This window comes from Parasteatoda tepidariorum, chromosome 6 (assembly GCF_982258835.1).
Source record: "Parasteatoda tepidariorum strain Cologne lab strain chromosome 6, Ptep-v5.0, whole genome shotgun sequence".
Taxonomy (NCBI): Eukaryota; Metazoa; Arthropoda; class Arachnida; order Araneae; family Theridiidae; genus Parasteatoda; species Parasteatoda tepidariorum.
Window position 1 is genome coordinate 42,453,027 of NC_141760.1, and position 140,388 is coordinate 42,593,414.

Genomic DNA, 140,388 nt, shown 5'->3' on the forward strand with positions numbered 1-140,388 from the left:
CATACAAAAAAGAAATTTATATAAAAAAACCACGTTAATGACTTTTCAAGAATGATGTATTATATGCAACTAAACACAGAATTTCTTGATTAAATCAGAATGATTTTAGGTCAAACAGTTTAGCTCCAACAGGCCTTCGAATCTTAGCTATAGTTTGTCTGTGGTAAGAACTCCCCCTCGCCACAAAGTCTGAGGCCGTCTGCTTCTATGGAAACAAGAACAGGGCATTTTAGGGAGGGTAGCCTCTCTTCACTCTAGGGCTAACACAATAGACCGAACAAAAAGATTCCATTTCTCTCGCGGACCAGAGCCAAAACAATAGTAGCCCCACACCCCAACTTGAAATAGTTATTCCTCGTTACTATAGTCACCGCCACGGTTTCAGACGAATGACTAGGGGAGTTCTTTCTTTAGACAAACTATACCCGATATCACCCCATTTTTCCCTATACGTCTAGCGGTTATTCTAAAGTTTCTTCCGAGATTTTCAATTTTTTATTGAAAAACTATGGGACAGAAAATTCTCATTTTAATTAGTCACCTTTACTGCGCGCTTCCAATAGTTTCTTGAATTGAATTATTGAACACATAGAAATTGGACAAAAAGGAGAGTAAAAAAAAATTTCTGGTTAAATTGGGGATTGAATCCAAAACCTCAAGATTAATTCACGCATTTCCCATTGAGGCACTGTAACGTCGCAAGGGTTATAATTTTTTTTCTTTCTGTTATGTAGCTTAAAACATTTTGAATAACTTAACCAAGTGGTCTCAAAATAATTAGCATATATGCATTCTTCTTCAGCACTACTGTCCGTCACAAGCCAAGGCTGTCTCTATGAACCCCTTTCATCTGAATAGATTTTGACGCTATAAGTTCAGCTTCTCGAAATTTATAAGAAAGGATTTTGTTTGATATCAAGATTTTATGTTAACCTTGAAGACATTCTTTTTAATATTCAGTCCAATGATTTAAAGGACAGATTTTAATTATCCTTTAGCACTGCCTATGAATCCAGATACAAAATCCGCCAGAACGTATTTTGTTTAAATTAACTCAACATATTCGGAATTATGATTCTTAAAAAAAGTTCTTGTGAGTTTAGTTAAAAGAGTGTTCAAAATTAATGTTTTTTTTTTCTTTAGCTCTAGAACTATTTATGCAAATTAAATTTCTTTTAGATGCAATCATAAAACATTCCCTTCAAAAAATTATTTTTTATAATTAACTTTTTGTTTAGTTATTTAAAATTATTCGGAAATATTTTAAATTGCAAGTTGTTTAAATGTTAAATCTGAAGAAAAGTATCCAAAATTTAATATCGTTTTCTTAAGACCTAAAAAATCAAATTAAAAAAAAAATTTTTTTTGAATTTTTTTTCTGGAATTATTCTAATGATTTTGTTTTAATTTTGGATTTTCTTTCTTAAAATTAGAATATGTCATTTAAAATGACGAATGTAAACTTCATGATTCAAAGTTATTTGGGGAATTATTATCAAAATAAATACATAATAAAAAATTATCATTAAAAGCATAAAAAAGTTTTTTTAATTTAATTATTTTTGAATCAGTCAGGTTTTTTTTTTAATGAGGTGTTCATTTTTTTAAAATTCGTATACATAGTTATGGTAAAATATACATATGGCAAAATACGTTAAATTAATATCAAGAACAAGATGTTCAAACTTTTGACCATATTTCCTGACTTACCTAATGATAAACTATAATGTAAACTATATTTTAAACATCAAGAACAATAAAAGTGTGTTCAATGTACCATCAAAAAAGAAATATTTTTAAAAAAGTAAGTTTTTAGGTCCGATTTTTTAAACTAATATAAACATAACTCATAGATAGCTCTAAATTAATTAACATATTTAAAAAATTGCCATTCAAACCAATAAGATTGAATATTAGTACGTAAAAATCTCATCATTAGATATGAAAAAAAAAAATTTAGAATGATATCTTTCACTTTTATTTATTCTATTATTATTATATTTCGAAAAATCAGTCGTATTTTAATTTTGTTAGGTGCCATTTGTGTTGAAGAAATATTATAGAATATTGGTTAAAAAGGGATGTTTAAATTATCACAAGAATAATTAAAAAACAAACAAACTTAAGTCCTCTTCTTAAAAACTTAGATCAACGAGCACTTTCACTTATAAATGTATTATTTCATTACCGTAAGTTTTATATTAGATTATAACACCTAAAATCACTGCAAATTCAAAAAGATATGTCTTATAAAATAAAAATAGAGCAAAAGAGGATATCCTCCCTTTCGATCAATTAAAAACCTTTTCTATTTCCGAATTTTTTGCGTTTTTATTTCATGGCAATTGTTATTTTATGCACTAATGCATCTGATAACAAAGTTCATTAAACTTGTCATTCATTACTGAAGATAACCTTTATATAAGAAATTTTATATCGTGTATAGAGTGATATATGAGTATTTTAATAAATTTTTAATTCCTCATTTATTTTAACATTATTGCTAATTTAAAATACAAAGTTGAATATTTTGTTGAAAATTGATCGTAATAGTTTTGTTTTCTATGATTGGGTATTTACAACTCTCGAAGAAATGAAGTGGTTATATCTAATCATGTGATTTAAATCAGATTTAATTGGATATCTATAAGCAGGGTTGCCACAGGCTACTAAAATGCAACTATTTTTGGCATGAGGCAACTATGGCAACTTTTTTTTGGCAGAAAAGGCTAAAAAAGCAACTATTTTCAGGAAAAGGAGACTTTTCTGTACTCCGAGAGAGTTTTTTTTTTTCTTTCTTAATACATAAATTGGGTAAATTACAAGCACGATCTGCATCCTACAAGATAGTTTCTGAACACACTGAACTATATATATATATATATCAACAAAAATATGACAAAATTTTAGTCACATTTTTGATGAATTTTTGTTCTCATTTAGGCAACTATTTTCCTAGATTCTGGCTACTATTTTCATGTTTCAGGCTACTAAAAGCAACTGTTTTGTTCATTTTTTTCTGTGGCAACCCTGTATAAGCCACATCAAGCGTGTGGTACGATTGGTTTCTGAATCGACAAATGCCACGATTTACCTACGATGACGTCGCTTGCAGGTATTCAATAACGTTTTGTAAACAAACTAGGATTTGCAAGATCACTAGGATTGCAATACAGCATCGGCTTTCAGTATAAGCCATCGACAATTAATTTGTCGTGGATGATGGAAATTAATGAAACGTAAATTGTAGAATTAAATCAAATTCTTTTAAGAAGACGCCATACCACGAGAGAAAGTTTTCGACGCAAAATTTCTTTCACCTCCATTACTAATTAAAAAGAAAGGAAAAATGGGTTCAGGCAAATCTAGCTATAAAACTTCAATTGCTGAATAAAAAAAATTTTCTTTTTTGAAAATATCAAAATGCAAACAAATTATTGGAGGAGAACTTTCCATCACGCAATCCTTAGTCATCTTCTTGTAATTTAATGTCATTTTAATATTTTTAAAATTTCTTTTCAGTATTTGAAACTTTATCGCTTACTCTAGGTTTGTCAAAACTCACATTCTCTTTACTTCAAATTAGTTTTTGTGGTAAAGGAGAATTGACCAAGAAAAGTTTCCCTTGTGGTATGGCTTCCTTTTAATTCTCTAATTTCAATAATTATTTTTGTATAAAAAGAGTACAAATATTATTATTATTTCTTTAAAAAAAAACATAAATTGGATAGTGGTTATTCTCCTATGACAATTCTTTTATGGATTTTTATTTTGGTCATAGCTCAAATTATGCGTTTATAAAAAATATATGGCTTGTTATGTGTGTTTGTAAAATGGAATATATGTATATAGATCAAAAGGTGCGTTCTAGAAAATGGGTATGACCGGATTAAAAATTTGGATTTGCTTTTTAACCATTGAAAAGGCGCATATTTGGTTATATCTAGTTTTATTAACTCATATATTAAGCTATATCCATTTTTTTTAAACCCGCATTTCAAACTAAGTCTACATCCGTTTTTTTTCTCAAGCTCGCATAATCTATCGTGGAGTTCGGGAACAAAAACAGACCTTTTAATCTAATGATCGGATCTTCATGTTTTAGGACTCAATCTTAATAGTTCGAGGGGGTCAAGTATGCTAATTAATTAGTGCAGACGATATTTTTAGTTACGAAATTTAGACTTTCTCCGAACAAACATACCCTTTTTTCGACGGGTTCGGATTTCTGACCCCCAAAATATAGGTGGTATGATATATTATAGCTGTGCTATCTGGAAAATATGGTCTCAACAGTTTGGCCAGGAGAACGGTTTAAGTTGACCCCTTAATGTTTAATTTACCTTTTTCGTATTTCGCTATATCTCGAAAACTTTTAAGCGGGTTAAAAAAAATTTGCACACAATTATAAAATTCATTTATTCAAAGATAATACCTTGCAAGGAAAAAAAATTTTTTTTTGTTAATATTTATTATTTTTTTACTATTTTATTCAATAATAGTCGAAAAAATTTGAATTGAAAGGCATACATTTTTTTACATTGTTTTAAAGAATGCTATTTCACATGGGGAAATACAAAATTTGAGCAAATTCGGTTGAATAGTTCCTGAAAAATGGAATTTTGAAAACGTCAGGTTTTCAATCACTGACGAAGAGCAATCGGTACTTAATCAAAGAATTTAATTTGCGTTATAGTTATTAATTTTTCGTCTGTTAATCTCTGTGTACTAGCTTATCAGTGAATCTATTGTGCGAAGAAAATCATAACATCAAATTAACCCTCGATTATATTAAGTTAAAAAGAAAACGTAATAAAAAATTTAATAAATGAAACGAAATACTTCTACCTCTTGAGCTATAAACAATAGCAGAACGTGGGATTTTTGCTGAGATATCAACATTGTGGTCAAAGTTTGAAAATTTAAAAAGTGGTGACTACTGTTTTTTGAGGTTATCGTGAATTTTATATGTTTTAATTTCACGTCAATTTTAGGAATTCAGTTGGTCATTCGCAATACAGATATTTAATTCGTAATTATTTTTGTTAATTGGTAATTATTAAGGCCCGGATTTTGATGACAATTGCATTTTTGGACATTTTTTGTCTTTTAGAGCATTTTTTTAGATTTATAGGGCATTTTTCTTTAAACTTTGAGGCGTATTTTGCATTTTAATGCATTTTTTAAAGTTTTCGGTTAATTTTTTCCAATTTTTATTATTTTTTATCAATTTTCATTATTACACTGGCTTCCAAACAGTGAAGAAAATCTATAGGATAGTAACAGGTGAAGCAAAATCTTTTCAAATTGAAGAAGAATTGTCAGTAAGTGAGACCGTCTTTTTCAAGTACGCACTTATAACATCAGTAGACGTTGAAAGTAGCTTCTGCAGGAATGAAAATTTACTTTCAGACAAGAGACGCTCGTTTACATTTCAAATTATCAAAAAAAAATTTTTTTAATCCAATGTAATTCTGATATTTAGTAATATTATGAGATGGGAGTTGTTATATCCCTCAAAGTTTCTCTACAAAAGAAAAATATTTTGGTGTCAATATATTTTCGTTTTTTTGTTATTTTAGGATATAAAACATATTTTTCAAACATAATAATTTTATAGAACTCATAATAATTTTATAGAACAAAACATTTTTTTTAATTCAATATTTTTACTTTATTTAAGGCATTTTTTGCGCAATTTTTGCATTTTTAAGGGCATTTTTTGCTCTTTTTAAGAGCATTTTTTGCATTTTTTAAGGGCATTAGTTGAGATTTTTTAGGTCATCAAAATCCGGGCTCTAGTAATTAGTTAAAAATATTTTGTTTCCTCGAGCTTTTTTTACTAGTTTTTCTAAATTTTTTCGGAAAGTGGCTACCTTGACTGACGTAGCTTAAAAGAAAAAAACTTATAAATATAAAAATAAAAAAAATACTTTAAAATAAATTTCGATTTATTAAATTTATTTAAAGTTTTTTTTAATTATTTTTAATCATTACATAAATAAATAATAAATTTAAGTTTTTAGCATTTTTTATTTATATTGTAGGATATTTGTATAAGTATCTTTAGATTTTGAATCCACCCGATTCAAATAATATGATATTTATGTGTCATAAAATTGTTCTAAAGGTTACTTGAATAAACTTTCTTACCTTTCTCACTATTGGTTACTTGCAACTCGAGAAGAAGAGGATTACTACTGCACAGACACGTGACCTATGAGCTCAGCGTGAGCTGATCATTTCGAAAAGATTTTTTCCACATAAGTTAAAATTAGGACTGGGCGATATAAGAAATTTTATATCGTGATGCATCGTCAGTTTTGCATCGCGTTATAGCGATGTATCGCGATATAGTATTTTTGAAATTCATTTACTTGTAAGGAGCAGAAAGTCGGATTTCTATTAAAACTTCATACTCAGATTGATTTAAATCAATTTATTATTTTGATATATATGTTTTGCTTAAGAAAGATATTAATGTTATATCTTCTAAAAACGATCGTGCAAATAACGAAAAATTTCTTAGTTTAAAAATAAATAATAAAAAAATAAATAAAATTGAAATTTATCAATATATTTACCTAACAATATAGAAGGAAAATTAAAAAAATAATTTCGTTAAAAATTATTTGTATGCTTAAAAAAGTGCTAAATGAATTAAACAAAAAAAGCACTTTTAAAACAACACTATTTTTTATCATTATTGTTTCACATAAATAATAAAGTTAAATTGAATAATTACCAAATTCTGAACGAAAAAACAAAGTAAGGTTTAATTTCTTAGAAATAAAAACAAAAGAATTATGATATTCGATAATATATTCAACTGACAATATTGAAAGAAAACTAAAAAAAACACGATTATACTCTTTAATAAAAAGAAGTGCTAAATGATTTTAAAAAAAGAAGTCGCAATCGCAAACGTTACTAATGTTTTTGAATAAACAAAGTTGATTGACTTACGTCCAAATCCAAAAGAGGAAAAATAAGTTTTGTTATAATTTTATCTATAAAAATGAAAACAACTAAAGATTTATAAGTTTAAAATCAGTAATAAAAACCCATTAAATTATTATTTTATCCAAAAAGTTTTTAATAAATTAAAATAAAGTAAAAAATAGCCTAACAAATTTAATTACTTTTTAATTTAATTCTTTATGGGCACCTTAAATTAGATTTCCGTTTGTAATAAATTCAATAATGTAAAGTAATACTTAAACATATAATATCAAAATTAATTTTCACATTTAAAAATAAAAAAGATAAAAGAGAAATAAAAAAGTTTTGTTTCAAGAAAAAAATTTACCTAATTAATTAAGAAACACTTCTTTATATATTATTTTCAATAATAGATTACGTTCAGAACAAGATAACGACGGCAATCACAAAGTCTGTCCCACTGAAAATAATGTACAAGAAACGATATCAAGTCGCGACAAACAAGGAAAATAAACTAAGAGGCGCGGAAACGAACATGTGAGATCACGATATACGTTCTCAAAACTGCTTCTGATTCTACCGCTCATCAATCAAGGCCGTTTCAATATAACGATACGTACATCGTCTTCCCCAGTGCGAGTTGGCATAGGAACGTAAGAGATCCTGGCTTGTCTTGTATCGCTATATCGTATATCGCTATATCGTTCGTCTTCTTTACTCGACGGCTTAAATCAGATTTCTGATAAATCGCCTGGAACGAAAGTCGCTGTATCGGCCTGCCGATACAGGCGTTAAATCGATATGTCGCGATATATCGATTTATAGCCCAGTCCTAGTTAAAATGTTAATTAACGTGAAGTTAGCTAAGCACAATGCCGTATAACATGTCGAATTTGTAAATTTCTTGTCTGCGTCTTTTACTTGACTTAAATTTATTATTTATTTACGTATTTTATTGTAACAGGGATTGTTCTTGTTTTGTGTATCTGGTGACTTACGATGCATAATTAGTTTGTTTATGTTCTTCATGGTTTTGTTCCATGCCTGTCTTTGTGTTAAGTAAGAAATAAATGATAAAAGAATATAGATTATAGAATTGAAAGAACAGTTGCTAACATAAACAAATGCCACGTTTTAACAGGCAATCAGAATTGATATGCACGCATTACATCACTTGTAGGTATCCAACTTTTCATTATAATTAAAAACTTCGATCAATGATAGTAAATTCAATTATATTTTTTTACACATATAAACGCTTTGTAAAAGCATACAAATAGAAAAAAAAATATTTTTTTAGTGATAAAATTATACTAATGGTTGTCCCATATATTGAACGCTGAGTCGCTAGAGCAGGGGTTTTCAACTGGCGGCCCGGGGACCGCATCCGGCCCGCGAAGCCTTTTTTTGTGGCCCGCGAACTAAAATATATTAGTTGTCATTCTTTTGCCGACAATTTTCGTAAAAAATTTATATGGGTTTAAAATACTTTTCTCGTTAATAAAAACCTAATTTCTTCGTTTCTGTGAAATTTAAAATACCAACGGTGCAAAGAAATTTATTTTTCAGGCTTTGCATCCAAGAAAATATTTATTCAAATACAAAAATAATCGTGTATGTTGATCTTTTTTATTTCATTTTTTTCGTATTTTGTGAATATAATTTAGCATGTGCGTATCAGAAATTTTCTGGAAGAAATTCTCTGATTTAACTTTTAGAAACCACTCATTTTGTACGAAAATATTTAAACACACATTTGTAAATTTAAAATGCAAATATCTATTCTCTGGTGGTTGCAGCAGACAAACCTCAATTTTCTCATTGAATATTTTGTGTGCTACTATGTAAATTTTAATACAATTAGATATCTGTTGCACATTAATTGTTTAATACATAGGTGCGCACTTGAAAGTTATTGTAGCCCAAATTTTTATTATTTACTTAATATTTTTAAAAATATTATTAATAACAATTAAATATTTTTAAAAATCTACTTCCTATTTTAATTTGTAATTCAATACTTTTGTTTTGTACAACTTGATAAAGCTCTGACAGTAATATTTAATGTTCCTTCAAACATAAAAGAGTGCTACATAAAATATTGATAAAGTTGCGGCCCGCCATTTGATTTGTGTTTTTAATTGTGGTCCCCGGCCTCATGTAAGTTGGAAACCCCTGCTCTAGAAGATAAAATTAAATTGATCAAAATTGTTTTTGACCAACTGTTTTCAGCTGTTCTATTTTTCAATTAAGTTTTCCAGTTCCAGTTCGTTTTCTATGAAAAGCATAATGGCAGGTATTGTGTGGAACGAACGAAATTAGAATATATCTTTTATAAAATAAGTTTTTAGTTTAATCTCAACAGTCCTAAACATTCTTTTCTTTTCAATAATACATGCTAAGCTCATTCTAAAAATAACACGTACTCTAGCTTTTGTTGCCTAAAGTTTTACAGCATTAATCTCGAAACTCGTTCTTTGAGGAATTGAACCTTGGGATTCCGTTATCAGAAGCTTTTGAATCCAATCGGACCAAGAGGATTTGTGTGTAGCTGTACTTGGGATATATTTGCGATATAAAAAAGAAAAATATTTACAGGAAGCTTTTAATAAAGGGCTTGGGTCTCGTGACTTACGGAAATCGCGTGTTCATTTTGGAAAACGTTTTCGGTTGAACCCATAATGCCCTGCATTGCATGTCAAAATAAAATATGGTTTTTCGATTTCAGAACGACGAGAAGTAGAACGTAAAAATCTATTGTGATTTAATAAAAGTATAAGCGAGAGTAAGTGGAGTATATTTTTGCCGTATCACTTTCACTGATCTGAAAATCATATCCTCCAAATGAGAATGGGGAGTAAGTTATTTCTAGATGAAAAGGATTTTATTGCTGTACTCAGAGCTTATTTTTAAGGGGGGAAAAGTGTGGGAATCCTAATACATACCAGAGTTGGCTGTTGATTACAGTAATCGATTACAACTGTAATTGATTACAGATAATTACAGCTATGTAATCAATTACTTGTAATCAAGATTACAAGTAATCAATTACTTGTAATCGTGATTACAACTTTCAAAAAATTTTGATTACAGCTGTAATCATGATTACAATTTTGATTACAGTAATCAATTACTTGTAATCATGATTACAAGTAATTACGATTACAAGTAATCACAACAAAAATGATTACAAGTAATTATGATTACAAGTAATCAAAATATATGATTACATGTAATCATGATTACATGTAATTGTGATTACTTGTAATCAAACTATACGATTACAAGTTATTACGATTGTATACTATAGTCAAATTTTTTATGTAAGTATTGATGTGTTTGCATATTTTTATGTACGCACGCATGAACATACAATTTGCGATTCCTATACATACAATGTATGCACAAACGTTGTTTGTACGTACAATATTCATAATTATATTGTAATATACTTAATGCAATGCGCATATGCTTAGTACATATAATTATGCATTTATGATACATGTGCGCATGTATGTTAGTTTGTACAAAAAGGCAATGTTTTGTATCTTTGTATACATAAACAATGTATGTATGAACGTATATGAAAATAATGTTTATGCGTTTGCATGCTTTTATGTACTTAAGTGCATATATTGTATAAATTTACGATAATAGCACGTATATACAATGTACGTTTGTATATAAAATTGTACGTATTTGCGTACAATATGTAAGAATGTTATTTATAGGTACAATATATGCACATAGTTGCGTAAATAAAATGCGTGCATGTATACATGCATATTTATATGTACATCGATATATGTGCACGCAAAGTATGTACTTATGTACAACTTACGTATGTACTTGTATAACTACATACTTTGTTAATACTTATGCGCATGTAATGCATGGATGTACAAAAAAATAGTTATATGCATAATGTATGCATGTGCATACAACGTATACATGTACATAATTACAAGTAATGTACAAATACATGCGTACATTTAAATATATGTAATTACAATATACACATACATTGTGCATACATTAAAAGAATTTATATGAGTAAAGTTATTAAAATTTATTCTAAGGCATATGAAACTCGACCTCATATTTTTTAGAAAGCAAACGATAATTTTATTTGGAATTTCTAAATATTAATTCCACACATAAAATGTACCGTTTTTCTTACCATTTAAAAAATTTCTATGAATCATGCATTATTTTATAAAAAAAATAAATCTGTATTGTCAAACATTTCATGAAAATACCTGAAAATAATTTTTTATTCAGAGAATTTCAAAATGATATAGAACAATTAAAGCTGAAAACTAAATTTAAATATCGTTTGATTTTGTCATTTAACTTGCTTGAGTCATTAAAAGTTAAGTTACATGCATTTTATTTATTGCATTGTACACATATTTAGACATAAATGTAATGTACATATGTATACGTGTAATGTATGTACGCATGTACAATGTATGCACATACATTCATGTATTGTACGTGCATATATAGTACATATGGATATGCATACATGGAACATACGTGCATTGTACATGTGTGGATACATTCATTGTACATATATACATTGCACCATATGCATAGATAGGGATAGTATACATGTACACATGTAAAATTTGTACGAAAGAATTATGCCCAATATATTTATGCACATATGTACTGTATATGTACACACATATGTACATTATATGAACATTATATGTTCATTTCATCATATGTATATTATATGAATATACAACTGTACGCTATATGTATATACATCTGTACGCTATATGTATATACATCTGTACAATATATGCATCTCAAATGTGTGTATGTACGTACGTTATGCATGTCGAATGCATGTATGAATATATGTGAAATATAAATACGCCCAATGTACGTACAATCGTACACAAATGTATTATGCATGTTTGGATACTTACATTGAGCATGAACATATTATGTACATGTACATAAATACACTGGACATGCATATCATGTACATGTATACATACATATATTGTACATCCTACAGATATACCTATATTGTACATGCATACATATATTGTACTGTTCATAAATAAATTGCACATACATGCATGGGACATACATTGTACAGACAATGTATGTATGTTCGTACAAACACAAGTACTTGTATATGCATGCGTACATGAACATAGATATACATTTTACGTACACAAATATTTGCATAAAATGCATATATTCATTGTGTATAAATGTACATGTCTACATTGTTTGCACATACATACGTAATTATTATCTATATACATGCGTACATATATTTTATACCTACAATATAAGTGTATGTACATGTGTGTGAAACTAAAATGTCTGAACATATGCACTAGATAAAATCATATATACATACATTTTAGTTACATTCATTTGTACGTATACAAATACGTACAAAATGCAGTACATGTTAATACGTGCAAAATGTATCATTATAAAATACAGTCTACTATCTACTGTAAAATATAATCATTTATTAGAATACAATAGTCTTGTAATCGAGTAATTAGATTACATGTAATCAAATTACATGTCATCAAATTACATGTAATCATATATTTTGATTACTTGGAATCATAATTACTTGTAATCGTTTTTGTTGTGATTACTTGTAATCGCAATTATTTGTAATCATGATTACAAGTAATTGATTACTGTAATCAAAATTGTAATCATGATTACAGCTGTAATCAAAATTTTTTGAAAACTGTAATCATGATTACAAGTAATTGATTACTGTAATCGACTATGTAATCATGATTACAGCTGTAATCAAACTTTGTAATCACGATTACAAGTAATTGATTACTGTAATTAATATTGTAATCATGATTACAGCTGTAATCAAAATTTTTGAAAATTGTAATCATGATTACAAGTAATTGATTACTGTAATCAAAAAATGTAATCGATTACATTTTTGGCCAACTCTGATACATACCAGCCAATTTTGAAAAACCGAAAAAGTGTAAACTGTGCACATATTTTTAATTTTAAATGTTAGACAGATTCTTAAATTCAGGCATAATCAACACTTAAAACATTTTTTCTTATTATATAAAATGCTATTTATGCTAAATAATAATTTTGATGACTTTATATAAAACAGTAATATTACTCTATTAAAAATTTTATTCGTCTCAAAAATATAAGTAGGTAGGCTTTATTAGCGTCGCACAAGAGCTGGACAATGGACTATTAGCGATAGTCTGGGAAACATCCCTCAGGATGATCTGAAGACATGCCATCGGAATTTTGATCTTCTGCAGAAGGAATGGCTCCCCTACCATGGTAGCCCGATGACCTGCGCACGAAGTCGAACGTGTCAGACTATGGATTTCAATGAACAAGGTTCGAGTAAGAGTCAAAGATCACGAGTTCGAAAAACCTCTGAAAGAGGGAGTTCGAACATTTAAAAATAGTTTAAAGACAGAATTTGCATAGTATTAATTTTGAGTGTGTAAGTACCCTCATTATGCAAATGTTACTTTGTATATATATATAACAAATCAAGATTGGTTTTGAAGTTTTGTTTCGTTTGATTTTCATGACTGTATGTATTGAATACGTTACCTCATGTTATGGAGAGGATTGTTTCTCCTTTATGATGTTTAAGTTAAGTTATGATTTTTCTTGCTAATAAAATTTATGATTAGTTAAAAGATGACTTTTTCATTATGCTTGCTGGGCATTTTCCACAACGCACTAAACTCTGCCAGCAAGGTTATGGGCCATGCCTGCCCAGCTTAGTTAAGCTTTTGTCGTCTTTAGAAGCAAGTTTATTATAACGCTACTGGGGCCGTTTAGATAGATTGGAGATGGCCGAAAATGACAGCAGCTCCATATTGGGATTTACAAAGCTAAACAGTTTCAATTACAGTAGTTGGAAAATAAATATGAAAGTATTACTCATCGATAAAGGCTCTTGGGAATTTGTTGGTGGTACAGAGAAGCCATTACCAACTGATGCAACAGACAGAGACTTACGCTCTTATGAAATGCGAAAAGCTAGAAGTTACTCTACTATATTCCAAGGAATTGATGAGCAGTTTCAACCGCTGATAGCCGACACAGAGGACGGAAAGACAGCGTGGACTATTTTGAAGGAAAACTTTGAACCTACCTCCCGAGCACGGTTAGCCGGACTTATTGACGAATTCTTTGAATTGAAGTTTAATCCAGAGAAGGAGACTATTGGTATTTTCTGCAAGTTAGTAAATGAAAAAAGGAAACAGATTCATGACGCAGGTTTTGAAATGCCAGAAAAGCTCACATGTTTCCAATTAATTAGAAGATTGCCAGCAGATTATGACAACTTAGTTCAAATGCTTTATCGACTAGAAGATAAAGATTTTTCGATTTCTAATGTTGAAAAGGAGCTCCTAATCGAATCTGGAAGAATACAACAAAAGCAGAAAGACAGAGGAGAGGACATAGTCGCCGATGCTTATACTACTTCATCTACTAGAAAGCAAGCCTATCGGAAGTTGAATGGAAATAAAAGCAGTGGTCGCGTCCTGGGCAATGATACAACAACAACAATTATGTGTTCCTACTGCAATAAGAAAGGACATAGTGCGGAAAGATGTTTCCTGAAGAAGAAAACCACGAAACGGAATTCTAAAACTCGAGATTCCAAGGAAACTTTTTACAGTGATTTGACTAAGATAAGAGATGCTGAAATTCGCCAAAGGAAAGACAAGCAGTTTGTTGAATTCCTGATCGACACTGCCAGCACAGCTCACTTCTGTACACAAAGAGACTACTTTAGTAACTTCAAGACTTCGAATCCTAGTCAAGTACTTGTTGGAGATAAAAATAGTAAGTCTGATATTTTTGGTATTGGTGATATACATTTTAATGTTAAAGATAGAGATAAATTTGTTCCCATAAAATTAGAAAATGTATATTTTGCACCCAATATGCGTAGAAATTTAATAAGCGGTTCGAATATGGATTTAGCAGGGATTACTGTAAAATGGGGCAACAACAAAATGACTGTACTTGGTAAAAACCATAATTATTTATTTACTGTACCTAGAATTGATAAGTTGTATATACTTAAAGGCTATGTTGAAAAAGTGGTAGTAACTAAAGAATTAGCATTAAGTACAGGTCTAGGTAGGGAATTGGTTCATAGACGATTTTGCCACTTAAATATTGGAATGTTAAATCATATGAGTCAAAACAATGTTGTGAATGGTTTAGATAATTTGTGTGGTAAATTTGATACTTGTAATACTTGTAAAATAACTAAATCGACTAGAACTAGTTTTAAAGTAAATCATGGTATAATGACTAAAAGTGTATTAGAGAAAGTACATATGGATGTTTGGGGTAAAAGTCCCGTAAATTCAGTTGGCGGAGCTGAATATTTCGTATCTGTAATAGATGATTTTTCTCGTTATGTTGAAATTTTTACTATAAAACATAAACATGAAGTTTTTAATTGCTTTAAACTGTATTTAGCAAAATATGAAAGACAATTAAATGTTAAACTTAAATCTGTAAGGTGTGATAACGGCATGGAATTTTGTAATGTAAAATTTCAAGATTTTCTTAATGAATTAGGTATACGTATGGAGAGAACTTCAGTATACACTCCAGAACAAAATGGGGTAGCCGAATCTTATAAGAGAGTAGCTGGAGAGGGAATACGCTCAATGTTAGCCGATAGTGGTTTAAAAGGTAGATTTTGGGCAGAAGCACTGCATTGTTTTGTTCACGTAAAGAATCGTAGTGAACACAAACTACTGGAAGGTAAAACACCGTTTGAAATTTTCCATGGTTATAAACCGTCAGTTAAACATTTCAAAGTATTTGGATCTTTAGCGTATGCTCATATCCCTAAAGTTCAGAGAAACAAACTACAACCAAATGCAAAAGTAGGAATTGTAACTGGATATGCAGTCAATACTAAAGGTTATAGAATTTACTTGCCTAAAGACAGGAAAACTATAGAAACTATACACGTTAAAATTGATGAAAGTAAAAACGGAGTTAAAACACTATTTGGTAAATCTAGTAATGAAAACTTTTTATTTATAAATCTGAATTCAGACATCAATTTTGATGATAACAATGAAAATGACGTAGATAAGATTAATGCTAAATCTCCAGATTTAAAATTAAAACCTTTAAAAATATCAGAATGGACTAGAGTTGAGAGACCGCGTAATAAAAGTAGCAGAATAGATGTTTACTATTACCCTCCAAGCGATAAAACCAGATTGAGATCAAACAACCAAGCTAAAGAATATTGCGATAAAAACCAAATTGAGTATGATCATTCTAAATTTAATTTTAAAGCTTTAAGCAAAACTCAAAATTTAACTTCTTCCCATAGTGACACTGATAGCGAAAGTGAAGATTCGCCATCTAATTCTTTTGTAGATAATCAGATAAGTGATATATTTGAAGGTGAGGTATATAATGCAGAAATACCGAAAAACTTTTCCGATGCACAAAAACTACCAGAAAGAAATCAGTGGAATAAGGCAATGGAAAAAGAGTTAAATATTATGAACGAAAGAAAGGTATGGGAAATAGTTGATAAACCTCCCAATGCTAAAGTAATAGGAAATAGGTGGGTTTATGCAGTAAAAAGAGATGAAAACAATAATGTTAAACAATACAAAGCTAGACTTGTAGCACAAGGTTTTAGACAACAGTATGGTGTTGACTTTCTTGATGTATTTTCACCAGTTGTGAATTTTTCAGTTATTAGATTACTATTTATTATTCTTGTGTCTATGTTATGTTGGAAATATGCACAGCTAGATGTGAAAGCTGCATATTTGTATGGAAATCTTAGTGAGGTAATTTATATGAAGCAACCTCCAGGTTTTGAAATTGAAGGTGAAATGAATAAAGTATGTTTACTTAAAAAGTCGATATATGGACTTAAACAATCAGGTAGAGAATGGAATGCTGAGTTAGATACTATACTAAAATCGATTAGTTTCGAAAAATTCAAATGTTGTAATTGTGTGTATAAAATGAATAACATTATTTTATTAGTATACGTTGATGACATGGTGTTATTTTGTAAGACTAAAACTATTTTAGATGAAACTATTGAATTGATTAAGTGTAAACTTGATATTCAAAATTTAGGAAAAGTCAAATATTTGTTAGGTGTTAACTTTGAGAACAAAAACGGTAATTTGTATTTACATCAAAAAACTTATATTGAAAAATTATGTAAACGATTTAATGAATTACCTAAAACTCATGTTACGTTACCAATTAAAGTAGGTTTTAAATTGCCAAATAAAGTAAATGAAATTGTTGAAAATAAAATAATGAAGAAATTTCCTTATCGTACATTGATAGGGTGCTTATCTTTTATAGCAAATCGTAGCAGACCAGATATTTCATATGCTGTGAATGTTATGTCACAATTCTCGAATTGCTATAATTACCAACATTGGACTGTAGTTGTAGATTTTATGAATTATGTAATAAATACTAAAGAACATAAACTTTGTTTATCAAATCTTAATAATTCTTCTTTGATAGCTTATTCAGATGCAAATTGGGGTTGTCATTTAACAAACAGATTTTCTACATCAGGTTATTTGATATGCTTAGCAGGTATTCCTTTTAGTTGGAAATGTAGCAAACAAAAATGTATTGCATTAAGTAGCATGGAATCAGAATTTATAGCTTTAACAGATACGGTTAAAGAACTTTTATGGTTTACAAACATATGTAATGAGTTAAACATAATATCAAAAATTGAAAAACCTGTTTTGTATTGTGACAATCAATCTGCAATTTATTATTGTAAAAATAATGTTGAAAATTTAAAGACGAAGCATATTGATATAAGATTTCATTTCGTGAGAAATTTGCTTAATGAGGGAAAATTCGAAATTAAGTATATTAAAAGCAAAAGTAATTTGGCTGATTTTTTGACTAAGGCTTTAACTAAGACTGAATTAAGTAAAATTAAAGGAATTTATTTTGAAATGTTCGATGGGGCCGCATGTCAGACTATGGATTTCAATGAACAAGGTTCGAGTAAGAGTCAAAGATCACGAGTTCGAAAAACCTCTGAAAGAGGGAGTTCGAACATTTAAAAATAGTTTAAAGACAGAATTTGCATAGTATTAATTTTGAGTGTGTAAGTACCCTCATTATGCAAGTGTTACTTTGTATATATATATAACAAATCAAGATTGGTTTTGAAGTTTTGTTTCGTTTGATTTTCATGACTGTATGTATTGAATACGTTACCTCATGTTATGGAGAGGATTGTTTCTCCTTTATGATGTTTAAGTTAAGTTATGATTTTTCTTGCTAATAAAATTTATGATTAGTTAAAAGATGACTTTTTCATTATGCTTGCTGGGCATTTTCCACAACGCACTAAACTCTGCCAGCAGAACGCTTAACGGTAGAACAGTTTAACGAGGACCGATACCGCTTAACCTCGGTCCCTACTACGGCTGATCAAAGTGGTCCCCGCTTGGTTACTGACCGCAGCCAGTGATACTTAACTTCGGTGTCCTACTGAGTTGAAAAATAAATAAATTGCAACAATCGAGTTGTTGAAAACGCTCATAAATGGGCCCCCATTTTCAAGACTTGCTAAACGTAAATAAGAAGAAAACAAAGTATAAAACGTAAAATTGTCAACGAAAAATGATAGGTAAGTACCTAATTTACTTCGCTCTAGAGCTATGGGCTAGTGGCGATGATCTGGGAAACATCCCGGAGAATGATCCGAAGACATGCCATCGCAATTTTGATCCACTGCAGAGGGGATGACTCCCCTACTTTGGTAGCCCAACGATTTACACACGAAGTCGAGCACTTTACGGTAGAACAGTTTAACGAGGATCAATACCGCACCCTTGTCAGGCTGATCAAAGTGGACACCCATCCGCTTACTGACCGCAGCCAGTGATTCTTGACTTCGGTGTTCTACTGGGAACCGTATCTTTACGATCAGTCCACTGCTGTACAACGATAAATGTTGTTGTTGTTGTTCATTTACGTCACACTAGAGCTGCACAATGGGCTATCGGTGGTGATCTGGGAAACATCCCTGAGGATGATCCGAAAACAAGACATCACAATTTTGAGATTCTACAGTGGGGATGACTCCTCCGTTTTGGTAGCCCGACGACCTGCTTGCCGAAGTCGAGCACTTTACGGTAGAACAGTTTAACGAGAACAGATTCCACACACCCTCGGTCCCTACGCAGACTAATCCAAGTGGTCACCCTCCCGCACACTGACCGTAGCCAGTGATGATTGACTTCGGTGTACAGCTGGGAACTGTGTCTTTATATGACAACTACGTAGTAAGTCAACTCTAAGATCTTTACGATCAGTCGTGGGACAAAACAGTTCTATGCAGTTGATCAATGCAATATTGTTATATGCTATGTTGTACGCTGCAATATTGATGCAGTATTAATGGGTACCAAATATGCTAATATAATATATTGAACCTATATTAGTATATTTGGTGCATATTAAAACTACACCAATTACCATAATAACAATAGTACTTATTATCAAAATTAATTAAGCACCATTGGCATCTATAATAGTTTGTTATTTTTTTTTACCTTTGGAAATACCCTCTAAAGATTTATTTCCTATTGATAATCACTATTCGCTTAACTCTAATGAGCAGTGGACTGATCCCATCACCGAAGTCAAGCATCACTGGCTGCTGTCAGTGTGCGGGTGAGTGACCACTTGGATCAGTCTGCGTAGCGACCGAGGGTATGCGGTATTGGTCCTCGTTAAACTGTTCTACTTTAAAGTGCTCGACTTCGCGTGCAGGTCGTCGAGCTACCGAAGGGGGGGGGGTGCCATCCCCTCTGCAGAGGATCAAAATTATAATGGCATGTCTTCGAATCATCCTCAGGGATGTTTCCCAGACCGTCGCCAATAGCTCATTGTTCAACTCTAGCGCGACGTAAATGAACTACAACAGACTCTAATGTGCTCCAGTGATCTTTCTTCTTCTGTTTCTTCTCGTTTTTTCCTTCTTTTTCCATCAGATGTTTTGCCGAGGGTTTTAGCAGTCCTGGAACAATCATAAACGGTTAGTTGCATTTTCAAATTTCTTGCTGCAAATCAAGTTGAAGTTTTAACGTGGAATTGACACAAATTACAACTAAAAGCATAAATTATTAAAAAAATCATAAATATCTGACATTGAAAAGCATAATTTTGTACAACTCTAATTAAATTATGAAATTTTTAAGTTATGACTATTTTAATAAATAAAAGAGTTACAAAACATCAGAAATTGTTCTACTCATCAAAATGTAATAAATTAGAATGAGCTCATAAATTAAATTGTTTAGCGGCCCCAAGTGATCGACCACTTTGATATCGTCTAAGCGCAGGGTATGTTAGCTTTTTTCCAGGTATGGGGTTAAAATGTTTTCGATAAAGGTATCGATACACATATTAACTTCATGCATTATTTAAATGATTTGTTAAAAGTTGTGCATAATGTCTAAGCAGCTGATTTTCAAAACTTATTAACCCTTTCCAGCCCTGAAAATTTTAGTCAGGTAAGATGCAAGTGCGAGTCTAAGTGAAGCTCCATACTTTAGCTCTTTGTTGTTTAAAGAATAATGGTTGCTAAACGCATAAAAGCAACTAGTTTTACGTTTCTAGATTTATCGAATAAGTGTTTTCAGACTGGCTACATTGCACCGGAAAAGGTAATAGGTGCTATTCTTCAATTAACTATGATTACAGAGAGCAAACATTTCAATAACAGCGTAGAGACAATTTCATAGTGAAGCATCACTATTTTTGCTATCCTATTATTTTTATTATAAGTTTCTTGCAAACAATTGTCTTTACTCAACAAATGTTTACCAACCAAAGATCAGTATATTTTAAATGCAGTCACCTTAAGGCATCATCCAGAAAACGTGGCAAATCACGATCCTGTTCCTCTGTTGCAATCCAGACTGCTAATTGTTGACCAGTCTTGAGAATATTGTCAATTTCTTATGATGCTTAAGGATTATATTTAACTAGTGGGATGCGCCCCCTGCTTGCTAACGCTCGCCAACCCCCGAAAATTGCTATGCAATCTTATATGGTTTGCTTCGCAAACCAAGCTCGCTTCGCTCGCTACTAACTTAGGTACATTGCAAATGCGCAAAATTCTAAGAATTCAAAACAATCATTCAAATCCATATAACAATTTTTTTTTTTAAATTACATCTTTTTAGTAAATACTAAGTCATTAAAGTAAATTTGAATTCAAATAAATGACATGTAATTCGTTAAACCTTCACGTTTGGTGAGAATGTTCTCTGGTTATTTCAGTTTCCGTTTTTAAAAGCACTATATGTTGAGCCACCTCACTAGATTTGGCATGTGACATTTTTAGCGGCAATCATTGGTCGATTTTCTAGCGTTGCCATTCGGGGAGTTGTAATGAGGTTTTTTTTGTCGCCGCATAAGAGAAATATAGATATAGATTACGAAATTTATATTAATTCTCGATTATATGCAGTAACAATTTTGCAAGCCCTACATTAAAATTTTATCAACAATGGAAATAGTTTTTATACATTGGTTTGTTGAAACTCGATGTTTCCCGACAAAGATCTCTAGAGTAGGATTTATATATCTTCCTAAAACAAAACGCAGATGATGATCCAGAGAGATGTCCCCAGTTCAAATTACAGATTACATACATTATTTCATTAAAATGAGTTACAAAATAAACAAAGGAAATGAATTTGAACCCATATTGTTTCTGAATTATGCAATTTTTTAGAGTATTTACAGGTTTGCGATTATTGAAAAGACTTAGTTCCTTCTGAAAAATTATTGGAGTAAGTCGATCTTCATCAAGCTCCATATTCGTTTTAAATTCCTTTTCAAATAAATACTAAGTAATTATAGGAAATCTGGATAGAATTTAAATATATGGAAGTTTGAAATCCAAAAAGAAAAAAAAAAATAATAAATAAAAGTTACAAGTAAATATAGTGAGACTTTGATTATCCGAAGAAGTTGAGATCGGAGTTACTTCGGATTATCAAAATATTTAGATTATGTTGGTATTGCTGTTTTTTTTAATATAATTTCATTAATAAACTTTTCCATTTTTTTTTTAAATAATACAATCTGTACTGCAACAGATTAATGCCGTGCGTATAATAATGCTCTACAGATTTTATAAATATTTTTCTTTGTATTTTTTGTTTTGCAAAAAAAGTATTTAAGAGAAAAAGATTAAAAAAAGTTGTTTGGATCAGATAAATTTTATTTTAAAATTCGCTCCTGGATACTGATATCCCTTCATTTTTTTCAATAAACCACTTGTACAAAGCTAATTGACAATCTTTAGCTAATTTATATTTAAATCATTAGCTAATTTAATTAGCATATAGGGAAGATATGATGAAACTTAAACACATTCATAATAATGAAAAGATTGATATAACAAAAATCACAACTTTCATATTTTTAAGCAAAGCGACCAACTTCCAGCGGACAAAACTTTTATTTGCTACACAAAAAGGTTTTTCAAAGGTTCACGGTCAAGAACATTTCGTACTTTTACGGTTTTGAAACACTTTAAAACTATTACGGCTATAAAACCATGAATACAAAACTATACGTTTTTTTCTAACCAGTTACAAGTAACATGGCTTCAAAACCGTAAAAAATAAATTTAAATGGACGAAAATGGAAAAATTACGAACTTCGAAGGAACTAAGTGGCTTCATTAGGTGGGCTTAATTGGTGCGATAAAAACAAACAGTTTTTCTCACAATTAACAGTTTGAATACCATCTTATTTATGGTTATTTGACTGTTTTGTTTGAATATGGTAAAATAATAATTAAATAAATTGTTATTTGATTATTTTTCCTAGAAATTTCTAACTGAGAGTCACAAAAATTTCAATATGATCGTTTAAATACATCTCATACGGGAAGAGGTAGGTATAAACCTGAATTTGACCAAAAGAAAAAAAAAAAAAAAAACTCAAGGAAACAAACTAGCTATCGCTTAAAGTATTGAATTAAAATGTTAGCACTTTTTTTTAAACATTTCTTTTTTACCGAGTTTAAAAGTATTGATATGTTCTATCATCAAACAGTTCATAGGTAAGAACTAACGTAAAAAATACTACGGAAAAGTAGTGTGATCCTGAAACAATTAGGCGTTAATAACGAAAAGCAAGATACCGAGAACGAACATGCTAAACAAACCGTTTGATAGTAAAGTAAAACGTAAAAAGAGAGACGAATTTGTGAAGCGGTATTAAATGAAAGATCAGAATTTCTTTAATTCAGTAATATTTCCTGTTGAAAACTAATTCAACAACAATGGATCAGATGGAAGACTTTTCGAACCGAAAAATATTGTGGCAGATCAGGGGTGAAAGCGAGACGGAAAAGAGGAAAGGCTGGTAGTAAAACCTTTTCAGATTACCTTTTCAGATTTTCGATTTGATTTTTGAGTTCTCGTGAAGGATTAAGATTTAGAATCATCTGAAACATTTGTGGGCATCTGAAACATTTTCGCTCTATATTAAAAACAAAGAATATGGAATAGATACTTCTATGCTACTCCTATGTATATTCTTTGATGAAAAAATCGGACACGGTTTTGACTGTTTGAAATGCGACGTTGAGTTACATTTTGTTTGCCCACTTTGTTTGCCATAAATATTGTAAGACTTAGAAACTTAGAATTGTGAGAAAAAAAAGCACAGAGAGTACGATGGAATAAAAAAAAATAATATTCGATAATAAGTTTGAAAATATTAATTGTTGAAATTGAAGTAAAAAAATACCATACGGGTCACTCTGCAGAACACAGAAAGGCAATTACAGAGTTGAAATTTAATTTTCAGTAAAGGAGCAGTTTTGTTTATGAATACAAGCCTTTTTTTAAAAAAAATTCGTATTTGCAATTTTCAGTACTTTTTTGCAATTTTTTTCTTACTTTTCTTTTTTCTTTAATTTTGTTTTGCGCGCATAAACTATAATACTTAAAAATTTGAAATTACTTTGGATTACAGAAAAAGTACGGTAACGAAGGACGGAACAAAAGAAATAATATTCGACAATTACTTAAAAAATTACTAACTGCTAAACTTATAGGCTAAAAACTACTAAATTAGTTTGATCTGTAGCCCGTTGAAATGCAGCTACAGAGTTAAAATTTGATGTGCTGAAAGAGTCATTTTTAATTGTAAACTTGACGCGAATTTTGTTTCGAAATTCCTATTAGTTCAAAAGTTATTGCGAATTTTGGTGCTTTTTCGCAATTTCCCCCCCACCTTTTTTGCTTTAAACATTGACTGTTTTCCAAATGCTGTAGAAAAGTTATTTTTCCCTCGTGATATCTTAATTTCTTTATTTTATAAGCTCGCCCTCGGGTAGATGTCAATCAAAGGTTAAAAAAAGGCAAAGAGAGAGAGAGAGATTACATGTAGCCAGATGCAAATCTGAACATTAATAGCGAAATTTTTAAAGATGCAATGAAAATCGCTCCTTATTTGAATTGTTTTAAGTTTCGTCAACGAGTAAAATTACATCTCATTTATTTCTTCTTATTGAGTCATACAATCTGTATTTCTTAAGCGAAATTTTTTTTTCTTCAAGTAGAGATGTTTCTTTTCAAATCTACGTAATCGCCTAGTTCGTTACGATTATTATACTGAAAACTGTTCTAACATAAAACTACAATAATTGTATATTTTGAAAAGGAAATTTGTACGTTTTTGCGGAAAGTATTTACATTTAAGGGAGAAAAATGAGGAATGAGGCAATTACGAGGGTTGGTGAGCGGAGCGAGTAGGTGGAGGAGACTCCTGGTATATAGCATAATTGTTTTCATTTACCTTGAAATAATAGATTCAATGGATTCAACCAGGACCTAATTAGAAGTTAGGTTTCGGAATTAAATACGTATTAGAAACCCATAGCATATACCTTTTGAATTCAGAAGCAATTATTTAGAGTTAAGAACTCACCTTAAAAACTATATTTTAGGACCTTATTTAGAAACTTTATTTATATGAAACCCATAGCATATACCTTTTGAATAGAGAAACAATTATTTAGAGTTAAAAATTTATCTTAAAAACTATATTTTAGGATCTTGAGTAAATGGGACAATTATTAGCATTTGCCCTTAAATCTGGCTTCCGAGAACCTTTCTCAAGAATCGGAGAAAAGAGTTTAAACAATTATCCGAAAGATGTGACTTTGACATAAATAATCAAAAATTGATAAATATTCGGTATGCGTGAAGTATGTCGCCCTGCTACATGTTAAGACTGCAGATGTTGGACTTTAAAAATCATTAATTTTACTAATTTTTTTTTTAAATGTTGACTATAATGATTTTCTTTTCTTCTTCTTTTTTTATTTCTTAAAATATACCTTTTCTTTAATCATTAGATGAGCATGTTTGACAAATAAGTATTCGAAAAAATTCGAATGCTAAACAAAGATATTTGCATGCATTCTTAATAGTTAGCATATAATAGTTATATTTGTACATTTTGTCTAATAAATTTCATTACAAATTGTTTCCTGTATCTAAATTTATATTTCCTCTTGTCTTTATTATTAGGCTGTACTGCATTACCATAATGCCCTTCAGTTCCGCGCAAACAAAAATACCAACAGCGATTGTATTTGTCCTCGGTAGCAATGATGCAACAGTATTGTCATAAAAAAAGCGACGATGGTCAAGTGTCAAATTTCGCAATTTTCGCAAGAAACAAATCGAATATTTCCATCGCAGTTGTTGCTTATAAAATGTCAGATGTTAACGATCGTCGCTGACTAGTAGGAACTACAGACCGCTGCTTATTGCGGAAGCTTTTTCAGTATCCAGCCTTGTTTGGAGGCTGTGTGTCCGAATCCCCAGTTTCCGGCTAGAAATTATGTTCGATGATCTCTGGACTGCGGGGGCGTTCATCCCGAACCAACACCTTCCTGAAGGCAGGTAGAGTGCCTAACTGCACGCTGTCTACATGTGTTTGCAACAGATTCTTGCAAAGGCGTTGCTGGTTGTCGAACGTTTCCTCTGGAGCGAGTGGCCGATGTTCCGTTTGTTCTCTTTAGCAAATGATGTCTCTTACTAATGATTGGATACACTGCTGTCCTATTTTTTCAATACTGCAAGTAACCTAACGTAACTAAATTAATAAGGTAACTGTTTTGTTTTGGAATGAAGTCTTGATAGAGTTTAGAATTTTAACTCGAAAAGAGAAATCATTTTCAAGAACTATTCTGTGTATGTGATGTATCAAGTCTATGAATTTCAGTTGAAATTGTTTAATGCGTTAAATGGAAGTTTAACTTGAAATACAAGTGTGATTAAAAAGAAAAGACTTACTCAACACCTCCACTGATGCTCATTTCTGATGCCATTTTTTCTAAACTAAAGTTATAGACGAAAAAAACTAACAATGTTGTAGACAGAAACCTTACAAATAGACGTGGAATTCTTAGAATTGCGAGAGACATTGTATTTTTTTTTTCAAGAAAAAGTTGAGTAAATAATCTCCAAATATGAAAGAGATGTATGTAAACAATCTCACATGAAATCAAAAAGATTTTTTTTCAGTTACTCAATGCATCAAAAGAGAAATGAAATGAAATTTTGGTGGTGGCAATTCATCATATTCCTTGAAGGTAAGATTTTTATGAATCAAATTTCAAATTAAGCTTGGAATAATTTTTTTTATCAATCAACGTAAAACAATTTATTTATTATAATAATTGTGAATTAAAATAATCCTATTTTTAGAATATTTTAAATATTATTATTTAAAATAAAATATATCATTATATTGTTACTTCCATAAATTATGCTAATTAATTATGCTATTTATATCAGTATGTTTGCATTCAGTTTATCCGTATTTCTTTATTATTTTAGAGGGGAAGCTTTCATACTTAAATCATTTTAAAGCAAACACGGCTTTTTAAAATAGATTTTTATTGAACATGATTTAATTTCAAGAAATATGAGATGTGTTAATTTGATCTAAAGGTGTACATCACTGTAAAATTCTTAACTTTACTTAAATCTAATGCTACTTAACTTGTTTATTTAATTATTAACTTTACTGAAATCTTTAAAAATATAATGTGATAAATTCTTTTTTGAGAGCATTGTTCGTTGTCCATGCAGAAACAATTCATTTAAATAAAAAAAGAAACAGAGCTATTAGTATTAAATAAACTTATTAATATTAAATAAATAATTAATAAATAAATAATTAATAAATAAATAATTAAAAAATAATAACTAAATAATTAATAAATAAATAATTAAAAAATAATAAATAAATAATTAATAAATATTATTAATTAATAAATATTTTTCGCTGAAATTTTCACAATAGTATTTTCTTTTACAGCAGGACTGCACAATTTTAGCTTTTCCCAAGTTTTATTAATTCAACTAATTTTGTCTCGGGCCAAAAACAATGAGAGAAAATAACAAATAGTGTTAGTATACTGTAAAACAAAATAATAACGTTATTAATGAATTTAACTAGGGAGCATTCTGAACTTCTTCATATTTTGTGCCTGTTTTAAGCGAGTAATTGACAACGCATGATCATTTTCTTCTGTGACGAAGCAAAGTTTGTTAACCGAGCTGATAGCTAAACCATAAATGTTTGCTTCCATTGAGTACCAGATCTAAGCAAATACCATGTTTTAAAAGGGCTTGCCACTCGCTCTTAAGCAAAAAGGCAAGGATTCTTACGTAACAGAACCGGTTGAATCTCTTTATCCGGCTTTGAAGATCAAAAAATGTTGAGGCAAGTATTTAAATTGAAAATGAAACAGATAAGAGATTCCACCCATCACGTGTTGTCCATTATTAAAGGGTTGGATAAGGCATGAATAAAATAACTAAAATTATTTCTAAGAATATCGCATTCAGTAGGGGGTGGAGGAATGTAAATTTTATTTTTAATATTGCCTTTGCGGTCTACAAACTGAGTACTTGTAGTCCGCAACCGGGAAGCCGGCTTTTATAATCTACAGTCCTGCTTTAAAAATTGACGTAAATAGTAAAAAAAAATTCTCATGAAAACAAATATAGATGCTTCCTTTTAATCCTTAAATTATTAGATTGTTCCAAATGAAATTATTTCTTTGATGCGTATATTTTAGAAAATAAAAAGCAACAGCATTTTTTTCCCCAATTCTATTCAAACAAAACATGTTGAGATTACACCTAAGCTTAACTCAGTGACACGACAGCCCATGGAAGGATACTGCACACATCCCAGTTTTCTTCACTTTGTAGGAGGAGATTTTACAGTTGGGCGGTACCTCAAATTTGGATTTTCCCAGTATCCCAAACATGTTTGGTAATTGTCTTATTGGCCCACTAAAGGGGTGAAAGACTGAGTCAATCTCCTCCTGTCCGAGGATGGAATCCCAAATCTGTGGCATGGGAGCGCGAAGCGCAACCACTCAGCCACACACCTCACCTTTACACCTGCCAAATTCAATTCTATACACGTTTGTATTGTTTTGACAAAACACTAGTTCGAGTATAATTATACCAGTAATAAAAAACATATTTGAATTAAAAGACAGTTCATTTAGAAATGGTTTATTGGTTCATTTGACAACTTCGAATGGGAAACATCGTTTATTATTTTTTAGAATTAGTTTATAAATGTTAATTCAAAGCATCGTTTTGTACTTTTTCGTATTTATTATTTTAACCTCGATTCGTCCATATTTATATTGATTTGAATCCATGGTTCTAATATTAGCTACAAAATAAAGCTGTTGATTCAAAACAATACATTCATCAGTTTTGTATCCATTAATTTAATGCATATTTAATACATACCATAAGTCAAATGTATAATTCTAATATTCAGACTGCCGTCAACAGTCCATTAATGTCGCTTTAATGCTATCATAACAACCGGACTATAGGTTCAAATCCATTGGTTTGAATAAATTTGCTCGATCCCGTTTATTCCAATCAATTAAGATTCGAATTAATGGAGTTGATTTATTATTCATGAATTAAACTAATTCATTTGGCATGTATCAATTTAATAATTCGATTGTCGGAATTCAATCATGTTTTTTAATAATCAATTTTTCTAGTGTCTATAGTTACATCGTTAGCAGAAGCTCAGCAAAACAACAGCATCCCAGTGACCCACAGCGATTGTGAATTGAAAATATATAGCTGTACCAAACTCGTCAAACCTATGTTGAACGACGTCAGATACATGTTCCCTACGACACTCAGTGACGTTGATGCCATGTGCAAGTAAGAATTTAACTTTAAATCAATAGAAATATTTATTTTTTCAATTTTATAAATTAACATCAAAAGATATTTTTATTTATAACGTCAGGCCAATTGGGTATTTGCAACACGAGAAGAAGTGAAGTGATTGTGCTTAACCATGTGATTTAAATCAGATTTAATTGGATACCTGTAAGTGACGTCACGCGAATGCTTCGAACCTGATTGGCAACTTAATCGACAAATGCCACGATTTACGATGACGTCAGATGCAGGTATCCAATTGAAGCAAAAAGGCATAAACTGAAATTTTCTTTGCTATTTTTTAAATATCGGTTATGGACCAAAATAAAAAAAAACAATAATCCTAGTTTTTGTAATGTTTACTGTTTATCTTATATAAAATATTGAGTGCTCTAAAAAGCTAAAATTGAAACCACTTCTCACACGAATAGGGCTAATGTGAGACATCTTTATTTTTTTATTGATTTTTAGCAATAAAAAGTTGAAAAGTATGTTTCATCATCATATTATCCCTAAATATTATCTCACATTAGATTCTTGACTTTGATAGATGGTAAATTAGACCCCATAAAGCATATTCCTAGTTTTAATGACTCTGACTTTTCTGAATAAACCTTTTACTTTTATTATTCGCAACTACTATGAATATTAACATATATCTTCATTCAAATGCTGTACAACTAATGTTTTAAAATCTATTAAAAAGGTACTTTTTGTGAAAAACGTAAAGTTATTTAATGTATAATTTTTTGAATTATATTTTTATATATTTTATATGTGTTTATGATCAATGCGAATAGAATGATGTATTTTTAACTTCATTTTATTACTTTAAAAATGATAAATTTGTCAAAGAATTTCACATAAACCCCGTAATTTTCAGTGTCTCATATTAAACCTATTATGCAATTTCTTTAAGATTTTAAAATTCATTAATACGTAATCAACACATAACTGCCATCAAAACTTCTTCGATCGAATATTTTTAACTATGTCGAACTATGGAGAGTAAATCCTGGTTTTTAATTGGAGCAAATAAATAAATAAAAATTAGGAATTAATTCAGATCTTTTTTTTTAGCTAACTTTTATTTCTTAGTTACATACTTATAATAAAACATTCTTAAGAGGTTCGGTTAAAAATCATCAACTTTTACTCGTGCTTTTTTTCTTTCTATTTCCTTTTTTTTAGAATTTAAAGTCAACTTTTTATTTTCTTAATATTATTCACAAATATATTACAAACACAGAAAAATTTTTAAAATTTGTTTTGCATGATGAGCTCATTTGCAAAGAAAGAAATGCTGTTTTAAAAAAAATTAATTAATAAAAAGAACTGTATATTTATATAGCTTTTCTACCGGGTCGATTCTTCTTAATTTATTGTAATAAGACGATTGAAATGTTTTCGATAGTAAAAATTATTATAACATTTAAACTCACTAGTTGCTAGTTTTTACTAGTTTTTATTTTATTATAAATTTTTTTTCTTAGATTTACCTGCATGTAAGGCTTATATTCTTACATGTAAGGCTAGGTCATATTCCTGTACGTAAGGTTTACAAGTGTTGCTGTATATCGATACCGATGCTGTATATTTACTGATACAATTTTACGAAGAAACGAAGTTATCTCGCAATTAATGGTGACCAGGAAAAAAAACCACAACACAGTTAAAAAAAAATTTCTATGGGAAACATGGAAGATTCCACCCACTTTCTTATAAGAAAATACTTTATTTTCTTAAGGACAGTAAAATTTCTGCAAACATTTCTATTCTAACGTAAGTTATAAATTGCCCTTTTTATTACTGTTTTCTCAAAGAGAGTAAATACAATTTCCAATTCCTATATTGCAGGTAGTTTGACTCACTATGAAAGAGGTTAAATTCAAGGAAATCAAAAAAGTTTCTAAAATCTATATAGCAGGAATGAGCTTATTTGTGTCTCATTCTGTAACTTAATAATTAGTATATTTGAGGTCAGCCTCAAAATCAACTTTTATCTTGTGAAATTCAGGTTTAATTATTTATCTATTTTACGTATAGAGGAGATATGATTTTAAAAAAAAGATTTCAGACTTCGTAAAATTTCTTGAATCTCTCATTTTATTTTCATGCTCAAAAAAAATTCTTCTTCATCAGCACTACAGCCCAGTGCAGGCTAAGGCTCTCTCTGTCTGAGTGCAGTACGATTTACTGCAAGATTTCTCCACTTGTTCAGTCCCAACACTCTCAAATCCTTCACTACGCTGTCCAGGCAAATCGTATTCGGTTTGCCGCTACTTCTTGTACCCTCTATCTTTAAGAATATCACAATTTTCCGGCTGGATCTAGATCTGACCGTTGAAACAAGTTTCGATAGTAAAGTTAGATGCATGAGCCATTTGATCCTGAAGAACTTAATAACTCTTAAAAAGTTAGGTTGCTTATATTTATTATATATGTCATGGTTTCTCCAAATAAATTTCTCCAAATGATATTTTCTTTAAGGGCTTTCAAACATTGAGCGAAGAATCTTTCTTTCAAAAATGAGCAATCTATTTTACTCAATTTCATTGATTGTTCTGCTCTCACAACCATACAAAGCAATCAGGGTTTTGTACTTATAGAGATAAATTTCGACTTTAGTTGGTTCCTCAGTCTAAAATTTGCCATCAAAATACTGCTCTTAACTTCAGTTTCAATATCTTTATTTTTTTGGTAATAAAAACATTGAAAAGTACCGAGGTACTTAAATAGTTTAATCTTTTCAGACTATTTCCAAATCTGAAGGGTTGCACGTAATCTTCTTTGGTGAAATAAATTTCGTCTTTGGTTCGTTAACTGCCAATTTATGGCAGTGTTCTCAAGGGCGAAAAACGTTTCCATAACAGCCCGTTTTGTTCGTCCTACTATATCATCTACGCTAATAATTGTACAGATCTCTGCAGAATGGTCTCCTTGGTGTTAATCCCAAAAAATGCGGATCGCTTATGAATTAAATGTTAATTTATGAATTATATATGGAACATCATTTTGACAAGTTAGGACTGGACTAGTTTAAACATCGCATCCAAAAACTTATTTCTGTCAATATAATCGTAAACAGCTATAAAATCTACATTATCGATATCATTATCCCTTTGTTTTTTACCCCTTTGTTCTTCGTCTAAACGAATGAATCTGATCAACTGTAGATTTTCCCTCTTGAAGAGGTAGATTTCCCTCTTGTTATCAAAATTATAAGAAAATACCATATTAGTATTTACTTATAATTTTTATAACAGAGGGAAGAAGTCTAAGATATAAGTTATTGGAAAGGATTTTAAATTCTACTTCTACATTAAGAAGATTAATGCATTAGTTGTTGCGACAGTCCAGCTTGTCTCCTTTCTTGTGGATGGGGAAAATAGAACTCTCCTCCCATTCAATGCAAAAATTAAGAAAAATAAATAAATAAATGGGGATTAAAATTAGGAAAATTAAAAATTTTTTTTAACCATTTTACTTGAACTAACGAAATAAAAATGTTCGATGTTTTTGCAATTCATATGATTTTGCATGATACGATTTAATAGTTATAAAATTATTGGAATATAAGCTTCTGTATTTAGGACTCCGTTTATTTCGAATTATTATTTAATATTATAAGCAGTATTATTTAATAATAAAATAATTAACCAATAAAATTTTTTTAAGGATGTGGAGCCGTTTTGTGGATTGTGTGAGAAGATACATGTCCTCTTGCTCGACTGAAGACCAGCGGTCAAAATTTAACAAAGCGGTTAGTCACTCAATGGACACAGTCCATCAGATTTGTAGCTCTGATCGACATCAAAAAGGTAAATCTAAAAAATTTTTTTGGAATAGTAATTTTTTTCAAAGTTGGTTTAAAGGAGAGAAACGCAGTAGAAGCATATAAAAATGATTTGTTATAGACTTTTGCAACGGTTGTGATAAGTTTAATATATATATTTTTTTTCATTTTCTTGTTATTTTAATCTTCATTTTATTATGTTACAAATACAAAATTTAAAAAATTAGCGTTTTCATAATCTAATGTTCATAACTTATTCTTTAAATTATCGATAACTTGCCATTATCAGAAAAAAAAATCATCCAAATTTAATTTTGTCTCGATTTTTTTTAAAAATTGCATGATTGCAGTTTCATTGCACATAGGATTTTTTTTTAAGATAAATATTTTTCACAAAATGGCGGTGTTTTGAAAAAAAAATAATCAAAAAATTACACAAGTTAAATTTTTGTGGATTACTCAAAACCAGTCAAACCAATAAAAAAAAAATCCCTTTGTGCAAATATACCAAACGCAATCCTTACGTAATCCCTATTGTGAACGTAGCATTGAAATTTGAAGTAAATCAGTTGAAAAGTAAGCTAGTTAGAGATACAGCAAGTAAGAGAAACATAGTTTCCAGTGAATTGCGTTTAAAGTTTTGTGGTCTATAATCCATATAAATATATTAAATTTTACAACTTAGTATGATGCATCAATACCAGGTCTATGAGATGCTTGTTCTCCCCCATTTTCAGTAGTTTCTGCCAAAAATGATAGAGAACAAGCTGAAATTCTGCGATCATTTTCATTTTGAGCATATTTTTTTGGCTGCTGGGGCAATATTTATTTCTAATTGTTTCAAAACTATCAATAACTAAATATTACTGCTAAATACTTTGATATTATGATGATTATTAATTCTCTAAATATAAATAATTCAAGTATAACTACCACCAATATATGTACAAGAATTAATCTATTACCATTTCGCCATAATGTATTTTTTCGTATTTTACTTTACTTACACAACAATAAATCAATATGCCAATTAAAAACTAATGTGTCTGAAAGGAGACCAACTGAAATATATGAGATTACCCACTTTACAAAAGAAATGTCACGAAAACAGTTTTTTTACTTAGCACCTAAATTATATAATAAATTACCATTTCAGTTGCAAAATATTCAAATATATTCTTCTTTTAAGCGTGCTTTATTTCAATTTGTGATGAACATCGACGATTTAGATCTCTATTTTTCACTTTAAAGGAAGCATTTGATTTTTTATACCAGTCTTGTGCCATTCCAAATGAATTTCTTATGTTACCTTTGTTATTTTTTTTCCTTTTTTTTAAAATTTCTATTTTAAACTTATTGTATTACCTCTCTTTGTCACCTGGACAGGATTTTCCTCTTGGCGACATATATTCTTTGTATTTATGTGTTTGTTTTTGTTCCCAATAAAGTTCTTTTTGCTTGCTTGCTGAAAAAAAAAAGGTTGCAATTTCAGCAATTTATATTGAAAATACTATTAATTATTTTTCTTATATAATTCATACAAGTTATTTCAATAAAATAGTTTAAATAATAGCATTTTACTAAAATGTTTTCATAGAAAGGAGCAAATCCATTAATCAACTCAGCGCACAAGTTAATTTGTTCATGCATGTCACAGTGTTTGCTGCGTTGAGCTCAACATATTACGCTGTAACTTATTTATTTTTACGAAAATCAATTCAATATTTAGGTACTATAATCTTAAAAAAATAAATTATCAATAAATTATGTAATAATTTTTCTCTCAAAATTTTACTGTGTTGTTCTCTCTTAGTATGCTTCCAATTCTCTTTATTTTTAAACATTGAAATCTGAACAACTAATTTTATAATATCGTCCTCTTATTTTTGGATTGATTTTTTTTTAAAAATATTCTTCTAAGATTGACCTTGACATTTATTTTAAATCGTTCACCCTTCGAAAGGAATTACTTCATTAAGACTGGAAGTTTCCTTTCTTCTTCCGGTTGTTTTCTTACTTCAGTTGCCATTAGGATTACTTAACTTGCCTAATCTGATCAACTTGTTTGTTGATTTTAGCGAGTGAAGGATTTGATTGAACAGAAATCTTAAATCATAGAATTTGTGTTGAAATTTAGAGACTGTTTAAGATCGCAGGTAGTATTATAAGCTAGAATTTAGAAATGTTAGAGAGATTTTGCATCACGTTACAGTTTTTGTAAATCTAATCCTAACTCCATTTAAGCGAACATTTCTCCACAAATCGTAGAATCATCAAGAAGTCATCTTGGATTTTACGTAAATTTTTTAATTTGTATTTTTGTGAAATATTTTGTCCTTAACAAACTTTTGTTAATACAGTATTATTAGACAGCTTTCAAAATAAAGGTAGAAAATAAAGGGATCACTTTATTGCAGTGTTTCCCAAACTTATGACTTTTGTGTACAATTTCTCAATTTTTCGCAACGCTGTGTATCACTAATAAAAAAAATGAACGAATTTTTTATTATAAAAAAATTCCTCTAAAGTTAAAAATCACAACTGGCTGCTACTTATTAACTGTTAACTCTGCAAAATATAGCCAGTAGAAAAATGCGTAATCATAAATTTACATGGCTAGCTTTATTTCTAAATAAAATTTTTTGAAATTTTCATTTGTTTCAAGATATTTCACATAAGAACGCGTACCCCGATAAACTGTTCCCGTACCCCTGGGGGTACGCGTACCGCACTTTGGGAAACACTGTTTTATTAGATTAGGAGAAATAGCGCTTGATAATTGATTGTAAATTATTGATTATTGAAAAAAGGTTTCAGGCTCAGATTCTAATTTTCTAAACTCTTTCGCAACTTTTAAAAAAAAACGTTTTGGTTCAGTTACTAAAGATGAAAATGTAAAAATTACAATGTATAAAAAGTTACAGCGATCTGTTGCTTGTGTTCGGTGAGGCTAGCACTAATTGTCAAATGATTTTCACTTAGCTTAAGATTTTGATTTGCTTTTTAAATTTTTGTTTTAGTCAACTTAGAATTTCAGTTGGTTCAGTTTTTCTCATCGCTTTTTCTTATACAATTTGGTGAGTTAAAAGTTTTAATTAGTGATTAACACTTATTAAATCAATTTAAATTCTCTTGTATATTAACAAAATTTAAGACAATATTAAAAAGATATTGATCTACTTCATGCATTTATTAACTACTATTAAAACTATTTATAAAATAAATTCATTTAATAAAAACATTTATTTAATAAAAATCATTAAAAATTGCAACCTTTTTATGACTGGAGGTTCACTGCAAGACCGCTCAAATATCAAAATTCAAAGTTGCGATGAATAAGCATATTATTTTGAAGAAATGTTGAATACTAAACATATGTATTTTCTTCTTTGTTTCATAGATTATTTGGAAAGTGCTCACTGTTTCCGTCGTGTTTCAGTCCACAGTTGTGGCCGGTACTATCGACCTCTTGTGGCACAGGTAGCTAACCGAGAAGCAGAGGACACTCACATCTGCTGGTATGACCTCTTCTGTTTCTATTTCAACCCACCCCCTGACTCTATTACAAAAAGTTTTCTTTTCGAATACAATAAAAATTGAAAACAGAGAACGATGTTTTAGATTTCTATTGCATAAAGCATAGTATATAAGATGCAATAGAAAAAGCAGCTATATCACGTATGATGTTTCAGAAATCTTTAAATACTTATCTTGAAAGAAGATTTTTTCTTCTTTTGTCTGCTAACATTTCTCAAAAACGTACCCTTTTTAGAATTTTAAAGACTAAATTTTTGTGTTTTTTGTATGAACCAAAAAAAGTTCCAGTATTTTGAACTAAAATATTAGGTATACAATTAGAATAACAAAAAAAAAAAGACATTCATACTAGGCACTAATCGATACGAAACAAAGCAAAAATAACGAAATACAAAAAAGAATAAAATAATTGGTCAAGTTATTACTGAAAACAACGATTGGCCAAATAAAAACTTTTTTATTAAGATAAAGGCAACTAGCTGGTTCACTATTTTATTCGCTAGTAAGTAGCTTTCTGTCTTCAAATATATCAAAACATTGTCTCCCTATTTTTTCTTATGCATTACTATTTATTACGCATTACGATTATGACTGTTTATAACTCATTAAATGTCAATGATCTATATGAATTTTAAAAAAAAATTTAAAACGCGGACTAAAAGCAATAATTAAAAAGAACTTTGTATTTTAAACTCAATTGAATTGGTAGTAGCGTGTAATAATTTTAATTCCAGATAAAAAATATGCGTTAGGTGCAGAATTTAGAAGGAAAAAAAATTGCTTGCATTATAAATTGAGTTAAATTATATTGAAATGGTAGAATTGTATTAGTTCCACATTAAAATATGCATTAAGGGCATTAATTAAAAATAAATTGTGCACATTATGAATTCAATTGAATTGTATTAAAATGGTAGTAGCGTGTTAATTTTTACACTGGAATACGCATTAAGGGCAATAATTAAAAATAAATTATGTGCATCGTGAATTCAAATGAATTTTATTGAAATGACAGTAGATATAATAGTTTTATTTCCAGATTAAATGTGGAAAAAGACAATTTTCATTTTGTTATCTATGATTTACAAGTTAGAATCTCTTTAAAAACCGTCTTAAATATAAATTTTTTCTCATTTTTTAAATGATAAACTTAAAAAAAAATCATCTATAATATTTGCTTTAAATTGAAATTATTTAAGAATATAGTTAACGTTTTAATCAGCAAATGTAATTTTTGCCAGCATGTTTCATAGGAAATGATTTGATGATTAATTAATAATTTACAGCAGCAAATTTGTTTTTCAACTTCCAACATGTTTTTCAACATATTTCTAATATTTTGTTATGCCATGTTTATTGATTGATAAATTATTCATTAATTTTTTTAGTGCATATGGTCAATTCAAAAGCTGTGTTAGTGCTCCACTGTTAAGGAATTGTGGCATAAAAGTTCATGCTCTATTAGATCATTCCCTATCTTATCTTGTAAGCAGATGTAGTAACACATTTTATCCGTAAGTAAAACTTCCTCTCTAAAGAAAACATGAGTACAATTTAAAAAAAAGGTTTTGAAAAGGTTTAACACTTTTTAAAAAGGTTTTGAAAATGCATTGTAATTTTTTGCTTATGCATGTACATTAATTATTTTGTAATTTAAGATGAAATTTGTGGTGGTATAATAAAGTTGCATTAAAATTTTGTTAAAATGTAAGTTGGATGATATACTAATTTTGGACGATATATTTTTAATATGATTGTTTTGAGGGTGGGATTAATTTGAGTTTGAAAAGAAAAATTGCTGACATAAATTCATTGCGTACACAAATTGTAATTTCGTATAAGAACTTTGAAACAGTGAAAAATTTTTATTTTACTTCTCTCATATATTTACCTATTTTATTTTTTGCAAATTTGGCAGTAATTAGTATATAGTCAATACGAAATTCTTATAAAAAGCACAATTCAAAACGATTTTGTAAGATTTCGCATAAATCTTATAAAATTCCCCTTAAAATCTGTTAATTTTATCGACAAACTTATTTAACTATCCGGTTGCTACCTTCAAATTCTTCCAAATTATATGCAAGACAAATTAATGAAGTAAAGAATTATTATATAATCAGCACACGTAATTCTTATAAATTTTGTTCTTGATCAAATAAGTGTCTTAAATTGAGTTTTGATGTTATAAAACGCATTTTACATCAAAATTTGTCAAATATATTTCATTTGTTTACTTTTTTTATATTCTACTTTTAATATTGATTTATTTATTTAGAAGTACTTTTAATATAACAATTTTGTATATCTCTAATTGTTTATAGATACATATGTATAAAGTCAATTTCCTTTACACGAAGTATTAATTATAACTTTGCACTTTCTTTGATGCATAAAACTAAAGTATTTTCTATTAAAAAAGAAAAAAATTATAGGAAAAAAAAACTTAACTACAACTCTAGTTCCAACAATGTTTATAAAAGGTTCCAGAAGTTATTTAAATAATTTTAGAGTAATATTTATTTCATTATCCAAATTAAAATAAAGTTAACTTTGTGTTGCGAATAAAGTTAAAGCGAAGTTAAAAAGCGTAAATCTTAGTATTATGGCACAAAACAGATTTTAGTGTTTTAATTGATATTACTTGGGCTATTTCAGTTTGACTTCGCTTTAACTTTATTCAGTTACTTTTTATTTATACTATTTTTGCTTCTTCTCTTTTTTTAAAATTTATTTACCCATTTTATGTAATTACATCTTTTTTTGCTTTAATTTAACTTATCATATTTAGATTATCATATAACTGTCCAACTGCTCCCCCACCATCGCCGCTGACATCAGTGAGAACTACCACTCCGCTGCCACCTCCTCCATCTACAGAGACTTTACCAGCAGAGCTCACTGACACATCCACTAGTTCTGTGAGCAAAGCTAGGACCATCATTTATACTCTACCACCTACACAAGACAGTAGAACTTCTGCTGCATCTCCAGGTCTTAGCTATTGGTGTACAGCCAAACTTTGGGCCATGTCAATTTTTTGGATTTCAGTGATGTTTTAGAATTGCCCATTAGTTGCAGAATCCCATTTGCAATGCTTCACTTCATTGGTTTCATCCACTAAACTGAATGGATTATTGTTCACTGTCTTCTGTTTTATTCATTTATTTAATTATGATAAGCTTTATTATGCGCTTATTTCTCTAATTTATTCAAATCAGAAAATGTGTCGAGTTTATGGATTGAAATTCTGGGAAAATAGATCTGACGTCACAAATTTAAAAAAAATAATAATAATAATAAATTTTAACATTAGTTTGAAATTTAGCAGACTGCTAGTTATGACTCTAACATTTTTCAAATCTCTAAGCATACTAAAATGATTGCGATGTATTAATATTAAAGAATGTTTAAAAACTTAAACAGAACTAAAAATTTGAAATTATTTTATTTTATTTTTAGTGTGGAAAAAGTTGATTTATATAAATGCTAAGCAGCTATTTTCTCCGGATGCTTTAACTCTGTAACCTTTGATTTTGAACCAGATCGAAAAGACGAGGAAATCAAGGGGTAAATGAGGTTAACCCGCAGCCGCCTTTTATAGCTTAGAAAATCCCGAAATGTTCCAATTGATAGCCTAACAACAATAGGAGTCTAAACCACGTAGCTATGTATCAAGGGAATATTTTATGTCAGAACTGTGGTCTGTGCCGGCGGGTATATAATTGAAGTAAAGCAAATAGGGTTGGTATCAAAACCTGAGTTTATCATGAGGCAATATTGATCCAACTGAATGTTTTATGCAATAAATTTGAATAAAATAAATAGCTAGACAAAAACTATTTTTATTTACTTTACAGAGCTTTACAAATTGACATCGCAAGATTAAATACTTGACCCTAATTCTGGACCGCATGAATTTAATTATAATCAGATTTTTATAAAAGTTAAGCGCAGGTATTAATTAATTAATTTATTTTTTGTTGTTGCTAAGAATCAAAAAGATACATGGGGGAACGTTTGAGTCATAGTATTGCGAACTACAAAATTAATCGCTTACGCACAGTCAGAACAATTTTGTTCTCATTGGTGGAAATTCTTAAAAATATTTTTCGAAGAAATTTAATTATTAAAAATATTCGAAATTTTAATAGAAGTTAAAACTTTGTTCTTAGTCTTAGACAAAATGTTTTCACTTTACATATTTGGGTGCAAATTTATGTTTCCAAATTGTGTACCTTAGCGAAAGATAGATAAATAAATTATGAAGAAAAATATTTATATAACTATTGTAAAATCTTGTATTCATTATAAGGGGAAAAATATTTATGCATCAATTTATGTTTTAAGTAAGTACAAATTTTTATGTTTCTCTATCACATTAAGTAATAAGTTTGTTAATCACAGTTTTATATTTTATAAATATTTTCTTCATTTATGTGTATATTAGAATTAGAATTGCAGGAATAAAAAATATGTAAATAAAGATGATTTCATACATGTCTTTAACTTTTCGTTTTAAATTATTTTATTCCACTTTAAAGGGCTTGGAAAAACGCTATGACAAGCAAAATTCCAAATCCATCGAAAAAAATTTAAGTTTATTCAGAAAAAGTACGTTTTTGTGTCTGTTAAAAATATCGTAAAATATATAACTTCAAATATCGTCTGCACTACTTAATATTAACATGCATAAATTATTGCAAGTTGAGGATATATCCTCCAACCGATACGATTAAGTCTTAGTACGTAAAAACCCGATCCTTAAATTAAAAGAATGTTATTCGGAGTGGCTAATTTTTTTTCGTATACTGTACAAAAAACTTATAAAAATGCGAATTCATTAAAAAAAAGCAACAAGACATTTTTTAAAAACATGAGTTTAGGAAATCTTAAACTTACAATGTTTTAATTAGTATTTAAATTATTTAGGTGATTTATTGTAAGATTAGTAAATGCAACATTTAATCTGTATTCTACAGGATGTGTAACGTTTATAAATTAGATTCTTTCATTAAAAAAATAATAAAATATTCATTGGAATAGACAAAAGTTCCAATCTTAAATTGAAGACGACATATTTAAATACTATATTAAAATTCTTGACAGAAAACTTTATTTCGAAAAATACAGATTTGTTCTTCCCGTTTAAACTAAGGCTATTTTAAAATGTTCTGAGCTTTGTGTTAATTTTTCTGAACTATTTTCCCATAAACACTAATTTATGTTGGTAGGTTAACTAATTTACTTAGTGAACGATAAAAATAGATTAGTAAATAGATTTTTTGTTTCGAAAATTAATTTTAAAACAAACAATTTTAGTTTCATGTTTTTTTATATTTTAGTTTTCTTGCAGTCAGAATTTTTTTTCTCATTGTTATAAAAGTTTACAATGTACTTGAACTATGCTATAAGTTTACAATTCATGATGTTTACTTAATAGACAAGAGTTAAAAACTCCAAATGGTATGTTTTAAGTCTCTTGATTTTACTTCTTTGATTATATACCTTGAGAGTACTGCCCACCTTATCCTTATTTAATTACATTTTAAAATCACTAAAAAAGAGAAGTTCATGGTTTAATACAGCAGGAATAGATTCAACCAAAAAATCATTAATAAATAAAAACTAGAGTACATGTTGGAACTCATTTACAAAGTAAAAAAATTACATCATGGCATATTAAGCCACCATATTGTCGGTGAGTTTTTTGTTATAGATTTAGCTCAAAATGCGAGTTTAAGAAACTGGACTCAAATTTGGACATAGCTCATTTTCAAGCTTTGCTTATTTTTTTAAATGCTCATTTTGAACCACATCCTGCTTTCTTAAATACGTATTTCAAGCTATGTCCCGATTCTTAAATCCTCCTTCATGCTGTTTCTAATTTCGTAAATACGCATTTCAAGCTGTGACCAATTTCTTAAATACGCAATTCAAGCTATGTCCAATTTTCCGCTTTTTGTCCACAAAAAAAGCTCAATGACGTTATCTTTTTGAGGAAAAGTATCTCATATTTGGCGACTTTATCTTCTAAGGCGTAGATCTTTCAAAGTACTATATATTCCCTTTCTAATACATAAAATATAGCAAATAGCTCTCAGGAAAACTACAAGAGGAGGTGCACAAAAGCAAACTTGAATCAATGAGTCCGAAAAAGGAGTCTTTCCACAAAAAATCTGCTACATATGACCTGCTTTCGAATTCATAATTTCAATTAAAATAAACATTAAATGAAAAAATAAATAAATGATGAAACAATTTGATATTATCGAAATTTTTACACGAGAGTCGAGTAAAGTTTGTTTGAACTTAATAGTGAGAAATTAAAAGAAATAAAGTTTAAAGGTTAAAGAGGATAACTTCTGACGCACTCTTTAACAAAGCAACACGAATTCCGATAAAATTGTTGTTTGATGGAACTAAAAGGTTCGAACTCCCCTCCCTTCCCACCCCCCTATCACGGACGTTCTCTATTCAGAAAAACACTTGCTGACCAATTATCATGTAGTGGGCGTACGCAGAGTATTGTGAAATGATTTCCTTCTTGACGTCCGCTTGAAAAAAGGTTCACTGCAAAAAAACTGTAGCAATTGATACATGAAAGGTTAAGGCTATGAAGCTTTTTCTAAACCCCCGATGGCTACTCATTCTAATGCTAATTATTCTATGCTTCTCATCCGCGTAAGTACTATTTTGTGCTTTATAGTGTTTTTAATTTTTTTTTCAGGGTCGTGCTTAGAGGGGGGAGGGAGCTAATTGATCGCTCAAGGCCATTAAAAATCAGTATAATCCACAAGTTCGTTCAAGTTGATCAAATTTTGTAATCGGAACCACTTTATATTGTTACATTACTTTGTTACATTACAATTTATTTTAAAATCGTAATGATGTATTGAATTACATAAATATAAGTTCGTATTATTTTTTTTCAATAAATGTTAATATGTTTTTCCATTGTTATTTATGAATAATCCTTTTCTGTAATTGTACTTTGCCTTATTTTCTCTTTCAAAACTGCGGCGTATTATGTAGCAAGAAATTTGACAATAAAACTTCGGCGTTGAAGTTTATAAATGAGACAGTCAATCCACCCTTCATCAAATGCTTTTTCCAGGTTTAGGAGAACGGCCCCAGTATGCTTTTTATTTTGGAATCCCTTGTGTTCTTGAGAAGTTGGTGGCAGGTTGAAACCCGAATTGCTGGGCGAGTGATGATATTGTTAGTATTGCGGTGATTTCTTCGGCGATTTTATTTCGAAAGAAATTTGAAAATAAAAACTCGGCGTATTTGGTAGCAAGAAATTTGAAAATAAAACTTTAGCGTATTTTGTAGCAAAAAAATTTTGAAAATAAAACATCGGCGTATTTGGTAGCAAGAAATTTGAAAATAAAACTTTAGCATATTTTGTAGCAAAAAAATTCATAATACAGTTCGTCTAGGACTATTGAAACCTTGAGTACAACTCTGATTCTTTCTTATGTCTTTTTCGTGTGGTTTTGTTTTATTGAATAAGCATTGTATGTAATTACAGAGTACCACAAGAAATAAAAGCATCAATTTTTAATGCCTGTTTCATACGAGGAGGGCGAGTGTATGACACCTTGATCGTAATAATTTTTGATGTACACAAAATGCCCAATTTCAAAAGCTATAGTTAGTTATAGTTTCGCAGAAATACGGTTATAAATAGTTTTCTTAGGCTATGTTGATGAAATATAATTAGGTATTTCGTTGAATTTACTTAAATATTATTTTGAACATTTCACTACTTATGTATAGAATAGAAATATATCTAGCACGAAGAAAATAATAATCGTTAGTTCAAACAAATAAGCAAACAGTCTATATTTTGATAGGAAAATGGTTCTTTAAACATTATATATACTTAAATTTTCTCAAAACATTTTATGTTTTTTCATGTTCAAATTATTTGTAGTTAAATTCATAAAAAAATAAGCAATGAAATTTATACTTCTGTGATCAATGGCTGGAGGAAAAACATTGCTGTCAAAAAGCCAAACATGGATATGAAGATAGCGTGTTTTTAAGTTGGAAATAAACTTATTTTATGGAGTGTGAGTAAACAAAACTGCACGCCGATGATTGATCTTGAACAGAAATAAATCGGATAACAGGAAAATTCTAAATTTCCCAGTACGGTAAAAACGGATTATTTGAAAATGTTAAAGTAGCCGCAACTGGCTTAGTATTTTTTTAGTTAGAGAATTATATACTGAAATGTGTATTTTTCACGAAAAAAAAATTTATTGTTTGGATTTCCATCTATTGTTATTATTTTTTATATTTTCGATTAGAAAAAAGCTATTTTAAATAGCTATATGCAACTTATGAAACTACTAAATAATTCTGAAGTTCTAAAAAGAATAAATAAATAACGAAGCATACGTGAATACAATGAATGAATTAATTCAAACTGATATTAAAAATTTTGTATAATACTTGATCTAATGATTGATCAAATCTGAAATATCTTCATTTAAAAAAAATAAAGAGGTGTTTAGTAATTTTAAATTTGAATTTAAAAAAAAACTTATAATAGATATAATTATCTGGGGCTATATGATAACCCCCAACTCCTCATATTACCATAATAGTAATATTGTTATGATAATATGATATTAAATTGTTCAAGCGAATATTTATAAGAACGTAAAAGATTACGATTAAGATGTCTCAATGTATTGTGCTACTATCGTACAGAAATTCTGAAAACTTGATTAGTACTTATATGGAAACAATCCTTTGGAAACATTTTGGTGTAAAAATTTTGCTCGTGGCAAAAAACGGGGCCTATAACTATTATCCCAAGCCTTTCAGAATGATCCACAACCTTTAAAAATGCATGATGCGTTGTATTTTTAATTGTAAAGCGAACAACTGCACTTTATGCAATTGGCAGGCTTTATTTTTTTTAAGCATTGTATTTTACAACAAGAAAAAGAATGATTTTTTTTTTAATGTAAATAAATCTATTATTAAACTTTAAACTTAAGCATCTATTTTGAACAAATTTCTACGCCTTGTTTCAGTTGAAAGTTGTGCAACATATGAGAACTTACTTTGAAAAATGGAAAATGTAACTATAGATTTCGTCCATTCTTAAACATTCAAAGGCAGCAAAATTTTTGTGGTGTTATTTACCCGATAGAAATTTATCTCAAAATCAGGGTTACTGCTCCTAAAATAGAAATGAAAACAAGTCTTATCATTTGAGTTTTATCGTATGCTAAAATTTGCAACAAAACTTTTCAAAGAGAAATTAGTCATGTTTGAGAAATAAATATTATGATTTTTTAAGAAAGAAGGTCTCTTCTGTATAAAATTTTGTATTTCTTGGAGGAATAGTCATCGGAATAACTGGTTATGATAAAATTACCAAATTTTATTACATTATAAACCATATAATATTGTTATTTATGCCAAAATCATTACCAAAACTCTTCGTTGAAAATTATCGGGTTTTTTTAGTGCTCCCATAGAGCCAGAAGCAGGGTAAATTTTACCATATTCTGATAACTTTGACCGTACCCTTTTTTATCTCGTCTTTATTTTAAACTAACAAATATTTAATAAAGCTTTCTGGAATATAGTAGAAATTTCACATTAGTTAGTAGATTTTAATAAGAATTAGAGTAAAAGATTTTAAGAGCTTTTGTAGTTGAACATATCAAATGCCGACTCTAACACTCTAGCACATATTGAACATATAAAACATTCCATAATCAATGTAATTCTAGAATTTTTGCTGGAAAAATAGAAACCAAAAATATCCATAAAAGGTGTAATAAATTTCTATTCAAGCTACAAATTTATTAAAATCTGGTGAATTACAGGAAGACAAGATTAAAAACTTCAAAACCTGTTCAATTGCTGAGAGAAAGGTAGAAGAAAGATAAGATGATGACAAAGTCTTATAAGTTTCTTAGGACTGACAAGCTGATTTTGATGCTTTTTAATCTTTTCTTAATGGTAGTTAATCAGATTCAGATAGCATTAATTTCTTGACAGACATTTAAAAAAAAAAACCAAACTGAGGGTGGTGATTACTGAACATTTAGTAAAAATTAATTGTGTTCCGAATGAAACGGGAAAACTTACTTAATTTCGAATTTCTGCCATGATTTTGTAGGTACGAAAAGTAACATAAGAATTTTAACCATTTGGTAGAATCAAAAATCATTTTTTTTTCCGAAATACTACGCAAAACAATATGAAAAATAAAAAAAAGAAGCTATTTTATAAATTACTTGGTCAGGACTTTTTCGTGTTATAAAATACTCATTACTACTCATGCAACATTTTCTTATTTTAATATCATATTACTAGCTTAATATCAACACAAGTGCCGACCAGATAGCCGAATGGTTAGTGTGCCTGATAGCGGAGCCGATGGTTGCGGGTTCGAATACCGCTCAGTGCATAGATGTTTCTTTCTCTCTCTTGTGTTCTATGTCCTTTCTTCTGTGTGAATGTAACCCTCCCTATAAACGGGTTTGTGGTTGTATGACGTGGGCGACGCTACTCCACCGCCGTGGCTTAGCCATAGATGATCACTGGGTAACAATAAGAGAGTAGCAATTCTGGCATTTCTGAGGCCAATGGGAAATAGGCCCAAGTGCCCGCTACTAACCAAAAAAAAATATATCAACACAATTCTACTTGTAAAGAACTTCACGCTATGAATTCTCATGTTTAAACTAAATAAATATGTTCACCTACGTTCATAATTTACATTTGTATAAAAGTTGTTGGAATAAAAAGTAAATGCAAAATAAGGGTAAAGCAAATTACTTAATTTATTAATCCATTTTTTAAAAAAAGGCAGCTTTCATCATAGCCTCGCTAACCACCGTTAAAATGATGTGGCTGTTTTTGACGTGAGCATAGAAATTTCAATGTCGCTTCGTCTGAAACAACTGGAATACCAGTTTTAATCAACAGCTAATTTAAAGTTAAGGTGTTTTATCGCCATCCATGGATCTTACCTCTTCAATATGATTCTTTGATTCGTTTAAATAGGTAGTTAAATAGGAACCCCAAAAATATTTTTGTATCTTGTTGAACTACATCATCCAATTTCAAGTAGTTCGATATGAAAATGAAAAATGCCATAGAATGACATTATTTAAGATGGCAACTAGCAGTTTAAAATTTGTATAATGCTTTTGAAAAGCTTAAATGGTTTCGTTAGTCTGTTTTATGTTTCATTGAAAACGATAGTATATTGCAATAAAGAGAAAAATGCTAATCAAACAACATAAAATTGAAAACGTGAACATGTTTGACAGATGAGAATTTGGAGGTTATTTTATGATTATTTCGAGAATAGCAAGTGCAAATATTTCAAGTAATATAAAATGTTTAATTAAGTAAAAACAATGTCTATCTTCATATAAGTTAGGAATTATATTAAATTAAAAATTTATTTTTTTTGAAGATATGTTTTTAACTGAATAAACACATTTTTTCTGTTTCAAAAGATAACGAATGTTGACAAAATAATTTGGTTTTACTTTAATTTTGTTTCAATTTTTAATGTACTAACATAATCACAAGTCTCAGAAATCTCAACTAAAATTAGCTATATAACTCTGGCTAATGAATATTTTTACGATATAATATTAAAAGTACAGATCGTGGGATTTCCCAAATTTATTGACATTCTGGCTCAAAAGGTGAAGATCTCTAGTTTCAATTGATCCATAGATTTGGTGAAATGCGTATACTTAAAATTTAAGTCGTATATTTAAAATTTAATTTCTCAAAAACTAGTATGCCAATTGTGCTCAAATGTTGTATTTTGTCATTTGAAATTACATTCCTTAAAATAATGTAAAAATTTATATACCTAAGAAATTATATTGAGAATAAAATATGGACAAAACTAACAGAGTATGATCAAATGTACCGAACTTTTGGCTTTTGGAGAACATCAAAAAGCTCGAGTTCTTACCGAAGCGTTTTGGTAAAATTTAGAACAAAATAGGGTTTTAAAATATGTGATAAAATATGGTAAAATTTGATAATTTTATCATGATACCATTGAGCGTGATACAAAAATTATTTATTCCGTATAATTTACTTTTCGGTTTTGTATTTTTTACTAAATGTGTGGTAATAAGATGTATAATTTTGAAAACCTGAATTTCTGATAAACTATTACCACCAAAAGAGATAAAATACCAAATGAATGATGCAAATAATGCATATTTTAGTTTTATTAAACTGATAGTTTTTTTTTCTTACCAGAAAGGTTCATCCAGTAAGGTAATTTTACAAGATTTTTTTTCTCCTGCACATTTTGTTTCGGTAATAAAATAACCAAAACGTGTAAATAATATTAAAAATTTTTTTTTTGCTTCAGACAATCATTGGAAAAGCGAATTTAATAGCCGTGTGGTAAAAAAATTTCGATTCTCTTAAAAAATTTTGGGGCTGCTCTCCACGTTTTGAAGGTCAAAAATCAGAATCCGAAGGGGGAAAAAAATCGTGTTTATACAGAAGAACTATTTTATGCTACTGAAGTTTTGAGTAAGATAATTTTGTTAATATGTTGCTCATAAGGATATGAATGAAAACCTAGGTCTGAGAAATGTTCAATTGTATTTAAAAAAAAATTAGGAATACTGATTGTGAAGTAGAAATGAATAAGAAGTAATTTTACTCGTAATATTACTTCTCGACTTATATTATTATAACAGTTCAGATTGGAAAAGTTTTTTTTATATATTTAAAAATTTCCTTATAAATATGAAGATTATATTATCAACATCTGATCCATAGGATTAAAATAAAGATTTCCAGCGAGATAACTAAATTTTTTCACAGCAATGGATAATCGTCATTATTTAGAACAAAAAATTTGAGAAAAATGCAATTTTGATGAAGAAAAAAAAAATCGCGTCAAATCCATACATTTTCACCTTGTAATGCACGCCAACAGGCTGCAAAGCGGCAGACATGGCATTTTTTTCTACGTGTTTAACAGTTAATAATTTGTTTATTCATTTCCTCCTATTTTTTCTTTGTTTTTTTACGCACAGTTAAATGTCAAGCTTCTAGGTTTCATAGCTTCTGCGCAACGAAATGAAATGTAACCTAAAATTCAACGCATAAAGCAGATGCGACAGTTTTCCTCATTTTTTTTTAAATAGAGAGATAACAAATGAAACAGCAATTTGAAAACTTTAAATTATATTTTATCTGAAATCAACATTTTTAAAACAATAACTTTTCTAAGCTTCTTCTAAGTTTCACTTTTCTAAGCTTTTATATTTCGATATTTTAGCTCTAGTCAATATAGATTGCGTAGTTCTGAATTAATCTGAATTAATTGGATGTACATTCTAGACACTTCGTTACTTCTAGAATAACTCCAAGCAGGAAGTCGAAGTATTCGTTCCTTTATATATATACCTACAAAAAATATCGTAGATACGTGTCCTGTGATAAATATCGAGATTGATTAATAATGATAATATCGTGTTCGCTGTTGACAAAGACAATTATTAAATAAAATAATACCATTATTATTGTCTTCTGATATCTTAAAGGATAATAGATAACACGATATCGCAATAGTTAGTAACGACGATTATCGTGAGTGTCGAATCAATGACTCCTAAATTTATTGATATAAACCTATTGGTATTGGTTTTTAAGATACGCATGATGAACCAAAATACACTCTATAACAAAAAAATCGACGCACCAAGAAGGAGTTGTCCGATTGAAACGAAAATTGGTGGATAGGAAGACAATGTACAAAAGAGTAAATGATTAAAATTTCAGAACAATTGAATAATTTATTACAGAGTTACAGTAACAAGTTCAATAAGGTGTTGACCCACCTCTACCTTGGATACAAGCTGCCACACGGCGTGGCATAGACCGATAAAGCTCCCGGATGGTCTCTTGCGATATTTCCTGAAAAATTCGATCCAATTGTCGAACGAGGTCAACATTCCGTTCCAGATGCAATCGCCTTCTCATCATATCCCAGACATGCTCGAAGGGAGAGAGATCTGGTGATCTGGCAGGCCAAGGAAGAGTTTGACACGTTTGCAGACAGTTCATAGCAATACGTGCCATATGTAGTCTGGCATTGCCCTGCTGAAAAACCAGTCCAAGGCGCTGCAAAAGGAGCAGTAGCAAAACAGGTTTTAGGATGTCGTCGACGTACCGCTGTGCAGTAAGTGTACCTCTAATGACGACCAAAGGGGTCCGGCTGTCAAAGGAAATGGCACCCCAGACCATAATACCTTGTTGAGGGCCGGTGTGGCGTGCTATAGTGAAGGCAGAATCCCCCCTCTGCCCTGTGCTTCTCTAAACACGTCTTCGACGATCGTCAGGACATAGTTGGAGGCGGGATTCGTCGCTAAAGACTATACGTCCCCAGTCGGCATCATTCCAGCCTGATCGAGCCATGCACCACTGTAATCTGGCTCGTCAGTGTGCAGGCGTGAGTGGCAGGTGACGTAACGGTCGCCGCGAGCGTAGATTTCGCTCTCTCAACCGTCTGTGAATGGTCATGGTGGACACTGGCGTTTGAGTTGAACGTCTGATGGTTGATAGAGATGAAGAAGGCGCTATGACAGCTGCTCGGTTAATCACTCTGTCCTCACGCTCTGTTGTAGCCCTTGGTCGACCGCTACCATCCTGACGTTGAACTTTGCAATTTTCCACCCATCCTTGCCAGCATCTTCGAATCGCCGCATCGCTTCGACTCAAATGACGAGCGATTCTCAGATTTATCCAACCGGCCTCTTTCAATCTAATGATACGACCTCTGTCAAACTCTGAAAGTTACTCATAATGAGCGCGAATCCTGCAGCGAGGCATTTTTTAAGTCGTTGAAAGGTAATCTGAATCGCAATCAAACCGAAAGTTTTAACAACCGTTAAAGAACTGCTCCTTATTACGTCTCCTGGAAGCGCAGTTCCGGTGCGCCAGAGATCAAACTATTCGTTCATTAGACACCAAATTTTAATCATTTGCATATCTGTTCAAAACATTCATGCATACTGTTGTTTGGTTGAATAACACAGAGGCTAATGCCGGCAAATAAAGTATTTATTAAAACATAATATGAGGAAACAATAGTTCGCACACACAGTGCTACACATCTGAATCAACCAACAACTAGTCAGCTTCTTCAACAAATATATATCTATTTCCCCTATCGGGAAGTCGTTGTATTACATCACGCAACTTGCGCAACTTATTTGAGAAGGAGAGGAAAAATGAGATTTTATTTGCATATTAACAACACTCCCTCTGCGAATAAATACACATTTTTCCACAAAATATAAAACATAAATATACTAAATTTCTCATACAACTTAAACTTATTAACAATTAATCAATTAAATTTATTTGTGACACAGTCCAAGTGAGCTTGTCAAAAGTTACAGCTTTAGTTAGGAAATCTGCGATCATTTCGTCCGTTTGCACATACTCTACTTTAATAATTTTGCCAATTATATCCTTTACGTAATGAAGTTTCAAATTTATATGTCTCGTTCTCGAAGATGATTTTGCACTATTCAACCAATCAATTGCAGATTGATTGTCAGACGAAATGGTCACAGGTTTCTTTACAAATATAGAACAATGCAATTCTTCCAATAAATTTAATATCCACATTAGTTCTCTACAAACACCACCTAAAGAAACAAGTTCCGTTTCACAAGTAGATAGAGCAACTGTTTTTTATTTATTGCTCTTCCATAAAATTAAAGAATCACCTAACATTACAATTTCTCCTGAAAATGATTTCCCATTTTCAGCATTTCCCCAGCTTGCATCGGCATGAGCATTCAAAAATCCTGATTTGTTACTAAAAAATAATTTTTTATCCTTTGTACCATTGAGATATTTTAACACTCTTTTAGCTAAATTAAAATGTCGTTTCTCAGGTTTATGATTAAATTGAGATAAGTAGCTCATGACAAATGCTAAGTCTGGTCGTGTTCTGTTCGAGAGATATAAAAGTTCCCCTATTAATTCCTGATATTGTGTTTGGTTAACCATTTCGTTTGAACAATTAAAACTCCTATCCTCACCTCTTACGATTGGTGTTTTTACACATTTAGAATCAAACATACCATGTTTCTGCAGTAAATAGTTTATGTATTCAATTTGAGACAAAGTTACGCCCTTCTCACTTTTATTTATTTCTATACCTAGAAATTTATTCTCTTTACTTTCTTTCACTTCAAATATCCGAGATAATTTTCCCACTATATCATTATACATTTGTAGATCTGAATAAATAACTATTAAGTCATCGACGTATATTCCAATATAAAAATACTTAGAATTCTCTATTCTAGTGAAAATACAATTATCCGAAGCTAGCTGTTTTAAACCAAGTTTTTCTAATTCCCGTTTAAGGTGTAAATGCCAATTTCGACCTGATTGTGGTAATCCGTAAAGACTACGTTTTAACTTGCATACTTTATTTTCACCATACAAATGTTTAAAACCTGGGGGAATAGTCATATATACAGTTTCTTCCAAATTACTATAAAGATATGCAGTTTTAATATCTAAAAATTTTACTTCTAAATTTAATTTGGCAGATAATGCTAACAACAAACGCAAAGATTCGGTACTTAACACGGGTGAATAAGACTCTAAATAATCACGATTTTTTACTTGATTAAAACCTGCTGCTACTAACCTAGCTTTGTATTTATTTTCTTTCATAGTAAAAACCCATTTACTCTTCACTATTTTTACATTTTCAGGTTTATCTACTAAATCCCAAACATCGTGTTCGTGAATAGAATTTAATTCTTCATTCATCGCTTTTTCCCATTTTAACCAATTGTTATCACGTTTAGCTTCATCAAAATTACCCGGAATATTAGTTACTAAGTTTGAACTTGCGTTTTCCTTTATTCTATCTGATCGACGTACACCTAGCTCTAGTAACCTGTTCTCGTTTTCAATTATTCGTTGTTCATTTAATTCCCTAATCTTTTCTTTAGTTGAACCTACTGGACAACCGCGAGTTTTAGTTTCACTTAGATCTCGGGTATCTTTCAAATCCAGTGGAAATTCAAAACCTGTATTTTGGTCTTCTACATTAGTTTGAATATTAAAAAATTCATCGATGTCATTAGATTTATCCTCACTAAACAAATTACTACTACCTAATAATTTCTCATTAAATTTTACTGAACGCTCTTCGATTACTTTATTTCTTTCAGGGTCGTAAATACGATAAGCTCGTCTTTCATTCGAATATCCCAACATAATACCCTTTTTACCTGGAATCGAAAGTTTGTGTCTTAAAGCTTTAGGAACGTGATAGTATACTGTAGATCCAAAAACACGTAGATATTTATAGTTCTGCCTTTTATTAAAGAATAATTCTTTTGGAACTTCAGTTTTACCTTTTCGGGGAGTTAGGTTAGTAACATGCGTTGCATAGGCTATTGCTTCAGCCCAAAAATTTAAAGGAAGTTTACTATCATAGATTAATGTTCTAGCTCTATCTAACAAAACTCTATTAGCTCGTTCAGCTTTACCCAAACTTTCTGGGTTGTACGGCACAGATTTTTCATGAGTAATTCCACATTCACTGAAATAAAACTCAAGATCTTTGTTTACAAACTCAAGACCATTATCACTACGAAATTTCTTAATTTTCTTATTTATTAAGTTTTCAAATTTCAACTTAAAACTTACAATTTTATCAAATACTTCGGTTTTGTTCTTAAGAAAATAAGTAAAATACATGCCAGAAAAATCATCTACTAATATTAAAAAATATCTTGAATTACCTAAGGACTTAACTGGGAATGGTCCACACAAATCACCATGTATTAATTCTAAAGTTGTTGAACTTTGAGGAGTTAAAATACTAGAATGAGGTTTTCTGGTAATCTTAGAAATATCACATGATTCACAAGACAATTCATTATCAATTTTTAAATTTAACATTTTACACATTTTACGCATATAATCAGCACTTAAATGACACAATCTTTTATGCCAAATTACATTCATTTCAGCGTTATTTTTAACTTTGTTACACTCAGAAAGACATACCTCGTTATTAACATTAGGTTTTAGCTTAACTTCTAATTTTTTATTCACATTTAAAGCTTTCAAAACTACGCGTCCATTAGGAGCAATAATTAATACTGAGTTTGAATGTGATTTTACATTAAACCCCAAGTCCATTAAACATGTAACTGACAGTAAATTATGACGTAATTCTGGTACATACAATACATTACTAATTATAATTTTTGCATTATTACTTAGTGAAATAGCTTTAACAGTTCCGGTTCCTTTAGTATCTAATGCAAAAGTCTTACCTGCCTGGTATATTTTACTGTCGCAAGCATCTATAGATTCGAACCAGCGTTCATCCTTGCACATATGAGACGTGGCTCCGCTATCCAGGATCCAACATTCGCCCACTTGTCCTTTCTGTTCAGCTGAAACTAAGGCGTAATCATCTGGAGTAGCACTTTCGGATACCAATGTCTCTTGAAAATTTGGTTTTCGGCGACCTTTTACTCTGCTTGTTGATGGTTTGAAGCCTCTATCTGCTCCCACTTCTTGATGTTTCGAATAACAATCCCTTGCTATATGTCCCGGTCGTCTACAGGAGTAGCAAATTTTTCTATGTAAACTCTTCTTCTGAGTAGCATATGCGGATTCCAAATTTCTATGTCCACGGGATTTCTGTAGTAAATCTTTTTCTTCTTCCCTTAAGACTTCAAGTATTTCTTCTATCGACTTTTCTCGTTGCGTTTTTAAAACTTGTTTTATGCGCTCATATTTTCCAGCTAGACCTCTGACCGTGTAGAACACTAATTCTCTGTCAGATATTTTCAGTCCCAAGAAAGCACACTTAGTCGATAATCCTTTAGCTCGAGCTATATAATCGTTTACGGCTTCTGAATCCAGCATTTCTAAGCTCTTAAGTTCGGCACCCGCATCAATCTTTCTATCTTCCTCAAGCCCAGTGTAGGTAGTTTTAATTCTTGTCCACAAAGCTTTTGCATTCTTTTCTTCTGCATATTGCAAAGCTTGTTCGTCTGATAGAGACAACTTCAAGTATGATACGGCATCTTGGTTTGTAGTTTCCCAAACCTGCAATTTACCAGGGTCAGTTGGAGCTTCCTCTGTCAATGCCGACATTAGTTTTTTGAGATTCAAAACCGCTTCCATTTTCATGGCCCAAAGATGATAATTAGTTCCAGTCAACTTCGGAATTCCAAAAACTAAGTCCTTCTCCATGATGATGGTAAACCACGCTCTGCTACCACTGTTGTTTGGTTGAATAACACAGAGGCTAATGCCGGCAAATAAAGTATTTATTAAAACATAATATGAGGAAACAATAGTTCGCACACACAGTGCTACACATCTGAATCAACCAACAACTAGTCAGCTTCTTCAACAAATATATATCTATTTCCCCTATCGGGAAGTCGTTGTATTACATCACGCAACTTGCGCAACTTATTTGAGAAGGAGAGGAAAAATGAGATTTTATTTGCATATTAACAACACATACGAAAATTCAAAGCAATCGGATGATTGCTTCTTGGTGCGTCGATTTTTTTTGTTATAGAGTGTACTTATTAAATGTTTTTTTTCAATGGGGTAATAATAAAATTTTCCAAAGGAAAAAAAATGCAATTTACTTAAATGAAGAAATTTTATTATATATTGTGAAATATTAGTACTTTCTGTTAGTATAAAGCACTATATCGAAGTTCTGTCTTTGGAAAGCATTATTTAATGAACGTAAAAGGGAGGAATTAAATATTTTTTACAAATACATTTCTCTTTTATTGGTATTAAAAAATATCTTCAAACATTTTAGCATACTTAAACAACTATATTTTCGACCAAAAAATATTATTAATCTGAAAACGTAGTATTATATGCCAAAAAAGAATGATAAGGATACTAGAAAATGCTATAAACACGCTACAGTAATTTTATTAAAAAATTTGTGCTCTTAATTATTTTCACTCTCTCTTTCTATAAATAATTTGAAATTAGTATATTAGTAATATAAAAGAGATAGTACTGCCTTTGTTGCAACACTGAAACAAAAGTATGGTAAAAACTACAAATATATATATATATATATATATATATATATATATATATATATATATATATATATATATATATATATATATATATATATATATATATATATATTATTATTATTATCCTAGTGTTTCTTGAGAAATGTGACAAAATGAGTTTTGATGTGCTTCCAAGGAGTCCTCCAAGGACTTTGTCCAGCCCTTGGAGGAGTTAAATATTAATTGTCTAGTTAATTTGTAGAAATTGAAGAAGTTATTAAACTAGGCGTCCGCAAATCTTTAGCAGTAAGGGCATTCACGTGTCTAATTTCGAGAATTTTTTTTCTATTTTTTATCGTGAAATTTTTTATAACCTTTTAATCATCATTCAAAGCATGCTGAACACTGTAAAGAGTTCATAGAAGTATTTTTTATTTATTTTCCAATATTTATTATTTTTTTCATCCTCCACAACTACAATGGTAGATATCTACAATAATGAATCTCTTTAAGAATTTTATCAGTATTAGCCTTCTTCATATTCATTCCTTTATCTTTTAAAAATTTATAGTTTGGTTAAAGAATCAACCTGCATGTGCAATATAGTGGGCTGGAAACAAATCAGTTTTTGTCATAGCAATTAATTGACACGAAATTGAGTACATGCTTAAATTTTAAGAAAGCTAATTTATAAGATATTTTCGTATTTAGAAATATTCTGGTACATTGAAGCTCATTAGTTGATATCTTTCTTCATTCTTTTTTAACTTTTCTAAGTCTACTTTTAATGATATGTGTTAAAACTGACAACCTGATCCGCGTAGTATTGTTTACACAATGAGTGTGAAGATATCAGATCAACTTTAATGATACCATCAATTACAGTTAAGTATGTGAGTAAGCAGTCTCTCTGTCACCACCGATGACTGCATGTATGAGTTCAAACCATACATCTACATTAACTCTTTATTTTTATATTGTTTTACGTGATAGTAAGGTTGATTGCTGTTGTTAACAATAGACATCGATCATTCCGTTTCAGACTGAGAAATATCGAAGGTTTTGAAAATAATTTGTCCACCCAATCGATATGTAGCTTTAAACATATTTTTATATGGTGCATGAACAAACCTACTTAAAACAATTACTTTATTTAATAAGCATATAATATTTTTTGTAATGAGACAGATCTATGGATATTCTCATTAATGTGCACGCTTTTTCTATCAACAGCTATGGCAGAAGAGGAGGTGGTGGCAGAGGAGGTGGTGGTCGAGGTAGTTCGTCCAGAGGCAGTTCATCAAGAGGTAGCTCATCCAGGGGATCAAGCAGCGGGAGTAACACAAGTCGAGGCACAACTTATGACAGAAGTCGAGACAGAGGTTCTAGCAGTGATAGCAATCGTAGTCCGCCGGCTCCTGCTCCCAAACCAGAACCTCCTAAACCAAAAGCGTCTGTCAGACCTTATGTACCCTCTCCTGCACCAGCACCTAAACCTTCAGCGCCAGAAATGCGGCAACCAGCTCAAAATCCTAACTTTAAAGAAAATCCTAGTCAACCAGCATATAACCCAAATTTTAAAGAACAAAGTCCGAACCAGCAAGCCAATAATCCTAACTTTAGAGGACAAAATGCACCTGGGAATCAGCAACCTCCACCATATTCTCCCAGAGAAAATCCTCCAGGGTATTCGCCTGTCGGTCAACAACCACCACATTCACCAGGTGTTGCACCACCTCCTTATTCAGCAGGTGGTCATCAACCAGCATATGCTCCCGGTGGTGTTGCACCACCCCCATACAGTGCTCAAGGCCCTTCTTATAATCCGAACATGGGTAAATGTTCCTTTCGTTTATTTATAAAAGATTGATTCTCATGCAATACCTAAATAATTTTCGACAAATCTCGGTGAATTTTTCTACCAATAAATTTTTATACTAAATTACTAAAAACTAAAATAGATTTACATTTTATATTTATTAAACCTAAAAAGTTAGATAATAAATAACACTGACGCAAATAAAAACATCATCTAGATTTTATTTATGTACTCAATCAGAGAACAAAAAGTCTTAGAAAAAAGAATATTGACCGTTAAATGATGGAAATGCATTATTGATCGATAGGTGATTAAAAATTTAAGTGCCACTTCATATGATGAAACTTTATAAGTTATGAAAGTCGTGCATCTTTATTGAAAGACTTGAAAGGGAAATTTGAGTGGTATCAATATCAAACTCAGGTGCGTTAAATCGTGTATACTGATCAGGATTTTAATTTTTTGAGAAAATGCTTTGCAAATAGTTTTACTAAGTGATCAGAGAACATGATTTGTCCCAGCTTATTATACGTATACTAAGTAGTCAAGCGCTAACAAACAATAGGATCCACTAGTAACATGGTTCTGTTTCATTTCGATAACCTTTGGTTTCTAGGTAAAACCGTTTATGGTGACTTAGGACCAGATGATACCCTCACTTTATAAAGGCGATTTAGAATATCAGGAAAACGAAAAGAGAAAAGGAGATTTAAAAAACAAATCTGTTATCAAGGAAGAGAAAATTATTTTACAGTAACTTAAGAAAAAAAGGAAAACCTCAAAAACAAAAAGGACAGTAAGACCCATATAGCAAAATAGTTTTTATCAACAAAAAAAAAACTTAAATCCTCGATTAATGTTTTTTACGATGAAGACGATAGAAACAAATCAGATACTGTTTGTTTATATCGTAACAAACGTATAACGTAATCATATTTTATAACGTAATCATATTTTCTAAGTGAAGAGAAATGTGGATCCAATATGGAAAGTGTTTTTCTAGGTCCAAGGAAAGCTGCGGCGAAGCGGTAGAAGATAATTACTGCATCATATGAGAATTGAGTACATAATATCCTTAAAATGTCATTCAGAGTAAAAAATATCTGTTATTTTTTCATTGAAATTCTAGTTCTTCCTTAATTTTCTATAAAGTTTACATATGTACCCGGTCATACCCCACACCAATTGGTGTAAGTTCGGATGATTTAGCTTTTTTAAGAAAAAAAAAATTTATGAAAGAGAATAAAACAATGAAGAAATTGGTTAAATCTGGTAGTTTCTGAGGCGAATACTTTATCTGCAACAGTCCTTCGAATCATAGTTACCTGGTCTACAAATCGAAGCAGTTTTGAAAAAATTTTTATGACTAAAAATCTGACTGATGAATTGAAAGGAGATTTAATGGAGACTGAAGGGGATACTTAGGATTGATGGGAGGCATTATAAAGTTAAGTTTATAACTTTGTGTGACGCTCTTGAGGTAAAATATTGTATAGGAAAAATTGAGTTATAATGCTAATAACTGCAAAAACTGCTTTACTTAATCTTTGCCTACATGATTTAATCTACTCCAACAGCTATATATATGTTCGTTTTAACTAATTTGACTTTAAGGAGCCGTTCAAAAAGTACGTGCATAAAAATGGAGAAATTTTAACCCCCCCTTTGTGCATAACCGTACACAAGGTCTTACCCCCCCCCCTTAGAGTACGTACATTTTATTAGTCTACCCCCCTTTTTCATAAAAATTAAAATAATTATGTTTTAAATAAAATTAAATATTTATTTAATATAATTTATTAATTTAAATTATTTAAACAATAACACCCAACTTTATGTACGTACTTTGTATAATACCTCCCCCCCTCCCCATCATACAAAACCGTACAAAATAGCAAATCCCCTCCCCCCCTTCGGGATGTACGTACTTTTTGAACGGCTGCTTAGAAACTTTTTTTTTAAATAAGATATTTCATAGGTACAAAATTATGACTCTTTTTATATTCTAGGAGTTCCCAACGCTAATTACCCGAGACAACCAGGGTCACAAGGTATACCGAATGCAAACTACCCTAGGCAGCCGGGATACCCGTCCGCTCCTGGAGGACCAAATTATCCATCTCAAGGTGGTATACCTGGAGCCAATTATCCTAGACAGCCTCCAGTTGCTCCAAATACTTTGGGAGGACGTGTTTGGCATCCCCAATCTGGAATGCCAGCTCCAGCTTATATGAACTATGGAGGATTGCCAACAGGTTCTAACATGTACCAAAAGCCTCTAAAGAAGCAAGGATTTCTGGGCTCTCTTATGTCTATGGGCCCATCTCACAAAATGGGAAAAACACCAAAATATTATGGATCCTATCCGAGTCCTTATGGCGGAGGAGGTTTTGGCGGTTTCGGAAAACATGGTGGTGGTTTTTCTGGGAAGTCTGCAGCTATGTATACAATATTGCCTTACATGGCAGCAAGGCAGACTAAAAGTATGTTTAGGCCTAGATTTGGTTTTATGCCAATATTTTTACCTAGTCCTTTTCATCATCATCATTATCATGGCTATGGATATGGTTATGATGGATATCATAATCACCATTATTATGATGTTTATAACAACCAGTATGGTAAGTGTAATCCAAAATTTTATACAATTTTTAATACCTCATTTACGTACTCCAAAATATTTCTTTCTCGCTATACATAAAAATAATTAGTCAAGATCACACGTAGCTAATGAGAACAGTTATTTCCTTTATCCTGTCATGATTTTGTCGAACAGTGTGTAATTAGGATTATTTTTTTAATTATCATTATTATTTAGTAAAAATAAGTATAAAATATACATATATAGTTGAAAAGTAATTTTGCAAAGTAATTTATGTGTATAAAAATAATGTATTATTGTGCGTGTATTGAAGTTTGAAGTTAGCATTCTCACAGCGTTTAATCCAGATAATGAGGTAATGATGTAACAAAAAATTGTAGAAATTGCTGCCGGTATGAGAAGAAGATAAAGCTAAGTAAGTAGTAAAAACTCATTTAAAGCAATATCAGCAATGATTACATTTTATTGCTTATTTATTTGCATTGTAAAATGTAACTTTAGTGTAAAATATAATTTTTAGGATTATTGATATATCGTGTTTTATTAAGATCTTTCTCATTACTGTTTCAGTTGGAAAATGCAACCGTCCACTCACACCCAAGTACTTCAATATCTCATGCAACTCCACAAATAGCGAGATGTAAGTATATTTTTTTTATATTAGTATATTGAATCTCTTTTTGCGTATCGCTAAAATTAGGACAGACATAGTGACTTTATAGTTTAGTCTAACAATGTGTCCAGAAAACTAACCATGACCGAGTTTCGAACCTGCGGTTGTCGGCGTTAGAAGCAGGCGCCATATACGTTGAACTATTCAGAGGTCACAATAAAAGGGTCACATCGACAATCACTTCAATGACAGGCCAATCCATCGACACCACTTCAGCGACAGGCCATTTCGTCGACAGGACCATTTCGTCCACAGGCCATTTCGTCGACAGGCCATTTCGTCGTTAGGCCATTTCGTTGACATGGTCATTTCATCGACAGGGTCATTTCGTCGACAGGGTTATTTCGCGACATGGTCATTTTATCGACAGGGTCATTTTATCGAGAATGTTTAATAGTTTAATTTGAATTTTATCCTATGTGTTCCCCAAACATTTATAAGTTCTTTTACCTTATAAAATAGACATCGTTAATGTAAAAAAAAAGAAAAAAAAACTCAAAATGACTCCCTATCCATGGTATGCAATGCAGTCGAAATGATCGTGTATATAGTTAGCCTTTTAGTTTACTGAAAGAATTTTATGATACGAATGGCAATTTGATAAAGTTGAAAAAAAAATTGCAAAAAAATTAAAATATCTCTACGTGTTCGGAAATATGGTTTTTAAAATAGCATATATAGCTTTTATATTTAAAAACATAGTTTGATTGCTATTTTTAATGGAACTTAACTTGGATATAATGAAACAAAATCGAGGATTTCGCCAATTTTTCTCTTTTTTTTATTAGAATAATAGACTCTTCGTTATTTTAATGTTTGTCATATGTTTGTATAATTATTAACTAAAATTATAAACTTCCTTTTTAATAATTGATTTTCCAAACATGAGCAAGCTGTATCAAACCTCCCTAATTCAGTGTGGTTTGATCGACGGGAATCGTAAGAGGTTTTTGAAATTAGTGAATAATAATTAAATAAAATGTCTTTTTTTAGTGTGTTTTAACTTGTTGTGAGGATGGCTGGAAAATAATAAAGAGAGATTTTAGAACATATGCAACTAAAATTAAGTTGTTAAAAAAATTATTGCGTGCAATTATTGTGTTGTAAAAAATCTCAAAAACCTACTGATGAAAAATAACAAATTTGATCTGAAATTTTTAAATGAATGTAATTTGCATTCATAACTAAATCATATGAAGACAAATATCTATTACTTGCTTTTTTGTTTGCTTATGGGGTTTTCTTCTTAATATTGTATGAAATCTTCTTCGATCTTTTCATGCTGGGCCTTTTCTCGCCTTTTTTTTTTACCAAGATATCTGTTAAAATCCTTGATTTGGTACGATATGTCGAAATTTTCTAAAAAGCTATTTCGACAAAAATTATATTATTCGTGATTTCTCATTGAATTTTATTTGCAAATGGCTTATAGACTAAAATAATACTTATGCTGTTATCAGGTGCTCACTGGCTAAATGTTTAAGAAATAAGTAAAACAAAAGTGGGATGATCATATGATCGAGCCTTCCATGTTTCTTTTTATGTTTGTTTACAAGGCATGCCATACATGTTGAAATGTATGACTCATTTTGCACTGGTGCTATGTTATGTGTATCTAAAATAATAATAATAAGAAGAAAATACTGAAAAAGTTCCTTCTATTTTAGAATCTAAGTTTTATAGTTACTTCTAAAATTAAATTAATTTCTTGGTTTCAATCAATTTTAAAATAAAGAAACTGTTACGTATACATCAAAAACTTGCTTTTGCATTGAAGATCAGCGCTATCTTTGTTAGCTTTGCAACATTTTTTTTTAAATGAATTCATTAATTTATTTATTGGAATTTCAATTCTTATTTATTTATTTATTTTTAGAAACTGTGAAGCGAAATGCCAAGAAGGATATCGCTTTCCAGAAAACACAACATCCAAGGAGAACAAATGCTGGCATGTGACTGGAGTTTGGCGACCAACAAAGAACTTCCCTGATTGCCAACGTATGTATGAAAGCGGCAGAAATGAATATTATGCTGTTAATCCACTTGGAACGGATCATGACCATTTAATGCTCATAAAGTCTTAGTTAGATTTGAGGTTCAAATGGTTTCTCAATTTATCCTGATTTGGAAAAGGTTACATTTCTGTTCAGACGAAAAGATCCTCAGAAGTTCTGTAATAATAGGTATTTTGTAGCATCAAAACGGATAAGAACTGAAATGATCCTCTAAATAAGGGTGGAAATGATTTACTGAATATATGTTAAAAATTATTCACTGATTCAATGCTGAGTTCAAATGGGACTTTGATCTTCATACTGTTAATTCAATTTATTACGCGCATAATGCTTAATTTTATTTTATTTTTTTATAGGCATTTCAGTGCTACTTGGAAATTACATTTGAAGCAAAAATATTCGTAGAATTTCAGAATTTTCACAATTTTAAAACCACCACATTTTTAAGTACTTTATTCCATAAGTAAAAGCGCAATACTTTAAAAGAGAATCATAGCAACATAGCTGGAAAAAATTAAGTTAGTATTCCAAGGGTTGAAACAAAATTAAACACGAATTCACGAACAATGTGAATCAGCATATGAAGTATAAAAATAGGTTATTCTGAAAATTTAATATACATCATTGCAAATTCGGGAAGCAAAATAAAGACAGAATCAAAGTATTTCACGTTTGACAGGTCTATTTTTCATTATAATTAAATATCTGTATATCAATATAACATTAAAACTAAAGTATAGCCAATTTTTGTTTGGAAACCTGGCGAATCAATAAGCATAAGACAAAAAATATTGATCAGTTATTTGCTAAAAGTTCAATTTTAACTTCTTATTTCTGTCTAGCTTCTTAACCAAAATCCTGGTTTTAAAAAAAACAAAAAGCATTGATATTACGTCCACTTAAACACGCGCGTAAATATTGCACTAATCTTATTCAAAATCAAGCCTCGTTCCTGCCTATCTTTTCGTCGAATCTTCGTCTCTTCTTATAGTTTCAATAATCTGCTAATAGGTGTAATGCTTTTATGTACGGCGAAGACTTTAATTTAAATAAATAAAATGAGGAGTAATCAATTCTATTCATGATTTTTATTGAGTTCGCTGAACAAGACAAACAATAATCTTATTTTTATTAGTTTTGCAGTCCTTTACTTAACTAAAACAACTTTAACTAAAGTCATTTATAAATTGTTTTGTTATTTTTTAAACATTTTTTAAAAACTAGTGAGCTGCGCCCCCTGCTCGCTAACGCTCGCCAACCCCCGAAAATTGCTACGTAATGTTATATGGTTTGCTCCGCAAACCAAGCTCGCTTCGCTCGCTACTAACTTAGGTACATTGCAAATGCACAAAATTCTAAGAATTCAAAGCAATCATTCAAATCCATATAACAACTTTTTTTTTTAAAAAAAAATTACATCTTTTTAGTAAGTACTGAGTCCTTAAAATAAATTTGAATTCAAATAAATGACATGTAATTCGTTAAACCTATTAGAAGTGTGCTATAGTATAAAATCTTAAGATAAAATTTCTAAAACTGATATCTCTTTAAAAAGGTTAAAATTTCGGCTATAATTAAGTCTATTAAAAATTTAAATTAGTGAATTGCAATGGAAAAACCTGCATAAACAAATAAATTCTAGTAAAACAAATAAATTCGTGATATAAATCAAAAATTGTCAAATAAATTCGTAATACATAAATTCGTGAAAAAAAAAAAAAAAACGCTTTCGACAAAAAACCAAAATAGAGATCTATCGACAAAGACTTCTGCCTAGCTTATGCTCTCCCTGGTTATTTCAGTTTCCGTTTTTAAAAGAGCTATATGTTGAGCCATCTTAGCTAGATTTGGCATGTGACATTTTTAGCTGCAATCATTGGTCTATTTTCTAGCGTTGCCATTCGGGGAGTTGTAATGAGGCTTTTTTTTATCGCCGTGTAAGAGAAATATATATATAGATTAGTCAGCTCAATAGTAAAAATTATATTCATTATTTTTGTCTTCATTTCCAGCTGTTTGCAATCAGACATGCTTGAATGGAGGAAGCTGCACCAGTCCAGATGTATGCGGATGCCCACCTGAATACAGAGGACCCCGATGTGAACATCGTAAGGACTATTTCATTCTACAATATTTTAGTCATAAGAACGTTTAATCAAACACATACAATGTTAAAAAAAACTCAACGTTCAGTATAAACTTTGACCTAATTTTAATCGGATTTTTAAGCAATTAAGAAGCAATGGTTTAAAGAGGCCTTCTAAGATATTTCAATCAATTAGCGCAGAGAATAATTTTTGTTACGAAATCCAACATAAAAGCGCATTTTCCTAGAACAAGGATTTTTTTTCTCTCCAAAGAATTTGTATTTTTTTTTCAAGGTACAGGGTTTGTCCTGAAAAAGAGTGTAACTGATTTTACAGTCAAATGAATGTAGATCGAAATATGCGCTTACCGGTTGGAATTGGTGTTGGTGACAGGGTGACTTACGTGGTGGTGAAGACTCAGTTTTAGCAGGCGTGGTAGATTTGTGTAATATTTAGAAACTTTTCCCATCTTTTGGTGTACCGCAATAGAAACTTTTCCCATGATAAAGATAGTTTGTGTAGCTTCACGGTAATAAATCTAAGTCATTTCGCAATGGCTATGATGAAGACTGCGCTGAAAGGCCATAAACAGACAACATAAAAGCGCACCAGTAAGGAAAATGAGACGCATGTGACTCAACTTTTTAACTCAGTCGATCGTGTTCAAGAGCTGTTGGGTGTTCTTTTAATGAAACATTCATTAAGAATTCCAAAAACTGCCATTCACGAGACTGTGGCGAACAATCTGCAGATCGGAAAAGTGTTTAAAGAAATGTCTTTGCTATTCCACCTTCCTCATGATCCGCTTCCACGCAGATTCAAAGGTGCCAGCGATTTACCAGTCGCTCTATAGACCTACCATTGCTAATCTAGACTTCTTGGCCCCGTGGTTGAAAACTGCCATGAAAAAAACATCAGATCGAAAGCACTTTCACTAAAACTCTAAAGAGTACTCCGAAAAAGGCCTACCTACTATGACGCTTTTGATGCCAGAAAATGTCTCTGAAAGAATGTATCAAGGCTGAAGGAGCCTAATTTAAAAATTTTTTATCTGATGTTTTGATCGGAACTAAAAAATCTCATTAACATTACTTTTCACAAACTCGTTAACATTACCTTTCAGACAAATCCTACACTTTAGGTTGAAAGTATTTATTTCCTAAAGTTATTTTAAATTTTTGCATATTTTGTAATATGCAATCTGAATCTAATTGCGCAAATCAGAGAATCATTGCATTAATAAAACTAGTTTATCTAAAGATAGTCTCTTGTAATATATATTTGTTATTTCTTCTCTAAATATGTAGAAGCGAAAACCTATCTGTCTATATGCATGCACGCATGGTTGGGTGCATTTTAATAACTCGAGAACGAAAGCACTAATCTGCATATTCTGCTTATAAACAATTTCCACTTTCTGGCATCATGTAGATCACACACAATATTGAAAATACGAAAATCTATTGTGGATACCTATTGTTACTGATTAAACCTTCTTTAATACTTTTAAGCATCTTCGCTAATTGGCATGACATTTTTCTTCTTTACGGCTTGCTAACCTAAAAATCCTAGGATATATTTCATCCATCTACATTGAATTGTTTGCATGCAATATTGAAAAATCATATTCTTTTATTGCTTCAGCCATTTGCTTCTGATTTTTGAAACTAAAATATGACTTTGCAGATGTGTTTCATTATCTTATAAAAATATATTTTTATTTCAGTAAATTACTTCAGTAATGAAGAAGTAGACATTTTTTTGAAAAGTTTCACTGTCGTAGCAAATGGTTTACCCTGGTCATTTCAATAATCATACCACCCCTCTGCATATGAATTTGTGTAGAAATGGACTCCTTTGTACAAAATTTGTAAATTAGAATTAGCTGTATGTTAATATATGGGTGATTCTCACGAAAAACGACAACTGACAGTCTTTTGGTCCAAGATATAATACTACACCACTAAAAGAACTTTTCTTTAAAAAAAATTCAATAAATATCATTGCTGTTAGAATCTTAAAGTGACATTGCACTAGCATTGGCTGTTTTATATATTTAAGAAATTTAATTGAATTTCAAAATGTCATTTTCCTGGTATGTCATACGCAATATTTCCAATAATAACTAGCTTCAAAACTTCCCATACATTTTCAATATCTAATTTTTTCTATCTTAACCGTTATAAGCATTTCTAGAATATGGTCAGAGGGTATTATTTTCAAAAACTTTGTTGAAAATAATTTTTTCTATCAATAATTTGTTTGTCACATGAAAGTCAGTCATTTTCCTGGCCACTTTTGTTTAGTTATTCATAACCAAAATAGATAGCTCCAGCAATCAATATCTTAACTTAAGAGATTGATTAGAATACCATCCTATCAGAACATCTCTTATTGCAGGAATAAAGAACTAAATTTCTGAGTCAAAATGCATTTCAAAACATTTTTCAGGGTGAGTAGGTTTTTATGTTGCTATTTTCCTGTCTTCTTGAAATCATTAATAATATAAACTATATAGATTTACCGGAGTTATTTCAAGAAATTCTGTTGTTTTCTGCGGAAAATAAACGTCTTAGGTCGAAAGGTTAAATTAAAGTTAAATGCTGCAAAATGGCAAATTGTCATTATCCTGGCTGTCATTTTCCTGGCTTGCGAATGCCAGAACATTGACAGTTGCCAGAAATTTTTTTAAACAGTATAATGAAAAGAGAGAAAGCAAATATTAACCTAATACCCAGTTTATGTAAGATTGTAATATGCTTGTAAAGATTTTTTTAAATTTAATTATTGATTATTATGCACAAATTTATTCTGTACATATCAACAAAAACATTTTTGATTCTTTCAACAGTGGATAAAAGAATTAATTTAAGCAAAGACTGTGTCAAAATTTCCAAGAATATCATCATTTCAAAAATGTCTGCTTCTTACCCAATATCTTCCAGGCTTTTTGCTTCTACAAAAAACTTCGAGATTAATGAAATTTTGCAAATTTTTCTTATTTTCTTTGTTTTAACTGTTCCTTTGCAATGTATTCAAATTAAAAACCATCTCATTGTGTGTGTTGCCCTCTAACTTTTATTATACTTAACTAATTTGTTCAAATTGTTCACAATAATTATTTTTGGAATTTATTTACATAAGAAGTTAAAATTAACTTTTCAACTTTGTCTTCTTTGAGTTTCTTAAGCCGAGTTACTTTCTGTTAGATTAAAATGACTGTATTCTTAATTTCTAAGCTAATATGTCATTTTCCTGGACTTCTAGTCATTTTCCTAGCATTCAAAATTTGGTGAATTTCTATTTTTTTTTCCTTGAGAAATTGTCAATAAACTACACGGCTGCCTGTAAGATATTAATAAATGTAACTAAATATATATACAAAAAAAAAAATGATTATTTTGAAAACTTTAAATGTGAAGAAAAATTTTTCCGAACTGTCACGTTTCCAAAGAATCACCCATATATTAAATTTAGTAGTAACCCATGTAGATATGTATTTCATTTTAAAAGGAAAGAAATAAACTAATCAAAATAAAATTTGTGTTGTTCTTGAAACAAGTTTAAAAATTTCATCATATTAAAGCAATCTTTAAATAAGATATCGGGACTTCAATAATATAACATGCAATGAATATAATTTTAATTCTGTCACGCTTTTTTCTAAATTTCTTTTTTAAGTGTCATGTACCTTCTACAACCGATGGCCTACACAATTATTTATGTAAATGTGAAGGGGGAATTATTCAAAAAGATATACATTTTGAGTTTAAGGGAACTTATATTTAAAAATTCGAGTAACAAATTTGTTCTATGAAGTATATAAAAATATCCTAAGGAGATCAAATTTTATTATTCAACAGAGTAAACTTTACTTAGTGTTCTAAACATAACTGACAATTTGATAAGTGAATTAAAGAAAAATGGATCCTTTCCTTTCTGAAAAGGAATCTATGTATATATTTCCCAAGAAGAACGCAGCACTACAACCGTATTCCTTCCGTTTTACCTTAATTGATTTGGCTTTCCGAGCCCAAATCTGCGGGTTCGATCCCCGGCCAAGACACCGGATTTTCGGGATGCAGAAAATCCTCAGCGACCATGTCGTATGATTATGCGGCATGTTAAATATCCCTGGAGTGCCTTGTTGGCGCTCACTTATTGGAGTGCCTTATGTGCACTTTAGCATCCAAATACAGTCTCGGTACTGCCATCTAGTGTGGCAGAAACTAGACGTCCAAATTAACATGGCCAACGGTATCTCACCCATTGTGGTGGTCCTGAAAGAGTGGATACCACTTCTGGAGAACGCACTAGGTCTGCTCATCGGGAAGACTGATTGTGCAGCTCGTAGGAAATAAAAAAAAACTTTGATTTTTTAAACCATCCATCATTTTTGGGTATCAGGTCTCACTTTAATTTTCCTAAATCTTCCGTATACAATTGGCTTAATATACAAACTAGTCCAAACCTCAAAAAATCGTTTGGTAACTTAATAGTTGTAGCAAATGTTAAACACACAATGTTAAAACACTTCGCGTGTTTTTATCATGGTCAGCAGTGCATCTAAAACCTAGACCTGGTAAACTCTGTACCTTAATAACAAGTGAACAGCAAGCTACAAAGACTTAAAGTGCACCAGCTGCTTATATTCGCAAAATCTTTTATCAACTTCGAGATCCAAATCATGATCACTACTTCTGACTGAAAACTTGAATTGACATTCAACTTATAACAGCAAAAAGCTGCTGAACAATTTACGAACAAAAAATTAAGACAATAGACGACATTTTTACACTGATTATTTAATAACTGAAATGCTGAAATGAAAAAAAACCCTGCAAAACTAATATATGCTAGTTTTTTTTAGACTTTTTGAACTGTGACATCAGGAAGTTGGCTGGAAATGTCAAGATTCGATGGGTATGCACTCATACAAAAAATGGAACAACATGCAAAATCAAATGCAAAGAGGATAAAGAGTTTGAGAAACCACCCCCTGAAGAATATAAGTGCACACCTGACGGAACATGGACACCATCTGAAGTGCCATTATGCATAGAACCAAGTATAGGTACCACTATGATACTTTACATTTAATGCAATGTTGCAGAATATACTTAAACGTATGTGTTATTTGTGGGACTCAGTGCGTATTTATATATATAAAAAAATATTATTGTTTATAATATTTTATTAAGATTTTTTGAACAAACAAATTTTAATTAAGTTTTGCTTATGTTTAAATATGAGAGCGATCGTTCAGAGGTTATAGCACTGCACTGACGTTGTGAAGAATTGCGGTTCGATTACCAGTGGCGACTACCAGTGAAATCAACCCCAACTTCAGATACTAGCTTGTCTGGAAAGTAATGGCGGCCTGTGCGCAGTGATGACCATAATGCCACAATCAAGCCGTTGGTCACGAAATCGTGGAGGCATATCCTCACAACAGGCTGTTGCGGGAATGCTTTACTTAATGACTAAATATGGTGTTTTGTAATGATAACCCTTAACTGATATTATTGATTAAAACACCAAAATTAAAAAAAAAAATTTAAAAAAAAACGCATCAAAATTTAAAAAAAAATTTTTATTAGTCATTTTTGAGATTAATCAGGTCAAAGAATGTTCTGAAACCATGCACCATAAACATCAACCATCAAAATCACAAACAGTCTAGGATCGAACCCCGACCGCTGTTGACGGAAGTCCGATTCTCAAACCACTGGGTCACTGCCCACAACTGCCCTTCAGTTTCCTTTAATACACCTTTCGAGTTGTGTCCGTTTTCTTAAATACGCATTTTTTAGTTATGTGCATTTTCTGTAAAGGTGCTTTTTGAACTGTGTCCGTTTTCTTAAATGAGCGTTTTAAACTGTGTCTACTTTTTTAAATACGCATTTTGATCTGTGTCTAAACAAAACCTTAACAGCGTATTGTTTTCATATTTGATAATAGAAACTTCAATATAGTCAAAATCAATATCTACATTCAAAGTAACCGACATCTGGATCAATTGTAGATTTGAAAGGGAAAAAAGGCCCTTTCCACCTCTGATGCAGATGTAGCATTCCTTCACAATAAGAATATGTTTTAGATTTCTAAAGCTACTGGATTATTCTTTTTGCCTCTCGTTGACTTCTCTATTATCGATCTAGAAATAGATTCTGAAACTTTAGTGAGTTGTATTGATAGAAGTTGATGAACTTATTTCTGTATCTCTTCAGTAATCTGAAACTATTTTTTTTTTCAGTTTCAGGAAATGGCTCAAATAATGAAACTGTGTCCACGAGTTGAATCAATACTTGAAGATATTTTCTTAACGGAATCAATGTACAAATTTTGAGAGATGACAATAAATTTTATCACATTTTTGAAGAAATGCATTTTTTTTTCCTTTTCTAAATTTGAAAATAAGCAGTAAGAAGAATGAGTACAACTTTGGTATTTATAATTACTTATTTGTTCTTTTTTTAAAACATGCTTTAAAACTTATGATCTGGTAGAAGAAAATTGATGATTTTAATAAGAATCACTCAATATTTTTTACCAATAAATAGCGTGTCATTATATAAATCGTTGTTCTTCCGTTATAAAAATGATACTCCATATTAGTGGGTGAAAATCACTTTTCCAAACACATTCAGCCGTGTAACGTTAGTGCTTCACAATAAATTTCGAGAAAAGTGGCCTGACAACTTTTTTCCAAAGCTTGCAACTATTTTCTAAAGCTTACTCATGAAACTAAGTTTATTTTTTAGTAGTTTTTTGTTGCAAAATCATAAAAAAAGGCTAAATATATAAAAATCTCAATTTTGAATTTTTTGTCTCTTACGTAAATTTTTCTATTGCACGATAGTATACTGGCTTCTAAAAGTTAAGATATATCTTGTTTTCAGTATCTAATTTGGAAATAAATGAATGCAGAAACAAGAAATTTCGTAGAAATCCGCAATAAGAATTTTTAATTGAATATGAAAGAAAAATTTACGCATGTTCTAACACTTATATGAATTACTCAATTGAAAAAACTTGCTCATGAAACTAAGTTTATTTTTTAGTAGTAGTTTCTTGTTGCAAAATCATAAAAAAAGGCCAAATATATAAAAATCTCAATTTTGAATTTCTGTCTCTTACGTAAATTTTTCTATTGCACGATAGTATACTGGCTTCTAAAAGTTAAGATATATCTTGTTTTCAGTATCTAATTTGGAAATAAATGAATGCAGAAACAAGAAATTTCGTAGAAATCCGCAATAAGAATTTTTAATTGAATATGAAAGAAAAATTTACGCATGTTCTAACACTTATTTGAATTACTCAATTGAAAAAACTTCATTCGTTTCAAAAATGTGTTCAAATTGGAATTAACAATCTACACGTTTTAAGAGCTAAGAAATGAGCACCTGCATTTATTTACTGTTCAATATTTTGAGAAATACTCAAAATATTGAACAATAAGAAGACTCAAAATAACATTGTTGACTAACATGCACATAATTTTGTAATTAAATACCTTATTATAGGCATTAATCTGCAAGATCCTATTTTTATTGATAGCTCATTTTTAAAGCACAGATGTTTCACATGTGGTAATTTTTTTTTCATTATTTTTTTATAGAGAAATTTCATCTGTTATAATATAACTTCGTTTTCAACAATCCATTGTTATTTTAAGATTTATGATCAGTAATATTTTGAAGTATGAAAAATGCACGAATTGACATATAAAAGAGATGGCAATTATTTTAAATCCTTATTTTCTTTCATTAGTTCATCTCCTCTCTTCCTGTTTTTTCCAGAAACGTAAGTATTTCTATTACTCTCTCATCTATACCCTCTTTAATTGAACATACAAAATGCAAATTTCTAATAAATACAAAATTTGCATTGAATAAACCACTGTATAAGAATAATATCCTAGGGTTTCTTGTTCATATTTAGTATTAAACTCGCATGATTAATCTATAATAAAATACTAAAATCAAGAGTTTGTTCTGTGTATTTGACTTTCTTATAACTACAAAACCGTTTGTGCTATCCTCCTGAAATTCCAACAGTTGCTGAAAGGGGTAATTTTAGGCTCAGACTTAAAAAATCGTTCTTAGGTTTTAAATTATTTATTTTTCGTTATGTCAGATAAACTGAATGATTAACCTAAACGTGGGGACATAAACGAACTTCGTCGCAAAATTAGTAATTAGTCATTCACAAAATTCGTCAAAAATGTACCGAACCACTTGTTTTGCTTATAGTAATGCTTTAAAAAGGAGACTCTATAAAACTATAAAATTAAATAATTTAAAACCAACTGTTTCTGAAATGAAAAATAAGTAAGTTATGTACTGAAAAACAAAATTAATGGATATATAGTATTAATTCGTTTAGAAAAAACGTTAAGTGATGCTTAATTAAATAAATAATTCACAGAAACTGAAACAGTAAGATATTACTTGATTTAAAATGGGCACCTATTTTTTGAGTGCTTGAAACATATCGACTGATATTTTCCAATTTGTATATTTTTGAAGCGAATGAGGTTTTTAATCAAGTTATATCAAGCTTAATTAGTTTTTGTAATAGTTACTAATTGAAGTAAAAAAATAAACTATGAACTAAAAAGCAAAATCAATGGTGAAATGGTAATAATTCATTATTAAGAGAAGCGTAAAAAATAGCCAAGCTATTATCGGCGCCAATTATGCGTAATTAGTTTTGGTAATAGATACTAATGTCGCCGGGATAGCCCAACACCTCCTAGAAGAAGGAAGGCCTCAGCACGGATCAATTTAGTAGTCTGATATGACGAAGTTAACTGCGCAGTTGACGAAAAATAAGAAAGATGTCATTACGTTCGGGGTACGAAGCTGCGCAGTGGTTGAAAATATGAAATATGTCATTACGTTTGGACTACTAAAGGATAGTTATGGTAACACGTGCTGAGGCCTACTCTTTTCTAGGAGGTGTTGCATAGCCTGGTTAGTACGGCACCGGGCATTTCAAGCTATGTCCAAATTCTTAAATTCATATATACTATGTATTATGGTATTTATGGTATGGTATTTCATTATGGTATATTATGGTATTTCAAGCTATGTCCCATTTCATAAATATGCATTTCAAGCTATGCCTAATTTTTTAAATCAGCATTCTGTCCAAAATAAAAAGTTCAATGACGTTATCTTTTTGAGGAAAAGTATCTCATATTTGGCGACTTTATTTTCAAAGGCAAAGATCTTTCTAAGTACTATATATTCCCTTTCTAGTACATAAAATATCGCAAATAGCTCTCAGGAAAACCGCAAGAGGAAGTGCACAAAAACAAACTTGAATCAATGAGTCCGAAAAAGAAGTCTTTTCACAAAATATCTGCTACAGACGACCTGCCTTCGATTTCATAAATTCAATTAAAATAAACATTGAATGAAAAAAAAAAAAATGAAACAAGTTGATATTATTGAAATTTTTACACGAGTGTCGAGTGAAGTTTGTTTGGACTTAATAGTGAGAAGTTAAAAGAAATAAAGTTTAAAGGTTAAACAGGATAACTTCTGACGCACTCTTTAACAAAGCAACACGAATTCCGATAATATTGTTGTTTGATGGAACTAAAAGGTTCGAACTTCCCTCCCTTCCCACACCCATATCACGGACGTTGTCTATTCGGAAAAACACTTGCTGACCAATTATCATGTAGTGGGCGAACGCAGAGGTTTCTAAAATGATTTCCTTCTTGACGTCCGCTTGAAAAAAGGTTCACTGAAAAAAAACTGTAGCAATTGATAGATGAAGGGTTAATGCTATGAAGCTTTTTCTAAACCCCCGATGGCTACTCATTCTAATGCTAATTATTCTATGCTTCTCATCCGCGTAAGTACTATTTTATGCTTTATAGTGCTTTTAATATTTTTTTAAAGGTAGTGCTTTATGATCAATAATATTTTGAGAGGGGGGGGGGAAGGGAACTAATCGATCGCTCAAGGCTATTAAAAATTCGTATAATCCATGAGTTCGTTCGAGTTGGTTAAATTTTGTAATCGGAACAATTTGTAACACTTAACGTTGCTACATTATATATATATATATATATATATATATATATATATATATATATATATATATATATATATATATATATATATATATATATATATATATATATATATATATATATATATATATATATATATATATATATATACATATATATATATATATATATATATATATATATATATATATATATATATATATATATATATATATATATATATATATATATATATTGTAATTGTATTTGGTATTATTTTCTCTTTCAAAATTGCGGCGCATTATGTAGCAAGAAATTTGACAATAAAACTTCAGCGTTAAAGTTTATAAATGAGACCGTGAATCCGCACTTTATCAAATGCGTTTTTCAGGTCTAGGGGAATGGAGCCAGTATGCCTTTTATTTTAGAAGTCCTTGTGTTCCTGTGATTCTGAGAAGTTGGGGGCAGGTTGAAACCCGAATTGCTGGGGAGTGATGATATTATTATTGCCGTGATATCTGATCCTGTTGAGTATGATTTCTTCGGCGATTTTATTTAGAAAGAAATTTGAAAATAAAAATTCGGCTTATTTCGCAGCGAAGAAATCTGAAAATAAAACATCGGCGTATTTGGTTGTAAGAAATTTGAAAATAAAACTTTAGCGTATTTTGTAGCAAAAGAATTGATAATATAGTTTGTCTAGAACTATTAAAACCTTGAGTACAACTATGATTCTTTCTTATGTCTTTTTTGTGGGGTTTTGTTTTATTGGATGCGCATTGTATGTAATTATGCTATACCATTAGAAATAAGAACATGAATTTTTAATGACACCTTGATTGTAAAAATTTTGGATGTACACAAAATGCCGATTTTCAAAAGCAATAGTTAATTATAGTTTCGCAGAGATACAGCTACAAAGAGTTATCTTAGGCTATGTAGAAGAAATTTATGAAATATAATTAGGTTTTACTTTGAATTTACTTAAGTATTATTTTGAACTATTTCACTATTTATGTATAGATTAGAAATATTTTTAGAACAAAGAAAATAATAATTGTTAGTTTAAACAGATTAGCAAAACAGTCTATGTTTTTTTTAAATTTTAAAATGGTTCTTCAAACATTATATATATTTTTTCATGATCAAATTATTTGTAATTAAATTCAGAAAAAAAATTAGTAATGAAATTTATATTTCTATGATACGGTGGGAATAAAATAATTGCTGAAGTTTAAGGAGAGGAAAAACATTGCTGTCAAGTATGATTATGAAGATAGCGTGTTTTTAAGTTGGAAATAGACTTATTTTACGGAGTGTGAATAAACAAAACTGCACGCCGATGATTGATGTTAAAAAAAGAGAAATCGGATAATAGATAGCGAGCAGGAAAATTCTAACTTTCCTAGAACGATAAAAACTGATTATTTGAAAATGTTAAAGTAGCTGTAACTGACTTAGTATTTTAGTTAGAGAATTGTATACTGAAATATGTATTTTTATTTTCCGACGGAAAAAAAAATATTGCTTGGATTTCCATCTATTGTAATTATTTTTATACTTTCGACTAGAAAAAAGCTATTTTTATTTACGAAAAATACGTGAATACAATTAATAAATAAATTCAAACTGGCATTAAAAATTTTGTATAATCGTTGATCTAATGAGTGATCAAATTTGAAATATCTTCATTTTTAAAAAAAAAATCAAGCAGTTGCTATTAATTTTAAATTTGAATTTAAAAAAAATTCTTATTATAGATGTTATTATCTGGGGCTATATGAAAACCACCGACTTCCCATATTGCCATAATAATAATATTATAATAATAATATTATAATAATAATATTATAATAATAATATTATAATAATAATATTATAATAATATTATATAATAATATATTATATTACTATAATATATCATAATATAATAATAATATTAATATAAAAATATGATATAGAATTGTTCAAGCGAGTATTTTTAAGAGCGATCACGACTTCCTTCTGGGAAACAATATATTGTATTGCTATCCTTACGGAAATTCTGGATTCCTACTTAAATACTTATACAGAAACAATCCTAGGGAACATTTTGGTGTAAAAATGTTGCTTGTGGAAAGAGTGGGGCCTGTAATTACATCATCACAAGCCTTTCAGAATAGTCCGCAACCTGCAAAAATACATGATGTGTTGTTTTTTTTTAAAAATTATAAAGCGTACAACTGCACTTAATGCAAGTGCATAGTGCATTTTACGACAAGAAAAATAATGATTTTTTTTTAAATGTAAACGAATCTATAAAACATTATCAAATTTAAACCTAAGCATCTCTTTTCGAACAAATTTTCTACGCATTAGTTCGGTTAGTTTTAAGTGAAGGTTGTGCAATATATGAGAGCTTTCAAAATCGAAAATGTAATTACAGATTTCGCCCATTCTTATAAACAAACATTAAAAGGCAGCAACATTTGTAGTGTTATTTATCCGATAGAAATTTATCTGCTCCCAAAATAGAAAAGAAAACAAGTCTTATCATTTGAGTTTTATCGTATGCTAAAATTTGCAACGAAACGTTTTAAAGAGAAATTAGTCATGTTTGATCAATAAATATTATGATTTTTTAAGAAAGAGGGTCTCTTCTGTATAAAATCTTGTCTTTCTTGGTGGTTTCTTTTAAGGGGCGTCCCTAAAAAGCAGCATCCGCATTTGCTGACCACCTTTGATATGATGTGGTTGTTTTTGACGTGAGCCTAGAAATTTCAATGCCGATTCTGGTTCCTGAAATAATTGGAATACCAATTTTAATCAGCAGCTAATTAAAAGTTTAGGCATTTTATCGCCAACAATGGATTTGTCCATTTTAACTTCCTCGCCATTTTCTTTTATTCTTTGATTTGCTTAAATAGGGATCTCGAAGATATTTTTCTATCCTGCTGAACTACATCATCCAATTTAAAGTATAGTTCGATTAGAAAGTGAAAAATGCCATAGAATGACATTATTTTAGATAGCAACTAGTAGTTCAAAATTAGTATAATGCTTCTAAAAAGCTTAACTGGTTTCGTTAGTGTGTTTTATGTTTCGTTAAGACCATTAATTATAATACATGGAGAGAAAAATGCTATCAAACATAAAATTGGAAACGTGAACATGTTTGACAGATGAGATTTTGGATATTATTTTGAGAAATGCAAGTGCAAATATGTCACGTAATATCAATGTTTTAGATAAGTAAAAACAATGTCTAACTTCATATAGGTTAGAAATTTTAATAAGTTAGAAATTATATTAAGATGGAAATGTATTTTTACTGAAAATATGTTTATACCAGAATAATCATATTTTTCTTCTGTTTCAAAAGATAACAAATGTTAATAAAATAATTTGGTTTTGCTTTCATTTTGTTTCAATTTTTAATAAAGTACTAACATAATAACAAATCTCAGCAATCTAAACTAAAATTAGTTATCTAACTCTTGCTAATGAATTTTTTGACCATATTATATTAAAAGTACAGGTCGTGGGATTTCCTAAAATTATTGACATGACATTCTGGCACAAAAGGTGAAAATCTAGTTTCAATAGATTATGGCGAAATGCGCATACTTAAAATTTTAAATCGTATATTTAAAATTTGATTTCTCAAAAACTAATGTACCAATTTTGTTCAAATTTTGTATTTTGCCATTTGAAGTTATATGGCTTAAAATGATGCAAAAATTTATGTACCTTAGAATTTACACTTAGAAAAAAATAAGGATTAACCTATCAGAGTATGATAAAATTTACCGAAAATTTTGCTTCAGAGAAACACCAAAAAAGTTCGGTAGTTTTGACCAAAGCGCTTTGTTAATGATTTTTGGTAAAATTTAGAATAAAATAGGATTTTAAAATATGTGATAAAATGTGGTAAAATTTAGTAATTTTATGATGATACCATAGAGCATGGCATAAAAACCATCCATTCTGTGCAATTTACTTTTCAGTTTTGCATGTAATGTGTGGTAATAGGAACTATAACTTTAAAAACCAGAATTTCCGATGAACTATTATCACATGAACGGAAAAAATACCAAATGAATGATTAACCAGATTTTTTTTTTCTTACCAGAAATGTCATTACCATGCAAAACGGTAATTTTACTAGAATTTTTTTCTCCTGCACATTTTATTTTCGGTAATAAAATAACCGAAACGTGTAAATAATATAAAAAATAATTTTTTGCTTCAGATAATCTTTGGATAAGCAAGTTTAATTGTTGTGTGGTAAAAAAATTTCGATTCTCTTTAAAAAACTTGGGGCTATTCACCATATTTTGAAGGTCAAGAATCCGAATTGGATGGGAAAAAAAAAGCATGTTTATTGTGAAGAACTGTTTTATGCTACTAAAGTTTCATGTAAGATTATTTTGTTAATATGTCGATCATAAGGATATAAAGGAAAATCTAGATCAAAGAAATGTTCAATTGTTTTTGAGAAAAAAAATAAACTTAGGAATACAGATTGTGTGACTGAAAAAGAAGTAATTCTACTCGTTGACTACACTTATATTATTATAACAGTTCAAATAGGAAAGTTTTTTTTATTTTTTAAATCGAATTAAGTTTTTTATATTTTTAAAAATTTCTTTATGAATATTAAGATTTATATCTGGCAACATCTATTTCATCTGATTTTTTTTCTTGACATCAACTCACGCGCAAGCTTATAAAATAAGGATTTACAGTGAGATAACGAAATTTTCCCACAGCAATGAGCAATTGTCATTATTTATAGCAAAAAAGTAGATAAATTTGTGAGAAAAAGCACATAAAAATGCAATACTTCTCGAACAATTTGGAATTTCGGAGAAAAAATATTAGCTGCATGTCTGCAGGCTGCAAAGCGGCACACACGACATTTTTTACTACGTGTTCAACAGGTAATAATTTTCTTATGAGTTATGTATGTAAAGTTTATTCATTTCATTTCATTTTTTGTTTATTTTTCTACACACTATTGTAATTTCAAGTTTCTAAGTTTCATAGCTTTTGCGCAGCGAAATAAAATTAACCTAAAATTAAACACTTAAAGCATTTTTCCACATTTTTTTTTTTAAAAAATAGAGCGATAACAAATGAAACAGCAATTTGAAAACTTTAAATTATACTTTATTTGAAATCAACAGTTTTAAAACAATCACTTTTCTAAGCTTTTTATAATTCAATTTTTTAGCTCTTGTCAATATAGATTGCGTAGTTCTGAATTAATTGGATGAACATTCTAGACTTCGTTATTTCTAGAATAACTTCAAGCAGGAAGTCGAAGTATCTTGGTCTTATATAAGTTAACTTCCGATATATATATAAAAACGAGTGTTGAAAGGAAGGAAATAAAATATGTTTTGATTGCTTTAAATATTCCAAGTTGAAGTTGTCTATGAATACACAATAGGTGTGTCGTCAGCAATTGTAATATGTACTACTATGCAACTACATTACACTAGACCTGAACGAAATATCGTAAAACTTCGTTGTTTTTCTCAATATCACAATAACGATATATTAATATATCTTCTTACGATATATCGTCAATACCTACAAAAAATATCGTAAATACGTGTCCTGTGATAAATATCAAGTTTGATTAACTATGATTATATCGTGTTCATCGTCGACAACGACAATTATTAAATAAAATAATATCTCAGTCATTATTGTCAAATGATAATATCTTAGTAAATATCTTAAATGATAAAAGATAACATAATATCGCAATAGCTATTAACAACAATATTATCGTGAGTTTCGAGCTTGAATCACTCGCAAACTTATTGATATCAATCTTTTGGCATTGGGTTTTTAGATAAGTATGATGAGCAAAACGTATTTAATAAATGTTTTTCTTCAATAGGGTAACAATAAAATTTTCCAATGTAAAAATAATGCAATTTAGTTAAATGAAAAATGTTTGCTATATATTGTGACATATTAATTCTTTCCGTCAGTATGAAGCACTATATCAAAGTTCTGACTTAGCAAAGCACTAGTTAATGAACATAAAAGGGGAAAATTAAAAATTTTTTACAAATACATTTCCTAAAAAAAAAAAATTTGTTTTAAAAAATATTTTCAAACATTTTAACATACTTTGAATACTATATCTTCGACCAAAAATATTATTAATCAAAAAACGTAGTATATTATATACCAAAAAAAATAATGTTGAAGATATTAGAAAATGCTAAAAACGCTGTAGTAATTTAAAAAAAAAAATATGTGGTTTAGATTGTTTTTCATAAACACTATAACTCATTTTAAATTGGTATACTAGTAATATAAAAAATATACTATTGCCTTTGTCGCAACTCTGAAAAAAAGTATGGTAAAAACTACAAGAATATGGTAAAATTTACCACGTTTCTGGCTCAAGGACAAAGCTTAGTAATTTTTACCGAAGCGTTTTGGTAAAATTAACAAAAAAGTATCGTTTTGTAACATGTGATAAAATTTTGTAAATGTGGTAAAATTAGATAATTTTATTGTGGTATCTTTGAGAATGACATATACATTATTATATTAATTACTTTTCAATTTTGTGTTTTTCACTACATGTGCGATAATAAGAACTATAATTTTGAAAACCAGAATTAACAGTAAACCGTTACAAATGAACGGAAAATATCGTATATTTCCGTTTTTAATACGAAATTTTTTTTTTTTTTTTTTTTTTACTATAATTTTTCAGAATTTTTTTTTCTTCTTCGCAAAGCTCTGCACACTCTTCTAGTCAAGGCCGCAGCCAGGATATTTTTTATTTGGGGGGGGGGGTATGGTAAGAAGCTAGGACAGTTTCAGACATGCATAGTAGGGGAAAAACATTGTTACAAATATTGTTTATTCTGTTGCTTGCAAACGTTAAACTAGTATTTAAAAAATATTACATAATAATTATTTTTCAATTAATATTACATAATAATTATTTTTCAATTAATATTACATAATAGTTAAAATCAATTTGTAAACAAAGTTTACAAGGACATGCGACGGGGATTTGAAGAAAATTTTTCGATTACATTTGTAGGACAAACCGGAATATCCCGAAATATGCTTAATAAAGTTAGCCCTGTTAGCCTTTCTTTTTTAGTAGCATTTCTTGTTGCTTTTTTTACGCGTTTAACAGTAGAAAAAAGTTCTTTTTGCAGTTGCTGTGGTAATTCGCAACGTAGCCAATATTGATAACAAGCAATAAATGTTTGGGAAAAAGATACTGTTACATTCTTCCATTGCTGTAAGTGCCGTATCTGGTTTGCTAAGGCAGGGCTCGAAAAAACTCAGAAATTTTACCCGTCCCCGAGGACGGTTTGTCCAACAATATACCCGTCCTCCTTTGAAACTAACCCGTCGCTTCTAAATAAATAAAAATATAATTTCCTCTCATTAATTACAAACATTTATATAAATTGCACCATGAGTTAGTAGTTACTAGGATTACATTATACAGTAATAAAAGAGATACTAGGTTACTGATAGTAACCTAGTATTTCTTTTATGAAATAATTTCTTTCTTTTATGAAATAATTTAAATGACAAAGGTCAAGTTATCTGGAATGTTAATTTATAAGAGGGTACTGCGTTTCTTAAATGAATCAAATGTGACGTTTGCCAGTTCCACAATCAAGCCAATGATTTACAGAGGTTTCTGCACAGAAATCTGAAAGGGGTTTTCCATTTAGGTAGATGTTTATAATTGCGTTTATAACGCAACTTGTTTAAAACCAGTACGTAATGTGTTTTTTTTCTAAGTTCATTGCTGAGAAGCCCCTTTCAAGCGCTGCAGTACTCCCAAACAGCGAAAACATCCATTCCACCATACGCAGTATGTTGCTGTATTCTAGTGAAGGTGGTGTACTGGGAAAAGGTTTGATTCGACAGTTTTTGTTTTTCTTTTTACTGTGAGGCTCAAAGAAAGACTAAACAGTTTGAATCCCAGAACATAGACCTAACAGTCCCCCCCCCCCCCTGACTACGGGCCTGCTTCTAGTGGATCTTTTGCAATGCCAAACGCCTAGAAATCTTCAAGGAAAATTTTGAAACTCAGCACTATTTACAATAAAGGGTTTTATAACTTTTGCAAATTTAATCCCACTCACTTTAAAATTGAACAATCTACATATTATTGGTCTATTTCTCGTTGTATGTAGATAATTTGTTAAGTATGATAACAGCTTTTTATTTGTTAAATGACAAATCTTTACTTTTAAGTTATTTTTTGTTACTTTCACCATTTTACTAAAAAAACTTTACAAAAACTTCTATGTGTAAGTAAAGATACACCAATAATGTTGTGTATAGAATGTGTATAGAATGATAAATTGTAAAGTAAATTCAATATGCTATTCATAATAATTTTTTGTTCAATATGCCGACATTTTCTTTAAAAAAATAACTTATGTACAAAAATTTTTGCATGCAATAATAACTTACTTTTTTGTTGTTTGATAGTCGATAGATTGAAGTACATTTGATGATATTTTTCATTCCGAATACTGTTCTTTGCAAGCAATTATTTTACAAAAACTACATCTATATTAAAATAGGGAGTGGACAAAAGTATGAAAACACTTCTATTCTACCTTATTTTTTCCTATTTCTCAAGATATACTTAGAGAATCATTTTATGACGAGTTTAGGTTATAAAATTTCTCGCACATATGAATGACGTTTAAGGTTTGAAAGACCAACAATAAACTACGAACAGAATAAATTGTTCTTGAATACCCTATCCCAAAAAAATTCAGGAATAGGCGTGTAACTTATAACAATTAGTTTAATTATTATATGCAATAATTGCAGGAAATTTCGTAAACCTAGCTTGAATATTCATGGACAAATGGACATTTTTCTGAAAAACTAATCTTTTTGCCTAACGTTTTTTTTTTCTTCTTTACTATAACTTCAGAAATTTTCAATAAAATTAAATAAAATTATTAACAAAAATATCATTTCAAAATTGAAAAAAAAAATTCATTTAAAATTGCTCAACATATGAGCATTTGAAGTAATCCTTTCATATTGCGCATGCGCGGGAAAAGATTTAAAAAAAAATTGCCTTCATAATTTGAATATGCTGAGAATTTAAAGAGTTTCTAGCAATTTTCCAAGTAGTTTTTGAAAATCTTGAAAAAAAGTTTTGAATGGTTCACAAAATATATGTTGTACTATTTGCTAAGATTTATTAAAAATGACATCGTCATTACATAGAACCATTCCCTATTAAAGTATGTTTTATTTTACTCCCTTTCTTTCCAAACACTATCGCATTTTGTCGCCCGAGCTATCATTTTTCATAAAATTATAGGGGATAGGTAGGGTTATTACCACTTTTATTAAATTTTGTTATATGATAAAAATGAAATCAGCAGCAGACCTTATTCAGAGCAATGTTCCAAAACTTATATAAACAAATTTCGAAAAATTGCTTAAATTTTCAAGATATTCAAATTGAACTTTTTTCATTAATTACCTAATACGATTCACTACATTATGAAAAAAACGTGTTTCAGTTTTCTATGCATGGGCAGTATAAAAAAACTAGTTTAAATGCTCATAATTTGCAAATGGATACAAACTAAAAATTAATAGCATAAAAAATTGAACATGTCAATTTTCTGGCATGTCCATAAGAATTTTTAGAAATAGATATCGTCAAAATGATTGATTGATGACAATGATAGATATCTACAATGATGAATCTCTTTAATTTTATCACAGTTAGCGTCCTTCATATTCATTCATTTATCATTTAAAAATTTATAATCTGGTTAAAGAATCAACCTGCTTGTGTAATATAGTGGACTAGAAAAATAAAACGAATCAGTTTTTGTTATTGTTGTTTCACAATTAATGGACACGAAATTGAGTACACGCTCAAGATTAAAGACGACTAAATACACTTAAAAAAACTTTTTAAGAAAATTAATTTAAAAGATATTTTTGTATTTAAAAATATTTATTTTACGATTAGAAAAATAGAATTACCTACTTGTAACATGGGGATACACGCGATTCTGGATCACTATAGCACCAATTAAAAAAAACTGTATTCTTTAATGCTGTTCTATTACATTCATAAAGTGCTGACACGTGAACAAATTGTACTGGTACTTTGAAACTTAGTAGTTTACTTGTTTCTTTTTTACTTCAAACTTTTCTATGTCTACTTTTGATAATATGTGTTTAAATTGACCACCTGATCCGCGTAGTATTGTTTACATAGTGAGTGTGAAGATATCAGATTAACACTTTAAAGATACCATCAATTACAGTTAAGTATGTGAGTAAACTATCTCTAACTGAGATTGAAATAAATTACTAGAACAATGAAGAGGACTATTACCAAACTATTTTTATTCAAGAAATGCAAAATTTTCTTTAATTTAATAGTATAAAAAATTATACTCCATTAATTAATATAAACGAAAACATGTTTAACAGAAACATAGTAGTTGCTGAAGTCGATCAAATGTATTCTGATTTTGTATTATTAACATTTCACATTTAATCCTTTCATAGCATAACTTTATTCATATTGAACATATATTTTATAGCATAACAATATTTGTTCCGAAACCATTTTAATGTATGAGTTCAAACAGTACATCTGCATTAACTCCATATTTTAATATTGTTTTACGTAATAATAAGGTTGATTGCGGTTGTTAAAAATAGACATCGATCGTTCCGTTTCATACTGCGAAACCCCGAAGGCTACAGAACATTTTAAAGATAATTTGTTCACCAAATTGATATGCCGCTTTATGACAGTTTTTTAAACGATGCATGAACAAACCTACTGGAAACAATTACTTTATTTAATAAGTATATTATATTTGTTGTAATGAGGCATATCCATGAATATGCTCATTAATGTGCAAGTTTTTCTATCAACAGCTATGGCGGAAGAGGAGGAGGTGGCAGAGGAGGTGGTGGTCGAGGCAGTTCGTCTAGAGGCAGTTCATCAAGAGGTAGCTCATCTAGGGGTAACACAAATCGAGGTACAACTTTAGACAGAAGTCGAGACAGAGGTTCTAAAAGTGATAGCAATCGTAATCCACAGGCTCCTGCTCCTAAACCAGAACCTCCTAAACCAAAAGCGTCTGTCAGACCTTATGTACCCTCTCCTGCACCAGCACCTAAACCTTCAGCTCCAGAAGTGCGGCAGCCAGCTCAAAATCCAAACTTTAAAGAGACTCCCAGTCAACCAGCAAATAATCCAAATTTTAAAGAACAGAGTGCAAACCAGCAAGCCAATAATCCCAACTATAGAGGACAAAATACTCCTGGGAATCAGCAACCTCCACCATATGCTCCAAGAGAAAATCCTCCAGGATATTCGCCTGTCGGTCAACAACCACCACATTCACCAGGTGTTGCACCACCTCCTTATTCAGCAGGTGGTCATCAACCAGCACAAGCTCCTGGTGGTGTTGCGCCGCCACCATACAGTGCTCAAGGTCCTTCGTATAATCCGAACATGGGTAAATTTTCCTTTTGTTTATTTATATTGTTTAAAAAAAATTAATCCTTATGGAATACTTAAATCATTTTCGACAAATCGAGGTGTATTTTCCTACTAAATAAAAATCCTACTAATAAATTTTCCTACTAAATACTAAATTTCTAAAAACTGAAATTTTAAAATTTTATATTTAGTAAGCCTAAAAATTAGATAATGAATAACTCTGACGCAAATAAAAACATCATCCAGATTTTATTTATGTACAAAATCAGACAACGAAAAGTCTTAGAAAATATAATATTGACCGTTAAAGAATGGAAATGCATTATTGATCGATAGATGGTTAGAAATATAAGTGCCACGTTATGTGATGAAACCTTAAAAGTTATGAAAATCGTGCTTCTTTATTTAAAAACTGACAAAGAAATAGAAATTTGAGGGGTATCAATACTGATCTATGGTGATTTAAATCATGTATACTGATCAGGATTTTAATTCTTTGAGAAAATACTTTACAAATAGCCTACGAAGTAAAAGTTATCAGAGAACACGATTTGTATCTCATATTGCTGAACAATGTAAAAAATTAGCTGTTATTCGTTGGTAGAGTTTTTTTTCTTCCAATTACGCAAACATCAAAAAATAAAAAATTCTGACTAGTATTGTGAAAAAATAATGATAATTGTATTTACAAAATTATCCCTTTACGTTATTTTTCAACAATTGTCAGGAATTGCCTTTTTTGTTTTGTAATGTAATTACCGAAACGTGTTTATTATTATAAGCTATTTGATTTAAATCGAGTAGAAAAGAACACCAGTTTCCATTTTAAATTGCAGCTTGTTGTCGTTTTCAGTTTACATTTGTGTTTGTGAAAAATCTTCAAACGAATCCCATTTGTGCAGGTTAGCTAACTATATGAAGTTTTGTGTTTTCACTTTTGATTCAAATTACTTCGAAAAACAATTTTATTTTGATGAAGTTTCTTGTAAATTAAGCTATAATGCTATGTAAACAGAATGTAGGGGAGAATTGGGTATGACCGGGTAGTAAGGAGAAACTGGGTCCCTTGATTCTGGCGAAATTAGTTCTGTTTTTTTTAGCGAGCAGACTCTAAATTGCATTCTACCAGATAAGAAGAAAAATAGCTGCCATATTGGCGGGTTGTTGTTGAATTCATGGTTTTTGTGTAGATAAATTTTTTTTACTGTGTCAACTCTCCAATGTTCTTTTTTTAAACTATCGAAATTCATTGGTCATTGCAGTTATACTCGCAAAAAAGTCCTTTAGCCCATCTTATTATACGTATACTAAATATTCAAATGCTAACAAACAATAAGGATTTAGTCCAGTAGTAGCATGGTTCTGTTTCGTTTTGATAACCTCTGATCTCGGGGTAAGACCGGGTACGGTCAGTTAGGACCAGATGCTGAAACTAAAACTAAACTCAGTGGCACGGGAGAGCGAAGCGCTACCACTCAGCCACCGGGAGTCTAGGACCAGATGCTACCCTCATTATATTAAAGTGATTTAGAATATCAGGAGAACGAAAAGAAAAAAGATGATTTAAAAAAATCTGTTATCAAGGAAGAGAAAGTTGTTTTACCTTAACTTTAAAAAAAAGGAAAACCTCAAAACAAAAGGGCCAAAAAAAGAACCAATATGATAAAACAGTTCTATCAAACAAACTTTAATCCTCGATTAATTTTTTTTCCGATGAAGACGATAAAACAAATCAGATATCGTTTGCTTATATTGTAATAATATATTTTCCAAGTAAAGAAGAAGAAAAGAGAAAGGTGGGTTCAATATGGAAAGAGTTTTTCTAGGCCCGAGAAAGCTGCGGCGAAGCGGTAGAAGATACTTCATATGTGAATTTAGTACATAATATTCTTAAACTGTCATTCGAAATTAAAAAGTATTTGCTACTTTTTAATTGAAATTCTTAATTTTCGATAAAGTTTTGCGTATGAACCCGGTTTTACCCTACCAGTTGGTGTAAGTTCAGGTGATTTAGCTTTTATAAGAAAAAAAAATTATTTATAAAAAAAATTATTTATAAAAAAAATTATTTATGAGAAAAATTATTTATAAAAAAGGTAGTGAAGCTATGCCTACAGAATTATGTTCAGAACTAGTCAATGAATATATTGGTTAAATCTGACTGTTTCTGAGTCGAACTCTTTATTTGCAACAACCTTTCGAATCTTAGCTAGCTGGTCTTACCTCTCTTTCTCGAACTATACATTACAAATCGAAGCAGTTTTGAAACAATTTTATGACTAAGAATTTACTAATGAATTTATTTTGGCAATTACCCAATTAAATTTGAAGGGATGCATTATAAAGTTATAACAAAACGCAATGCGTTTGAGGTAAAATATTACATTGAAAAAAATTCAGTTGTAATGCTAATAACTGCACAAACTCACTTTCTTAACCCTTGCCTACATGATTTAATCTTCTCCAACAGCTCTAACAGCTTCCATATATGCTCGTTCAAACTAATTTGACTTTAAAAACTTTTTTTTAATTAGATGCTTCATAGTATAAGCTTATGTCTCTTTTTATATTCTAGGAGTTCCCAACGCTAATTACCCGAGACAACCAGGGTCACAAGGTATACCAAATGCAAACTACCCTAGGCAGCCGGGGTTACCGTCCGCACCTGGAGGACCAAATTATCCATCTCAAGGTGGTATACCTGGAGCCAATTACCCTAGACAACCAGGAGGTATACCTGGAGCTAATTATCCTGGACAACCAGGAGGTATACCTGGAGCCAATTATCCAAGACAACCGGGAGGTATACCTGGAGCCAACTACCCAAGACAGCCTCCAGTTGCTCCAAATACTCTGGGAGGACGTGTTTGGCAACCCCAATCAGGGGTGCCAGCTCCAGCTTATATGAACTATGGAGGATTGCCAACAGGTTCTAACATGTACCAAAAGCCTCTAAAGAAGCAAGGATTTCTGGGCTCTCTTATGTCAATGGGCCCATCTCACAAAATGGGAAAAACACCAAAATATTATGGATCCTATCCGAGTCCTTATGGCGGAGGAGGAGGTTTTGGCGGTGGAGGTTACGGAAGAGGAGGTTTCGGAAAACATGGTGGTGGGTTTTCAGGGAGGTCTGCAGCTATGTATACAATATTGCCTTTCATGGCAGCAACTACTCTGCTTAGTGCTAGTAGTATGTTTAGGCCTAGATTTGGTTTTATGCCAATGTTTTTACCCAGTCCTTTTCATCATCATCATTATGGCTATGGCTCTGGATATGATGGATATCATAATCATCATTATTACGATGTTTATAATGATGAATATGGTAAGTACAATCCAATATTTTAAAGAATTTTTTAATAACTCATTTATGTAGTCCAAAATTTAGGATGAAAATAAATTTACATCATTATAATTCTTTCTTGCTATACATAAATATAACAAGGCAAGATCACTCCCAGCTAATGAGAACAGTTATTTCCTTTATCCTGCCATGACTTTGTCAAGCAGTGTTTAAAAATTAGGACTGTTTTCTTTTTAATTATTATTATTATTTAGTAAAAACAAGTATAAAGTATACATATTATTGAAAAGTAGCTAATTGAATATACATTTATGTAAAGCAATTTATGTGTATAAAAATTTTTTTAATGTGAGTGTGATGAAGTTAGCATTCTCACAGCTTTTAATCCAGATAGTGCGATAATGATGCAGTAAAAAAATTTTAGAAATTGCTGCCGGTATGGGAAGGAGATACAACTTAGTAAGTAGTTATAACTCATTTAAAACGATATCAGCAAGGGTTACATTTTATTGCTGATTTATCTGCATTGTAAGATATAACTTTAGTGTAAAATATAATTTTTAGGGTTATTGACATTTCAAATTTCGTGTTTTATTAAGATCTTTCACATTACTGTTTCAGCTGGAAAATGCAACCGTCCACTCACACCCAAGTACTCCAATATCTCATGCAACTCCACAAATAGAGAGATGTAAGTTTGTTTGTTTTTTCTATTCGGATATTGAATTTCTCTTTGCGTAAAGTATTGCTCAAATTAGTTCAGACATAGTGATTTTTTTAGTTTAGTCTAACTATGTGGCCAAAAAACTAACCGTGACAGAGGTTCAAACTTGCGGGTGTCGATGTTAAAAGCATACGTTGCACGCCATATACGTTGTAAAAGCACGCCATATACGTTGAGCTATCCAAGGTCACAATAAAACATATTTATTAATTAAATAACTAAACTAAATATGTTCAAATGTTTTCATCCGAAGCCTTTTAGTTTACTGATAAAATTTTATGATATGAATGGTAATTTGATAACGTTGAAAAAAAATTGCAAAAAACTAAAATATCGTAACGCGTTCGGAAATATGGTTTTTAAAATAGCATATATAGCTTTTATTTTTATAAATGTAGTTTGTCTGCTATTTTTAATGGAACTTAACTTAGATATAATAAAACAAAATCAAGGAATTCACAACTTTTTCCATTTTTTGTTGGAATAATAAACTTTTCATTATTTTAATGCTTGTCATGTGCTTATATAATTATTAACTGAAATTATAAACTACTATTTTTAAAATTGATTTTTCACGCATGAACAAGCTGTATTAAACCTCCCTAATTCAGTGTGGTTCGATGAACGAGAGCCTAAAGAGGTTTTTAAGCCTGTTGAATAATAATTAAATAAAATATCTTTTTTTAGTGTGTTTTAACTGAATGTGTGGAATGTTGATCAACGAGAATAAGAAAAAAGAGGCTTTAAAACATATGCAGCAAAAATTAAGTAGCTAAAAAAATTATTGCATTCAATTATTGTGTTGTAAGAAATATCAAAAACTTACTGATAAAAAATAACATATCTGATCTGAAATTGTTAAGTGAATGTAATTTGTATTAATAACTGATCCCTCAGAAGACAAATCTATAGCTTATTAAAATTCTTGATTTATACGATATATCAAACCTTTCGAAAAAACTATCTAGACAGAAAGGATATTATTCGTGATTTCTCTTTGAATTCATTTACAAATGTCTTATAGACAAAAATAGTACTTATACTGTAATCAGGTGATCAATGGCTAAATGTTTAAGAAATATGCAAAACAAAAGAAGGATGATCAAACCTCTATGATTGAGCTTTCCATGCTTCCCTTTATGTTTGTTTACAAAGCATGTCATACATGTTGAATTGTATGACTCATTTTGCACAATTTAGGTGCTATGTTATGCTTATCTAAAATAATAATAATAAGATGCTGAAAAATTTCCTTCTTTTTTAGAATTTAAGTTATATAGTTACTTCTAGAATTAAATTAATTTTTTGGTTTCAATCAATTTTAAAAAAAAGAAACTGCTATGTACATCAAAAAATTTGTTTTTGCATTGAAGAAACGAACTATCTTTGTTAGTTTTGCAACATTTTTTAAAATGAATGAATTAATTTACTTATTGGAATTTCAATTTTTATTTATTTATTTATTTTTAGAAAATGTGAAGCGAATTGCCAAGAAGGATATCGCTTTCCAGAGAACACAACATCCAAGGGGAACATATGCTGGCACGTGACTGGAGTTTGGAGACCAACAAAGAACTTCCCTGATTGCCAACGTAAGTATGAAAGCAGCAAAAATGAATATTATGTTGTTAATCAACTTTGAACGGATCATGATCATTTAATGCACCTAAATTCTTTATTAAAATGATGTTTAAATGATTTCTCAATTTACCCTGATATGGCAAAAGTTACACATTTTCTCAGACGAAAAGAAGTCAGCTGCTTAGTAAATGCGAAGAAAATTTTTCCTTCTTTATTGTTCTTAAAATCGCCTTGGATCAACTTTGTAAAAGCTGTTTAATAATTTTGACCTTTTTACTTATCAATTAATTATCGACTTAAATGCGAGTACTGGTGATATTAGTGCTGCTAAAGTAGATTAATGATATGAAAACATCTGATTTGAACAGTTGATGTGAATGAAATTATTGAAATCAACTGATTATAATTATTGGTACGAATAAGTGTGAAAATTATGGTACTTATAAGTTTCGAGGGCCGTGAAAACCTAACTATTATTAATGATGGTGATTAATTAATAGTAGTAATAGTTACAACTGGCATTTCGGTAATGGGGAGTGTATATTGCGGTAATAACTACTTTCTATACTAATATCGGTTCTGTAATAATAGGTATTTTATAGCATTAAAATGGATAAGAACTAAAATGATCCTCTAAATAAAGGTGAAAATGATATATTGAATAAATGTTATGATTATTCACTGATTCAATGCTGAGTTCAAAAGGGACTTTGATCTTCATGCTGTTAATTCGATTTATTACGCTTATTATATTAATGATTAAATTGATTATATTTTTATATACATTTCAGCTCTACTTGGAAATTACATTTGGAAAAAAAAATATTCGTAGAATTTCAGAATTTTCACAATTCTAAAGCCACCACATTTTTAAGTACTTTATTCCATAAGTAAATCGCGAAATACTTTATAAGAGAATCATAGCAACATAGCTGGCAAAAATACTTAGTATTCCAAAGGTTGAAGCAAAATTATACACGAATTCACGAACAATGTGAATCAGTATATGAAGCATAAAAAATAGGTTATTCTAAAAATTTTATATACATTATTGCAAATTTTGGAAGCAAAACAGAGACGGAATTAAAGTATTTCACTTTTGACAGGTCTGTTAATCATTATAACTAAATATCTGTATATCAATATAACATTAAAACTAAAGCATAACCAATTTTTGTTAGGAAACCTGGCGTATCAAAAGCAGAAGACAAAAAATATTGATCAGTTATTTGCTAAAAGTTTAATTTTAACTTCTGTCCAGCTTCTTAACCTAAATCCTGCTTTTTTTTTTAATAACATACGTATTACGCACGCGTAAATATTGCACTAATGTTATTCAAAAGCAAGACTCGTTCTTGTCTGTCTTTTCACCTCTTCTCATACTTTCAATAATCTGCTAATGGGTTTAATACTTTTATATAGTACAACTAAGACTTAAATTTAAATAACTAAAATGTGGAGCGATCAATTCGATTCATGATTTTTATTGAGTTCGCTGAACAAGACAAGCAATAATCTTATTTTTATTAGTTTTGCAGTCGTTTATTTAACTAAAATAACTTTAACTAAAATCATTTATAAATTGGTTTGTTATTTTTTAAGCATTGTTTAACTTAAATTAGCTAACTAAATAGTAAAAATTATGTTAATTATTTTTGTCTTCATTTCTAGCTGTTTGCAATCAGACATGTTTGAATGGAGGAAGCTGCACCGGTCCAGATGTATGCGGATGCCCACCTGAATACAGAGGACCCCTATGTGAACATCGTAAGGACTATTTCATTCTACAATATTTTAGTCATAAGAACGTTTAATATAGCACATACAATGTTAAAAAAACTTAACGTTCAGTATAAACTTTGGCCTAATTTTAATCGGATTTTTAAGCAATTAAGATGCAATCTCCATAGTTTAAAGAGGTCTTCTAAGATATTAGCGCAGAGAATAATTTTTGTTACGAAATCCAACATAAAAGCGCATTTTCCTAGAACAAGGATTTTTTTCTCTCCAAAGAATTTGTATTTTTTTTTTCAAGGATCAGGGTTTGTCCTGAAAAAGTGTATAACTTATTTTACAGTGAAATGAATGTACATCGAATTATGCGCGTACCGATTGGAATTGGTGGTGGTGGCAGGGTGACTTACGTGGTGCTGAAGACTCAGTTTTAACAGGTGCGGTAGATTTGTGCAATATTTAGAAACTTTTCCCATCTTTTGGCGTACTGCAATAAGAAACTTTTCCCTTGATAAAGATAATTTTTGTTGCTTCACGGTAATAAGTCTAGTGGTAAGTCTAAGTCATTTCTTAATGGCTATGATGAAGACTGCTCTGAAAGGCCATAGACAACTACCAGTAACGAAAATGAGACGCATGTGACTCAACTTTTTAACTCAGTCGATTGTGTTCAAGAGTTGTTGGGTATTACTTTAATGAAACATTGGTTAAGAATTTCAAAAATTGCTATTCTCGAGACTGTGGCGTACAATTTGTAGATCAGAAAAGAGTTTAAAGAAAAGTCTTGCCATTCCACCTTCCTCATAAACCGCTTCCAGGCAGATTCAATGGTGCCAACGATTTACCAGTCGCTCTATAGACCTGCCATTTCTTCTTGTTCCCGTGATTGAAAACTCCCATGAAAAAAACATAATTACGAGAGACTGAAAGCGCTTCCACTAAAACTCTGAAGCATAGATTCTCAACCTTTTTAACGTTGCCGCCCGCTTAAGGAGCAAAAAATATTTCAACGCCTTCGAGAAAATCCAATTATTTAGACATGGGGACGGAAGGAGGTGAGCTGAATTATAAGAGGCAATATTTTTAATCAATTTTTTTACGCTTCAAATTTGTTTGTTTTTTTTTTAAAAAAAAAACATAATGTGTACATTAGCTCTATAATTTCCTCACGGCAGGTAATCACAGTTAATTTGTTATGATCAAAATAAATATGTTTAATGAAAAAAAAAATGCAACAAAGAAACCTATGCTTAAGAAGAAGAATTTATTCCGAATTAGATAATTAAAAAAACACTTAAAATAATTTTTTAACTCTAAAAAGTAGTATCAATGAAACATTCAAGTAACTATGTTAGTGGGATGATTATACTTAATGGTTCAGAACCAATTTCTTAATGCTCGGATCAATACTTTTAGTGAGATGAAGACGCAAATTCCCTCGCTGCACAATTTCGAGTCGATTTCTCCTTTTTGAGACAAGATCCATAACTGCACTGAATCCCCGTTCGATAAGTTAAGAGGAAGAGAAGGCAATTTAAAAAAAATTTTACGATTGTGTACAGTTCAGGATAGAGACGACTGATGTTACCTTTAAGCAAACATTCTGTGAGACGATCATCATTTCAAAGTTTCATTTATTAGAAGTTCGACCAATTCCTCGTAAATCTGAACCTCTGTTGTTTCAATATTCACAAAAAGGTTCATAGCCCATAAACCCATTGAGGGACTTCCAGGGAACAAAACATCTTTAAAACGGTCAGAAATGTTCATGTGCAAAGAGTCAATGTGTTGACAATATTCTTGTGCATCATCAGACTGAATTTCGCCTACTTGGCTGAACTCATTCCAACCAAAATTCTGCTTCCACGAAATGAGTTTATTCAGAAAGGCAGAAATAATTGATTTTGTAGGGATCAAATTTAGCTCGTTGCCTTGAAGTTGTAAATTAACGCCATTACATTTTACAGATAAATCAGCCTAAGTATTTCCTAAATTCTAGCAATCTGTCTCTCAGAGCTACGTCCCTGTTTTCGAGGAACTCAAGCACAGAGCCAAAAAGATATCAATACCTATTGAGACAGAAGCTTTTGGAAAGCCAGCGAATCTCGGTGTATAGTAACAAGCGATTGAATTATTCTTCATTGTTTTTCTTACACAGATGTCTGAATAATCAATCATAGATAGCATTACTGTAAATTTTGTTCACAGCAGATATGGCACATTGCAATGATTAATGCAAACTGTCGTTGAGATTTTTTCCTACTAAATGCTGTCTGTGAATCACGCAGTTAACAGTTTAAATATCTGATACCTCCCTTTCCAAAAGGGCAATAAACCCACGATGTCGACAAATCATTCTATCAGTGGCAGTGGAAATAATATTTGCAAGAGGAATATTTTCTCTTTAAAATAATCTTTGACAGTACTAAAAATAGATTTAACTTTGATATCTATTATCAAGCTTCTTGCAAAAAGCATCTCTTGAATAATTTTTCCTACCTTTACAAACTGGACCTATGCCTTCAGTAAAGCATACGTTACCAGACAAGGTTGATTCATCAACTTCAAAATCAATATCAAAGAGAGTTCAACAGTGATTGAGCAAATCCCAACATCAAGTACGTGGCACTGTATTGATGACACTTCTTTTTGTAAACCGACATTGTTGGTGGGAGCAAAATACAAACGATGAAAGAAAATCAACTATTTCTCAAAATTAATGAATAATTTATGATAAAGAACTAATTCGCGTGCGTAAATGGCCAAATAAACTATGAGATCTAATCGAAACTGGGGAAAAAACCGCAAGGAAGCTAACGAAAACCGTTATAAGAAACACGGGTCAAATCAGACATTCTACTGAAAGCGCATGCACTTCAATTTCCACCAAATGGCTTGAATGAGTCTGAGGCAAAAACTACTGACTCATGCGCTGAGATGTGTTGGTTTGGATCGGAGAATAGTTGTCATATAAGTTCGCTTTATTGCTGATACAAATGGTGTATCGGATAATCCTTATTTTATTATATTAATTTAATCTTTTTTTTCTTTATAAGTTATTTTTAGATTAATTTTATTTATTAAATAAATCTCAATTTAATAATTTTATTTGTAAGTTTTAAAATTAAATTTGAATGACAAAACATGCTCATCGCCCCCTTACCTCCCAAAACATACCCAACGCCCCTTACCACCCAAAACAAGTTTACTGCCCCTCAGTATGCTCCCATCTACCCCGTTGAGAACCTATGCTCTAAAGCAGCGGTTCTTAACCTATGGGTCGCGACCCAAAATTGGGTCGCGAAGCATATTTCTTGGGTCGCGCTGAGTTGAACCAAAGAAGTTAGTAATACACCAAATCATAAGTAATACCAACACCTCCTAGAAGAAGTCATTGTGGCTTACTCAGCCTATGCTTAATGAGGAATGAGGAATTTGTTAATATTAATCAATTTCAAGAACAATTAATAGAAATACAAAGTGGCCAAGCACTTCGATACAATTTCTACAAAAACACTGAATCTTTATGTGCTTTCTGGTTAAAATTAAAAACCGAAAAGTCAATAATTGTTAAAGAAGCCCCAAAAGTATTATTGCCTTTTTCAACAACATATATGTGTGAGGCTAGTTTTTCGGCTCTGTGTGCAATCAAAAACAATTACCGGAACAAGTTAAATCCTGAAATAGATATAAGTTGCTCCTTGACAAGCATTCAACTGAGGTTTGAAGATCTTTCAAAATCTATTCAAGCATAAGGTTCTCATTAAAACTGTATGACTTGCATTTAAAATTTAAAAGAGTTAACATATGTATTGATATTTCTTTTTTTTAGGAATAAGTTGAAATGTCAATTATTTTCAAAAAGTTATAAATATATTTTAATTTGGTCAATAAAAATTATTAAAAACACTTGATTATTAATTAAATATTCCTTGGATCGAAAAGTACTTTTGTTTATCTTTATTATTAAAAAAATAAATAAAAAATTTGTAAGTTAAAAAAAATCATCATCGTAGGATTGAAGATTTTTAAAAAATACGATCTAAAATAAAGCAATGAAAAAAGTTTGACTCTTTTTTGGGTCACGACATGAACATATTTCTCAAATTTGGGTCGCGGCTTAAAAAGGTTAAGAACCACTGCTCTAAAGGGTACTCCGGAAAAGGCCCACTATGACGCCTTTGATGCCAGAAAATGTCTCTGAAAGCAATGTATCAAGGCTGAAGTAGCCTAATTTCAAAAATTTTAATCTGTTGTTTTTATCGGACCAAAAAATCTCATTAACATTACTTTTCAGACAAATCTGACACTTTAGGTTGAAAGTATTTATTTCCTAAAGTTATTTTAACTTGTTGACTGGATCTAATTGCTCAGAGAATCATTACATTAATAAAATTTAGTTTTTCTAAAGATAGTCTCATGTAATATCTATTTGTTATTTCTTCTCTAACTATGTAAAAGCGAAAATCTATTTGTCTGCATGCATGTATGGATGGGTGCATTCTAATAACTGGAGATCTAATAACGAAAGCTCTAATCTGCATATTCTTAAGTCTTGGCTTGTAAACAATTTCCACTTTCTGGCGTCATGTAGATCACGCACAATATTGAAAACTAGAGGGCTGCGCCCCCTGCTCGCTAACGCTCGCCAACCCCCGAAAATTGCTACGCAATCTTATATGGCTCACTTCGCTCGCTACTAACTTAGGTACATTGCAAATGCACAAAATTCTAAGAATTCAAAACAATCATTCAAATCCACATAAAAACTTTTTTTTTTTTAAAAAAATTACATCTTTTCAGTAAATACTAAGTCATTAAAATAAATTTGAATTCAAATAAAAAACATGTAATTCGTTAAACCTATTAGAAATGTGCTGTAGTATAAAAAAATAAGATAAAATTTCTAAAACTGATATCTCTTTAAAAAAGTTAAAATTTTGGCTATAATTAAGTCTATTAAAAATTGAAATAAGTGAATTGCAATGGAAGAACCTGCATAAACAAATAAATTCTAGTAAAACAAATAAATTTGTGATATAAATCAAAAATCGTCAAATAAATTCGTAATTAATAAATTCGTGAAAAAAGCGCTTTCAACAAAATATTAAAATAGAGATCTATCGACAAAGACTACTCACTTCTGTCTAGCTTATGCTCTCTCTGGTTATTTCAGTTTCCATTTTTAAAAGCGCTATATGTTGAGCCATCTCATCTAGATTTGGCATGTGACATTTTTAGCTGCAATCATTGGTCGATTTTTTAGCGTTGCCATTCGGGGAGTTGTAATGAGTCTTTTTTTGTCGCCGTGTAAGAGAAATATATATATAGATACGAAAATCTATTGCGGATACCTATCGTTACTCTGATTAAACTTTCCTTAATACTTTTGAGCGTCTTCGCTAATTGGCATGGCATTTTTCTCCTTTACAAATTGTTAACCAAAAAATCTTGGGATCTAACTATATCATCCACCTCCATTGAACTGTTTGCATGCAATATTAAAAAACTGTGTTTTTTTATTGCTTCAGCCACTTGCTTATGATTTTTAAAACTAAAATATGATTTTGTAGATATGTTTCATTATCTTATAAAAAATATTTTTATTTCAGTAAACTACTTCAGTAATGAGGAAGTAGACATTTTTTTGAAAAGTTTCAATGTCGTAGCAAATGGTTTACCTTGGTCATTTCAATAATCATACCACCCCTCTGTATATGAATTTGTGTAGAAATGGAATCCTTTGTATAAAATTTGTAAATTAGAATCAGCTGTATGTTAATATATGGGTGATTCTCACGAAAAACGACAACTGACAGATCCAAGATCTAATACTATTCTACTAAAAGAGCTTTAAAAAAATTTTAATAAATAGCATTGCTGTTAGCATTTTAAAAAGACATTGCACAAGCATTGACTGTTTTATACATTCAAAAATTTTAATTTAATTTCAAAATGTCATTTTCCTGGTATGTCACAAACAATATTTCCGATTAGCTTCAAAACTTCCCATACATTCGTCAATATCTAACTTTTTTTATCTCAACCGTTGTAAGCATTTCTAGAATATATGCAGAGAGTATTATTTCCAAAAATTTTGTTGAAAATAATTTTTTCTATCAATAACTTGCTACTTGAAAATCAGTCCTTTTCCTGGTCACTTTTTTTAGTTATTTATAACCAGAATAGATAGAGCCAGCAATCAATATCTTAGGTTAAGAGATTGATTAGAATACCATCCTATCTGAACATGTCTTATTGCATAAATTAAGTACCAACTTTCTGGTTCAAAACCTATTTCAAAAAAATTTTCAAGGTGAGTAGGTTTTTATGTTGTCATTTTCCTGTCTTCTTGAAATCATTAATAACATAAACTATATAGATGTACCTGAGTTATTTCAAGAAATCCTGTTGTTTTCTGTGGAAAGTAAATGGTTCAGGCCGAAATGTTAAATTAAAGTAAAGTTAATAATGTAAAATGGCAACTTGTCATTATCCTGGCTGTCATTTACCCGGCTTATGAATGCCAGGACATTGACATTTACCGGACATTTTATAAACAGTATAGCGAAAAGAGGGAAAGCAAATATTAACCTAATACCCAGTTTATGTAAGATTGTAATATGCTTGTATGTAATTAAAGATTTTTATTTATTTAATTATTGATTATTATACACAATTTTATTCTGAACATATCAACAACAAAAACATTTTTGATTCTTTCAACAGTGGATAAAAGAATTAATTTAAACAATTTAATTTAAACAAAGACTGTGTCAAAATTTCTAGGAATATCATCATTTCAAAAATATCTGCTCCTTACCCAATATCTTCCAGTCATTTTGCATCTTCAAAAAGCTTTGAAATTAATGAAATTTTGCTATTTTTTTTTCTTTGTTTTAAATGCTTCTTTTCAAATTAAAATGCAGTAAAATTAAAAACAATCTCACTATGTGTGTTACTCTCTAACTTCTATTATACTTAACTAATTTTTTCAAATTGCTCACAATAATTATTTCTGGAATTTATTTATATAAAAAGTTAAAATTAACTTTTCAACTTTGTCTTTTTTGAGTTTGTTAAGTTTAGTTTCTTTCTGTTAGCTTAAAATGACTGTTTTCTTAACTTATAAGCTAATATGTCATTTTCCTGACTTTCTAGTCATTTTCCAGCATTCAAAATTTGGTGAATTTCTATTTTTTCTTTTCTTTCTTGAGCAATTGTCAATAAACGACACTACTCTGTCTGTAAGATATTAATAAATGTAACTAAATAAATATACAAAAAAATTTTGATTATTTTGAAGACTGTAAATTTGACGAAATTTTTTTCCGAATTGTCATATTTCCAAAGAATCACCCATATATTGAGTTTAGTAGTAACCCATGTAGACATGTATTTCATTTTAAAAGGAAAGAAATAAACTAATCAAAATAAAAGTTGTGTTGTTCTTGAAAAAGTATAAAAATGTCACCATATTAAAGCAATCTTTAAATAAGATATCGAGACTTCAATAATATTACATGCAATGAATATAATTTTAATTCTGTTACGCTTTTTTTTAAATTTCTTTTTTAAGTGTCATGTACCTTCTACAACCGATGGCCTACACAATTATTTATGTAAATGTAAAGGGGGAATTATTCAAAAAGATATACATTTTGAGTTTAAGGGAACTTATATTTAAAAATTCGAGTAACAAATTTGCTCTATGAAGTATGTAAAAATATCGTAAGGAGATCAAATTTTATTATTCAACTGAGTAAATTTTACTTAGTGTTCTATACATAACTGACAATTTGAAAAATTAGTTAAAGAAAACTGGATCCCGTACTTTCTGAAAAGGAAACTATCTATATTATATAAAACGCTAATACGTACGTATGTATGTATGTATCAATAAAACCGATGATATTTCTTTTCTCGCGCTGGCAACAGTTTTCATTTTTAATTGATTGCATTCGGCGCGCAAGAGCACGTAGTGAGCAACCAGATAACAATAACCAGAGTGAGCATTATCAGGTTGTTCAATTCAGATTCATGCACTAAAAACATGACAATATTTAATTTAAACTCAATTAGGAATTAATTAATTAATTGAAGTGAGAATACTTTAAAAGGCCGCTGTTGAATTTATATTTTTCTACTGGGAGCTACCTAAACGTCTAAAAAACGTTTAAGTGTTTGTATTGAATGCATTGAATTTTTTTATATTTCGCGTTTATTTATGCATTGAATTTTCACGCTTTAAAATGCAGAATATTAGTGAAGCAATATTTGATAATTTATTTTGCTAATATGTTTCTTATTTAGATAATGTTTTGATTTTTTCACCATGTACAATCTAAATAGCTAATGTATTTTTTTAAAAGCCAATAAGAACATTGGTAGAATTCTTCTACATAAGTACAATACTATGTCTTTGATGATAAAATACTATGTCTTTGATGATAATATATTATGTCTTTGTGCTAGAACATTGTGTTCATTGGCGAGCGAGCGCAGCGAGCCATGGTTCACGGCGTGAACCACATAGGATTGAGTAGCAATTCTCGGGGGTTGGCGAGCGTTAGCGAGCAGGGGGCGGAGCCTCCTGATATATATATATATATATATATTTCCTAAGAAGAACGTAGCACTACAATCGTATTCCTTCCGTTTTACTTTAATTGATTTTTCAAACCATCCATCATTTTTGAGAAACTGGAAAAATTAAGGAGGACTAAAATGGAAAAATTAATAATTAATATGGATGGAAAAATTAATAAAGTATGACTGGATATCAAATATCCGGTCATACTTTAATTTTTCCTTAAGCTCTTCCGTATACAATTCGCTTAATATACAAACTAGTCCAACCCTTAAAAAATCGTTTGGTAACTTAATAGTTGTAGCAAATGTAAAACACATAATGTTAAACACACTTCGCGTGTTTTTCATCATGTTTAGCAGTGAGTGTAAAACCTAGACCTGGTAAACTCTGTACCTTAATAGCAAGTGAACCGCAAGCTACAAAAACTTAAAGTGCACCAGCTGCTTATATTCGCCAAAATATTTTATCAAGTTCGATATCCAAATCATGATTATTATTTCTAACTGAAAGCTTGAACTGACATTCAACTTATAACAGTAAAAAGCTGCTGAACAATTTATGAACAAAAAATTAAGACAATAGACGACATTTTTACACTGATTATTTAATAACTGCAGCTGGAAAAAAACTCATTTTACTAAAAGATTTAGTCATTTTTGCTGAAATAAAAAAACCTTCAAAACTGATATAAGCTAGTTTTTTTTAGACTTCTTGAACTGTGACATCAGGAAGTTGGCTGGAAATGTCAAGATTCGATGGGTATGCACTCATACAAAAAATGGAACGACATGCAAAATCAAATGCAAAGAGGATAAAGAGTTTGAGAAACCTTCCCCTGAAGAATATAAGTGCACGCCTGACGGAACATGGACACCATCTGAAGTGCCTTTATGCATAGAACCAAGTATAGGTACCACTATGATACTTTACATTTAACGCAATATTGCAGAATATTTGAAACGTATGTGTAATTTGTGGGACTCAGTGCGTATTTATATATATAAAAAAATATTATTGTTTATAAGATTTTATTAAGATTTTTTGAACAAACAAATTTTAATTAAGTTTTGCTAATGTTTAAATATGAGAGCGATGGCTCAGAGATTATTGCACTGCACTGACGTTGTGAAGAATTGCGGTTTGATTACCAGTGGCTGCTCGAAGTCCACCCAGGTTCAAATACTAGCTTGCCTGGAAAGTAATGGCGTCCTGTGCGCAGTGATGACCATATTGCCACAATCACGAAATTGTGGAACCTTAACCTAACAACGGGCTGATGCGAGAATGCTTTACTTAATGACTAAATATGGTGTTTTGTAATGACAACCCTTAACTTATATTACCCATTAAAGTACCACAATTAAAAAGAAATTTTATCAAAATTTTGCTGGTCATTATCGAGATTGATCAGGTAAAGAATGTTCTGAAGCCATGCACCATAAACATCAACCATAAAAATCACAAACAGTACATATTTGTCGGTCGCTACAAAGCGATAATATTAGTTTATTAATATTATTAGATATAAAGGATAAAAAAATTTATAAAATGTAATTCAAGAAGATGAATATTTTCTAAGCTATTTAACGATTTCTCACTTTTTGATCATGATTTTCTATGATATTTTTATGTTTCGCAAAATTCAATCAAATTATTTATTTTGTTTGCACAGTGAAAACATGTAAATTTACCTTTGAACAGTATTTATTTATTTCTCTGACTTTTTTTTGAAAAAAAAATCCCTTTTTTGAATCAATGATTTTTAAATAGTTTACTTTAAAAGAACTTCAGTGAATAAACAAAATCAGATAAACTTAACATTTGATTTTAAATATGAGAATAACAATAGAATACTGAACCAGAGTTATTTTTCGAACTTTATCAATCTTATAGTTTTGACGTGGAGCATTGCGGTGCGCAGAAAAAATTTCTTGGATGAACTTCTTCGATATTATTCCTGATAATTGTCCGCCTAAATCTAGAGAAATGGTTCCCAAATGTTTTTGGCTATGGAGCCCTAAAGGATTCAACTTCTTTTGGCGAAACCCCGACTTTCTACATAATAAAGTATATAAAATAAAGTTCATAAAGTAAGTGGAATAAAACAATTGCAAATGAATAAACCAATTAAAGCCTATTTTTTTTTAAATATTTAGTAAGAGGAATGGAATTGTTTCATAGTTTTGTTCATTAGTAGCCTTAAATTAGGTTTTATATTCGTCAGAAGAATTCGCACTCTTGGAACTATATCTAATTAAGTTATTAATTTGTTTTGGTGTAAATACATAAGCTGAAAATGAAATAAATTAGCAAAATTATGATTTTCGTTGAAATAAAAGCGAAAAAAACTAATAAAAATTGTTATTTTGCGTTCCTAAAAATGAAACGGCTTACAAATCATGTAAATTATATTTTATAATTTATTATATTTATCATTTCCTTTTGAACGAAACTTGTGTTTTATTAATTTAACTTGTCGCCTTTAGTGACCAGTTCAAAATGATAAACTTTGACGTTAAACAAGACAAATGCTCAGCACAACTGTATTTAAATATTCTAATTCTACTTAAATCTTCTACCTCTCCCTCAATCCTAACACATCAATTAGTTTTAAACAATAGAATAATGAAAATTTAATTTCACCGTCTGGCTGTTGTTCGCGGCCTTTTCCATACTTTGATTTCAGGTTTAACAATTTTCAAGTGATGTCCGCGAAATTGTCAAATTTCTTTGTCTCGTTATGGATTTTTTTCTTATGAATTTCAGCAATAAATTAGAGTATGTCCGGTAGCCATTAAATTGCACAAACCAGTGTAATTATGAGTTCGAAACATTTCAGCATAGTGGGCAGCAGAAGTATTAAAATTATCCCCTTCTCTGTCATGAGATAAAATAGAAACATCATTCCAAAGCTCCAATAAAGCTCCCGTACTTCTCCCTCCCGCATTCCATATTTTGGAGGACAAAAGTCACAATCCGCCGAGTAAAAGATGAGTATATTCGGAGAAAGTGCGATTTTGTGTCTTTCCGTAACTTAAATAATAATGAACTCTAATAAATTAAAATATTTTGAGGTCAACCCTTCAACCTATTACCATTAAAATGAAAAATTCCGATCATTAAAGCAAAAACTATTCAGAGTAGCATATTTTTTTAATCCCTGCGAACTAATTTACGTCTGGAGTGGATATACGTGTAAATATTTACCAATAAACATATTTAACTAAATATTTTTCTAAAAAATCACTGAGGATATGGCACTGCCCTGGTGCTCAGCTGTATCAAAGGCATCTCTTCAACTGTATCTCTGTTGCCTCGACCCTCTTCAACATCGACCTCAACTGCTGCCATGACACCCTTTATACCAAAAAAGTCGGAGATGTGGCCAGGGCTGTGCTCCATGCCTTCGGTCCCATTTGACTTGTACTTTAACTTTTCTGCACTTGTTAAACGACAACAACAACAACAACTAAACATTTTTCTAGAAAATCTCTGAGGATATGGAAAAATTCTTAACTCACCGCCACGGAACCGTGATGGCTCAGGGGATAGAGCGTTCGCCTTCCAATGAGGTGAAGCGGGTTCAAATCCCTCCGATGGCTAGTCAATACGAATCCGCATCCGGTTTGCACTGACCATAGTGCTGACGTGAAATATCCTCAGTGGTAGACGGATTACGGGTTTGAGTCCTCTTGCTGTCAGGCTAGCCGTGGAAGGTTCTCGTGGTCTTCATGTAACGCAAATGCGGGTTAATTCCATCAAAAAGTCCTCCACGAAGGCAAATTTCTCCTAATATTTGGTCCAGAAGTTCCCTTGTAGTCTGGATAGGGTTCAAAATTACAAGGCTACGTATTTGAACATCAGTAGTCGTAAACCCAATATTGGGTCGGCTGTTCAACAACGGTTATTAAAGAAAAAAAAAGAAGAAGTTAAGAAAAAAAACTTACCGCCACGGATTTTACGAATATTGTAAATAACGTAACCAAGGAAGTGGTTCTGTTAATGGGGTGACGTAAATAAATCAAACGTCGATATTTCAATATATTTTTGACCGCCATTACGTTGAAAGAAATATTTTTCATCTAAAAAACTTAGTGGTATTTAAAAAACGAAATTCTTACCAGAATTTCACGAATGCTTATTATTACTATTAAAAATTTATGAGATCGAAGGCAACCCTGTAAAAGGAACTATGAACCATCAAAATCTGTTGATAATAGCATTAATAAAGAGTGCAAGTGTGATTTAGGCAAATGGACGTTATTACATTACGAGTTTATTTGGATAATTTAAAAGATAATTTAGAAAAATATAAATAAAAAAAACAGTACTTATAAGACTGCTTTAAGAAACGCACTGAAATTCTAAGTCAATTTTCTCATTGTTGTTTCCAATAACTCTTGGACAAGCTAAGCACGCCAGCAATTGGCCTTTTGTAAATTAAGTCGGTAAGGAGCACCTTTCGTTTGAGAAGAGAGCACCGCAAGGGAGAAAGTACATCATAGATCATAAGCTCATGCATAGATGGCAGTACTACTCATTCGTGAGGCCCCTCAATTTAGACATAGATCTGAAGGGGAAGGAAATTTCCTCAAGATGTCTGTACTCATAGTACAGACATCAGTGACCGACCACAGGACTTTCGATTCTACAGATTTTACAAGCACGTACATCGAATGTACTCGGTGGGTCTTAGCGGAGTCTGGGATCGAACCCCGGCCGCTGCTGACGGGAGTTCGATTCTCAAACCACTGAGTTACCACGACCCTTCAATTTTCCTTAATAGCCCTTTTGAGTTGTGTCCGTTTTCTTAAGTACGCATTTTGAGTTACGTCCATTTTCTGTAAAGGTGCTTTTTGAACTGTGTCCATTTTCTTAATTGCGCATTTTAAACTGTGTCTACTTTTTTAAATACGCATTTTGATCTGTGTCTAAAAAAAAACTTAACAGCGTATTGTTTTGATATTTGATAATAGAAACTTCAGTATAGTCGAAATCAATATCTATATTCAAAGTAAATCAATTCAAATCCCTTCACAAGTAAATCAATTCAAATCTGCAATCGGGATCAATTGTAGATTTGAAACGGAAAAAAAAGCCCTTTCCGCCTCGGATGCAGATGTAGCATTCCTTCACAATAGGAACATGTTTTAGAATTCTATAGCCACTGGATTATTCTTTAGCCTCGCTGATTTCTCTATTATCGATCTGGAGGTAGATTTTAAAATTTTAGTGAGTTGTATTGATAGAAGTTGATGAACTTATTTCTGTATCTCTTCCGTATTCTAAAACTATTTTTTTCAGTTTCAGGAAATGGCTCAAATAATGAAACCGTGTCCACGAGATGAATCAATACCTGAAGATATTTTCTTAACGGAATCAATGTACAAATTTTGAGAGATAACAATAAATTTTATCACATTTTTAAGGAAATGCGTTTTTTTTTTTCTTTTCTAAATTTGAAAATAAGCAGTACGAAGAATGATTTCTACTTTGGTATTTATAAAAGAGAAAATATTAAGAAAAGTTACATTTTTTTAGTAAATACTAAGTCATTAAAATAAATTTGAATTCAAATAAATGACATGTAATTCGTCAAACCTATTAGAAATGTGCTATAGTATAAAATCTTAAGATAAAATTTCTAAAACTGATATCTCTTTAAAAAGGTTAAAATTTTGGCTATAATTAAGTCTATTAAAAATTAAAATGAGTGAATTGCAATGGAAAAACCTGCCTAAAGAAATAAATTCTAGTAAAACAAATAAATTCGTGATATAAATCAAAAATCGTCAAATAAATTCGTAATATATAAAATTCGTGAAGAAAAGCGCTTTCAACAAAATACTAAAATAGAGATCTATCGACAAAGACTACTCATTTCTGCCTAGCTTATGCTTTTTTTTGGTTATTTTAGTTTCCGTTTTTAAAAGCGCTATATGTTGAGCCATCTCAGCTAGATTTGGCATGTGACATTTTTAGCGGCAATCATTGGTCGATTTTCTAGCGTTGCCATTCGGGGAGTTGTAATGAGGCTTTTTTTTGTCGCCGTGTAAGAGAAATATATATTTAGATAGGCACTACTGATATTAAGGTAATTGGTGATAGGTTCCAAATATACTAATATAGGAACAATGTTATCTTATTACTTAACTTGGTACCTGTTAATACAGTAGTAACTGATCCAGCACAGTTTTAATATAGTTAGTGTGAAAAGACGTTTTTCCACGGTCCCTCAAAAGTGATGCGTACCAGAGATAGTTGCTTAATTGTGGTAAATTAATGAGTTTATTTCGAGCAAACAGCATCATGCCAAATGAATGCAATTAACCTTTATTTTGATCGAACGAACTTCTGAAAACATGTTTTGTTTAAACTAATAATGTAAAACCACCGAGAAGGACAGATATAGTTATTTTTGTAAAGAACAAGGTTTCGACTGCTTCACCTTTTTTGTGATGCACATTACCGGCAGCTCTTAAATTTTTTTTATTAATCTAATGAAGACTAAAATAGCACCAACTGCACCGATGTTTTTGTATATTTAGCGTATTCTTAAAGAATTAAATAGTTAGCCTACTTTATCAAAACTAAAAAACTAATTCACTTTATATTTTTCAATATCAGTTATGAGTCCGGGATAGTCTGGTTGGTAGGGCACTGGGCCAATGTCCAAGAGGTCCTGTGTTCGATCCCAGTCGGCCGAAGACTCCTCTCCCCGTGTTGTAAACGGTGACTGATGCACGTTAAATCTGTCGAGTCTCAGAGTCGTCCATGTTCCTATACAAAGCATACCTCTGGGGGTACTGATCTGGGAGTTTCCTTGTCTTCTGGATTGGGGTCAAAATTGCAAGGCTACGGAGTTGAACATTAATAGTCGTAAACCCGGAATTGGGTTGGCTGTTCAACGACTGTTATAAAATAACATATATGTAACTGTAAGTCCAGCTATTGAAGCAGTTAAGTTTGAAAAATTAAAATTGACAGTGCAAAAAGCAACGAGAAAAAAAAATCTTTGTCGAAACTGCGTGTAGAAGAATCCGGATCAAATTTTAACATCGTCCACAATGACTGCAATGACTACATCTACAATGACATCGTCTATAACTCCAACACTATTAACTAACGCCTACCCTTATTCATATTTGTTTAAAACATAAAACCTCACTTTTCTATAAAAGTTCTCGTTTAAAAATAAATAAAGAAACTACTGATTTTTGAATTTTGTGCGATTGTGGAAAAGAAAACTTTTTTTTAAATGAGAACATGCAATTTTTAAAAGTTAAACACACTTAATTTTTGCATACTATTTTAATGATTTTTCTTGTTATTTTTTCATATTCTCGACAAAGACACTTTCCATTTAACCTCAATATTATTTTAAAATATATATATTCAAGTTTTTTAAGGAAAACCTTGTAAATAATGTCATATCATGTTACTTTGGCGTCTTGTTGTGCTTTGCGAGTTAACGGTACAGCAATTAGGATTGGTTTCACGCGGAATCAATTTTCGGATCAGGTTTGATTGTATACATGTAAGCGACGTCACGTTTGTGTCAAACCTGATTGGCTTCCGAATCGCAGCATTAGCGTATGCCATGCTTTACCCAGTCGTAACTCGCAGGCATCCAATGAGATGCCTGCAAGTGACATAGTGAGGATATCTCGATCATGATTGATTGTTGAAACGTGGCTTTACGTTAGCAACTGTTCTTTCCATTCTATTTGAAGTAAATCAAGCCCGTCAAGTATCAATTCTCTTAAATGACACATTCTATATTCTTTCACAAATATGTCAATTCTTTCACTATATATTTCTTACTTAACATAAAAAAGGCACGAAACCTTGTAGAACGTAAACAAATTAATTATGCGTCGAAGTTGTCAAAAAAAAAAGCAAAAATATATCACGGTTACAACAAAATACGTAAACAAATAATAAAACAAAGTAACGTAAAAGACGTACACGATAAAGAATTATATTTCAGCAATTTTGATGTGCGATACGGCATGGCATTTAATTTAATTTCACGTTAATTAACATTCTAATTAATGTTTAAAAACTTATCTCAACCTTAACACGCCATTTTTCTTATAAACGATCAGCTGGTGCTGGCGACATGGGTCCCATGTATGGGTATTCGGGATCTTATTTTTCTTGAAGTGCAAGTACCCAATAATAAAAAACACATGCAATAAAAAATTGCACACCAATTTTCCATTGAACTTCTCAGTTCAAATTTTATTGATTACCATTCTCAATGTTTATGAATTTCCTTTACATTTTCGTATCAACGAAAACCATAATTCACATTTATTTTCAACTTTTTCATACACTAAAAACTAATTCAGAGCTAGACAAGATACTCAAGCCCTAAGAATTTAACTGTCTCACATGAAATTAAATTTCAAAAATATCATTGATAACACTAAGAAAAAAATCATCATTAAATATTTTCAAAATAATAGTCTTAGTAGTCTTTCTTTGGTAAATATGTCCTCGATTGCTAACGACCTTTATATACGAAGTCGGGCTAAAAGAAGGGTGAAATTGGGAATATCTTTTCTAAATAACGCTTGATATGCTTTATTTTGCTTTATTTTTATCTGCTTAGTATGCATTGTTTTTATTTTAAGATCCTTTATTTTAATATATGATGGTTTATTTTTCACTTTCGTTTTTCACTCAAACACATGCAATAGAACTTCCGTTCCCTTTCCAGCTTGTTGTATGGTCTAGGAAGATAGCATAGGTTCTGTAAACTTAAAAATATCGATGCAAATTAGGCGATGTATTGCAAATTAAAATTTTGCCTAACAAAGAAAAATTAGCTTAACAAAACTTTTATTGAAAAAAAACATATTTTTTAAAAAAAACGAAAAATGCAAGAAAAGACAAAAGTAAATATGTACTGACAGATACGATGCTAAAACAAGTTAAGTTTCATTGAAAATAAAGCTTAATACGCTGCATTACTTTAAATAACTAAATTAAACCGAAAAATATTATATTTAAAAAATTGGAACAATTCAAATGTGGAATTGCAACACGCAAAGCATAATTTTTTAATCAGCTTTACATTGATGAAATAAGGTTATAAAAAAATTAAAATCTATTTCCGTTCTTAATCGCGGACTGAAAAGTCATGTGCAATTTTATCCAATTAATTTAATAATGGTTGCAATATCTTAACTGATGTAGTTACATGAGTGTTAAAATACTTCCTGTTTTTATTTGAAAACCCTAATCGGCTGATTAGAGTACTTCCTTTTCTGCAGTTTTCGGTGGTTGCATTTGAAAGAAATGGCACCAATGTTCAGATTGCGCGCATTTTACTTCTATTTAATATTAATATGCTGCTTTCTAGAAATGTAAGTAACCTTTCTTATCTATATTACGTGATTAAAAAAACATAAAAATAAAATTTATGCGAACTTACTAGTTACTTAAAAAAAATATCAGCACAATTAAATTTAACAACAACAACATTGTCTTATATCATTCGACCTAAGTCAACTGCATGTTTATTTTTCCTAAATAGCATATGCAAAAATAGCTAAGTTCTTAATCATAGTGCATAGTTAGATATTCAAGTTTTGCAGTATTTTAAATTTTGCAGTATTTAATTTTAACATTATTGGTTGAATAGTTCTCGAGAGATAAAAATTTAGGAGAGTGACGACAATATAGAGTTGGAATCCACTATCGTGCAAATTTGCCACGACCTTTATGCTGTATCTAGTTGAATTCGCATCGAAGTCTCATTTTCATACAAATTAAATTATCTTTAACTTGATTACACGATATTATGATTCAATTTCACTAAACAGATGATTTAATTTAACATAAGGTTGCCAAAAATATTACATGATATCATGACTCGAAATTCCAAAATCACGATTTAACGCTAAAACGAGTTTTTAAGAATATTCTGAGAAATCATTGTTCCCGACCTAAATGCATAACCTGCATTAATTTGTTTATTTTATTTAGTTTACTTCTTTATCTTTTTTGTTTTGGCAACACCGTTAGATATTGTTGTTGACAGTTTGTATGATTAAAGTATTGTTCTATGTTAGGCAATAAGCAATAAGCAGAGAGCTCGCCGCACTTAACTATACTCAATACTCAATACAATGTTAGGTTTAAAGAGTGTTGTACGTATAATTAAGAACATGCATGCTTATGTACAATACAATCATTATTTCCCAAAGATACTTTAAAAAAGTTCAGTTTCAGTTTTTTCCACCCTTTACTCAAATTACGAGTTGTGTTAAGACATTATGAGTATGAAAAACAATTCCTGTATTAAAAGATTGTACATAAAAAATCTTGCCATAACTACATGAGACATTTTATAGAAAATAATGTAAAACGATCGATTCATTTTTAACATACTAAGAATTGATTTAAGTGATTCTTTCAGCAAACTTTCAGCATAGTAAATACTTATTCATCAATTCTTTTTATATGATGCTTTTACTTATGCTGAGTCTTCTCAGTTGAATTTGGAACTCGGTCGAAATGGCACCAATTTCGATAAAGAGCCAAAGGACGATATAGTAAAAGAGATTACTCAAAAAACAATTTTAGTTCCAAACACTTTAACAAGGAAAATTTTGAGCTGTGGTGGGTAAAAATGCATGCGAAAAAGTAGCATGAAAATGCTTAAAAGTGGAAAATGGTTATATATAAGAAATACACAAATCAAATAAAATGAGAAAAAAATAAGTAAAAGTTGGAATGAAATTTGTTTGAAAAAAACATAAATAAATGCAGTTTATTGAAATAGCCATTGATATATTGGCAAACACCAGTATCGATTTTCCCACTGTCCCGAAATTTTTCAGTGTGCATTGTGCGTTTTATTATTAGAGTAACCATTCTAACATTTTAAGTTTATTTGATGTAAAATTCATATGTGATTCTTCGTATTGGTAGAACTAAATGGAACAAAATTTTTTCGCGAAATATTCTTTCTAAATTCTTCTTCATTTTTTTTTATTATTATTATATATTTATTCATTTCCAATTTTAAGGCTGCACAAAAGAGAAAATAAAATAATACAGAAAGGTTAAGCCAAACAACAATGGACTACAGTAAAAAGAGATCGAAGTCGTTAGTTAAAGATTTTATTCTGCCTCGCCAATATCGGCTAGTGTCTGAGTCGTAGCAAATAAGTGTCTCACAGCAAAGCAGATTCTTTCGATTAATGGGTTCCAAAAGATAGAATAAGGGACAAAAAAAGGTGAAAAAAATGCCGATTCTGTGAAGATATTCAGTGAGGTAATCATTAGCTTTGGCTATTGACAGCAATCCTTACGGATATGATTTCACTTTATTTCCAATTTTCCACTTATATTCCACTCTATTTCGATTACTGACAGACATCTTTACCGATTCGGGTTAAGATGTCTGTCAGTAATCTAAATAAAACCACTGGCAAGCAAACGAGATACTTTACTTTTCATAGTTTCGTCTTTGAATTAGCCTACAATTTCAGATGGTGTCGTTGCTTCATCAACTGTCCCGAATTTATAGTATTGGTGAATTTAATGAGATTTTGGGGTTTGTGCTTGTTGCCATAGCGCCGCTCCTTTACTCGAAAGGAAATCCGTCTGTTTATTTCGAACATCGTCCTTAGTTTCTTTAACGAATTTTGCCAAAAAATAAACCCCACCAAATAAAATAGCTCCGAAAACAAAACATAATAAGCAAAATTAACATAAAAACCAAACATAAAAACCTTCATAATTAACATAAAAACCAAATAAAACGAATTTAAATTAATATACTGAACAAAGAAAAACTTTTCGAGGAAATAACGTATAGAAGGTAATGCGTGTTGTCCAATAAGTGTGTGCAGTACAATAAGAAAACATTCACTTACCTTATTTAGAAGTTTTTGTACAGATTACCATACATGAAACAATATTGCTCAATTTGAGGGCCAACTTGCCAATAATCCAAGGAGCATCTCAAAATATATTCTAACCACAATCGGCCTTTACGCTCTCATTAATTTTTATAGATTCGGAAGAAGAGGTGGGAGAGGAGGAGGTGGAAGAGGAAGCAGTGGGGGATTTGGAGGAGGAGGTTACGGAAGCTATAGATCAAGAAGTAGTAGCAGCTCTGGAACAAGCAGTGGTACTGGTAATTATGGATCAGGAAGTAGTAGCAGCTCTGAAACAAGCAGGGGCACTGGTAATTATGGATCAAGAAGTATTAGCAGCTCCGGAACAAGCAGCGGTACTGGCAATTACGGATCAAGTAGTACCATTCATGGAACTGATAACAGCCATGCAGTCCGTATAGGGCACAATTTTAATGATAATAGCAATAGTGAAAAATTTATCAATCGACAGCCCAGTAGCAGTGACTTCGACTTCAATAGTAATTACAAGCAGAACAATCGTCCACAAATAGACTGGGATAATCTTCATGAGAAACAGCGAGAGATACATGAGTCGTTTGAGAGGATAAATAACTTGAAGCCCGGGAGCTTTGATTCACACAAATATAGAAGTATTTACGGGAAACCATACGGAAGTACTTTTAAGAACCCATAGGAAACTATCCTCAAGGACCTTCCTAAAGAGCAACAACGTATTTTTAGTGAATCTGGTCTTTATACCCAAAAAGCAGACACTCATAACTCTGCTTCAATTCCTGAAGGGTCCCTTTATACAATTAGAAATCAAGAACTCAAAGGGAGACGATTTAGAAATTCCGGAAGAAACTCAGTAGGTAATGTATTTAATTTTATTATTATATTGGCAAATGCGACTTTTACAAAGATGTTTATGCAGGGTCATTCAACTACAACTTGGAGGGGTGATTGAGGGAACTAAATCATATGTTTTTTGTATGGAAATGAAGTGTCTAGTTAAGACATGAGCGCAAGAACTGTTACAGGAGAAAAAATGCGTTAAAATCAACGCTAAGTCCTTCTTTTCAGGACTACAGTAATTATAATAGATACTCATAATTGCGACCACCAACAGTAATACATATTTAGTAACGCCGTGAAAGAGATTGGTGAACACTTTAAGAAAATGCATATTCGTGCGGCGAGATCTTTGAGTGAGTCAACGGAAGTCTCGTAAATGACACTCTATAAATACCCCTAACAAAAAGAAACCCAAACTGGATAAATCTGGCTAACGGGGGGAACTTTGGAATGGTCCATCACGTCAATCCATCAAGCTCCAAAATTAACATCCGATTAAGTCTTGATCAATAGGTCGTAATGGGCTGATGCATGATCATGCTGGAACATAAAATTACGAACTAATTTTTAATATTTATTTTGAATACGTCATTACTGCAAAGAAGCACTTCGCGTTTATTTTATAAATAAATTCTTCCCCGTGTATTTTTGAATTGGTGCGATAACTTATTAATCTAGACTCTACAGTCTATACAAATGCTCACCAGCAGCAAGCTACTATAGTGAAAACTTGTTCGAAGGCTCGTGCCCAGTTGGTGTAAATGCCACAAACCTTGAAACTTTTATAGAGACAATTAAGCAGTCAGATACTGAACTCTAAGGTCGAAACGAGTAGGGAAATCGAAACTAAGATTCCATGATTTTATTTTATTTCCGTCGTTGAACAACTGACCCAATTTTATGGGTTTACGACTACTAATGCTCAACTCCGTATCCTTATAATTTTGAACTCCATCGAGAAGACAAGGGAACTCCTGGATCAAGTATTGGGAGAAATTTGCCTTCGTGAAGGATTTTTCGATGGAGCTAACGCGCTTTTGCGTTGCATGGAGAGAAAGACCACGAGAACCTCCTACTGTTAGCCTGAAAGCAAAGCGACTCTAACCCATGATTCATTTACCACTGAGGATATTTAACGTCAGCACTGTGGTCGGTGCAAACCGGATGCGGAATTCGTATCGTCTGGGATTCGAACCCGGTTCGCCTCATTGGAAGGCGAACGCTCCATCCCCTGAGCCATCGCGGCTCTATCAACCATGCTTGGGGGATTTTCTTCCTGTGGATTGCCAGCCATTGCAATGTATTTAGAAACTAGAGGGGGAACCAGCTGGTCGAAAAATACTTCTGGCCACGTTCAGAGCCTCCTTTTGCCCTTCCTTACAATCGAATTTCTTCAATCATTGTCAGTGTTAAAAAAAACTGCTGGTTCTGTTGTTCAGCCTAATACTTGATCTTATCCCCATAGACCTCACCCGACAGATTTTTTCTGTTAATTTCAGAATTTTTAATGGATAATAAATTCCACCGTTCTTTTCTGACTCTCCTGACTGCCCTCTGTGTTCCTCAGGAGAGACTGTGAGATTTAATTAATTGACAGTTTGCCCATCCCTGAGCGACATTACTAATTCTTTGATTATTTATTACTTCCACATAAAGGCTACTTTGTACTGGGTTGCTAAAAGGAAAATGGCCGATGAGGGTGTCTTCTCAATGTAGGAAAAAAGAAACATTCCTATACAAAAAATCTATGTTTTATTACGCTAAAATTACTTTTTTAAAACCAACTGTAATTGAATAGAAACAAAATATTTATGTAATCAAAAGCAAAAATTAATGGGAAAGTGGTACAAATTCGTTTAGGAGAATTATCAAATTCGATGTCAATGAGGCTCAATTACGCCAATGATGTTTAATTAAGTAAGATAACATATGCATATTGAAGTAAAAGAAATAAGCTATGCTACTAGAAAGAAAAAGAAATGGAGTAAAGGTGTTTATTTGTCCAGAAGAACCGTAAGAAGTCGTATAACTATTATTGATGACAATGATGCTTAATTAATGTTGGTATAATTGAAATAAAAAAAGCAACTTCTGCGCAAAAAGCAAAAATAAATGGAAAATATACTTATTCGCGTTTTGGGTAACAGTAAAAAAATCTAAGTATTATTATCGACACTAATGCGCAATGCTTAATTAATATTGATAATGTGTATTAATTGAAATAAAATAGGCTATGTTCTAAAAAGCCCAGCTCATGGAATAAAGATTAATTGGAAATTCGTTTAAGAAAACCGTAGAAAATCGCCATTCACAGAGGACACTTAATTCATATGTATCACTGACTGTAATATGAACTACTGGTATTATGGTGATTGGGGAATTGGTTTTGATATAAGAATTCAACAACGGGTTTTCCGTAGTTTCAGAAAATATTTCTTCCAGTGGTAGCTAAGATAGTGTATTAATATTTTAAGGAATTAGAATTAAAAGAAATTTTTTCTACCACTACTTATAAATATTTTAACAGTAAAATAAAGGTCAAATAGAGAAATGGTCATGCTCCAAAATCCTTATTAAGTTCTAATGTATTTTTTTTAAAAAATTCGGCTTTAGTTGGCTGCTACTGACAAATATGTATAAACTTAAGTGTTGAAGGATTATGTAATAAGTACCAAACATACTTAGGTATGAAATATTGCATTGATATATTTGGTGATGATATATTTGGTTGACTTAATTCAGGTAATATATGCATATTGAAATAAAATAATTTAACTATGTATTAGAACGCAAAAGTAGTGGAGTAAAGATATTTATCTAGAAGAACCATCAGAAATCATCATCATATTATTAACGACAATGATGCTTAATTTTTTAATGTTAGTATTATGTTAATTGATACAAAATAAATTTATGTACTAAAGACAAAAATAATGGTTACTATATACTTATTCATTTTGGGGAGCCGTAAAAAATCACGATATTATTATTGACACTTATGCTTAATTACTAGTGATAATATGAATTAATTGAATGAAACTTATTAGGTTATGTGCTAAAAGCGAATTTAAAGTAAAATAAGGTTAATAGGAAATTTGTTTAGGAAAACCGTAGAAAATCGCCATTTACGAATGACGCTTACTTATTGTGCACTACTGACGTTAATATGTTCTACTGGTAATATGGTAATTAGTACAGTTTTGATAAGAATTCCACAACGGGTTTTCTGTGATTTCAGAAATTATTTTTTTCCCTGGTAGCCAAGATAGTGTATTCATATTTTAATGGATTAGAATATAAAGAATTTTGTTTCTTTACTACTTATAAATATTTAGTTAGTAAATTAAAGATGGGATAGAGAAATGACCACGCTCTAAAAATCTTATCAAGTTCTAATAAGAATTCGGTTTTTTTTTTAAAAATTCAGCTTCTGTTGGCTGTCACTGATAAATATACTTTTCACAAAAGTTAAATGTTGAAGGGTTATATAATATGTTCCAAATACACTAATAAAGGTATAAAATGTCATATTGATATATTTGGTGATTATTAAGACAGCACCAATACTTAGTAGTACATACTGATACTTTGGAAATAAGCGTTTTACTGACCTCGAAAGGGATATGTACCTTAGAAAATTACTTGGTAGTGCAATAGCTTAATGCTAAGTGATACTAAATACATTTTATCATTGTTCTAATGGGATAAACTGCAATAAATGGCTCTTGCTTATTTAAGTAACGCAAAGTCACCAAAAAGTGCAACAGATAATATTAAATAAAAAACTGCAATCATTTTAACTATATTAATTGAAAAACTTAGCGGAAGAACCAGGTAAGTTACATTTTCCGAACTAAAAAAAAGTTGCATCCGAAATATTTTATTACCAATTTATCAGAAAGAGGGACAAATATTTCTTTGTTTTTTATTATTTACCCCTGCCTAACTTAAAATAAAAATCATGCAAGCATGCTGAAAACTAATGTAATTGGTTATGTTAAGATTTGAATAAAGGCAAAAACAGTTCTGTAACATTAATCATACCCGTATTGACACTACAACTTTTTTTTATTATCTCTGACTCATTAATTCCCCTAAATATTTCACTTACCTGTTTCTTCCACAAGTTTTTTAATTGGATGGATATATGATTTTCAGTATTGGGCATGATTTTGTAGTGTTTTTCAATACTGATTTATTGATTTTTTTACTCTTCCCGAGCGAAGAACGGGTATTCATCTAGTATATATTTAAATATAAAGAAAATAAGGAAAAATATTTTTAAAAAGAAGAAGAAAATTTTTCATTTTAAAAAATTTTTTCAAACAAAATATTAAAAAATTTAAAAAGAAAATTAAAAAAACTGGAAAGCGAAATAAGGAAAATATATAATCGTGTCATCAGCTCACACGATTATATCCTCAAAATACAGTGCTTTCTAATCTTGTATTAATCTAGCAAAAGCAAAATATGTCAATACAATAGCACCAAAAAAATCGTAATGACGATTTTATTTATTTCCCTTATTTTGTTTTCCAACATTTTATTTTTTAAAAAATTTTTAAAATTTTTTAATATTTTTAAAAAAATTTACTAATTAATAATTTTTCTTCTCTTTAAAAAAACACCCATCTTTTCTTGTTTTCCTAGTAAATCTATCTTTTTTCTAATTCCTTTTTGTCTTTTAGCAGACAATTTAGTTTAGTTTTTTTAGTGAACAAACTTTAAAATACACTTTACCAGTCAAAAAGAAGGACCTACCACATTGGCTTGTTGATTAATTCATGGCGATTGCGTAGAGAAGTTTGCTCTCTTGTTTTTAAAGCCATACTTATTTATTGGTCAAACTTAAAGTCATATTTAACTACTATCACACAAAGTCATACTTAAGTATTCATACCCTAACAAACAATAACGATTTAGCCAGTTTCTGGGTCGAACAATTTAGCTCTAATAGAATAGTTGGCACACTTGTAGTACTTGACGCAAGCAAAGGATAAATCAACCTATAGCTATAAAGAATTATATACCATGTGGAAAAAGATATGACTATTTTTTTAATCGAATTAAGGATAAAGTTTTGTACGAAACATCTTGTTTTTAAACATACTATTTCTAATAATTGTATCCTTTACAGGTAGTTCCAAGTGTGACGTAAGAAAGCTAACAAATGATCTAAACATCAGCTGGGTGTGCACTAGAATAAACAAGCAAAAGGAATGCACCATAAAGTGTATTGAACCAAAGAAATTCTCTGGCATTGCTGCCGACAAATACACATGCAGACATGGAATATGGACTCCGAATCATGTTCCACGCTGTATTTAGCACAGAAGAGTGCAAATAAATTAATTACTTTTCATTAATTTGTACATATTTTAAACGTAATTATCGAATCTTAAAATTAAGTAGAATTTTAATTATTTGGTTAACTTTGGTTGCGATTCTAGCTTATTGAATTCGGAATATTGTTGATCTAAGAAATCATTCAGGGTAAATTAAATTTCTATAGAATTCGGCAACAAATTTGCGTTGCAGCCTGAAAAAACAAACTATAAAACAACACCAACAATATGGCGCAGTCTCAGAACAAAAGTAAAAAACACTGATGAAATTCAAAAAAAAAAATAATAATAATAATAATTATAAAAATTACAAGATTGAGAAACAGAAATTAAGCATTTTTTGTTCAAAGGGAGAGATATAAATGCAAATAAAAAAATTCATCTTAATTATATAACAAAAACTAATAAGAGTATTTTCTTATGATGGGGCATTTTTATTTTATTTAGAGGATTACTTTATTTATTTTTAAAACCTTTGCTTTCCATTAATATAAAGAAACATTTAAATTTACAGGAATAACTTAAAATTTAGGTAGGCAAATTTAAAAATTTGGTGTAATCAACAACTCTCACTTTATAAGGAATTCTGTTTCTTTTATCATTATTATAACCAAACAGAAAATGATTGTATAATATGTTTGAAAATTAGCTAATTATAATAAGTTTAAAAATTAACCTCAATAAATGGAATATTTATTGATAATGGAAAAGTCAGTATAATAATAGCAAGAGAAAAATAATTTAAAATATAAATTGAACAAATATATTTCTAATAAACTTATAAATATTAAGTATTCAAATGAAACTAAATAAATCGAACTTATTCAAATCGCATTGAACCATAGTAACTTATAAATTGTATTATCTGCTACGGTACAGATAAATATTTTTTCAGCTTGATTACTCGGTACTAGGATAAAGCTGGAACGAAAATATGGTTCGCTTTAACCCTATTAAACTTATAGGAAATTTCCTCCTTATCATAGTACAAAGAATTAGTTCGATGTTACTTGCATATTCTTTACATCGCATTATTGATACGATCAATATTAGAGATCAGTTTCAATTATTACAGCAATAAACTTAGCTAAACATCACACTTCAACAAATTAAGCATTTTTCCTCGTTTTGCCTTTCCAGTCAAACTATTTTAAAACTTATACTCATATTCATTGATAAATAATATTGTTAAAAGCTAAGTTAGAACTTTTAGCTTAGCTGCTTTAAATAAACAGTTAACAGATATATATTATAAAAAAGAAACATTTATTATGTTTCTAAAGAAAAGTTTCAGTTTGCAAGTGATAGAAAACAAACAGAAGCTCACCTTATGAAGCAGTAGAACAAAACAGAAACTGAACTAAATATTTTTAATTAGAATAGAATAAAAATAATGCAAACGATATGATGATAGATATAAAAAATGCTAAATATTAATTATTCTTAATAATATGCAAACGATGGATTTCTGATTTTACAAATACTTTATTTTGACTTTAAATCGTGACGTCTTAGCATTGCCTTTTCGAAAACTTCTTTTCGCCTTAACCACTAAAGAGTTCCTAGTAACTAAAAAAATGCTAAATATATCATAAAATAACTTCAAAAAATAGAAAGTTTTTCGAGATCAATCGTACATCGCTCAAGACTCAAGATTTACGTTCCAAAAAGACTTTTATGTAAAATTCATCTCGCTCTTGTACATACATTCTGTGCAAGTTCTGTAAACAGTTGAAGTTGCTTGGGGATGAATGACAGAGCTGCGTAGAAATACCTAAGGAAGCTACGTGAAAGTGCATAATTTCTCTGATTAGTACTATAGAGCAGAGTTGGCCAAAAATGTAATCCATTACATTTTTTGATCACAGTAATCAATTACTTGTAATCATGATTACAATATTAATTACAGTAATCAACTACTTGTAATCGTGATTACAATTTTGATTACAGCTGTAATCATGATTACTTAGTCGATTACAGTAATCAATTACTTGTAATCATGATTACAACTTTCAAAATTTTTTATTAGAGTTGTAATCATGATTACAATTTTGATTACAGTAATCAATTACTTGTAATCATGATTCCAAGTAATTGCAATTACAAGTAATCGCAACGAAAACGATTACGGGTAATTATGATTACAAGTAATCAAAATATGCGATTACATGTAATCATGATTACATGTAATTTGATTACATGTAATATAATACACGATTACAAGACTATTGTATTCTTATAAATGATTATATTTTACAGTAGATAGTATAGAGTATTTTATAATGATACATTTTGCACGTATTTACATGTACTGCATTTTGTACTCATTTGTATACGTACAAATGAATGTAACTAAAATGTATTTACATATCATTTTATCTGGTGCATATGTTCAGACATTATAGTTTCACACACAAGTACATACACTTATATTGTAAGTATAATATATATGTACGTATGTATATAGCTAATAATAATATATGTATGTGCAAACAATGTAGACATGTACATTTATACACAAAGAATATATACATTTTATGCAAACATTTGTGTATGTAAAATTTATATCTATTTTCATGTACGCATGTATATACAAGTGCTTGTTGTTTGTACAAACATACATGCATACCTGTACGATGTATGTCCCATGCATGCATGTATTTATGAACAGTATAATAAATGTATGCATGTACAATATAGGTATATATGTAGTATGTACAATATAGGTTTATATGTAGTATGTACAATATAGGTAGATATGTAGTATGTACAATATATGTATGTATATATGTACATGATATGCATGTCCAATGTATGGATGTACATACACACAACATGTTCATGTTTAATGTATGTATCCAAATATGCATAGTACATGTGTGTACGATTGCACGTACATTGGGCAATTTATATTTCACATATATTCATACATACATTCGACATGCATAACGTATGAACATACACACATTTGAGATGCATATATTGTACAGATGTATATACATATAGCGTACAGATGCATATTCATATAATGTACATATGATGAAATGAACATGTAATGTTCATATAATGTACATGTGTGTGTACATATACAGTACATATGTGCATAATTTATGGGGCATAATTCTTTCGTACAAATTTTACAAGTGTACATGCATGCTATCCCTATGTATGCATATGGTGCAATGTATATATGTCCAATGTATGTATCCACACATGTACAATGCACGTATGTTCCATGTATGCATATCAATATGTACTATATATGCATGTACAAAGCATGATTGTATGTGCATACATTGTATATGCGTACATACATTACACGTATACATATGTGCATTACATTTACGTCAAAATATGTGTACAATGCAATAAGTAAAATGCATGTAAGTTAACTTATAATGACTCAAGCAAGTTAAATGACAAAATCAAACGATATTTAAATTTAGTTATCAGCTTTAATTGTTCTATGTCATTTTGAAATTCTTTGAATAAAGAATTATTTTCTGGTATTGTCATGAAATGTTTGGCAATACAGATTTATTTTTTTTATAACATAACGCATGGTTCATAGAAATTTTTTAAATGGCAAAAAAACGGTAAATTTTATGTGTGGAAATAATATTTAGAAATTTAAAATAAAATTATCGTTTGCTTTCTAAAAAATATGAGGTCGAGTTTTATATGCCTTAGAAAAAAATTTTAAAACAAACTTTAATAACCTTACTTGTATAAATTTTTTAATGTATGCACAATGTATGTGTATATTGTAATTACATATATTTAAATGTACGCATGTATTTATACATTACTTGTAATTATGTACATGTATACGTGGTATGTACATGCGTACATTGTGTATATAACTATTTTTTCTGTACATCCATGCATTACATGCGCATAAATATTAACATAGTATGTAGTTACACAAGTACATACGTACATTGTACATAAGTACATGCTTTGCGTGTACATATATCGATGTACATGTAAATGTACATGTATGCATTTTATTTACACAACTATGTGCATATATTGTACCTTTAAATAACATTCCTACATATTGTACGTAAATACGTACAATTTTATATGCATACGTATACATGCTATTATCGTAAATTTATACAATGTCTATACTTATGTACATAAAATCATGCAAACGTATAAACATGATTTTCATATACGTTCAAGCATATCTTTTCTATGTATACAAAGATACAAAACATTGCCTTTTCGTACAAACTAACATACATGCGTACATGTATCATAAAAGCATAATTATATGTACTAAGCATATACGTATTGCATTAAGTATATTATATATAATTATGAATATTGTACGTACAAACAACGTTTGTGCATGCATTGTATATATAGGAATCACAAATTGTACGTTCATGCGTGCGTACATTCTATGTACATAAAAATATATAAACTCATACATACTTACATAATGAATTTGCATATAGTATACAAGTGTAATAGCTTGTAATCGTATAGTTTAATTACAAGTAATTACAATTACATGTCATCAAATTACATGTAATCATGATTACACGTAATCATATATTTTGATTACTTGTAATCATAATTACCCGCAATCATTTTCGTTGTGATTACTTGTAATCGCAATTACTTAGAATCATGATTACAAGTAATTGATTACTGTATTCAAAATTGTAATCATGATTGCAGCTGTAATCAAAATTTTTTAAAAGTTGTAATCACGATTACAAGTAATTGATTACTGTAATCGGCTATGTAATCATAATTACAGCTGTAATCAAACTTTGTAATCATGATTACAAGTAATTGATTACTGTAATTGAAAAATGTAATCGATTACATTTTCGCTCCACTCTGCTGTAATCAAAAATTTTGATTACTTGTAATCGTGATTACAAGTAATTGATTACATAGCTGTAATTATCTGTAATCAATTACAGTTGTAATCGATTACTGTAATCGACGACCAACTCTGATATAGAGCCGTGTTACTCCAGAGTGATAGAGCGCTTGCCTTCCAACGAGCAGGTTCAAATTTCTGCATTTGGCTGGTCGATACGAATTCTGGATCGCACCAACCTGCTGACATAAAAATATCATCAGAAGAAGACGGATCAGACTTGGAATCCCCTTGCCGTCAGACTTAACCTAGGAGATTTTAGTGCTTTTTACTCGTGCTCCATGTCACGCAAATACTGGTTAATTTCAAAAAAATGTCCTTCACGAAAGCTAATTTGTCTTAATGTTTAATCCAAGTCATCGTTCTCTTGCCTTCTTAAATTGGGAGCTTCTTAAAAGAGCTATTTTTTTTTTTAAACATTCACTAGTAAAATTTAAAAACATACCTATTTTGATGAATTTCAAAAAAAAAAGAAAGAAAGAAAATGTGCAGATATTTATTTTATTATTTATTATATTTTAGCTGAAATTTCTTTTCTTTTTCTTTTTTAGAGCTTTAGTTTCAAAATATTAGTCAAACAAACTTTTTGCTAAGCCAGCTATAAATTTATGAAATAACTTTCAACGAGTCAGGCTCAGGGGATAGAGTGGTCAACTTCGGTGAGCCGGATTCAAATCCTAACGATAGAACAAGAAAAGAAACCCTCATTTTTAGAATGTAGTGCGATTGTGAAAAGAAATTTTTTTTTAAATGCGAACATGTAATTTTTTAAAGTAAAACTCACTTAATTTTTGCATACTATTTTAATGATTTTTATGCTTTCATCTTTTTTTAAAAGATAATTTAGTTGATATATTTTTCTCCAAAAAGGTTTAAACATGTACTTCTGTCTTCAAAATTCCTGTTATTTTTTTCATATTCTAGACAATTTTTTTCCTGATTTTTGATGCATGGTATTTTTTTACGTTGGCAACTGTTCCTTCCATTCTATTTCAAGTTAATCAAGCCCGTCAAGTATCAATTCGCTTAAATGGCACATTCTATATTCTTTCACAATGATTCTTTCACAAATGTTTCAATTCTTTCACTCTATATTTCTTACTTAACACAAAGAAGACACGAAACCATGTAGAACGCAAAAAAATTAATTATGCGTCGAAGTTGTCAGGAAACAAAACAAAAATATATCACGGTTACAAAGAAATATGAAAACAAATAATAAAACTAAGTAAAGTAAAAGACGTAGACGGTATATTTCAGCAATTTCGATGTGCGATACGACACTGCATTAAATTCTATTTCACGTGAATTAACATTCTAACTTATGTTTATAGAAACTTATCTCGACTTTAACACGCCTATTTATTTATAAATAATCAGCTGGTTCTGACATCATAGGTCAGATGCATGGGTATTTGTGATCTTAATTTTCTTGAAGTGCAAGTACCCAATTATGAAAAACATATGCAATAAAAAATTGTATTACAATTTCCCCTCGAAATTTTAAATTTAAATTTTATTGATTACCATTCTCAATATTTATGAATTTCCTTTACATTCTCATTTCAACGAAAACCATAATTCAGATTTATTTTCTACTTTTTCATACACCAAAAACTAATTCAGAACTAGACAAGATACCACTCAAGCCCTTAAAAATTTAGTCTCACATAAAACCAAATTTTAAGAATGTCATTGATAACACTAAGAAAAAACATCATTTTTCAGATTAAATGTTTTCAAAATAATAGTCTTACTAGTCTTTAGTAAATATGTTCTCAATTGCTAATTTATAACCTCTGTTCTAAAAAACGCTTGATATGCTTTATTTTGCTTTATTTTTATCTGCTTAATATGCATTATTGTTATTTTAATATACTATATAATAAGTTACTTTTTATTTTCGCTTTTCTCTAAAATACATGCTTCCGTTCCCTTTCCAGTTTGTTGTATGAACTAGGAAGATAGCATACGTAATTAACTTAAAAATATCGGTGTGCATATATTGCAAATTAGGATATTGTCTAACAAAAAAAATATTAGCTTAACAAAACTTTTATTGAAGAAAAATATATTTGAAAAAAAAACGAAAAAATGCAAGAAAAGGCAAAATTTAAATATATATAGACAGATACGATGCTCAAAACAAGTAAGAGTGTCGTTGAAAATAACTCTTAATGTGCACTGTACTTTAAAATAACTAAATTAAACCGAAAAATATTCTATTTAATAAAACTGGAACAATTCAAATGTGGAATTGCAGCACCCAAAGCATAATTTTTTAATCATATACATTGATGAAATAAGGTTATAAAAAAATCAAAAACTATTTCCGTTCTTCATCGCGGACTGAGAAGTCATGTACAATTTTATCCAATTAATTTAATAATGACTGCAATATCTTAACTGATATAGTTACATGAGTGTTAAAATACTTCCTGTTTTTATTTGAAAACCCTAATCGGCGGATTAGAGTACTTCCTTTTCTGCAGTTTTCGGTGATTGCATTTGAAAGAAATGGCACCAATGTTTAGTTTGCGCTCATTTTACTGCTATTTAATATTAATATGCTGCTTTCTAGAAATGTAAGTAACCTTTCTTATCTCTATTGTGTGATTAAGAAAACATAAAAATAAAATTTGTTCGAATTTACTAGTTATTTTAAAAAATATCAACACAATTAAATTCAACAATATGAATTGTTTTAAACCATTCGACCGAAGTCAACAGTATGTTTATTTTTCCCAAATAGCATATGTAAAAATAACTAAGTTCTTAATCATAGTACATAGTTAGATATTCAAGTTTTGCAGTATTTTAAATTTTGCAGTATTTAATTTGAAGGGAATCGGTTGAATAGTTCTCGAGAGATAAAAATTTAGGAGGGTGACGACAATGTAGAGTTGGACTCCACTATTGTGCAAATTTGCCACGACCTTCATGCTGTATCTAGTTGAATTCGCATCGAAGTGTCATTTTCATACATATTAAATTATCTTTAACTTGATTACACGATAGTATGATTCAATTTCACTAAACAGATGATTTAATTTAACATAATGTTGCCAAAAATATTACATGATATCATGGTTCGAAATTCCAAAATCACGATTTAACGCTAAAACGAGTTTTTAAGAATATTCTGAGAAATCATTGTTCCCGACGTAAATGCATAACCTGCATTAATTTATTTATTTTATTTAGTTTACTTCTTTATCTTTTTTGTTTTGGCAACACCATTAGATATTGTTTTATATTTGTTGACAGTTTGTATGATTATAAAGTATTGTTCTATGTTAGGTTTAAAGAGTGCGGTATATATAATTAAGAACATACATGCTTATGTACAATACAATCATTATTTCCCAAAGATACTTTAAAAATGTTTAGTTTCAGTTTTTTCCACCCTCTACTCAAATTATGAGTTGTGTTATGACATTATGAGTATGAAATACACTTGATGTATTAAAAGATTGAGTATTAAAAATCTTGCCATAACTACACGAGGCATTTTATAGAAAATAGTGTGAAACGATCGATTCATTTTTAGCATGTAAAGAATTTATTTAGGTGATTTTTTCATCAAACTTTCAACACAGAAAATACTTATTCATCAATCATTTTTATGCGATTTTTTCACTTTTACTGAACCTACTCAGTTGAATTTGGAACTCGGTTACAATGGCACCAATATCGATAAAGAGCCAAAGGACGATATGGTAAAAAACATTCTGCAAAAAACAATTTTAATTCCAACAACAAGTTAACAAGAAAAATTTGGAACAGTGATGGATAAAAGTGCATGAGAAAATGCAGCATGAAAGTATTTGAAAATGGAAAGGGATTACATGTAAGAAATACATAAATTAAATAAAATGAAAAATTTAAGTAGAAGTTTGAATAAGAGTTGTTTAAAAAAAAATAAATTCAGTTTATTGAATGAGCATTGATATATTGGCAAACACCAGTATCGATTTTCCCACTGTCTCAAAATTTTTAGATTTGCATTGAGCATTTTATTATAAGAGTAATCATTCTAACATTTTAAGTTTATTCGATGTAAAATTCGTATGTGATTCTTCGTTTTGGTAGAACTAAATGGAACTAAATTTTTTACGAAATATTCTTTCCAAATTCTTCTTCATTTTTTTTAATTATTATTATATATTTATTCATTTCCAATTTTAAGGCAGCACAAAAGAGAAAATAAAATAATGCAGAAAAGTAAAGCAAAACAGCAATGGACTACAGTAAAAAGAGATAGAAATCATTAGCTAAAGATTTTATTCTGCCTCCCCAATATCGACTAGTATCTAAATCGTAGCCAATAAGTGTTTCACAGCAAAGCAGATTCTTTCTATTAATAGGTTCCAAAAGATAGCATAAGGGACAAAAAAAGGCGAAAAAAAGATGCCGATTAAGTGAAGATACTCAATGAGGTAATCATTAACTTAGGCTACTGGCAGCAATCCTCACCGATTCGTTACGGATGCGATTTCACTTTATTTCCAATTTTCCACTTGTTTTCGATTACTGTCAACTACTGGTTTTAGCCAACAATTTCAGGTGGTGTCATTGCTTCATGGACTGTCCCGAATTTATAGTATTGTTGAATTTAATGAGATTTTGGGGTTTGTGCTTGTTGCCATAGCGCCGCTCCTTTACTCGAAAGAAAATCCGTCTGTTCACTTCGAACATCGTCCTTATTTTCTTTAACGAATTTAGTGCCATGTTGACTGTTAAGTCATATTATAGTTGCCACTGAAAAGGCTCAATTTTATAGCCAGTCGTGGCAAAAATATATTTTGAGGTGCCCTTTGACGAAAATTTGCATTTTTTTGGCGCTAATTGAGTGCAACACTCCACCAAATAAAATAGCTCCGAAATCGAAACATAATAAGCAAAATTAAAAACCAAATAAAACGAATTTAAATTAATATACTGAACAAGGAAAAACTTTTCGAGGAAATAACGTATAGAAGGTAATGCGTGTTGCCTCATATATGTGTGCAGTAAGATAAGAAAACATTCACTTACCTTATTTAGAGGTTTCTGTACAGGTTACCCATACATGAAACTATATTGCTCAACTTGAGGGCCAACTTGCCAATAATCCAAGGGGCATCTCAAAACATAGCCTAACCACAATCCGTCTTTACGTTCTCATGAATTTTTATAGATTCGGAAGAGGACGTGGGAGAGGAGGAGGTGGAAGAGGAGGAGGTAGAAGAGGAAGCAGTGGGGGATTTGGAGGAGGAGGTTACGGAAGCCATGGATCAAGAAGTAGTAGCAGCTCTGGAACAAGCAGGGGTACTGGTAATTATGGATCAGGAAGTAGTAGTAGCTTAGCAACAAGCAGGGGCACTGGTAATTACGGATCAAGAAGTATTAGCAGCTCCGGAACAAGCAGCGGTACTGGCAATTACGGATCAAGTAGTACCATTCATGGAACTGATAACAACAGCCATGCAGTCCGTATAGGGCACAATTTCAATGGTAATAGCAATAGTGAAAAATTTAACTATCGACAGCCCAGTAGCAGTGGCTTTGACTTTAATAGTAATTACATGCAGAACAATCGTCCACAAATAGACTGGGATATACTTCATGAGAAACAGCGAGAGATACTTAAGCCGCTTGAGAGGATAAATAACTTGAATCTTGGGAGCTTTGATTCACACAAATATAGAAGTACTTACGGGAAACCATATGGAAGTACTTTTAAGAACCCATACGAAACTATCCTCAAGGATCTTCCTAAAGAGCAACAACGTGTTTTTAGTGAATCTGGTCTTTATACCCACAAAGCAGACACTCATAACTCTGCTTCAATTCCTGCAGGGTCCCTTTCTACAATTAGAAATCAAGAACTCAAGGGAAGACGATTTAGAAATTCCGGAAGAAACTCAGTAGGTAATGTATTTAATTTTATTCTTATGTTGGCAAATGCGACTTTTACAAAGATGTTTATGCAAAGTCATTCAACGACAACTTGGAGGGGTGATTGAGGGAACTAAATCTTATGCTTTTTATATAGAAATAAAGTGTCTTGTTAAGACACGAGCGAAAGAACTGTTACTGGAGAAAAAATGCAAGTCCTTCTTTTCAGGAATACAATATTCAGAATAGATGTTCATAATTGCGACCGTAATGCATATTTAGTAACGCCGTGAAAGAGATTGGTGAACATTTTAAAAAAAGCATATTCGTGCGACGAGATCTTTGATTGAGTCAACGGAAGTCTCGTAAATGACACTCTATAAATGCCCCCAATAAAAAGAAACCCAAGTTGGGTAAATCTGGCTAACGGGATGAACATTGGAATGGTCCATTTCGTCAATCCATCACGCTCCAAAATTAACATCCGATTAACTCTTGATCTACAAACAGGTCGTAAACGGCTGATGCATGATCATGCTGGAGCATAAAATTACGAACGAATTTTTAATATTTATTTTGAATACGTCATTACTGCAAAGAAGCATTTCGCGTTTATTTTATAAATAAATTCTTCCCCATGTATTTTTGAATTTGTGCGATAACACATTAATCTGGACTCTACAGTCTATACAAATGCTCACCAGTAGCAAGCTTCTATTGTGAAAACTTGTTCGAAGACTCGTGCCCAGTTGGTGTAAATGCCACAAACCTTGAAGCTTTAATAAAGACAATTAAGCAGTCAGATATTGAACTCCAAGTCAAAACGAGTAGAGAAATCGAAACTAAGATTCCGTGATTTTATTTTATTTTATCACCGTCGTTGAACAGCTGACCCAATTTTATGGGTTTACAACTACTAATGTTCAACTAGCCTAATGTTCGTAGCCTTATGATTTTGAACCCAATCGAGACGACAAGGGAACTCCTGGGTCAAGAATTGGGAGAAATTTGCTTTCGCGGAGGATTTTTCGATGGAGCTAACGCGCTTTTGCGTTGCATGGAGAGGAAGACCACGAGAACCTCCTACTGTTAGCTTGAAGGCAAAGGGACTCTAACCCAGGATCCGTTCACCACTGAGGATATTTCACGTCAGCACTGTGGTCAGTGCAAACCGGATGCGGAATTCGTATCGTCTGGGATTCGAACCCGGTTCGCCTTATTGGAGGGCGAACGCTCCATCCCCTGAGCCATCGCGGCTCTATCAACCATGCTTGGGGGATTTTTTTTCCAGTGGTTTGCCAGTCATTGCAATGTATTTAGAAACTAGATGGTGAACCAGCTGGTCAAACAATACTTCTGACCACGTTCAGAGCCTCCTTTTGCCCTTCCTTACAATCGAATTTCTTCCATCATTGTCAGGGTTAAAAAAAACTGCTGGTTTTCTTGTTCAGCCTTATTCTTGATCTCATCCCCATAGACCTCACCCGACAGATTTTTTCTGTTAGTTTCAGAATTTTTAATGGATATGACTAACCCGATAATAAACTTCACCGTTCTTTTCTGACTCTCCTGTCTGCCCTCTGTGTTCCTCGGGAGAGACTGTGAGATTTAATTAATTGACAGTTTGCCCATCCCTAAGCGACATTACTAATTCTTTGATTATTTATTACTTCCACATAAAGGCTACTTTGTACTGGGTTGCTAAAAGGAAAATGGCCTATGCGGCCGGCTTCTCGACGTACGAAAACAGAAACATTCCTATACAAAAAATCTATGTTTTATTACGCTAAAATTACTTTTTTAAAACCAACTATAATTGAATAGAAACAAAATATTTATGTAATCAAATGTAAAAATTAACGGGAAAATGCTACTAATTCGTTTAGGAAAATTATAAAAACTCGTTGCCAATGAGGCATAATTTCGTCAATGATGTTTAATTAAGTAAGATAATATATCCATATTGAAATAAAAGAAATAAGCTATGTATTAGAAGGAAAAAGAAATTGAGTAAAGGTATTTATTTGTCTAGAAGAACCGTTAGAAGTCGTCTAACTATTATTGATGACAATGATGCTTAATTAATGTTGGTATAATTGAAATAAAAAAAGCAACTTCTGCGCAAAAAGCAAAAATAAATGGAAAAGATACTTATTCGCGTTTTGGGTAACAGTAAAAAAATCTAAGTATTATTATCGACACTAATGCGCAATGCTTAATTAATATTGATAATGTGTATTAATTGAAATAAAATAGGCTATGTTCTAAAAAGCCCAGCTCATGGAATAAAGATTAATTGGAAATTCGTTTAAGAAAACCGTAGAAAATCGCCATTCACAGAGGACACTTAATTCATATGTATCACTGACTGTAATATGAACTACTGGTATTATGGTGATTGGGGAATTGGTTTTGATATAAGAATTCAACAACGGGTTTTCCGTAGTTTCAGAAAATATTTCTTCCAGTGGTAGCTAAGATAGTGTATTAATATTTTAAGGAATTAGAATTAAAAGAAATTTTTTCTACCACTACTTATAAATATTTTAACAGTAAAATAAAGGTCAAATAGAGAAATGGTCATGTTCCAAAATCCTTATTAGGTTCTAATATATTGTTTTCTAAAATTTCGGCTTTATTTGGCTGCTACTGACAAGTATGTATAAACTTAAGTGTTGAAGGATAATGTAATAAGTACCAAACATACTTAGGTATGAAATATTACATTGATATATTTCGTGATGATATATTTGGTTGACTTAATTCAGGTAATATATGCATATTGAAATAAAATAATTTAACTATGTATCAGAACGCAAAAGTAGTGGAGTAAAGATATTTATCTAGAAGAACCATCAGAAATCATCATATTATTATTAACGACAATGATGCTTAATTTTTTAATGTTAGTAGTATGTTAATTTATACAAAATAAATTTATGTACTAAAGACAAAAATAATGGTTACTATATACTTATTCATTTTGGGGAGCCGTAAAAAATCAGGATAGTATTATTGACACTTATGCTTAATTACTAGTGATAATATGAATTAATTGAATGAAACTTATTAAGTTATGTCTAAAAGCGAATTTAAAGTAAAATAAGGTTAATAGGAAATTTGTTTAGGAAAACCGTAGAAAATCGCCATTTACGGATGACGCTTACTTATTGTGCACTACTGACGTTAATATGTTCTACTGGTATAATGGTAATTAGTGCAGTTTTGATAAGAATTCCACAACGGGTTTTCTGTGATTTCAGAAATTATTTTTTTCCCTGGTAGCCAAGATAGTGTATTCATATTTTAATGGATTAGAATATGAAGAATTTTGTTTCTTTACTACTTATAAATATTTAATTAGCAAATTAAAGATTAGATAGAGAAATATCCACACTCCAAAAATCTTATCAAGTTCTAATAAGAATTCCACTTAAAAAAAAAAAAAATCGGCTTTTGTTGGCTGTCACTGATAAATGTATTTTTCACAAAAGTTAAATGTTGAAGGTTTATGTAATATGTTCCAAATATACTAATAAAGGTATAAAATGTCATATTGATATATTTGGTGATTATTAAGACAGCACCAATACTTAGTAGTACATACTGATACTTTGGAAATAAGCGTTTTACGGACCTCGAAAGGGATATGTACCTTAGAAAATTACTTGGAAGTGCAATAGCTTCATGCGAAGTGATACTAAATACATTTTATCTTTGTTCTAATGGGATAAACTACAAAAAATGGCTTTTTCTTATTTCAATAACGCAGAGCCACCAAAAGGGGGAACAGATAATATTAAATAAAAAATTGCAATTATTTTAACTATATTAATTGGAAAACTTAGTGGAAGAACCAGGTAAGTTACATTTTCCGAACTGAAAGAAAGTTGCATCCGAACTATTTTATTACCAATTTATTAGAAAGAGGGACAAATATTTCTTTGTTTTTTATTATTTACCCCTGCCTAACTTAAAATAAAAATCATGCAAGCATGCTGAAAACTGATGTAATTAGTTATGTTAAGATTTGAATAAAGACAAAAACAGTTCTGTAACATTAATCATACCCGTATTGACACTACAACTTTTTTTTATTATCTCTGACTCATTAATTCCCCTAAATATTTCACTTACCTGTTTCTTCCACAAGTTTTTGAATTGGATGGATATATGATTTTCAGTTTTGGGCATGATTTTGTAGTGTTTTTCAATACTGATTTATTGATTTTTTTACTCTTCCCGTGCGAAGAACGGGTATTTATCTAGTATATATTTAAATATAAAGAAAATAAGGAAAAATATTATTATAAGGAAAAATATCATACAAAGTCATACTTAAGTATTCATACCCTAACAAACAATAACGATTTAGCCAGTTTCTGGGTCGAACAATTTAGCTCCAATAGAATAGTTGGCACACCTGTAGTACTTGTCGCAAGGATAAATTAACCTACAGCTATAAAGATTTATATACCATGTAGAGAATGACATGTTTTTTTTTATCGAATTAATAATAAAGTTCAGTCCGAAATATCTTGTTTTAAAAAATACTATTTCTAATGATTGTGTGCTTTACAGGTAGCTCCAAGTGTGACGTAAGAAAGCTGACAAATGATCTAAACATCAGCTGGGTGTGCACTAGAATAAGCAAGCAAAAGGAATGCACCATAAAGTGTATTGAACCGAAGAAATTCTCTGGCATTGCTGCCGACAAATACACATGCAGACATGGAATATGGACTCCGAATCATGTTCCACGTTGTATTTAGCACACAAGAGCGCAAATAAATTACTTACTTTTCATTAATTTATACATATTTTAAACGTAATTATCGAATCTTAAAATTAAGTAGAATTTTAATTATTTGGTTAACTTTGGTTGCGATTCTAGCTTATTGAATTCGGAACATTGTTGACCTAAAAAAAAAATCATTCAGGGTAAATTAAATTTCTATAGAATTCGGCAACAAATTTGCGTTGCAGCCTGAAAAAACAAACTATAAAACAACACCAACAATATGGCGCAGTCTCAGAACAAAAGTAAAAAACACTGATGAAATTAAAAAAAACACAAAATAATAATTATAAAAATTACAAGATTGAGAAACCGAAATTAAGCATTTTTTGTTCAAAGGGAGAGATATAAATGCAAATAAAAAAAATCATCTGAATTATATAACAAAAACTAATAAAAGTATTTTCTTATGATGGGGGATTTTATTTTATTTATTTTCAAAACCTTTGCTTTCCATTAATATAAAGAAACATTCAAATTTACAAGATTAGCTTAAAATTTAGGTAAGCAAATTTAAAAATTTGGTGTAATCAACAACTCTCACTTTATAAGGAATTCTGTTTCTTTTATCAATATTATAACCAAACAGAAATTGATTGCATAATATGTTTGAAAATTAGCTAATTATAATAAGTTTAAAAATTAAACTCAATAAATGGAATATTTATTGATAATGGAAAAGTCAGTATAATAATAGCAAGAGAAAAATAATTTAAAATATGAATTGAACAAATATATTTCTAAGAAACTTATAAATATTAAGTATTCAAATGAAACTAAATAAATCGAACTTATTCAAATCGAATTGAACCATAGTAACTTATAAATTGTGTTATCTATTTTGGTACAGATAAAGACTTTTTCAGCTTGATTACTCGGTACTAGGATAAAGCTGGAACGAAAATATAGTTCATTTTAACCCTATTAAACTTATAGGAAATTTCCTCCTTATCATAGTACAAAGTATTAGTTCAATGTTACCTGCATATTCTTCACATCGTATTATTGATACGATCAATATTAGAGATCAGTTTCAGTTATTACAGCAATAAACTTAGTTAAACATTACGCTTTAACAGATTGAGCAATTTTCTTCTTTTTACCTTTCCAGTCAAGCCATTTTAAAACTTATACTCTTATTCATTGATAAATAATACTGTTAAAAGCTTAGTTAGAACTTTTAGCTTAGCTGCTTTAAGTAAACAGTTAACAGATATCTATTATAAAAAAGAAACATTTATTATGTTTCTAAAGAAAAGTTTCATTTTGCAAGTGATAGAAAACAAACAGAAGCTCACCTTATGAAGCAGTAGAACTAAACAAAAACTGAACTCAATATTTTTAACTAGAATTCTATTAAAGATTAAAAATAATGCAAACGATCATGCTAATAGATGCATGATAATAGATATAAAAAATGCTAAATATGTATTAATTATCTATCTATTATATATAATTCTCTTACGTGGCTCCCAAATTTTGGTAGTATTTCTTTTCCGCTGGTGGCAACAGTTTTCATTTTTAAAGAAGTACTTTGCACAACTAAATAAGATTCCTTTCACAACACTTAAATATCTACTTCATTTTCTTCATTTATAGAGAGAACAGTCGGCAAAGAATTCTGTTGGGTTAAAAAACATTTCGCTAAAAAAATTACGAATTCTAAAAGAAATAAAAATAAACAACTTAAAAAATAAAAATGCTGTTGCCAGCCATAGAAATTTTTGAAAGTTAACTTAGCAACATAAATCAAAATGACATAGAAGCGCAACTAGATCAAAATTATGATACCTGAGCGCTTGACGTAACAATTGTTACGTCAAGCGCTCAGATATAGTGAAGTATTTTGTAAAGGTACCGCTAAGTGGTAATAAATTTGGCTTGGACACAGATCCCTCTTCTTTAACTATTGAAACAAAGTTTCAATTAGCAAACCATAATTTTACTTAAAAAGTGATATTTTTTTTCTCTTGATTTTTAATATGACAAAATAAATGCAACAGATTGTGTTTATAAATGTAGTCATTCATCAATAAATAAATACATATTTAATCTTCTATCAAAATAGATAAGTTAAGCTAAAAAAAATTCTTTTTTTAAAAATCTATGTACTCATTGGAATTTTTTTTCCACAAAATTTCTTCATAGAAAATCTGTCAAAGATACTATAAACATATTATGACAAAAAAAATACCAGTTACCAGTTAATAACTCTACTGCTTCAAATAGACTTTGAAAGGGAAGAATGGCACTATATCAGGAAAAAATAATCATCTGAATTCATCAGCCCCCTTCATTTTTCTTCTATTTTTGACATATTAGGGTACTTTCCTTCTAACATAACATCAAGCTGTAGAAATATACATTTTCCACTAATAAAATATAATGTAGATTTTAATTCCCTGCTTTTTCAATCAACAGGTAGAATTTTAATTAACATTATTTGCATTTTTTTTTGGAAAAAATTCATGTTTATCAATTACTTTCTACAGCTATGCAAGTCTATATTAAGATAGCATTAAATGTGTACTTTAATCTGCACACATTTAATGCTATCCAAACCAATCACAAGAATCAAAAAGATTTTTAAAAATGTAATTTCAATGACTAAAATTAATTAATGCAGCAATTTATTTAAAAGTAAATTTTAAAACTAAGAAAAGAAAACAATAAAAGTATGAATAATTTAAAACACTGTTTTTTAACTCTCAAAATCAATGAAAATTAAAAAAAAAAATCTTTTCATTTAAATCAACAAACCCTGAAAAGCTAGTAGTTGAGAAAAGACGCCATGAAAAACATTACAAAACTTTAAGAGTGGCTAATTTTTGAACTTTGAAACATACAATGCTGTAAAATGTAAAAGTATTAGAGTTTAGAGTACAAACTAAGCAAAATAAAACAGGAAGGACCAGGGTAATTAATTTAAGGAATAACTGATCCATTTTAGTGCAAGAGAATGACTTATGAAAAAGTAAAGTCGTATTACAAATTTTAAAATTCTATGTCTATAAAATTACCCAAGATGGCGTTTGTAACAGCTGAGAGGCTTTTAAAACGCTGTTTCCCTTTTCATTCTAATTTACAATACGTCATCGCCAATTCCAAGATGGTGCTGAAGTAAAAGAGCATAGATAGCCTTTACAGATGGTTTCAAAATAACATATCTGAAAGAAAAAATAGATACATACGTTTTAATAACCATTACAAAATGTATCTCATATTTTATCATCAATTAAGACCATACAAGTAAAACGGGCATGGGATTGCTGAAGGAAGGAGTTATCTAAATTTTTCATTTTTATAATACATTATTTATTATTTCAGTCATTTTATTCTCTAAAAGAGTTCTTGCATTAGTTCT

At 30.4% G+C, this 140,388-nt stretch overlaps 3 protein-coding genes across 9 annotated transcripts; all 3 read left to right on the forward strand.

The window, feature by feature from the left end:
* The first annotated feature begins 7,966 nt into the window (after positions 1 to 7,966).
* LOC107450364 (uncharacterized) lies at positions 7,967 to 41,127 on the forward strand. Of its 2 annotated transcripts, none has more exons than XM_071178775.2 (6): positions 7,967 to 8,118; positions 29,099 to 29,267; positions 32,949 to 33,091; positions 36,467 to 36,584; positions 37,992 to 38,117; positions 39,395 to 41,127. In XM_071178775.2, the coding sequence occupies exons 1-6, from the start codon at positions 8,067 to 8,069 to the stop codon at positions 39,663 to 39,665; spliced, it is 879 nt and encodes a 292-aa protein (XP_071034876.2). In that variant the 5' UTR covers positions 7,967 to 8,066; the 3' UTR covers positions 39,666 to 41,127. The 2 variants fall into 2 exon arrangements, with proteins under 2 accessions (XP_071034876.2, XP_042901390.2); XM_043045456.3 differs by lacking the exon at positions 7,967 to 8,118 and adding an exon at positions 25,599 to 26,641 and having other exon boundaries at positions 39,395 to 41,126.
* Positions 41,128 to 43,059: 1,932 nt separating this feature from the next.
* LOC107455051 (uncharacterized) lies at positions 43,060 to 121,464 on the forward strand. 6 transcript variants are annotated; one of them, XM_016054722.5, is made up of 8 exons: positions 43,060 to 43,287; positions 57,930 to 58,531; positions 60,525 to 61,136; positions 61,688 to 61,757; positions 63,667 to 63,788; positions 65,818 to 65,913; positions 70,763 to 70,966; positions 72,149 to 72,277. In XM_016054722.5, exons 1-8 carry the CDS (start codon positions 43,220 to 43,222, stop codon positions 72,190 to 72,192), a joined length of 1,818 nt encoding a protein of 605 aa, XP_015910208.3. In that variant the 5' UTR covers positions 43,060 to 43,219; the 3' UTR covers positions 72,193 to 72,277. The 6 variants fall into 6 exon arrangements, with proteins under 6 accessions (XP_015910208.3, XP_087021867.1, XP_015910212.3 ...); XM_087165741.1 differs by lacking the exons at positions 57,930 to 58,531; positions 60,525 to 61,136; positions 61,688 to 61,757; ... (2 more) ...; positions 70,763 to 70,966; positions 72,149 to 72,277 and adding exons at positions 86,858 to 87,444; positions 90,004 to 90,753; positions 91,354 to 91,423; ... (2 more) ...; positions 104,071 to 104,274; positions 121,236 to 121,464 and having other exon boundaries at positions 43,099 to 43,287; XM_043045453.2 differs by lacking the exons at positions 43,060 to 43,287; positions 57,930 to 58,531; positions 60,525 to 61,136; ... (3 more) ...; positions 70,763 to 70,966; positions 72,149 to 72,277 and adding exons at positions 75,466 to 75,765; positions 86,858 to 87,444; positions 90,004 to 90,753; ... (3 more) ...; positions 104,071 to 104,274; positions 108,669 to 108,797.
* A 7,313-nt stretch (positions 121,465 to 128,777) lies between these two features.
* Positions 128,778 to 137,036, forward strand: LOC147807798 (uncharacterized). Its single transcript, XM_087165742.1, has 3 exons — positions 128,778 to 128,931; positions 131,526 to 132,259; positions 136,808 to 137,036. Exons 1-3 carry the CDS (start codon positions 128,864 to 128,866, stop codon positions 136,996 to 136,998), a joined length of 993 nt encoding a protein of 330 aa, XP_087021868.1. The 5' UTR covers positions 128,778 to 128,863; the 3' UTR covers positions 136,999 to 137,036.
* Positions 137,037 to 140,388: the final 3,352 nt, after the last annotated feature.

What these genes read in the sequence shown, in the direction of transcription:
- LOC107455051 (XM_087165741.1), top strand. Translation starts at nt 43,220, where the DNA reads ATGAAGCTTTTTCTAAACCCCCGATGGCTACTCATTCTAATGCTAATT. An exon ending in ATTCTATGCTTCTCATCCGC is followed by an intron (nt 43,288 to 86,857) that starts GTAAGTACTATT and finishes TTCTATCAACAG; the next exon opens with CTATGGCGGAAGAGGAGGAG. An exon ending in AGGACCCCTATGTGAACATC is followed by an intron (nt 94,805 to 104,070) that starts GTAAGGACTATT and finishes AGTTTTTTTTAG; the next exon opens with ACTTCTTGAACTGTGACATC.
- LOC107450364 (XM_043045456.3), top strand. Translation starts at nt 26,548, where the DNA reads ATGAAATCAAAAAGATTTTTTTTCAGTTACTCAATGCATCAAAAGAGA. An exon ending in GACGTTGATGCCATGTGCAA is followed by an intron (nt 29,268 to 32,948) that starts GTAAGAATTTAA and finishes AATTTTTTTAAG; the next exon opens with GATGTGGAGCCGTTTTGTGG. An exon ending in GAGGACACTCACATCTGCTG is followed by an intron (nt 36,585 to 37,991) that starts GTATGACCTCTT and finishes TAATTTTTTTAG; the next exon opens with TGCATATGGTCAATTCAAAA.
- LOC147807798 (XM_087165742.1), top strand. Translation starts at nt 128,864, where the DNA reads ATGGCACCAATGTTTAGTTTGCGCTCATTTTACTGCTATTTAATATTA. An exon ending in ATATGCTGCTTTCTAGAAAT is followed by an intron (nt 128,932 to 131,525) that starts GTAAGTAACCTT and finishes GAATTTTTATAG; the next exon opens with ATTCGGAAGAGGACGTGGGA. An exon ending in TTCCGGAAGAAACTCAGTAG is followed by an intron (nt 132,260 to 136,807) that starts GTAATGTATTTA and finishes TGTGCTTTACAG; the next exon opens with GTAGCTCCAAGTGTGACGTA.